This window comes from Gallinula chloropus, assembly GCF_964237585.1.
Source record: "Gallinula chloropus genome assembly, chromosome: 16".
NCBI lineage: Eukaryota > Metazoa > Chordata > Aves > Gruiformes > Rallidae > Gallinula > Gallinula chloropus.
In genome coordinates this window covers 8,790,950-8,912,845 of record NC_140101.1, presented here as the reverse complement: position 1 = coordinate 8,912,845, position 121,896 = coordinate 8,790,950, and the positions used below count along the sequence as shown (strand labels likewise).

Below are 121,896 nucleotides of genomic sequence, written 5' to 3'. Positions count from 1 at the left end.
AGTCCCAGGAGTGCCCAGAGTGCCCCTGTTGCTGGGAGGCTTCCCTCTTCTTGCTGTCTTGAGGACAGTCAGACCTGATCTGCATCATTGCTCGCCTGGCACTGCTCTGCAAACAGCTCTAGGTGCTTAGTCAGCCTCGGGTTCCTTTTGCCTTCAGGAAAAGGGCAGGAAACATGCCAGTGCAAATTGCTTATCGGAGAAGTTTCTGGTTCAGGTTCCCACAAAGCCACCCCCTCCCTTGGCTCCAGCTTTCTGCCCTTCCCAGGATGTGCATTTCCTTCTGCATCTCTATTAGGGCTCCTTTTGGTGCTCACTGACCACAAGCACACACCCTGTGCGGCTCCTCTTCCCAGCTTTCCTCTCATCTCAGTGAGGAGGAGTCTGAGGGACTGACTGAAAGCTCTGGAAGCATCAGCCTATTCCCTGAGGTGGTGATGCGTGTCACACATTACCTCCTGGGTCTCTTTTGTTCACATTTACTTCAGGAAGGAAAAAATACACGTTTTTCTTTCTGTTGGTTGAGGAATAAATAGTCCCCAATGGAACACTTTGCCCCTGTACCCCATCTGCTAGGAAATTTGCAAAATTACTTGAAAAATTAATTTGCTCCTACCTTTCAATATCATAGGTCAAATACTTGGGGCCCCAGGTCCCTCCCCATCCTGGGGAGACCAGTGGCATCAGGACTCCACCATCCCTTGTGCCCTACGCTTGGGCTGGAGGGATGTTTCATCCTCCTGGCTTGTCCTGTTCAGGCAGGACTGAACCAAGGGAAAACCAGCCACCTATAACAAGTTATCTAACATTTAGCTTTAAGCACTGAGCTCTGTAAAGCAATCTGACTTGCTGTGTTATTCAGCAACTGCACGTTTATTAGCCCCTGAAGGGCTGGAGGCTTGCTTTAGTGACCTCACTATCAGTCAAGGAAGGAAGGCAGCAGAGGGGTCTTGCATTTATGTTCTGCTATTCCAGTGGCTGAATGGCAATAGCAAAGATTCCTCAGGATTATCATAATAGAGATTTTTATTGTATGACAGTTGTTAGTTATCTACCTTTGTCTTTTTCCATATATTAAATATTAACAACCCAGCCAACATAATGCAAAATTTTAAAAGTCCTTAATTTGAGCAATTATGCACCAGTAAATCAGGAAATCCCAGCAAACTTACAAAGTTCTCACCTTCTGTCATGTTTGAAGAGCAAGCATCCATTTCAGTGTTTCACAATTGTTCTCCAAAATCCTTTGACAGCCTTTCAAGTTCAAGCTTAGCCCATACACCACAGCTGGAAGGACTGACATCCTCTGGCCTGGCAGCTGATCCCTCTTCCCTTCAATCCCAACCCAGAGCAGGTCCTCTGCATGTGCTGTCTCTGCTTGGAGGCCATTTCTTGCTTGCTGGAAGGAGTGAGGGGGTTACCCACCCCTCACACACCTCCTGTATCACCGTGTGCACTGGGGGAACATAAAACAGGTGGAAATGTTGTCTCCAGTTTTTTCCAACTCCCTCACCCTGTTCCTATATTGTCTTGCACTGGAAGACCAGAGGTGAGTGAGCCAGGCCCATCCCAGCACTTACCTGGATGTCTCACAAATGGCTGCTCCTCAGTCTCTATCACACATAAAAATTGAGGATGGTTCTTCATCAGAATTGGTACAGGAGGTTAGTTAAACATCTCTGCTCAGCAGCACATCAAAACCTCCCTCTCAAGTCTGGATCTTTGCCTGCCTTGCCCAGACTAGTCCCTTTGATAGGAGAAGGGCTGTGCAGGGGAGGCTTGGGGAAACCAAGCAACAATTCAGCTCTTCTGATTACCAAGGACAACACAAGTATAATCTCAATAAATCCTCCTCTCAAAGGAAAGAAGGAAGGGAGATGGATGGCAGCAGTTCAGGCTGTTGTGGCCTGAGTGAATCCCAGGCTTAGGGGGGTGCAGGGGATATCCCACCTCCAAGAGCAAATGTCCAGGGTCGCAGCAGCTGCTTTTGCAGTTAAAGCAGTTAATAGCCCCTGGAAACACTGCAAACAAGGGAATTCAATAAAAATGCGTTGTATAAAGCACAATTTTTGAGCTTGCATAGTTTCTTCTGGGTAATAAATGTAAGCATTTTATTCTGTAATAAAAACCACAATTGCTTGAAGCTTCAGTAATAATCAAGGATGGCTCAGCTGTTCTGCTTCCCAGCACAGGGTGCCAGCAGCTCTTCTCCACCTCTTCTCTAGGGCTGCTGAGATGACATTGGCCTCTGATGGGTCCCTCAGTGAGTCCTTTAAGCTTAGGAGTGTGTCATACTGCAGCCATGCAAAGATCTACAATAACGTTGCACAGGTACAAGCCCCCCTGTCAGTCCCAGAGCACAGAGCGTGGGACATTCAAACACTGTTCTGAGTGTCACTTTCTTTCCCACTGCAGAACGTAGCTTCACCTTGCAGAGATGATGTGCACCATCTCTTACTTTACTCTTCTTGCTGTAAAGTCAGCACCAACTATGTGAACAACAGGTCTCAAAGTCTCTATTCTTAAAGCATCCAGCTTTGTGGGTTTTAATTTAGTAAACCAAGACCAGTTCAAGAAATGTTTTTTTAATGATAAATTGACTACAACAAGAGTTTACCTGTGGAAAAGATTAGTCAGGGTAGGAACAAGTAGAAACAAGTAACGGTGTCATGGGAACCATCCCAGGAACTTCAGTGGTTTGCTTTAGAAGTCTTAGCAGTGCAACCTGAGACTGAATCTCCTAACCATTTGCTTGATCAGGAGAAATGTGATGCTCCAGTCCTGGTATGGACTAAAGCACATTTTAGGAGGGTGACCTTGTAGATACAAGCAAATCCTTTGCCCTGCTTGCAGTTTTCAGGTTTAAATGCATTCTTTACAGACCTTGAAGGAGCACCCCCAAAAGAGAGCAGGAGGCTGTCTTGGCATTAAGCAGCAGGAAAGCTGCAGTTTTGGAGAGGTGCTTTCCAGTCAGTGCCTTGCTGGAGAGTGCATATAAACATCAGCAGTTCCAGGTAAAGCAAACCCTAGTCTTTCAGTTCTTTCTTGCTAGATACTACCAGGCTTACCAAAGGCACTGGGAAGTTCTGCTTGGCTGTGACTGCTCATGTCTGGAATAGACGGTCATAAAGCCAGCTGCCTCTTCCTTGCTTCAAAAAGAAGTGCTCTGTCAGGAGAAAGCTGCAGGGGACAGCACCTCTCTGGTGCTGTGAGAAGAGACTACAGCCAAGCAGGTTGTGGACAGCAGCTCCAGCCACTGGGGAGCACCAATACAAACGCAGTGTCTCACAAACACCCATCTGAGCATCTCCTGCTGGGCTGAGCTGTGTGCAGGTCTTCTGGGCCACCACTCACGGGGCTGGGAGCACAAACTCCAACTGAGCCTTTTTTCCAGTGGCTAAATATTGCACTAATGCACTTTATACATACAGTCGTGATGCTGAGTCACTCCAGAGCATCTTCTCTCAGTTCTTACTTGTTACATTGCTGTCAAGAAACATCAACTCTCTGCCCAGACCCTGGGGCTCACTTGGTAGAAATAAAAGCCCAGCATTTTGTGTACTTGAGCTCATGAGTCCATTAGCTATATTTAGTTCCCATCTACCCAAGGATTTGCAAGAAAATGGATGAATGTGCAAACTTCATTGAAAGTTACATCCTGTAGATTCTGGCAGCTATGTTTTCCCTTGAAATATGCCTCCAGGATGCAGTTCTCTTTGAGTCCATCTAGTGTTTAGTTACTTGAAATGACTGTACAGCATGCTGGAGAACCCCCCAGTACCCTCAGACACTCAGCATGAAAGGTGCAGTCTCACAGCCACAAAACTGATGTACAGAGGTGGTATTTTTGAGTTAATTTTTTTCTACCAGTTTTTCAACCCAACAGGCAATACATTAGTTGGGTTACAAAGCAGCACAGCAACAACTCCTAACAGACAGACAGAGAGGAAGAAGATGACCAGCTGATGGAAGGCAAGCCCTTGCTGGTTTACTGAATTTTTAACTTATATTGACCCCTGACATCCTTTTCTGGATGTAACTTCCCAAAGCAGAACCTTTCCTTGTTAAACCCTGGGATTTGTGACCTTACATCTTTCAACTCCAATTCAGAAGAGGTCAATGGGAGGAAAATAAATCTAAAATTATAAATCAGTCAATTCAGAAGAGCTGCCTTCTGTAACTGCATTTGAAAGAGAATTGCTTGACCCACCCAAGTTATTCTGTATTGAGGTATTTGTAATTTGGCTGGAATTAAAACTGCTCAGGTTGGAATTTCCCATGTCATTTCTTGGTCTCTAGGAGGGATCAAAGGCCATTTCAGAAATGTTAGCTTTTTTCAATGACCAGATGAGGGGGGTGGGAAGTACACAACATTGACAAGGATGAGACTGTTACTGGAAAAGAAACAAATAAAGGATTCTGACATTTGCAAATTGCACCTCTCTGAAAGACTAGCAAGAGGATTTTTTTGGAATACCTTAATTTTAGCATTTCATATCAATCAGCTTCTTGATTTTGCAATCCAAATATCCTTCTAATATAACAAAGAGAATAAAATTACACTAACCCCACTAAAAGAATGAACTGGCACTACAGGGCTGTCAGGATCCTGGGACCTCTCCCACTCTATTGCACCAGTAAATTTCTGTGGTTTGAGACTCTTCTTGATCTATAAACCCCCATATTTAATTAAAAAAGATAAATATGGATTTCTAAAAGCATCTACACCGTTCATGGAGGAGCAAACCTAAATTTAAAAGATGGTTTTGCTGTGCAATCTTACACTGGAGATGCCAAAGGCAGTCAGTGAATTTTCTACCTGGTGATTTTTTTCCTGAGGTAAGGGTCTTCAGCTGGGTCCATTAGCATCACCATCACCAGCAGCACGCTGGGGAGGAGAGCTACACTCTGCAGCCTTGCTGCATGCTTGCTGCTTGATGCTATGGACTGCAGGCCAACACACATGCTCTTGCTCCTCGTGGCACGCTGCAGTACTAAGCCTTTCTCTTCCCTCCTAGAAATATTTCTTGGTATTGTCTGCATTGAGAAACCTGCTGTATTTAAGTTCCTGAAAGACAACAATGTCCTGTCACAGCTTTCATCTGTTTACAGTGCAGCCAGCTCATGCTTTGCATGCAGGGCATGGCCATTGATCCTTTGCAGTCTCCTGACGCTCATGGGAACAGCAGCAGGGGTCACAGGAGGGGAGACTCTGCAGGGGACAGTGTTTTGGACAGTGTTTGCAAAGAAACAAAAAATAAGTATGTCAGCTCACAAAACCAGGGTGGCTCCATCAGTGCAGTTTTCCTTTGGAAAATGACATCACAGAGCAGAATACTTGGCACGGCATGGCCTGGGTTGGACAGGACCTTAGATCATCTAGTTCTACCCGCCCTGCCATGGGCAGAGACACCCTCCCCTATACCAGGTTGCCCAAACCCTCATCCAGCTCAGTCTTAGAGACATCCAGGGAGGGGGGCTTCCACGTCAGTGGGCAGCCTGTGCTGGGGCCCCACCACCCTCATAAAGAAGAATTTTTTTTCTGAATATCTAATCTAAATCTACCCTCCTGCAGCTTGAAGTCCTGGTGCAGAACAAGCTTGATGTGACATATATGATGCTCTGGCATGGTTTGTCCTCATTCCTGCCCAGCTCTACTCCACGCCCAGCCTGAAGCAGCAATGTCCCTTCCCACCCACCATGGCTAGAGCCACACGGAGCAAGGAAGCAGCTGCTTCAGCAGTTTAATGTTTCCATTCTTGCTAGGGGATTTTTTCTTCCAGTCCAGTCTGTCAGAGGATTTTCACTGAGCTAAACCAGCATTTGGAGCCCACACACTGGAGCTCTGAATGGAGTGGGACCATCAAACCCATTGTTACTGGGTTTCTTGACCTTACACACTCCACTTACCAGGGTTTCCACTGCTGTAGAGGTGGCCCCATTTCTGACCTTTCAGACTTTAAACGGGTAGCAGCAAGAAGGAAGCAAAGCCCATTTGCTGCTGTGTTACAGAAGGAAGGACAGAGAGGGGCTATGGGTAAAACCGGTTGTATATTCCAGGCCTGCACGGGTTGTTATGGCAACGGGAATTCCAGCCACCACTGCAGACTCCTCGGAACGCATCCCTGCCATCTCAGTTCTGCAGCACTCTGCCTAACACTTGGGCTGAAGGGGAGAAAAAAAAATGCAACTCATCTTTTCACAGAGACCTTTTTCCTCCACAAGTGAAAAACAAACGAGATGAACAGCTTCAATAAATATGCCCACAGATACAAGCACTGGAAGCCAAGTCAAGCAGCAGAAAGGCTCAGACCTTCTCCACTGATGGAGGGAGTAGGAGCAGAGGGTAGGACCCACCAGAATGACAAAACCCATCTGGTGTGTCCCCAGGGGGAACAACCACATGTCTCCTGATGTGGGCAAGGTGCTCACAGGGGGCATCCCAGCAGGGTGGGAATCAATGCTTCCATCCACACCCACCACTGGTCCTCAGCAGGGCAGACCTGCAGCTCACACATACACTAGCAGCAGTTTATCCCTCAAAGTGCCACTTCCACAACCTATTTCCTTTGTCTGACATTTCATCCAGGCATCCATTTATGTACTTATATGATCCTCATCTCCACCATGGCCAAATCATAACGGCCTCCAGGACATTGGTTGCTCCCCCCCCCCCCCCCCCCGCTATCAAGCTGGAATTCACAGAAAACTTGTATGTGAGACACATGAAGTAAACATTCTGCCCTATTGCTAAAGCTCTGCCTGGAGTCCTTCATCCAAGTTTGGGCACTGTTCATCAAGAAAGACAGGCCCAAACTGGCAAGAGCCCAGATGACAGTAGTAGGAGTGACCAGAGATGCAGAAAACAGCCTCTAATGAGAGACAGGGAAATGGGTCAATTAACTCGTGAAAATAGAGGCAGAGCTGAGATGGGGGTAACCATTTTCCATTCATAAAAGGTTCCTGTGAGCAATGAGTTGCTTTTCATATCTGCTGAGAATCAGGAAGTAATAGGATGGGAGAATGAGGATGGCTGTTGGGAAAACCTTTCAAAGCAGAAGTATAGTAAAGCTCTGTGGTAGATTGCCCAAGGAGATGGGAGGGTGGAGACATCATTAAGACTTTCAAGAAAAAGGTGCTCAAGCATCTGTCAGGGATGATCCAGACATACTGATCTTGGCTTGGTACAGGAAGATGGTCTTCATGTTCCTTCCTGCCATGCATAGCTGTGATTTTCCTATGAGAAACTCACGTGTGCATTGCAATTGCACAGTGATGTCACATGTGCCTCAGCAGCTGTTTACAACAATCAGCTCCTTGACTGTAGTGACTAGATTTAGGTCTGGTATTTCAGAAGGCAGCTAAGGCTTTCAGTGTCACCCCTGGAACCACCTCACTTTGTGCACTCACTCAGCAATTTTCAGCTTGGCTTTTCATCGCCACCCCAGCCTGGAAGCTCAGTGTCCCCAGCAGCCACAGGCATTCACAGGTCTCAGCTCCATTTCCTCACAGCTGATGTCCTTTTACCTTAAACTAACAATTTATTAATCTATCTGACAGGACCCAGCACTTAGAAATGGCTGTAATGCGATGTCCTGGTTTAACCCCAGCCGGTAACCTGCAAGCAATGGCTCACTCACCCCTCTCCCCTCTCCCAAGGGGATGGGCAGCAGACTGGAAAAACAACTCATGGGTTGAGATGAAGACAGTTTAATAACTGTCTTAACCAAGGACGGGAATAACAACAGAAATAACAAAACAAGTGATGCACAAATGCAATTGCTCAACGCACACAGAAAATAAAATAAAAATAAAACAAAAAACCCAAATCCCAGTCAATTTCTGAGCAGTGAATCTGCCTCCCAGCAGGTCTCCCCAGTTGCATGTGGAGTATGATGTTATATGGCAGAGAATATCCCTGTCTGGGTCAGCTGCCCTGGCTGTGCTCTCTCCAGCTTCTTGTGGACCTGGCAGAGCGAGGGAAGCTCCAAAGTCCTTGTCTTAGTGTGGATGCTACAACTCCCCACCAACAGCTAAACATCAGTGTGTTATCAACATTACACTTGTTATTCTCATCCTAAATCTAAACCACAGCACTGTACTATCTGCTAGTGAGAAAATTAACTGTATCTCAGCCAAAACCAGGACAAGCAATAACACTTTCCCTGCAGCCCAATTCCGAATTTAGTAAGCTGCTCCTGCTAGAGAGTCTTGCCTGTTCCAGATGTAACTGCAACTCATTACATCTTACCAAGAGACAAGACTCCTTTGCTTACTAAGAGACTGTGGAAAATAAGTCAGGAGACAGCACACAGCATCCCTGTGCATCTGAATAGTGTGCAGTTACTAATAGGGTGTAATACCACATTACCAGTGACACAGCAATCCCAGCAGGGAGGCTGCTGAGCACCAGGGCAGCTTGAATTCCAACTGATTTGAATGACAAATACAAAGTGTGTGCACACACGCACACACACACCCCACACAACCCCTCCCCCCAACTAGTAGTTGAAACAGAGGAAAATGAAAGGGGGGGGGGGGGGGTGTGTGGGTGAAAATTAAAATGAAGGCCAAGAAAGCAGTGACTGATCTTATCCAAAATAACTTTGGTAACTTTGCAGTCTGATTCCAAACAGGAAGGAAAAATAAATTAAATCAAAGCCCTAAGGTTTGCTTCTACCCAGCTCTATTGAAAACCTCCTGCTTTGCAGCAGTGAGCAGGGGCAGACAGCTTACACCACCGTGGCTTAGATGAGCTGGGGAAGGGGCAAGCTGCATCCGTGCTGCACCCACGGTGCAGAAGGGGGGCTGGGAGACCCCTACAGCTGCTATGGGGAGCACACAGCATGTGTGAACACTTCTCAGGAGAGGATGGCTCTTTGCTCTCACTTTTTCTCTTGAAAATGTTCACACATTTCTCTTCACCTTCCACCCCACATCAGCTCTGTGTGCAGCGACACCACCATGGGCGGAGTGCTATGGCCAAAAACCACAGGCACAGGGCAGCACATCTGCTTTAGGCACCCAGTCTCCTTCAACACCGTCTCCTAAGGTGTCCAAAAGTTGTGTTGGGTTTTTTTTTCTGGTAAGTTGAATTCTAGGGAAGTGAAGCTCAGAGTTACTGGTAACCTAAATACGTAGAAGAGGTGCACCAGCTGTGTTGTCCACCACTTCCTGCCTGCATCCATGTATTGTCTCTGCAGCTTGCCCTCTGCTTCTACTTTCTTTTTCTAATTCATCTTGAACTGCTGCCACGGCTGCCATATACTTCAGGAGGAACAGGAGAAGCCAAAAAACCACAGGGCCTACATTACCCTAAAAATAAACACCCTAGAGGAGTTAGTTATTAAAACAGTGAGTAGAAGAATCGGAACCAGCAGAGCCCCCATAAAGCACAAAAAGCAGAGCACAAATCAGCCTCAGAACCACCAGGGTGACAAAGGCCAACATCCCGTGTGAAACAACCTCTTTACAGCAGAAACAACCTCTTTACAGCAGAAACTGGGTGGGAGCACAGTCCATCAGCAAGCACAGCAGAGAAGTACCAGATCAGCCAGTGTTAGGGATTTTTGTTCTAGTTAATAGATAGATAGATAGATAGATAGATAGATAGATAGATAGATAGATAGATAGATAGATAGATAAGTTGTGATGATTAAGTGGAAGCAAAATAGCGCTGTTGTCAATACAGAGTGCCTATGCAGTACATTAAACCCAAGTAATTTAAAGAGCAGAGTTTATCATATAAATAATTCATTCCCTTTTGGTAAGCACAATCCCACTTTAGCTGCCTAAATTTTCAAGGAGGGGGTTGCTTTTTAATTAAAATGTAGGCATTTACAAATGCACGTGGTCCTTCAATTATCTGTGTTTGAAGCAAGCTGCCTTGGTTGTGTGTTAGAAGAAATAAAGCAGTTTTCATCTGCCTGTGGTTTACACCTAGCAAACTGCCTGGGCTGTGAATGAGCCAAGCAAATCTGTCTTGTGATGAGAGCACCTTTCAGTCCCCCATGCAGCACAGAGTCCTCAGAGAAGATGCATTTGCTGAGATCAAACTGAAAAGGAACAAAGTGCTAGAGAGCCCATAGGAAGCAGAATCAACCTGCTCAGTGCCTGTCTTAAAGCAGGTTCTCACTGGCAATGGGGGATATTACAAAGGCAGATAACCATAGTGCAGATGATTTCAAAGGGTGTAATTGCTGTCTTTAGGAAGACACTGAAGGCAATAGCTCCTCTCTGGTTCAGAGGGAGCTTCTCAGCTGCTTTGTGGGGGCCTGGGTCAGGCCTGGACAAGGGCAGCAGAGGGGGAATCTCAGCCCTGCTGCAAGCAGAAACATCCACAGAAGGGATTGCAGCCCAAAATAAAGCTCTGCCACTTGCCACCTCCAGGAAGTAAATCAAAAGCACCCAACAGTCATTATTTTGACATCCCTGGATTTTTACCTTAAGCTGCTGAGTCCCGAGAGCCCAACTGAGCACTGTGAAAGCAGCATTTACCTGCATGGGCTGCTGCACGGCACAGGTCTGCACATGGATGCTGGGCTGCTCTGCCCCAGGCCACTTAACAGCTCCCAGTCACTATGGGTCTCTTCCATGGGGTTTGTGTGCCTGGAGGCACATAAATTACAGGATTTCAATGAAAATTAGAGGAATACTTGGGTTAAAACAGCCAGGTGATCAGAACCCAGGGAGGTGAAAGAGAAGGAGAGGTTTGCAGCCCAGATCGGGGTGAGGCTGCAGCTGAACCTGGTGGCATCAAGGGACAACGCACGTTCACCTCTGCCCAGCAAAGCAGGTCTACCTGCAAGGCTCAGAGTGGCAGCATCACTGCTCTGCACCACAGCTCTTCTCCTGCTCCCACTCCCTGCTACTTCACTGCTCTGGCTTTTCAGACAGAAGTTTGCAGAGATGCTCTTTGATGCTGACAGCCTCCTCCTCTGCTGCAGGGAAACAAGCAGAAATGCAGGAACTGACAAAGTCTCACTGCAGCAGAAATTCAGCTAGGAATGCAGTCTTGCTGCAGCCAGTTTGCATCAGATTTATCCAATTTATGTATATGCAGGTCGGACACCAAGCCCAGACCAATGCGGCCATGGATGCCCGGAGCCAGCCCTGGTCCCCAGCCCTGCGCAGTCCCCTCAGCTGAGCAGTGCCCTTCGGGCCACTGCACAGAGGGCAGAGGCTCCAGCCCATCCCAGCAGTGCCATCTATTGCCACACTCGGTGCCTCTGCAGAGGTGCAGCTCCCGGAAGAGGGAGAAGAGAGGAAAGGCAAATTCCCACCAGTGGGAATAAAGGAGACTTCCAGGTTCACCCACATGCTGCTCCACCTTAGAGAAGCTGCTAGCATTTAAAATATCTGCATGTGTTAGACCCCACTAATCCCACAAACAGCGACACCTGAGAGCCGTGCTTGCCATTCGAGCCTGGGTCAGAGGTTCCCTCATCCTACCTGGGCCACAGCTCTGCTCTGACCTTGCTGATGCACATCTCCCATCTGGGAAGAGGCAAAGCCACTTGGGAGTCGTTATCTCCAACATCCTACTGGGCCATCAGCCTACAGCCCCAGTCCAAGGGGGAGAGCAGCTGCACAGTCCACCTGTCCCCAGCACTGTCAATGGCACAGGCGTGGCATCAAACCAGCTCCACTTTCCCAACCTCCTCATAGATGTGTCCAGTCTTCAGCCTGAGAAGGAGGACCACTACAGTTTTCTCCATCATTGCCAGACCATGTCAGATACCCAACTCTACCTGAAGAGAGAAAACAGTTGAAAATGATTGCATTGTTTTAAATGCACAGTGTGAAGTCTTGACTCTGTGGACATCTCCATCTGATACATCAACATTTTGCTGTTCAGTGGCTCTTGTGACTCTCATTTCTACTCCCTTTTGGACTCCTGGTTAAAAAAACTCCACAACATACCAGGTTGGTTAAAAAAAAACCCACAAACATCTCCAAAACTTTTAGCAACGTCCCTCCTCTCCCCACAGAGCATCAGTGCTCTCCACCAACCTGCTCTGCAAGTGGGACTGGGCTGAAACAGGCTGATACAGAGGGCACAGTGCCAGGTGGGCCAGTGTTCCCATTCTAGCCAACTTATTTGGGAATGAACATATAACAAAGTCAAATATCCATGTGTCAACAGGTTGTCAGCACTAGAAGACATTTTCACAGAGCAAGAGCTGCCTTCATGTGCTCAGCAGCCAAACCACGTGGTCATGGGACACAGACAGACACTGCTAAGCAGAAACATGGACCTGAGCATTTCTGGGCAGCAGCTGGATCTCCAGTCCCTCAGGCTGCAAAACATACCAGTGACTTTAACCATCATGTGTCAGGGGACAGAAAAGGTTCAGCAACCTTCAGCTCAGGAGCAAAAGCCATTCACTGACCCTGAAGGTGCTGCAGTCTTCACAGCCCATCCTGGCTGCATTCATAAGTGCATCAGTCAAGTGTGAGAAAGTTGCTAGATGAAGTACAGCATCATGCTTAGAGCTCTGCACTTTTAGTTTCATTTCAAGTGAAATATTCATGAACACATTTTCCACTGAAGGCATCTTAAAGCAAAAAAAAAACCCAAACCAAACAAAACCCCAAACCCAAAGAAAACCCCAAACCAAAAGAGACCAGCTGAGATTAACTAGCTCCCTACCTAACACTCATTGCCAAAGGCTGTCTGAAAATACCAGTTTCCATCCTCACCCTGACACACAACTAGGAGCTGGCAAAGGCAGCTGGTGACAAATGACCTGCTGCAGCAGGGCTTTGGAAATCCACCAAAGACAGAACAAAATTCCAGATTTTAGCTTGACTTTAACCAAACATTTCAGGAGACTGTTTTTTCCCAACACATCTAGCAACATTTTGTCATCATAAATTGACTCTGGTTTATATTAACTAAAAACCTCTCACATTCAGTATCTAGTCTGAAAAATGTTGGCAATGAGCATTAATTCAAAGTAGATTTATACCCACAGATCATGCTGGAGCACTGGGGTGAGTTTCCCAAAACACGAACCCAAGTTTACCAAATAAGAACATGAAAAACCCAAAGAACTAATTCACATCATCCAACTTACACAAGATAGAGACACGAAGGCAGCGGGAATCCGCCAACATAAACCACTGTCAGACTTTGTGATATTTGTGTATACTTAAGAACAACATGGACTGCAGTGTCTCCAGAGGAGACAGTACTTGAAAGGAATCCAGCAGCATGTTTAAATATTCACTGCATCCTAAACTGCACCTGGTGGGACCCAGTGCTCCTGGAGCCGGAGCAAGAGATGCTTCCAGGAGAGCAGCTGCTGCATTGGCTTGCACAGGGCTTGGGAGCAGGGATGACTGAGTTAAGCCTTCAAGACTCCTTGGTTTTCCAAGGGACATTCTATTCCCTGAGGACTTCTCACAGGAGAAGAAAACTGTCAAGATTGGCTCATGGGATATACATGTCTCCTTTTCCAAATGCCTTCCCAGATTGCCCCAACCTACATCCCAACCTCCTCCTGTGCAGGCAGCTGGACCATAACAAATGTGCTCAGACCCTCTGCAGAGACTGTATGGACACAGAGAACACAGCTCACCACTCTCTCCCTCTGAAAGCAAAACATTTTATGCAAACAAAGCCTCAGAGTGCAGGGAAACCTTGGCTCCTTTCTAGGCTTGGCCAGATCTCTGCTGGGGGGCTGAGGGCCAGGAGTGCCCCAGCAATTCCTAGAAGCACTGAGGGTGATGCTGAACTCCAGAATTCAGAGGAAGGAGCGCTCCTGTGCTGGTGTCAGAAGGAACACAAAGGCAAGCAGCTGCAAAAGTTGCTGTGATGAGCAGGGCAGGGTGACCCAGCCTCACCGAGTCTCCCACAGAGAGCAGGGATGCTGGGACTAGTGCCTTACTGCAGAAGCAGCTGCATGAGCACTTGGGCTTCTAAGCCCATCCCTGGGAAGGAAAAGTGGCTTCACCTCCCCGTGTCCATCTGGCATTAGGAAGACCTCGCAGCTCTCTGTTTCAGGAGCATTAGAGCTAGGCAGGTTTATCTGATGTTTCTACATAATAATATATTGCATTAAAATCAGACTGCAGTTTGGGCCAAAACAGGCAGGGAAGGAGGAAAGGGGGAGCTGAAAAATGCCCAAGCTTTAAAAAAAAACAAACAAAACTTTTTTTCTTTAAAGCAAAGCTTTGACTTTAAAGGAAGAAAAACATTATGTTGGTAAGTATTAATAGAGAAAAGGATCAAATAGGAGAGTAAAATAGCATGACCATGAAACATCATATCTGAATTTGAGGACACAGGTTTCTCTTCAACTCTTTCCCTGCTTTTGGTCCTGGGACAAGAAAATCCACAGCAGCTCCCCCAGTTCTGCCCAGCAGAGGGGCAGTGCCAAGGGGAGGTTCCCACGGCCAGGCAATGTGCAGTATAAAGCAACTCAGCAATTGGAAATCAGTTACAATTCTTTCCTCCTGGTAGTAAGTAACCCTGCAACAGAAGTGGGGAAATTATCACCCAGGTGCTGGGGAGCATCTTCAACACCAGCCGTTTACCTCGTGCCAAGGAAGCGAGAGCCAACAGCTGCAGTAGCTCAGCCTCCTCGGGCACTTCGAGACTGGGGCTTGGCTTTCACTCTGCGTTTTTAAACACCCCTGGAAAACCTGGCCGTTCTCCCCCTCTTGCAGGAGGTGGACCCAGCTTTTCACCCAGGCTATTTTTTCTTTTGTCCACCCCACATCATCATCCGGATCAGCAAACTGCGGGGGTGCCGGGCTGGACGCTTTTGCTCCTGGGAATGGACAAAGATCCCACGGCACCGTCATCCCATCCCCTCGCACCCCGGACAGCCTCTCGTCCTGGCCTTTCTCTGCTTTTCTTTCTTTCTTTCCTCTCTTCCAGCTCACCCGTTCCCACCACACAGCTCCAGCCCGCTCGGTACGAGCCCGCCGCGGCGCCCGGCTGCCGCGCAGAGCCCAGGCGGGAGCGGGTGCCCAACCCGCTCCGGGGGCTCCGGGGGGAAAGACCCTTGTGCGGCTGCCGGCCGGGGGCTCTCCCGGGCGCCCAAGGGGAGCGCGGGCGGCCCAGCTGCCGGTGGCCCCGCTGCCGGTGGCCCCGCAGTTGCGCCTGAGGGGCGGGACGTGGCTCCGGGGGCTCCGGGGGGTCCGCGCGGCTCCGCGCCGCCGCCAGATGGGGCGCTGGGACCGCGCGGCGCCGCCGCCCCTCCCCGCGTCACGGCCCCGTGCTCCCAGCCCCGAGCTGGGGGGGCTGGGGCTCGCCCCTCGCTGGCAGTTGGGCTGCGGGAGCCCAACTTGGTGCCCCGGAGCGGGCTGGTCGGCTCAGCTGCTCGCAGAACATCTCCTGAGCCCTCAGCTGAGCATCCACGGGCCTCTCTGGGGGCCCGGAGCCGCCCCCGCCCGCGCACAACCGCTGCCCACCCCGGTGCCTTCATCCCCATCAGCGTCCTGCGCCGAAGTGGCTGGCCAGGGCGAAGGGACAAGGTCCTGTGGGGCTCTGCACCATCGCCCATCTCCCCCCGGGCAGGGTGCGATCTGTGGGACACGGATACTCTTCCCGGCCCCACAGCACCTGCCTTAGCCGCAGCCTGTCGAAATGAGGGCAGCAGCTGGGCGAAGGGGCTTGGGAGCTGCTGCCCTCCCCCTCCCTGCGGGTTGTTTCGGGGTTGAGCTGTGCTTCTGAAGCTTTTCCTCCTCCCTGGGTCTGATTAACTGGTTTGGCTGGGAGACCATGGGCTGCAGATCCAGGCACCCTGCACACCCTCTGTAGCTGGGGTGCAGCTGGCAGGTTCTGTCACTGCCTCTGTTGGACTTCAATGCCTCCAGCAGCGAGGCAAAGCGAGCAGCTTGGCAGAGACTCGCTCAGGGAAAAAAGCTGACCTGTGTTCAAATAACCCTCAAGCTGCTGTAAACCTCAACCCTGGCCCATTTGACCCTCTGCATGGGCTCTAAAGCCCAATGGAATCAAGCTCTGTTAATGACAGCATATTCCAGCACCCCTCTATCCTGGGGCTGGCTGCCAGGGGCTGTGGCATCTCCAGGCCTATGAAAAGTTTCCAGCTACAGAGGCAGCTCTGAATTATGAATGAATTTACTTTGTCAAATGAAGATCTCAGCTCAGGCTCAGGGATTAGGTCTCAGCCATGGGCTGGACACACTGTTATTGATAACAAAGCCCCTGGCACACATGTAGCCTGTGATGGATCCTGGGCCATCACCTCGATAATGCAATTAGCTGCTTTAATGTAATCAGAGGGACAGGTGTGTCAGGATGAGAGTGGGGAGGCAGGAGTCTGGGTGCCTAGGAGTGATTCCTAGTCAGTACAAGGATGGTTTTACCAGCCCCCCAACTCAGATTCCCAGAGTGTCTTGTGGACAAATGCAAATTGCAGCAGGGCTGAGAGGTGGCTGCATGGACTGCACTGAGGCCATTGGTTTTACTTTGACACTCTCAGGGAGGTGCTGCCTGTCCCCAACACCTCCTGGGGCAGAGCAGGGTAGAGAGGATCAGCCTGGTTCCAGCAGCAGGTCACGGGGCACTGCTGTAGCTCACTTTGGGCCTGTGGTGAAGCACTTTTTGCAAGGTGTCTCACCATTTTATATCTGAGGAAGCACTCCTGTTTGCTGGCAACCCGAAGAGGGCTCAGGAGATGCTGTCAGCGCTCACCAGCCCCATTCACATATGGGAGTAACTCATCTCCATCTGCCTGGCAAGAGGGACCACATCATTTTCATAACCTTGTCTTTGGTTACATGGGTGCAGCCGTTCCTGGTCTGCTGCCCCTGGCAGGCTGCACGAATCTTTTCAGGAAAAACTCATTATAGGTTTTGCAGATGTTCTGGAAAAGACTGATTTCTAGAGCAGGTGCTCTGAAGGGGAAGGAGTGGATGCAAAGCATCACTAGCCTCACATTTCCACCTCGTGGTCACTGCAGTGCAGGGACCAGCACTCCTGCGGATCCCCAGGCCTTATCAGTGCCCATGCCAGCTGGGGATGGGGAGTGCCCTAAAAATGCACATGAAGAGGAAAGAAAACCCTGCCCCCAGCTCCTGCCCAGCCTTTCCACCAGGTCTCATTCCCTGGACAGTGCTCCCCAGGCAGGCAGGGATGTCCTGTAGCCACATGTGCCCCAACACATTTTTGGCTCCAGTTCCCAGACCAGGCCATCCTGGGTAGACTTATTGTGCCACTTGGAGCTGAAGGGGTAAAAAACTGGGAGGAAACCAATTATTCATCCTTTGGTGAGTGGGATTTTTATTGTGCTCTACAGGAAAGCTTAAGGATTTTGAAGCACAGAAGGCTGAGCTATTTCCCTGCTTGAGCAGGGAGCCCTCTTCCCCTGCAGCTGTGGGCTGCTCTGGAGCAAAGCCTGGCTCTGCAGCTGCTGGTTGGCAGCAGTGGCTGTGCGGAGTGGAGCTGCCAAGCCCGTCCCTCACAGGGCTCCTTTTCTGAGCACTCCCAGCGCAGCCCATACAAAAAGGGGGGGGTTGCTCCCAGTTCTCTCTTCAGCCAGGGTGGTGAGGAGGTGTGTCCCACACACATACCTGGAACATGGGCCATGGGCTTCCCTGCCCTTCTTGTTACAGGGGCAACCCCGAATTTCTGCATGCACATCTCCAGCCCTGGCTGAACCCAGCTGCAGCAGGGAAGATGCAGGCAATGAAACCCCCACAACTGGGGTACCTGTGAAGGGACGTGGCTGCAGGGATCCCCCCCAAACCAAGGCCAGGGAGTGCACAACCAGGAGCGAGATAGGCTCTGAATCATCACTGCTGCAGGCACAGTGGGAGGTGAAGCCATCATCCCCAGTCGGGTGGCAGTGGCTGGAAGAAGCCTGCCACCCCACAGGCTCCAGCCAAGCACCGTGGGTGGGAAGAAGCTTCCCAGAAGACTCAGAGCTAAATAAAGGCAAGGTCTGGAACAACCGGGGGCTGCCAGCTATTTATTCTAGCATGCCTGTACACTGCAGAGCAGGAGAGATATTTTAAAGCTGCTGGAAGGAAGCTGCCTGCCTGCCTGGGTTTGTTGAGGAAAAAAAATAATTACCAATCTGTGCCATTAACATCTCCAAGCTCTGCACCACCTTCAGCCAAGTATCTTCCTAAACCCACCTCCCTCAAGGTAGCCAGCCCCTCCATCAGGTGCTTGGAAGAAAGGCCATGTATAGAGTAAGTTCATGGAGAACACACACTCAGTTCACTTCTGGGCAGCAAGTCCAGCCCAAGTGAGAAATAATACCTAAGCAGCTTTTAGCACCTTGGGCTCACCCTTCTCCGTGGGCTCTCATAAGCACTTAGCCCTCTGGGTCTACAGATCTCACCTCCAACCAAAAAGAAGCAACCACTCCAATTTTTGTTCTTGAATATGTATTTTTTACTGAAAAAATCATTCATAAATTAACAAATACAAAAATGTACAAACACATGGGTAAATAAATGTAATGACACAAAGGATTGCTTTGCTGAGAAGTGTATGTGTTTTAAAACACTAGTCTTCAGTGCAAAAATGTCCCCCTGGCACCTCTTAAAAACATAACTGTAAGCTCAAAAGCCATGATGATGGAAAGCTACTTCAGAGTTTAAAGCCATTTCTGATGGTGAGCAACCCAAAGCTTGCGGCTGTTGCTCAGACAGTATCTTCCTCAGAGCAGCAGAGCTTTACAGATAACGAACCGTCAATAGTTTTGCAAATAAAACCCACATGGCTCATTTAAAAAAGAAATCAGCATTGAACAGGACCTGCCCTCTGGCAGGGCTGACCAGTGTTGTCATGAAAGGGTGAACAAGTGGCCTTGTTGAATTTCAGCTGCCAGAATATGTACAAGTTCTCCTTACTACAAGAATTTTTACACCATAACAGCACATGCGCTTGACAGTATGTTTTTAAAAGTTACATTTACTATACAGTATTTGACATAGCTGATAAGATTAACAGTGCACATTTTCAGATATTCCACATTTTTAAAAGGGAAAAAAAATTTCCATGATTAGAACAAAGGAACTATGAAGAGGGATGCTGCTGGGGGTGGGGGTGGGTGGACCCTTTTGTGCCAAACAGAGTGCATTTCTGGGCAGAGGTAATGTCTTTTTGTTCAGTACAGGTGCGATGGGTGTCAGGTACACATCGAAGGCTGAGGATCCCTAAGGTAGTTTAACACCTACTCACACACACATGCATGATTCCCAGGGGTGTGAACTCGGAGCAGTTGAAATACATTCCTTGTTTGAAGCACCATTAAACGACAGGTTTCTAGCAAGGTCTCAAGATGAACAAAAAGGAGGGCAGGGCGACACGGGTTCAACTGAAAAGGGTCCACGTGAATCAGAGACTGAGATTCAGAAGCAGAAGTTTTTATTGCTATAATGCGCCGTAAGAAGCAAATCCTCACCTCTGCCTATAAATAACCTGGCTGAATCCCCTTGGAAAGCGAGTTTAAAGCACATGTAAGTTCAAAGACTTTAAACCTAAGTTCCAAACTTATCAGCGCTTTTCAAGGGCAGGCTCGCTGTCCTCTCATACTGGCCGATAAGATCTACACAACATGAACTCATGTTTTCTAAACTAACATTTTCTGGATACAGGTTAGGAATGCCCTGGGCAGTCACACCCACAACAGAAGTGTATGGGGATCATACGTCCACAGAACGGAGAAAACAATGTAAACCATGAGAAGTTAAGGAAACCAAAGGCAAACACCACAATAAAAAGAAAGTTAAAGCACTTTGGAGGTTAAGTACCCACCACTGTTATGTATAAATACAAATCAAAAAGCAACCCCCAATGTATTTTCTTTTAAGTCAGAGAGGTCCAGTAAAAGTGACTGTGTAGGAGCTGTGTAAGGACTGGGTTGGGTGTCAGTGGGGGTGGGGAGAGCCCTGAACCCAGCCCTGCCCACAGCGGCTGCGGAAAGGAGGGGACAGCAGATGGGCAAAGGGAGGGAGCCCTCCCATTCTGGTGGGGCATCAGACCAAGCTCTCTGGTTCCCGTCATGCTTCACACGTCCTTCATTTCTCTCACTACCCTGTCCCACCAGCTGGACTTGTGCAAGTGCCACCAGGTGCCAGTGGTGATAACCAAGTGAACTACCTAGTTCTGACTTAACAGCAGTTTGGTGTGCTGCCAGATTTACACAATGAATACAGAATAAAACAGCCTCCTAAACCATACTGTCACCTTAGAGAAGTGGCATCAGGGTGCTGCCGGTCCAGGGCAGGCTTGGGGCAGTGCAGCCAGCTGCCCCATCCCAAGGACAGCCTGGGGACCGTGCTTCCTGCAGCAGTGTGGAAGGGAGGGAGCTCTCAAGCAATCTGCCAAGCTCACACCTGCCATCAGCAGAGCACGCAACAGGCGAGGGATTCTGTATGGCTTTTGGATTCATTTGTACATCACGTTGCAAAGGTGACTGAAAGGGGAGTTTTTCCTGTAAATACTCCTAGTTCCTTGCTCTCCCTGTATGAAGCCATCCCTGTGGCTTCTGGAATCAGCGATGACACAGCTGTATTTCTCATCCACTACACTGGAAAGTTCAGGGCCCTGTCCCATGAACGTTTCTGCATAGGCACAGCTTAAATCATGCAAGCGGTCTCACTGGCTTAAAAGGGAACACCTTGCACAAGTACAACGATGCACACAAAAAGTGTTTACAGAATTCAGGACTAAAATGAGTGACCATATGTAAACCTCTAGCTTGGATTTGAGCCATAGGAGAAAAATTAAAAGGGGCGATTTACACAGCATATTTACACACTTACACTTCTTTAAGAAGCGATTCTGTTGTGTATACTTCAAGCAGGTCATTTTAAAAACCGCACAGAGATAGAAGAATGGTATCAGAAGTCGTTTGATCTCCCACCAGGGCAGCTACCGACCAGACTGTTCCCAATGTTCACTGTTGAGAAGCCAGAGTTCCTCAGCTGAGCCAGTTCCTGGAGGAGAAAGTGTGTCCGAGGTGAGTCCTGGTGCTGGAGATTGCTGGAAGAGGAATGTGGAGACAAGAGCAGCAGGTTGAATCATCCTGAAACCCAGAAAGCAAGTGGTGGAAAAAAGAAAGACTGCTGAACTCTGCACGAGTATTGGGCTGGATTGGTACAGCCAGGGCAATTTGTGCGTGCACTTTCAGCCTTATTCTCCAAAATACTGTGATCCTTCATTAGACAAAGTGTTGCTTGTCCTCAATAACCCTTGGAATAGAAAGTCTAGCATGGTGCTTTCTTGGTGAAGGGCAGAACAGTTATTTTTTCCTCTTAATATTCAGTCACCAGAGCCAGCTCTGGTGTCAGGTTAACAGTGATGTTCTTATACAAGGCGTCATACGTGACGTTTGGAAAGTAGTTCAAGTTATTGAGGCCGTCCAGGGCTTGTCTTTCTTTTGACTTCCTCAGCAAGGCATACCTGTGCAACAAGAAGCAAAGGCCAGAGTCACTCCCATATATCCCACAGAGCCCTGCCAAATCCTCCCAACACTACTAAAACACCCTTAAAACAGCCAGTCCCAGCAGCAGCTACAAAACAAGGAATTTCCAAGCCCTTAATAAAGATAATCATCACATTTTCTGTATTGGTAAACACCAAACTTTAGAACATTACAGTCCACCACTTGATGAAGAGCAAAATGCTCTCTGTGTCTCTTTTGACAGCACTCAGCTGTCAAAACAACCATTTACCCCTGCCTGGAGCCTGTGGAGCCAGTTCCCAAGAGGGGCCTGAGCTTGGCAGTCCTGCCAAGCCCTCACCAGCCAAAACATCCTGGCAAAAAGCAGCTGATGGGTGATGTGGTCCTTTGTATTTTCAAGAAACTAGACCATAAAGAAGAGCAGAACTAATCGTTTTGGCCCAAGGGATGGGAGACAAGGAAGTAAAACTAGAAGAATGATAGTTTGGGGAAGGAAGCTGCAGCTGGTGCACAAAAAGCAGCCTCAGTCAAATTTAGGGGCAGCATGATGAGACAGAAAGGCTAAGGGTTGGACAGAATAAATAAAGCAAGCTGAAAGGGCTCAGCAGGAAAGAACACTGGCTGCTCTGCAGTGCTGGGCACCAGGCAGCACCCAGGCCAGTGGGAATTGGGGTTGAAATCTGGGGACAGAGAAAGCACCAGGTAAGGGATGTGCTGGGCAGAAGACTCTGGGTGAAGAGGGAAGTGCCAGAATTGGCTTCAAAGACGTCACAACATCAGCCCACAGGCAGGACACAGTGTCTTGGTGAATCCTTTCCTTCTCTACAGTGAGAACTGCTGCACCCCACCCTGCTTGGGTGGGAGAAGCAACAGGGCTTTCAGATGGCAACAGTTACTATTTGCCTGTGGATAAGAGCAGAGTAGAGGCAAGCAGAGGTTTTAGAGGCAGGACATGGAAGGTATCTACTGCTAAGCCCTGCCTAGGCTGGGCACTGGGCTCCAGACACAGCAGAGAAGGCAGGAGCACTAGTACCAGCCTCATGGGGCAAACCACTGCCTGCCCATCTTCACTGGGGTTCCAGGGAGGCATTAGGAAAGAGAGCTCAATCCCAACACACTCACAGCCCTACACACTTCAAAGTTTTGAGTAAATATGGCTTTTGAAGCCAAAACAAGACTTCTCTTTTTTTTATTAGAGTGAAACAAGAGAAGCATCTCTTATTGACTGCATTCTGTCTGACAGAGAAATGAAAACTAGGGCTAAAGATGTCCTAACCTCAAATGCCAACTCCCCTGAAACTAGTGTCTGTAGAGAGAGACCAGCAGATAGCTCAAGTGGTGTCTGCAACATATACCCTCCTTACAGCTCCTTCTGCCAGTAGCAGGCAGGAGCCCCTCTGCAGAGCAGTGCTTGCACTCTCCAGCACATTATCAACTGTGAGCGTTAATTCCTGCAGCTGTTTGAAAAACTTATTTATTCAGTTTTGCCTTGCACAGCCTTCAGAAAACTCAAATTCCATCGAGGTTCCCTGGCAAAAGCAGCCACTGAAACAACTCTCATACCAAAACAACCCTGGCTCTTGGACAAAGGGGTGGGAGCCCTCCTGGAAAGCTCCAGGGAGAATTTAGCTTTCTGAGAAAAATGACAAAAAAAAAACCCTAAAACCAAAAACAAGACCAAAACGTTCATGCAGTACTTGGACTCTTTGCATCTTTACATACAGGGGACAGTTACTGCTCCTGATGAGCATCCAAAGTCTCACAAGAGAGCAAACCCTCAATCTGTACACACAGCCCAGCCTGGGGCCAAGAGGTGGGAAGAGAAGAAAGGAGAGGGATATGTTGTTCCATCTCAGTGCTGTGCTGGAAGTGTGCTGGAGCTGCTGCTGTTTCCCCATTTGCACACACCATCACTCAATGTAAACAGAGTGACCATCTCCCTCTGACTCGAAACCCTGACCACTAATCCCCACTCTCTGCCTTCTGCATGCAGAGCAATGACTCCTTCAACACTTAGATCAGGGTCTTCTACAAACACAGAAGATTCTCTGACATTTGGCATTAGTCATCGCTTTAGGAACATCACCCCCAAGATAAAGGACAAGTCTTCAGCCTGCTGTGCTGAAAACCCTCTCTTTGAGATGGCATCCCAGCAGCTATGCCACAAAACAAGAACCCCTCATTTCAGGGATGTGGGATATAAAACATATTTGAAGAATCTAGGTAGTGTTCTGTCTTTTACCTCCTGCAGTAAAGCTGTTACTGCCCTCAAACAGACACTTTGTGGGGTAGTTAATAAAAATAATTTAAAAAAAAATACTTGCCTTCCTAGGAACTGCACTTCTCCTCGATGATGGTGGGGAATTGATTTGTATTTCCCTGTGTCTCCTTCTGGTCGAGTCACTGAGTAGCCTGCATACTGCACCCTGTGTGAGGAGAGTGAGAAATAAAACAAAGAAATAAACCAATAAAAATTGATCCTTGCATTTGCTGCACTGCCAGCACAACCAGGGCTATAGAATTGGTGAGCCTGGGGCTCTGAGAGCAGCTTTGCCTCCCCACCCAGCAGAAAAGCTATGCAAACCTCCCCGTGCTGGCCTCTGCTCTGGGCAAGTCACACAGCACTCAGCACCTCAAGGCTTCAGCTCAGCCAGGATCAGTCTGACCGCAGCAGCACGGGACACTGCACACACAGGCAGTAGTTTTCCAACCAGGGCTTCTGTTTGCTTCCAACCTACCCCCTGCACAGGCTGGAGAGGCCTTGTTCCCACCAAGACACAGCAGTCAGGCTGGCTCTTGCCCAGCCTGGCTGAAGCGGGCACAGCAAGCCCAGCACCCACTGCTGGGGTGATGATGCTTCCCCCCAGAGCGTTGCAGAGCTCGGCTCCCCCCACCACCCTCAGCAGCAGAGTTCAGGGACCCCTGCTCAGCCAAGCCCATACCTGTTCCAGAGGTCGTCATCTTCACCACCCCAGCCCCAGAAGGCATTAGGGAAACCGTTGATCTTCCGAAACTGCTCAACAGTCAGGCCACTCACCCCACCAAAGAACTCATTGTAAGGGAGCCTAAGTGGGAGAGAAGAGATTAGGGCAGAGCCTGTCAGCGCTGCAGCTCTCCTGCCAGCAATGGGGGAAGCCTGAGCTACAAGGAAGCTTTCATCTATTCCCCTCCCATGTTCACTTCACACCAAGCCTGAGAAGCAAACTGAGATTCATCTCCTGCCTTTTAAAAAGCCCTAACATCTCACACTGGTTCCTTAGCTATTAGTGGGGGAAGAAGAACAGTGCTTACAGATACATGTACTTATCCAGCTTGGCTGCAAAATGCCTCGGCATCTGTCCACACCCATAGTAGTTACGGTCATTTTCTGGTATGTGGTCCACATCGTGAAAGATGAGACAGTCCCAGTCCAAGTCCTTCATTGCTTCCCGAAAGCCAACATTGAAGAGCATGGCACGGTTAAAGGGTTGGTTACCAGCCTAGGAGAGAGAAAGGTCCTTTTCAAGAGGAGCCCCACACACTTCACGCTCTGCATGGGCATTCTCAGACTTGTTTAGAAAACTGCAGAGGTCAACCTGCTCCTAAATCAGCTGCAGAAAAGGAAATGATGTTTTGGAAGAGACAGACTAGTGGAGATCAAGCAAGACTTTACTCAATTTCCTGTGCAGGGGCAAAAATAAAGATGCTAAAGTCTTATTATTCAGACACTTTAAAAATCCCCCACAATTTGGATCAATCTTTTAAAGACAGAGCTAAATATGGAGGTATATTTACTGGCCAGATGAAGCCAGATAGCTTAAGTGACATGTTCATTTACATATCAAATGACAAGTCTTGTGTTTTACAGTCATGAACATCTTCCCAAACTTCCCAGACAAGAAATGGTCAGGCCATTCCTGTGGCTGGGGATGCTTCTTGCAACTATGACAGAGACAGACAAACCTAAGGCAGCATTATTTGAAACAAACACACAAGAAAGTCAAATCACCACACCTTGAATTTCTAATTTACTTTTTTTTTTTTTTAGTTAAACCCAGACATTTTAGGGCACACCTCTCAGCTGTGCCACTTCTAAGCAGTATGGCAGCACTTAAACGTTGCAATGTGAACCCCAAGCCTTTGAATGTGCCCTGGCAGGGACACAGCACAGAGCACACAGCACAGACATGCTTGCAGCTTTGTCTGAAGCTCCTGCAGGTGCAGTTCTAGCACAGCACGTTGGTGCCCCCACAGCTGCCACCCCGACCACCCCAGGGCTCACTCACTTGTTCTACAACGTAAAAGGCGAACTGTAAACGTTGCCGCTGCAGCATGGGAATAAGGTGTCTGAAGAGGACAGGAAGATGCTCGTATCGATTGCGGAATGGGATCAGGATCGCCACCTGATGGGGAGAGGACACAGCTCTTACTGTACTGAACCAGCGGCTTCTGCCACTGATCCACCCTTTGGCTGGAGAGCAGGACTGGCTGGTGCTACAAGATGGGGAACAGCAGGAACGGGGTGTCCTGGCTCTCCCGTGTAGGGCTGGAGCAGCCTCTCTACCCCCACATCACGGCTTTCCTATTCAGTTTTTGGGGCATTGTTGCTTTAGGGAAATTCAACATAATATTGTGAGGGACATCTGCAGCCCCCCACCCTCTGGCCAGTGCTGGAGACAGCAGGAGCAGGGCTGTGCCCTGTTACTGCTGCTGCCCTAAGCCACCTCCTCCTGGGGATAGGAGCCACCAGCAGTGCCACCTTGCCTCTCTGGGTCACATTCTACCCCAGACAGGGCGGTGGGAGGAGCAGGAGGCTCCACAGGCAGCACAGGAGCAGGTGGGAGAGCTCCCTGCCTGATGCCTTAGCAGTCCATGTAGAAACTCAGAACTGACTCAGGGCAGCCCTTGAGATCAGCGTTTCCCCACCCAGGCACTGCAGCCCCACACTTCAGAGATGCTGATATCCACTACTCTGGAGCTGTAGTGCGTTGGAGATGTTCCCATTCATGCCTTTTCACCACCCACCCAGGAACCTCCATGCTCAGCAAGGACACAGGGCTCCCCAGCTACCTTCCATCGAGGCAAGCAGTCGCTCGGCTTCCAGTGGCCTCCCAGCCTGATGGAAGGGTCTTTTGAGAAGAACTGGTGGATATCCTCCATTGTGATCTCGCTCATATTTACATCAATGGGGCCCTCTGTGAAGGCAGCAGGGAGAAGCAGAGGTCAGGAACTGCAGCGGTCTTGGGGCAGCTCGGTGCCTGCTTGGGGCAGCACTCTGCTGCATCCCTGCCCACTGTCACCAGCACTAAACACAGGCAGCCTCTTCTTTTCCTCAGGCACCCACAAAAATGATTAGGAGATGCTGCTGTCAACTCATAATGTCTCCTTGGCAGCTGGGCTCTGTTCAGCCTTGATGGTCACTGTTGGATACACAGACCTGCTGTGGCCTGGGCACCCCTTCACTCCTCCACATCACTTTTGAGCACACACAAACCCCTGCACCTTGTGTGTGCTTGTGGGGGGTGTCCAGCCTGTCTCCCACACCAGCCCCTACCCAGCTGTACCCAGCACAGCTCGAGGCTGGAACCAGCAGCACTGCCAAGGGACAAGGAAGCCACCCTGCCATCACTGTCCCTGGAAAAGGGCTGGCTGAGCCTTTTCACTGGCTCCCAGCACACAATCCCTCTTTTGTTTGCGTTTGCCAAGCGATGGGCTCCTGCTTCAGCATGAAGACGTGCCTTCGACGTAGCAGGGATTAATTTGTGTGAGTGGGTAAACAACAATTTCCCAGGAGGGGCCAGGCTCCAAACAGCACTCCCATTCATCCCCAGGTGCCTGGCAGGGAGAGGTGCAATGCCAGTGAAGCAGGGAATGCCATAAAGTGCCCTCTAAAGGTACAGGGAGCAGGAGAGGGGCACAGGGCCACCAGGATCTACTCACTCATAGAAGGGAGCCTCTCAGGACAGGTGTGGTTGGGGAAATAGGTGAAGTCTTCAGGAAGAAATGTTGTGGGTTGCAGAAAGGTGTCATTGTGGTTCAGATCAAAAGGATAATCTGGGGAACAGAAGAAGAAAAAAAAAGAGTTTACACTTGAGCTGCCAGTCTTTGCTATTTCCAGCCACCTTCCCATGCTACTGTGAGCAGACTGCAAAGCCACCCGTCGCTGAAGATGTCCCCAGTGGCATGATGGCATGTGAATGTCCCCATGTGACATGAGCTCTAGACTTGCAACCCAGCTGGGAGCTCATTCCCATCCTGGGTCAGGTGGCTGCAGAAGCCCCTTAGGCAATGTCACACCAAAGAAACCTTCACTTTTCTGGCCAAAGGAAGAATTTGGAGTGTCACTTTTAGGTACCACAAACAGCTCAATGCAAAGGAGGGCACGGCACTTGGAAGGAAAGTCTATGTAGCACCTTGTCCCTAAAGGAGCACAGCAGGGCAGGAGGGGATGTGCTCCTCCACTGGGTCCTTTTCTAATGAATTCAGAAGGGGAAGTCCCCAGACAGGTCCCAGCGCCAGCAAGGGCTGTCACTGCAGCAGACTGCTCAGGGAGATCCTGCCTTGCACCCTCCTCAGAGGATTAGTAAGAACTATCACATTACACACAGCCTTTCCTCCAGTTTGCATAAAGTAGAGCAGAGGAGCCCTCATGCTCTAGCAGACACAGCTGTGCCCAGCACACCCACCACATTTCTCCAGTACCCCCATTTCCCTGCACCCTTTTACCTCCTGGGCAAAACCCCATCAACCTGTTATGGCTGTAGATGTTTTAAGGACCATTTTACATAACCATGAACTTCTGCTTTCTACAATAAAGTGACCAGCTTTGCATAAGGTATCTTTAGCCAAGTACGACCTTTATTTTTGGAACTCAAGAAGGTCTTCTGTCTGCAGTAAAGCCTAAGCTGCTACAATAGGATGCTGCCTCTTCACTTTCTGGTCTCACAGTACCTAGGGCCACAGCACCAACCTTACACCCCACAGAGGTTCTAGAAAGCAACTGTTTAGGACTGAGCCACCCAGTCCCATCACATGTAGCCCCCAGACATTAGAAGACAAAGTGGTCTCATCCTCTCCAATTACCTTACCATGCACGGCCATACCCACTACAGCTTGCAAGGTAGGATGGGGACATGACAGCCCAGGAGCTATTCCAAGCAGCTCTGAGTCACAACAAGGAGGGTCAAAGCCTTCACTGGGTCCCTCCCTGCAACCATACCAGGCAGATTTGCTCTTCCAGTCATCACACTGCTGCACTGCCCACAGCGGCACAGGGAGGATGCACTAACCAGGCAGTGCCACCCACCCAGATCCTACTGAGGCACCCAAGAACAGGCAAGGAGGAAAGGAAGATACTCATCCTGGAGTTACTATAATCCTTGTGGCCACAGCAACACATGCCTTCCAGATGTCACCGCCATCCATCGTGCATCTGCTCTGACCTGCATGCCAGGGAAGGCTGCCCAAGGACACTGCCTACCGCTTCTTTATGTTAAAAGCCCCCTCATGGCCAGAGCTCTTGGCGCAGGAGGGGTACCATTCCACACCTGCAGAGCTAGGATGGATACAAGGCCCAAGCAAAGGCAGTTATTTCAACAGCAGTACCAATATCACTGATGCTAACATGGTAACCATATCCCTGTCTGCAGCAGGACACAGTGGATTTTCGGAGAGCCTGGAGCCCAGGACCGCACAGGATGGAGGCTCTCATCACCACAAGCTGCAGCAGTGGAGCACCTAACCCTCCTCCCCTCAGGGGATCAACTACTTCCTCACCCTGTGTCTGCTTTACTTGATGTTTCCAGCCTTAAAAATAGCCTAGCCAGCTCCAGCAGGGAGAGGAGGTGACCTGGAGTGTCAATCTCTTGTGCAAGTTGGTAATTCCTCTCCCATGCCCATCTCCAGTGAGAGTACAGCTGAACTGGCAGCCACTCCTCAGCGGGCTGGCCAGCAAGGACGCAGCTGGTATTTTTTATCAGTAATGAAATAATCTTGCTTTGCAAAACTCTGCCAGTCTCTGCTGATAAACCCCTGCAACGCAGGAGCCAAGCTGCCTGGCACCACCACGGCCCAGTGCCAACTGCGGCAGCGTGAGGCACAGTGTGACGTGTGCGCAGAGAAGGTACATGCTCAGTGTCACACCAGCCCAAAGGCAACACCTCACCCTGGCTTACACACAGCTACGTGCATTTATGCTTCGCTGTACCGTATTTACACCAGAGCTTGTAACCCTGTTATCAGCTTTATGCTACGGATGATGAACAGGCTGGGAGCAGGAGCCCACGACTCCACTCCCTGCATTCTGCCCAAAGCTCAGTGTATTATTTGTGGCAGATCTCCAGCCAAGCCACTTCAGTTCACCCTTGCATGGGAAGAGTGAAGCTTGTAAGCACAGGCTCCTCCACGTGCACAGAGCCAGGGCTCTGTGCACACATGTGCCTGACAAGTTAGCTTTTAAATACGCAACCAGATCCTTGCACTGAATTTGAAAGTGTTTACCCACAGACTGGTTGAAGCTAACAAGTTAAACGCCTGGAAAGCAAAGAGGTTTTTGGCTTAACATTTCATCATTTGAAGCCTTTCAAGACTTTAACCCCTTACACAAGTTAGAAACATTTGAAATTTTTATATATATCTACACACCTGTGTGTATATATATTAAAAACAATATCTATATACACACAGAGTAATTCTATATGCAGTATATATTTTTTGTAATATAGAACTTATTTTTTTATATATACATATATATAAAAGATATAGAAGAAACAGCCAATTAATCAAAGTTCCCACCAAGCATTTACCAGCATGCATTAATTTCTTCAAGCGAGGATGGTTCAGGTCAAGTTGATTTCCAATGGAAATGGATCAAAATGACAATTATTAAAGAAATACCTGAGTCATTCACACTGCTGTTCCTCTTGGCATAGGCACTACGGACCACCTGCTCGTACACCTGAGCTCCTATTGTTCTCATGTTTTCACGAATGATGATGCCTTGGGCTTGCATCATGAAGAGGTAGGTGTTCACTGCAAGGGAGAAGAAAAAAAATATTTCCATGAGCATAAGCATATGTAAGGAAGAAATAAAAGAGTCTTTTGGAACCATTCCCAGCCTTCTGGTTGGATTCAGCTCCCCAGGAGATCCCTGTGTTGCACGTGCCTTGGTTGCCTGACAGGAGCTGGGAAGGGCACAGAGTCAGGAAGCAGAGGCATAAGGCATGTTTGGAAACCCAGCTGGTTAATAAGAGGAATGTACCCAGCTAGACCTGGCAATGCAGACTGTAATGGAACATTGGAGTGTAACAGCAATACCTTTTACTGCCTAGGTAGGGAGGTTCAGTTAGGAAATATCACTGAAACAGGAAGCTAAATTGCACACCTAGGGAAGGGCATTCAAGGCTAAACTGCAGCAACAAGGGCTGCTTGCTTGGCAGGTATACCTCAGTGGGCACCACAAAAATCATCCCACTGCCAGGCTCTGAGCTCACCAGCAATCCATACATCCCAGAGCAGGGAGCATCTTGCAGCCCCCCTGGGTCTCTGGGGCCAGCCCCCAGCCAAGTTTCTTTCCACTCTCCCAATGACCCCGCGCCCTGGCACCACTCAGGCTGAGCCTGCTTAGGTTTCAGTTTAAGCTGACACCTGGCTCTGTCAGGGACTAGCAAGTAGCAAGAGCACAGCCCCATGTCACCAGCAGCACCCGCAGGGACAGCAGGACAGCCACCTGCACCCTGCACCAGCATGGCAGTGCCAGCCATACCCCTCCGGCAGTGAAGCTTTTAGGCTTAAGAATGAAGGGGTGTGTATGTGATTGCCTGTGTCTCTGTGTGAAGGGGCAGAGTCCTGATTTGAAAACAGGAAGGAGGGAATACCTAGAAGGCCAATTCTCTACTAGTTATTAAAAAAACAGATCAAAACTGTTGACTCTGGGAGGGATGAAGGGGGCACCAGGCCAAGGAAACAGAGACCAGAGACCCTATACAGAGGAGGGCAGTAATGATGAAATGTCACCTGGAAACATCCTTAACAGACAGGTCATTTTCTACAGCAGGCACACTGCAAGCTGTAATAGCCTGGAACTGGCAGCTGCCAGTGCCAGGAAGGTACAGTCACTGCTGGAGCCACCAGCAGCTCAGACTGGATATGGCATGCTGTGGTGCTGCTAGCAGAGCACGAGGGGCCCTCAAGCACTGCCCACTGGGACACACAGCCCTCGTCTCCTTGCCCTGCGATCCCCTTTTACACCCACTGAGTCAGCCTCCAGAAAGGCTGCCCAGATGCATTTCCCAGTCCCAACTAGATTTTGTTTTCACGCAGCTAAGTAAATATTTGAAAGGGCACCGAAGAGATGGGCCCTGCACCACGCCCAGAGCCCCACACCATGGCTGAGTGCTGCCGGTGTCTCTCAACTGCAGGCAATCACTGCACAAGTTTTCAACCCTCAGCAAGAAGGGGATCAGCTGTATTAAGTGCCTGTCAACTAAATGACTTAAAATGCGATTTTCAGCATCCATTCCATCCATACCTGTACCCTTGATGGTGGAGCTAGCAAAGACTCCTTAAGCAGTTACCCCACCAACCCACAGGAACAGCCTCAGCCAAAGCTGCACTCAAACTTCTTTTGCTCACCCGCCTCTTTGGGGCCAGCTCCACAACCCAGAGTGCCACCAGGATGGCTAGTGATGGCTACAGAATAAATGTGTGCTTTGGTGCAGTTTCTCAGCAAGATGTTCCAACAATAGCAAGAGGCAGCGAGGGCTGCTCCTGCTCACAAAGATGTGGAACTCACTCTAGCAGACCTCCGGGGTATAAGGCTCAAAGAGAACCTGGCATTTTGATATTGCACCACAGGCCAGAAAGAATTGTGGCTGAAATTACCCATGCAAAGCCTCACACTCAGCCCTAAAACCTTCATATGCTCTCACACAGACTCATGTTCTGCTCAGAGCTCAGCATGAAACCACAGCACCTCCCAGCACTAGCAGTCCAGCCCCAGCTTCGCTGGGCAGCTGCCAACCAGGACTTACAGAAACGGGAGTCCCTGAGGCAGGGAGTTATCGAAAATGTGCTATTTTGGGTTGAGTGGTAAATAAGCGAGCAATGTAGGCAGGCTGGCACAGCCATGGGGTCTAGGCCAGGCAGAGGGCAGGTCTCCCAGGTAAGCACAGGATGTGAAAGTTGGACACCTTCTTCAGCTCACCAGTCCATATCAGAGTTCTGCCTCGGCTGCAAAGGTGACATACTAAAGGTCGATGCTTGGGACACGTGGCTCCTAAGGACGCATTTATAATTTCTCTTACCCCAGTATCCGCACCCGTCCCAAGCTCCAGCCAGAAGTGCTGCAAGACTCTACCAGAACCAGGCACAACCCAATGCTTCCAGTGACAGGAGCAGCACCGTCCAAAGCCAAGCAAGCACAGCAGAGCTGAGACTCGTAAGGGGGAGTAGCACCACACAGCCTCACCTTGGCCATAGCAACAGAGGGTTAGAGACTGCCCAGTTCCCCTTCCAAAAGGCTGTTCGAGAGCTGGGGCACAACTCCTCTCCTCTTTGCACAAAGGGTAGATGAAACCATGGGAGGCAAGACATTTATCAGGATCAGGCCAGGCTCCAGGCCAAGGCTGGGGGGAGCAGCAAGTTTGCACTTTCAGCTTGCACAGAATTCGAGTCAGTGGCAAGGCACGACTCGCTAAAGCTGAATGAGTAACTCTGCTTTCGCTTCCTACTTCATTATGCCTTCTACTACTCGCTGGATAAAGCAGAACCAAGTTTGGTGAAGCGTGCAATAGCAGGAGACACACAAATCAGCATCTAATCCCTGCTCAATTTAAGGAAGAGGGAGGTTTGCTGGGCGCAGTGAAAGCAGCGTTTGTTCCCGCTCCCTCCGCGGCAGACGGAGCTGGGCCTCGAGCAGCCACATGACAGGCCCAGCAGTGGGAATCCTCAACTGGCTGCCACGCTGCCATGTCCCAGGGGAGTGCCAGCACAAACAACACCCGCTTTGTTCAGGACAGCGCTTGTCTTTCCACATGTTAACCCCTTTACTCAGATAATCAAGGAGATACCTGGCCACTGACGAACGCTGCCATCAACATGCCACACAACCAACATCAAGAACCCCCTACAACCACGCTGACCCCAGCGCTGAGATGAGAGCCCCTTCTCCTGCCCCCTAAAATCACCCACCAACATCACACCAGCTTTAGAAACCCCACGCTTAATACAGAACATGTTCAGGTCAGAAACATCAGATTTAAAACATGTTATTGAAAAAATTTCACTCCCCATACCCACACAGTGCTTAAATTACCTCCACAGGGCTGCTGTGGACAGGGATGGGTCTGGGCCAACATTTGGGAATTTCTGTTACTAACTCAAACCTAACTCCTCTGTTTACTTCACTTTTGATGAGGAAATTTATTTTTTTTCAGTTTAAAAATTTAAATTTATTAAGCCTGACCTGGCTGACCCACAGAACCCAGGGCTCCTGTACCCGAGAGGCAGCATTTCCCAGCACCACGGGAACAGAGGAAGGAGATGCTGAGCATCCTCACAGCTGCTCGCTGCCAGGATGCTCAGGATGTGCTCCGCCTGAACCAGGGTTCAGCCAGAAAGCAATTCTCATGTTGCGAGATACTGCTAATCTAATCGCATAGTATGATCTTGAAAATTACATTGGCCTTCTGCCTTTATTCCATTTGAGTACACAGCACTACAGGCCACATATGCTCAGTGATAACAGCCCAGCTCCAACCAGGGAACAGCAAGACAAAGACAGCAGAGGGTTTTTAGCTGCTGTCGGGGGCAGAGGCAGGAGAGATGCCCCCTTTACTACAAATTTTCAGCAGACCCTCAAAGAAAATTAGCACAATTTAAGATTCCATTTGCCCAAATGACTGCCTTAAGATTGTACTTGTTGGTTCATTAAAACACAAGTTTACCCCACTGGGATTTAAAAATGTGGAAACCACAATACCAGACCTACAGCTTGCCACCAGCTGGAGCAGCTGCAGGTCCTGCTGCACCCTGGGCAGCCCCTGGGATCCTGCACCCCAACCTCCCTGCTCACAAGCAACAGGGAAGACAAGCGCTCCATCCAAGACAGGATTAGATGCAACAACTTTGGCCAGGGAGGTAAAGTCCAATTATACAAATGAGCACTGAAGGTTTCCTGTAATCATTTCTCTGCTGGTATTTTTGGAGCACTTCTAATCAAGAAACAGCTGACTCTCTCATGGAAAATTAATTTCACTGTAATGATATGTACTAGAAGAGGCAGCAGGGTAATTTGCAGCTCGGGAGTTGATTCAGAAGAGGGCTGAGTGGATCCGCACCAGCGACTGACACAGGAAGAGGACGGGCCTGACACATCTTGCTCCTGACCCCAACACGCTTCCACCCCCTGTGGAAAGGACCTTCCTCAAGCATCCCTGGCAGAGGGGATCGCATGGTAGCCCAAGCCCCATGCTGGGAGAGGCAGCTGCCAGGGCTGGGGTCAGGAAGAGGAGCCAGGCAGTTCACGGCAGCCCTGCACACCCGCAGCAGTATCACTGCTCAGCACAGTGGCCAGACTTTCCTGAGGAAGGAGCAGGTCTTCCTCTGCTTTGAGATTTAGGGCTTTCTGTCACATTCAGCATTTTTTCCCAGTTCATTAGTTCACCAGCGCTGCAGCAGCGCAGAGCAGCTGTTTGTGAGTTCATCATGGTCCCACTGAAACATGCAGCTTTCTGTGAGCAGCCAGGACTCTGGGGCAGCTGGACCCCATCCTGGCAAGGGCAGCCACCACGAGCCCCTGCCCCAGCAGCACGCATCTCAACCAATATAACATAAATCAACTTACAACCATGGAAACTGCCACTGAACAAACCACTTTGCCAGACTTACGGAGCAGGTAGGAAGCACTCAGCAGAGCCTGCAGGATGCCTACCCATGGGAGATGCAATAGAGACTGTGGAAGAGGTGAAGGTTCCACAGGCAGCAGGGATGGGTGCTCAGGTTGCCCCCAGCACCCTGCCAGGCCAGCAGGTCGTGTCTGCTGCAGATCCCTCTTGCAGGGTCCAGACACAGCAAAAACAGCAGAGTCACATATACCTGAAGCCTTTTGTTAAGGTTTCCCAGTGGATCTCCAGCATCAATTCAGCTCCACTAGCATTAGCAATACAAAGGGGTTCAATCGAAGGAAGCCTCCAAGAAACAGAGAGGCAGAAAGGATAGTCTCAACTTGTCAACAACTTAACTAGGAAATCTGGCAGCATCCCTTCACTAATATACTGTAAGACCTCTGTTTCTATTAGCCTTCCAGTTGCACCATATTCTCCAAAAGCACAGAGTGCCAGAACAATTAAATAAGAGGTTCCTATTTGGTTTAGTGCATTTAATGGAAGACTGCAGCAATACCTGACCAAAACCTGAATACAGGGAATTTGCATCTGAACTGAGAGAAAAATTACACTGGGGAGTCCTCAGCAAGGGGAAAGAAAATTTGCATTGTTCTAAGAGTCCCTACATTTTTAATGTACACATTTAATATGGCAATTTCCAGTTGCAATGCCACAGCTGGCTGAGCTGAAGTGTTTGTGCAACTCACTTTGAAGAGCACTGCACCAATTTTAGGATCCCCAGTAAAAGGAGCAGCACATGCCCTGCATACATGGGAGAACTCAGAAGGCGAATTTGTAGAGCACTTGCAGCACCAAAGCACCCTCAGGAGGAGCTCTACACACTGGCAGGGCTGGCAGTGGGATCGAGCCCCCCACCACCCAGGTGCAGTCAGACCCACCAGGGCAGCGAGCAGGCCAGCACCAGCACACACAGTACCAGTTCTGTGCAGCTGATGCTACGGGTGCAGAAGCCAGAGGACACAGTTTGCCTGTGTGCCAGCTCAGTGACACCAAGGATGGCCATAGGATCACACAAGGTTTTGCAAATCCTAAGGCTCAGCTCCCAGGCTCTGCTGCAATTCCACTTTGCCAGGAAGGGCGTAGCAACATGGGCAGGCTGGAGCATAGAACATAACAAGCATTTGCCCAAGTTAAATATTACCCTTTCTAGTGAGATTTGGACTCTCCTACTTTAATTGCAGTTCAGGAGATGCAATTGCACATGACTGCATCTCCTGTTTATCTTCCATCCTTCCCTCTTTGCAGTGACAGGCAGCTCTCCCCATCGACAGCCAGCCTGCCCCCCACACACCCCCCCCCTGCAATCTTGTCTTGCTTTGCCAGGGTCAGCAGAAACGCTTCCAAGGAGAAAAAGAGCATCAGCTGCCAGCAGATTTCTTTGCACACAGAGCATAAAAGCACAGCACTCGCTGGGCACCGGACAGTTAAATGTGCAATAAAAAGCTCTTCAGCAGGCGGAGTGAAATGGTTGCTAACCTCTCAGGCTGGCAGCGCTGGCAGGCTGCTGCTGGCTACTGACAGCAAACATTTACAGTTCAGCATTTGTTCCTTAGGTTCGTTAGGAGACAAAGTGGTGGAAATTCCTGTGTCCTGGACACCATCTTGAAGCTGCAGGAATCCTGATGCCCGAGCTCGATGCTCACATAGGATTGAGATGAGGAAACAGAGGAAGAGCTTCAGTTATCAAAAAAACCCAACAAAAAACACCAAAAAAACTTCCACAAACCCAAAACACCAACCCCCCAAAAAATCCCAAAATCCCCAAACAAAGCAAGGGAGAAGAAAAGCAGACAAATACTCCCCAGTGCTGCCCCAGAAGCAGGAGGGCAGGGAAGGATGTGGGCTGCTTGGGACAACTCCTCATCTCCCAGTTGTGATATTTAAATGCAGGCACAGCATCCAGGATGGCATTCCTCCTTTGCTCAATTCAGGAAGACCCACAACACATCTTCCATTGCCATTTATGGCTAAATCATGGTCCAGCTCTTGCTTACATATTCCCTTTCTCCAAAACCCCCCAAAACATCCCAGGGGACCTGCTTCTGACCATGGGAATGACAAAACTCAAGGCAGAGATATTCGCCCTTGCAGCAGGATGGCCTATGCCAAACCGCTGGCTGCTTCATGCCTTCAGCCTGGTTGGGGCACACCACGCTGGTAGGGACACGAGCCACCCCGCTGCAGGAGGTGTGAGGCAGGCTGCAGAGACCAGCCCTCAGCCTGGGCTGAGGCACTTACACCAGCAGACCCCCACGCACCATGATCACCACTCCTATCAGCAGGGCCATGCCCACCATCAGAAGCTGCGGGCTCCTGTCTGACCTGACGCTGGGCATCCTGACTCCTCGCTGCAGCATTGTGCCTGATGGAAAACAAGGAATCTTGCAGCTGCTTCTGCTTCGAGAGCTGAGACTGGGCTTTGCAGCACACGTGGTGTGTGCACTGTGGAGACTACAGCTAAGGAGAGATCCCACGGCATCGATATTCCAAGACTGTCCCTGTTGCCATTTCTTTCCTACCCGTTGCCAGGTAGGGAGAAACCAGCCTTTCCAGCAGCCAGGGAAGGAGCGCTGCCACAGCCCCACCTCCACACCACTGATCAGCCCAGCTCGTCGGCTGGAGAGCACATTAGCCCTTTCAACTCCCAAAAAACTCTCCAAGCTGAAATTCTTCAATCACATGGGATTACTGTTGTCCCAGATTTTAAAAGGCAGCAGCTGGGAGCTCCCTGCCAAGGGTACTTTCACCATACAGTGCCACTAAGACTCACAACAGCTTGGCCTCTGCAGCACGACTACAAAGTTGTTCTTGTTTGCAAATAATTAAAGACTGCACAGCAAACAGTCAGTACAGCTGCTGTGCTTTTATAGGACCTAAAATAGCTATCAGAAAGAGGACGCAACTTTGAAGTTCCAGCATACAGGCCATTACCTATGGAACTTTGTATGAATTCTGATGTCCTAAGACATTTATTAGCTTTGCTGTGAGCTATGTAGCCTTGGAATACCTAACTTTTTTTTTTTTTATGGTTTTCTTCCTTCTGACAAGCAAGCTGGTACAGCTGCTGTAAATAAATTAACCAATTCCATTATCAGAGTATGATTTTACTGGAAATAACTCACCCTCTATCTATGAACTTATTTAGCACTTAACTAAGACTACACATCACTTCTTAGCCTGTGTGACAACACCTTCCTGGGCATCAGCAGAAAAGCCAATGGCATGAGAGTCTCTTTGGGATGCTCTGAACATGGGAAAACATAAACCCCCTCCTGTCCATCAGCCTGCTCTGCAGACCTGCCATGCACCTGGGGACCAGACCTTGCGGCTTGGCACAGGCCAGACCCCTCTCAGGGAGGTGGTGGGGCAGGAAATGCCATGTCCCATAGCTTCCCCCAGAATCACCCTCTTCTGCTGCCTTGACCCTCCCACCCAGCTATGGCAAACATTTACTAAGCACTACTGCCCTGGCACCAGGCATAGGAAAACCCTAAACCTTATCACAGGAAAAGGGGTGATAAAGTGCCCTGGCATCAGAAACCAGATTCGCACTGCCCTTTACCACAATCACAGAATTGTGCCTAACACACTGCCATTAAGTTACATATTAATCCTAGATAAGAAGAAACAAAGCTATTAAGTAAGCGAGCTCAGCAAGGGATAAGAGTCTCCACAGCCCCGAGCTGCAACCAGGGTTCAGGATCCAGCACAGGGCAACCTCCGACTGTGAGGGATGGGAAGCTTGTGGCCCCCAGACTCCCACCCCACCGGGTTTTTATACAAACAGGGGAAAAAACCAGTGCAAGTCCAGCAGTAGAGCTTGCCCTTGAGCAGGCTTTCGGATGGAGCACTGGGCACTAAACAGCCTCCCAGCAGCACAGGACACATGGTGCCCGCCTGTCCTGCTGTGGACAGGAGGAAGCCATCACTGCCTTCTCCTGCACCAAGTCACCAGCCCTCATCCGCATTGTGGCTCTGCAACTGCTTGGAGACTTCCAAGCCAAAGTTCTTTTGCATCATTTCCCCTCACAGCCCTGTGGAGGGATGAGCACACACAGGGGCACATCAGAAAACAGCAAACACCCCACTCCCCAGAAGAAACACCTTTAGGCTCCTCACACACAACAGCAACTGAAATTTCTGTGTTTTCTGAGACATGTGAACACCAGCTCATCGGAATGAGCAGCAGGGCAGGGGGGGGTGGGGAGGTGGGGAAGAAAAAAAACAACAAAACCTGAATCAATTCCAGCCTGCCTGCGCCCAGAAGTCAAGCTCTGCAAACAAGAGTCAGACATTTGGCTACCATGGAAAATACAGTCATGCTGGGAACGGGAGACCAGGGTGGAGCAGCTCTTCCCAGTCCCACACGGGACATGTTTCCTCCCCCTGCCCACCTCGGCTACGTTGTCCCAGCCTGCCTGCTGCACCAACCCTTGGGATACTGGGGCTGCACTTAGCCAACAAGGAGGGGAATTAATTTCTAATGGGTGAGCACATACCCAGCCACAACCAGGAATCCCTTGTATCCTCAGCACAGCCCCAGGACATCTCGCTGCAGCCCGAGGCAGGGCAGGGAACAGCAGTGCAAGGGGAAAGGGTTGGTGTCAGCACCCCTGTTTTGCTATCAGCTTTCTGCAGTGCAGCAGCAAACAAGACAATTACTAAGTAGACCGGCATTTTTTCAGTTAGGTGAACACAGGGTTAACCTAGAGCACCCCGAAACCAGGCAGCGCCCCCAGCACAGCTCCCTCCACCTGCTCTTGCCCTGTGGCCCTTCCTTACCTGATGCACAGAACAAGCCACCCTGGAGCTACTTAACCCAGACAGGTACCAGATGACACCCCACTGCTACACCCTAAAAACCATCAGAACATTTGATACGACCCAAGACACCATAAAGCCAGTGCTGGCGGGACAACTGCAAGCTAGCAAGCCTGATGAGGGCTCAGAAGCACAAAAGGGTGTTTGACCACTCCTTGCTTGCAATTACAAGTTCAAGTTAGGGCAGGAGGGTGCACAGTGGGCCCAAGCTGGAGGGAAGCTGAGGGAAAGCCTCATTTGCATGTTTGATTAGCAACAAATTAAACAGGGGAACACTCTGCACCTGCCTCCCACACAAGGGCTCAGGCCACATCCAGGAAAGACTGCAGCCAGGGCAAGGGAGGCCTATGCCTGTGGCTCACATAGGGGACGTGGTCAAATTTCTTTGTATTTATATTGGGGTTATTTCCACTGCAGCACACAGCGAGGAAAAAAAAAACCAACCCCACAAAAGAGGTCTGAGAATCAGAGGGAAGATAATTTTGCAAACCCCAGCACTGCTTTTAGGCTAAGGGGAAGGAGCAGGGAGCACCGGCACCTGCTGCTGTATGAGAACCACACAGCTTGGCTCACCAAAGGCCGAAGCCACTGGACTGTCCTCCAGCAGAGACTCCTTCAGACAAACCATTTGGTTGAGGTATTTTCTGTTCTGGACGTAGTGCCAACAGCACTTCGGACAAGGTGGGAGAGCCATGACCTAACCCTTCCTTCTTCTGGTGAACAGCAACAAGACAAAAAGTGGTTACTGGAATAAACTTCTCTTTTTAAGAAAGAGGAAGGCGATCCAAATAGCCAGCATGTTTTCAAGCAATTGCTGGGCTAAGCTGGGACAGCTTACAGAACACAGGTGAGGCAGCACAGGGTGTGCTCAAAGCACACTGCCTGCAGACACGGGGACAGGGACCCCCAAGCACCAACACACCTTCCAGCAAAAACCCCAATCTGCAAGACAGCAGCCGTGCACCTTGGACGCCCTCACCCTACTCCAGGCAGACCCTGGCAAGCACAACAGCTCTTAATCGGGAAGTAACTTTCAACTTGCCCCAGTATCTGCTCACAGCAGTATTTCCTTCTGCCCACCTCGGCACCCACACAGAAACAAACCCTGTGCAGAAGGTCTGCCCCCTCGCCTGCCGCCCGGTGCCTCTTGTCCCACGTACAGCTTCTGTGGCCAGGCCACGGGGCAGGCAGCAGGCCAGGCATCTCCTCGCCGTGCACCGAGGCGAGCTGCGGGCAGGGCAGTGCCCGGCCGTGCCAAGCTGTGTGGGAGCCCTGAGGCTGGCACCTCACTACCCCAGGAAATGGGGAGAGCGGCTCTTGCTGTAAGACGTGGGCTTCCGCTGCACAGCGTGCCTCCAGCACAGCGAAGGCCAGAGCAAGGAGCCAGCACCTCTACGCTACAAGCAGCAAGGAGCATGACCTGCTTCATTCCTCTGTGACCAACACGAGTTCCTCCACAGATGGTTCTGCAGGGTCCCAGGGCAGTGCTGGTACAGGGACCAGGACAAGGGGAGACCAGACCCTCATGAGTTCCAACGTTGCTTATGGCCACTGCAGCAGGGGTAAACACGCTGGAGAAATCTGGTCCCTGCTGTGGAGCCACACAAGCTCACACACAAGTCACAGGTGCTTTTCTTGAAGATGAAAACCTGACTGCCAAATACCAGAGTGCCTCCCATACCTGCTAGCGTGGAGATTTGTAATAATTAATTTGGAAACACAGTTGCAAACTGAAAGCTGGAAAAGGAAGCCTTTTCCCCAAATCCTCCAGGGTAATGAATGACTAACAGCGTTCATGTGCTCCTACCACCTCATCGCTTCAAACTTCTCCCATCTGGTTTTGCATTTGGTTGCTGCTGCCTGCTGAACTTCGTAGCTTCTTCGAAAGCAAGCCTTGCCTCAGAGAAACACGACTGAGTAATATGCTCACTCAATAGCTGGTCTCCAGGCTGGTATTTTCAAGGGCTTTGATCCATTTCAAATAAGGCAATGAGCTTAGCCCTTGGTTAAATACATAGCATAATCCACCTAAATCTCGTTAGCCAAGAAGCAAGTCGCTCATCTCACTCGTTGTGGGTGGCGTTGCATGTCACTGCCACACAAGCAGGGCTACCTGCAGCGTGAAGGTGTCCCTGGAACACATCCCAAACAGGCAGAAGCACTGGGGCAGACACCACTCTCAGCAAGCAAGCACACCACCTGCCACCCAGATTCACAGCACAGAAGATCACAGGATCCTTTTGAAAAGCTTTCCCCCGCAACAGGCAAGGCACCCACGGAAAGAGCTTGACCCTTCCCTGCTGGAGGGCACAGGGACGGTGCCCCCAGACTCGCCTGGCAGCCAGGGCACTGGGCACCTAATAGCCAGCAAAGCACTAAGAAAAAAAAGAAATAATCCACAGCAAAAGAAGTCACTAGCCCCAAGGGAGCCAGGCTGCAGCACAGAAGGAAGAAGTGCTGCAGCTTTGGGGGAACTTCACACCATATTGGTTGAGCTCCCCCTTCCTTGGGAGGAATGAATCAGTGGCATGGCATTTGCAGAGCCTTAGCAGGAAGTCCTGGGTGCCAGGCAGGAAGTATGCCATGACCAGGGCAACTATTCCTACTGCTGCAGAGGCAAGAGCCTGGCTCTGGGCAAGGTAGAGGTGTGCAGCCAGGGCCATCCTTACATGCACAGCCATCTCCCAAGGGTGGCATCCCCGTCTGGCTGCTTCAGTTAGCTCTCTCCAGCTACGAGAGGGAAAGGCAGCACCACTTCCCTCCCCAGTCCCAGGCTGCCTTTCTGGATGCCCCTGTACCTCTTAGTGCAGATGCCAGAACAGGTGCACATCTTCTGGTACCATCCCAAACAGAGACACAGCAGAACAAATGCAGTTGGCAAAAGAAACCCTCCTTCCCCAAGCAAGCTCTGTGCCTCTGCTGCTTGGCTCAGCATAACTGTATGAATTCTTAGGTTGAGTCTCTCAACACACACCAAGGCAGAACACTGAGTGGGGGAAGACTGCGAGGATGCTGTGTCCCAGATGGACAATGGTGATCCTTCTCCCTACTAGCAATTCCCCCTGCAGCCTCTTCCCCCCAAACAGAAGACCACACCAGAATGTGGGACAGGACAGATCTGCTCTGAGATTACAGCACATTTATGGAGACAAATTCCCTGAAAAGTGCTCTTGCTCCCCATTTCTCTCCACGTTTTGGACCCAGCACTAGGGACCAGCTCCGCAAGGAAGTGACACCCCAGGGGCTGATCCAAACCAAGAGACAGGAGTCCTGCAAAACCCCCCTCTGTGGAGCATTAGCAGGTCTGAGGCTTCCTGCAGCAGCCAGGCATGTTTCAACAGCCACTGGAAGGATTTGGAGTTAATTTAACCATGTTAATGCATTACGTGGCTTCTGTCATCTCAATTACCTTAAAAAGCCCAGGCACAGATCTCAGAGGGAGTACAAGAAGGATGGAAAAAAATTGATTTAAGAATTAGTAGGAAGAAAGGAAAAAAAAAAAGAAGAAAAAAAAGGTCCACAATCCTAAAGCAGAGTCTCAGGCAGATGGAGGATTTCAAAACCCAAAAAAGCAGCCAGCAGAGGTGGTATCTGCTTTAATCAAATACTAGCCAGGAAGGCTCAGTGGAGCAGGTCCTGCCAGCCACCGCTGGCATAGCAGGCGTCAGTCAGCCCTTCAGCGTTTGTATCCTCACCCAGAGCCAGGCAAGGGAAAGGGCTGCCCGCAGAGGAGCCAGGTTGATAAATGACAGCAGTTGAGCATTGCAGGGGCATTTCACTGCTTCAGAGGCTGCTGCTATAACAATCTTCTCTGACTCAGCAGCTGAAAGGGATGCTGGGAAGGAAGCACCATAAAAAAAAAGTCATGCATTATTAATATGGACTCTGGCAGCAAGACATGAGTTGGAAAAACACTGAAGGAAAAAAAATGACTGCAGAATAAGAGCGAGCTGCATGCGTGGAGCATTTCCCACTCCTGAGCGAGCTGGCTGCGCTGCGCTCACGGAGCTGCTGCGGGCAGGGGCCAACCCTGCACCCACCCGCAAGGGAGCCCCGCACTTGCCGACAGGATCTCAACATGCACTATTTTCTCCCTTGAAGCAGATTCCTGCAGCCCTGGCAGAGAAAACACTGCACACCTTGGGCATGGCCCACGCTAGTTTCAAGCTGTGACAGCTCCAGGCTTTCCTGCTGTGGAACACAGCCATTTTAGCCGGTTCATTCACCTGTGGTGTGTCTCGCTTCCCGACTCACAGCAGCTTCTCCCCTCATGAAGCTCTCCAGTCCTGCAACACTCCCTGTGTTTTAGCAAGAGCAGCCATTGCACAATGCGCCCAAGGCTGCCATGGCACAGCCTGCAGCCTCCTGCCAGCACCTGCTGACGCAGAGGGCATGAAAGGCAGAGACGAGACTGAACTGCTTTCACCAGGATGGTGAGGGGGAAAAACCAGCACGTAGCGCTTGATTCCCTGGTGCTCTGCAGTGTTGGCTTTCTGCTTTTATTCTGCATGCTTCATATATACATATATTTTTAGGAGGCACTTCATAAACATGAGTATTCATATAGTCATCTTCACTTTCCATTCAAAATCCTTTCTCAAGACAGGCTCTCCCAAGCTGCTACTGAGGGGAGACTCCATAAATTAGGAGTACACGCTCCCCTATTGTGGGCATCACACAGACTTCCACCAGCTTGTCCTCCTCGTCACAGGGCAACCCTTTGATCCCTGCACAGGAGCCTTTTGGCAGAGCATCAACACACTGTTTTGGTACAGTGTGGTCCCCTACCTCTCCAAGGCAAAGGAGGTAGCTGATGCATCGCCAGAGTTCAAGAGGTTCCTTTGATCATTTGTAAGGCAACAGCATTCAAGTAAAACCAATCAATTATTTTGCCACAAAATTCCCTAGATATGCAAACGAACAGTGGCTGAAGCTTGCTTGTACCATAGTCCAACCTGCAGCTGTGCAACAGGGCTTTTTGCCTGTATTTGTTTTCTTCCATTCCATGTGCAGTGGCATCCTCCATAGAGCAGTATTTCCCAACCTTCACCTTGCAGATTAGAAAGGTGCAGGGAGGGAACAGCTCTGCTGGTGCTAGGTCATACACAGCTCTCCTGCAGCGGGCTGGGAGCATGCAGCCCAAGCAACCATTGCACACGCTCAGTGGGGCAGGAAAATAGCAGTTTTCTAGCACAGTAAGCTCCCAGACAGCAGAGAAACTGAGGCAAAACGCAGAGGAAAAAGCCTATGATGGTATCTGAATCCACATCCCCTGAAAGCAACCTTTCCCCTGCAGCAAAAGCCAAGGGGACAGGTGCCCTGGTCATGGTCTCCACTGCAAGGGGCACTGGCCGGCACCCACAGAGCATCTCTGGAGGGGCTCAGGGATGAGACCCATGCAGGGCAAGGGCTCTGGAGGGGTGTCAGCCCAGGTGAAACCACAGCCTTGAAACCCCATTGTTTTCACACCTCAAATCTGCAAACCTGGAAAGATGGGCTTTAAAAAGCTAAAACCCAGCCTACACAAGCACTAACCCCTCCCTGACTCCACCTTGTAGCCAGGAGTGCAGCAGGAGCTCCAAATGAGCTTCCTGCACCCCTGAAGTTAAGATACACATGCCTTGGGAAAATAACAGGTCAAATAAGGCGCACTAAAGCTTGCAGCTTTACAAAGGACCCACAGCCAGTACAGAGCACAAGGGATCCCCCAAACCTGCCTGCCCCCACAACAGCCTGCTCCTTCACTTCAGTTTTGAGGAAGACCAGCGGGACTCAGAAAATTCCTTTTTTGATAGAGAAAAAGCACCACCACACTACCCATCATCACACTCCACCTCATACTACGAGCATACTTCCCACCCAGGCATGCTGTCCCTCCATCACCCCTGGGACCCTTCCAAGTAGCAGATGAGGATGGCCAAGAGAGCTGTAATCCTGCTGGGCACTGACATCACTCCACAGCTTTTCAGTCTACCTTTCCTTTCAAAACAATAGCAGCCTGAGTAATGCTAAAAGCCCTGGTGGTTTTAATGTTCTCAGCTTAATATTCTCCATAAAACACATCCACAAACATCTCAGACTTTGGATTTCGGGCGGTTTTTGTGTTTCAACAGCACAGTCCACTATAGGTTTCCTGCTCCATCTCTTAGAACAGGACTAAGATCCCCAGTATTTAGAGCAGGTGCTAGAAAACCTTCAAATGCACATTACCCATCCAAACATACCAGTGTTCAAAGCGCTGTCAGACAAGCTAGTCAGAAGAACAGTCCAAATGCAAAGGAGAAAGAAAAGCCAGTAAAGGTTTTGTCACAGTAAACACACGTTTTAGGGCAGTAACAATGTTTTGAAAATAAAACTGTTCAGGGAAAGATCTTCTTGCTCTGTAGAGCTGCACATCCACTTCTCTCCCAGAGTATTTATGCTCTTACGCCGCCCCAGGGAGAGGAGAGGGCTTTGCAGAGCCATGCCCGGGCAACAGCACATCTGCAGCCAACTCCACCAGCCCATGGTCACAGCAGCCACACTGGGGAGGTTCCCCAAAATATCAATACAATTAAACACTGAAAGACTGCATGCTGCTCGAATGTTAAAATCCACCAACAGCATTCACATGGGAGCAAGTGCAAACATACAGCTCCCCACGCAGCTTGTCTCCACTCCCAGCAGCAGTCCCTGGGGCCTTCACTGTACCCCACAGAGCAGATGCTGCCTGAGTTAATGCAATTAATGAGTCCACCTGGAAAAACAACAGGCTATCAGCTCGGGAGCAAAGCAGCATGTCCAAGCCCTTACCTCCACCACAGCCAGCAGCCACCTCAAATGCCTGAGCACCTGCTGAAGCCCCAGCCCTCCACAGCCTCCCAACCCCATGAAGATCAGCCCTCCTGGAAGTCTGGGCTGATGGCATGAATGGTTCTGCTCTAAAGTTTGGTCTGTTTCAAATCACTGACGTTTGGATGCATTTAATTTGCAGGAATGAACCAGAACATGGAAGCTTTTGTGAGTGTTGATCGCTTCCACAGGCCAGGCCTTCCAGAGACAGATGGACGAAACATGAAATCCTCACATACTCTGCAGTTGCAATGCCAGGGAGTCGCCAGCAAAATAACCCAGACCAGACGTGCCTGACAGATAACACAGGTGTTTTCAGGCACAAAAAACCTAGTTATCTACTTGCCCTCAAAGAAACCTTGTAATTTGTTAGCCTTGGCCAAGAGGTGGTCTCTGACCAATGCTCTGCACCTCCAGTGCCTTGGGTGTATTGGCACAGGAGCTGCTCTGCACAAGCAGGGCTGCAGCTGCTGTCCTGCCTGCATGTGCCTTTTGGGAGGGAGTTGGAAAGGAGCAGTGCTACCAAAGGTGTTATTTCCCACAGCTGCCACCAGTCTTCTTCCACAGAAGCACAGGAGATCCTGAGCTCAAGTTCCTGTATCAAGGAGCACTCGAGGATTTCTTGCTACCCCCCAATCACTGTCGGATCCGATGACTGCAAACGCATCAGTGGGATATGTTGAGAAACTGGGCTGTTCTTTTCTTAGGTTGTGAAATGCAGCTTGGCAGACCTTTCAGGGAGAGGGGGGTGAAGAGAGCAGCATTGCCACTCTCTTTGTAGTACGATACTACGCTTCCTTACGCTGCAGAGGGAAGACTTAGAAGGTGAAAGACAGGACTACAACAGCACAAACCTCTCTTCATTATTCCAAGTTCTACCTGTGCCAGCAGTGCCCAGCCACTCAGCAAGCTGATGGCAAACCTGAACAAGCACCTGCGCCCAGCCAAACCAAGGCCACTGCGTCCCAGCAGCACGCTTCCCAGATGAGCTGGGCAGCAGCACCCTGCCCCAGCCAGCATCCCCCGCTTGGGGCTGCACCATCTCTCCCCTTCTGCCTTCCTCTCCACCAGCTGCTGAGCCTGGCCAGGCCCCTTCTGTGGACATTCACACAAGTGCTCAGAAGGCAAAAGCAGCAGCTACTCACCCACACCCCACACCCCCATGTTCTCCCCACTCGTCACCCAGACTTGTCAGCCCCAGGTCTGTGTCCCCCTTCACAGGACCATGACCACCATTCTTCCCCTGTTCCTCACTACTGAGGGCAACTCAACCACTTCCCACAGTACCACGGTGCCTCACTCTGGGGCAAGCCAGCAGTTACAAAATCCAATGCCTTCTCTCTCAGAACTCCTCTGTTCTAAGATTTGCCAGGCTGACACATTAAATAACCAAACTGGACCAGCCACTTAATATTCTTGCAAGAGACCAAAGTGAAAAATGAGCTGCACAGAGGAAGTTGTTGGTGCCCACAGTACTGATCTGCTGCCCACCAAAACGCAGTGTGAAGGGACAGCATTTCAAAGAACTCCTGCTTATCAGTATCAAGTTCTTGCACCATAAATGTGCACCAGGACTAATGCTGCTACTCCCTGCTCTGTATGACTGGTCAGGAGCAATGTCTGCTAAGTTTTGAGGAAGAAGAGACCCAGTTAATTACAGGTCTTTTACCCAGTAATTTAAACTGCACATTATTTTCCTGCATCGGACACAACCACGACTCCTCTGCAAAACCAAGTTTTTAAAAAAATTAAATAAAAACACTCCAGCATCTGGAGACCCAACAAGGGCAGAGCCGAGGGCAGCCACCTGAGCACCAGCGAAGGTCCCTGACTTCCCTCCTCCCAGCCACCACCCAGTCCACAAGGACCAAGTCCAAGGTCCGAGAAACTCCTACTGTTGCAGCGAGAGTTAAAGATGAAACAGCAACTTGCAGTGCAAGCAGCTTGTAAAAGCATTACTGTTTTCAGCTGCAGGAAGGAATTCCCTTGACTTCCCAGGCCCCGTGAAAAGAGCATAATCCCAGACACTTTTAGGAAAGCCATATGAGCCACAACGACATGAAAACACAGGACAGGCAGGGTCTGTGGCATAGCTCCTCAAAGGACCCACAGCCCCCAGGATGAGTTCAGGAGTAGAGGCTGGGACCAAACAGAACCAGCTTCTCAAAGAGTTCCACCCCTCGCACCCATATCATCATTGCTTCAACACCAGGGTCTAGGTACACTCAGAATTAACTCTGTCAGGCCCATTTCTGCGCATCCCTTACGGACAAGCAGGGCACACAGGCTGGCTCTCCCACGAGGACAAGAGCCCCAGTGCCAGAGCAAGCCTTGAAATAAAAACCTGTCGAGGTGTCCACTGGACTCCAGAGCGCGACAAAACAGTTCACCCAGGGCCAAGCTCTGCTTATTTCAAAGACAAGGCCAGTGCCGTTGCTCATAACTAAAATGCAGTCTGCCTCACAGCCCTTCACCCTGCTGCTGCTGCCTGCAAGACCTCTGAGCAAGGCAGTGAGCAAAAGCGACCTTCTCACTCATAAGCATCGCCTCATACCTGCCAGCAGCAGGGCCCCGTGCAGATACGAGACCCATCTCCCAGAGCCTCCAGCCGCTGCATGTCCACCAGCCCCGTTGTGCTGCCGAGCAGAACAATCGGCTGCCTCATCCAGTGCACAATGGCCACGATGAGACAGACCCACATAATCACCCCAGCCACAGCAAGGACAAAAGCAAGCGGCCCGAAGAACAGCGTGGAATAAAAGCAGAGCCTGCTGTATTTGCACAATCAGCTGGGTCTCTGACAACTGACTTTCCAAGGTGGCTTTGGGAACCCATGGATGTAAACTGTTAGGGTGCTGTGTGGGGAGGACACACGGCTATGGGATTCAAGCACCAGGAAGGAGGCAGTATGAGCTTACACTGCACAAACCCAATGCCACAGGAAAATCCATAGGAGGAAACCTTTGTGAAGGACAGAAGCAAGGAGCCACCCCAGGCATAGGAGAGACCTGGGCACAACACAAACACGAGCCCTGAAAGCTCTGGGCTCCCTGTGGGTACCAAGTGTGGTGATTTGCTGACAGTAAACATTAATTTCTTCCTGAATTTCCGTCTCCAGCAGACCAAAGGCACACTGGTATTACCCAGTCTGCAAGGAGCCAAACACAACGTCCAGCTGGGCAACAGGCCAGCACCACAGTAGGTAACCCAGAGCCCAAGCTGGGCTCCCTCTCCCCATCCTCAAAGGGCACCAGGAGCAGTTTTCCAGCCAGCAAGAGAGCCAGAGAGTGTACCAGCTCCACACCAATGCACTGAGACAGGACCCAGAAGTGCACCTGTCCCATTTCTCTCCTGGCACTGGCACACAACTGCTCCAGCACAAACAGCTTCAGCAACACCAATGAGTTTCCATCCCCCCAAAAGCAGGGCCTCAGGAAAGGGCTCGGCCCCCCACCGTGATGACAGTACACCCTGCCACAGGGATGCCCTGACCCTCGCTGCCATCCCATCGCAGGGCTGTCCCCAGACGATGGGCTAATGCTGCCCAGGCAGGGTGGGCCGGCTGCAGCCCTGGCATGGCCAGCCGCTGGCTCCCATGAGCGGGGGTCTGCTCTAGGAGCCCCTTCCCAGCATGGCTGAGCAGATGAAAGCCCTTCCAGGCCCAGTCTCCAGCTGGCTCAAGCTTGATCGCAGCTTCAGTTCCCATTTATTTGGATTTCTTAATTAAGGTACAATCAAGGAACAGACTAATCACTCCTTTGCCTATGGTTTAGCTTATGCGCTGCAGGTCCTCCTCCAGCCGCTTCCCCACTGCATCCCGCAAGGCACAGTACTAGGGCAGAGGCTTCTTCAGGCCTTCCAGCAGCCAGAGAAACCCAGCCCAGCCCTACCCCACCACACAAGGCAGCAGCAGGCAGGCAAAGGCCCCTTAAACACCCCGCCAATGGCATATCTCCATCACACACCAAATAGTCATCTTATGAAAGTCCTCAGCTCTGCTCGTGTCCTATCTCACTTTTCTTCCAAGCCTCTCCATATCACTCTGGCCTGAAAACAAGCTCCCTCCAAGTGCCAGGAGGGTGAGCCAAACCACCCTGGAGAACACGGGGCTGGGTTTTCATGACAGAACTTTTTTCTGGTTGAAAGTGGGAGCAAAAAAAATATAAGCAAAAGCAGGTCTTCTGTCACCTGATGGAGAGATGACTCAGAACATCACTGACATCCACAGGCGAGTGGGGACAGGCACCTTCACCTCTCCTCCTCTTCCATCAAAGACAGCAAGAACACGGGGTGGGATGTGACAATGCTATCCAAGGTTCCAAGGTCTGCACCAGGAAAGGTCTCTGGGCAGAGAGCTGGTTTTAAGCAGCAGTTTATACCTTACAGCATCTCCAACACTTCTAGGACTGGTGACTCCTCAGAAAGTAGCACAAAATTAATTAGACAACCATAAAAAAGGAACAAAAACATCCTTATAGCAGAAGTTTCCTTCTGAAGCTGTACAGCTCTTCTCTTTGGGCTCAGAGAAACCCAGCCACAGCCACACTGCAGCTCTTGGAGAAGACACTCTGCATGCCTGCCCCAGAAAGGGCTGCAGGATGCATCCGATAAAACAACTGCCAGCCCCACAGCAGCATGTGAACAGACGAGCCAGGCTGTGCTTACAGAGGGAGCAGGCAGCAGCTACGCCACCCATTAGCACCAGCATAAAATTGTCCTCCCATGGATGCAAGAGAAGAGCTCAGCAGCTCCGAGGACAGGCTGCAGGACACAGGACAGCCCATCAGGACAGCGGAGCCTTGGGCTGCCACGCCAGGAGGAGCGTGGTAGGGAGGCCCAGAGCGCGTGTCCTCATTTAGGCTCCCAGCCAACCCCCACTCAGCCCCACAAAAGGCTCCTGAAGCCCAGCAGCAGCCGTGGGACACCATCGACAGATAAAAGCCCACAGAAGTCACCTTGAAAAGCAGACATAGGTGTCCCAGGGATGTCCAAGCTAGGGATGCAATAATCAATGACACCTCAAGGAGAAACCCCTATTCCCAACGTTTATTTTTAGAGAATTACTTTTATCAAAATTAATTGATGTCAGAGTTGGGTTGAAGGCCAAGCCACAAGCCTTGGCTCCTGGCAGAAGGGAGATACAGAGGCAGCAGCTGCTTCACGAGGCTCTCCTGTCCCTCAGGGGCGATGGGCGCACAGCCGCACCGCACCGGGCGCTGGCCATTTCGGCACGCACCTACTCCAGCCCCGGTGGAACAGGCTGAGAAGGAGAAGTCAGGCACAGGTACGCTCTCCCTCTCAGCCGCTTCCCCTCTTCCCACCTGACAAGGAGAGCAGGACTTCCGCCAGAGAGGAGCTCAGACCACGGACGCCTGGACAACGCTCCACTTCCTCCAAGCACGCCCGCCGGCCGGCCGGCAGCAGGCTCGCTGCCCCCCCCACCTCGGCGCGGGCGGCGGCACCGCTCGGGTCCCCCAGCCCGGGGAAGCCCCGCGGGGAGCGCGGCCAGCGCCTCCCGCGGCCCCTCCGCGCACGGAGACCGGCACGCCGGGGGTGCCTGCCCGCGGGGCACCAGTGGGCAGCGGGCACCCCCGCCAGCAAAGGCCACCCCGGCCTCGCCGTCTCCCCAGAGCCGACGGGAGGCGAAGGCGCGCTGCCCGGCGCCGAGCCCGCCCCCCCCCTCCCGGGCACCGCGGAGCCGCAGCCCCGGTCGCCGGGACCGGGCCTCCCCTCCTCGGGCAGCGGCCGCCGGGGATGCCGCGGCGCCCGGCCGGCTGGGTGCGGATTACTCAGCGTTTCAGGGGGAGACGGCGCGCCCCCGCACCACACCCCGGGCCTCGGCCCGCCGCTTACCGATGCCCGGCGCCACATAGACGAAGTAGAGGAGGGAGGAGGACAGCGAGAAAAGGAAGAGCGCGGCCAGCAGCGAGCGCCGGGGCAGCAGCCGCCAGGCGCCGCGGGGGCCGCGGGGCCACCGCATGGCCGATGCGCCGCCACCGCCGCCCTGCTGCCGCCGCGCCGCCGCCGCTCACATGCGCCGAGGCCCGGCAGAAGGCACCACGCCGGCTCCGAGCCGCCGCCCGCGCAGCGCGGCCGCGGAGGGGCGGGGCGGGAGGGGCGGCGGGGCGGGGCGCCGCGGGGACCGGCTGCAAACTCCTGCCGCAGCCGCGGCCAGGATCCTGGGTAGGGATCGGTCCGCCCGCCCTGCTCCCGGGGCCGCCGGGGTGGCTGGCCGCGGCCTTGCAGGTGGCCCTCCGGCGCCCGGCCGTGGCCTTGGGGCACCACCGATGGCCTTGGACAGCGGGCAGTGGTCTTGGGACACCCAGCCGTGGACCCGCGCCCGTGGTCCTGGGGCGCCCAGCAATAGCCCCAGGACACTGAGCATTGGCCCAGGGCACCCAGCAGTGGTTCAGGGACACTCGGCCGTGCCCTGGACTGCTCAGCAAGGGCTGGAAGCATGCAGCCAGGGTCCTGGGCCAGCCAGGAGCTGGAAGGGACCCCCAAAATCCAATCCCCCTGCCAGAGCAGGATGACCTCGACTAAATCACACAGGAACATGTCCAGGTGGGTTTGGATGTCTCCAGAGAAGGAGACTCCACAACCTTCCTGGACAGTCTATTTCAGTGCTTATATTCACATGGAACTTCCTCTGCTCCAGCTTGCACCCGTTGCCCTTGTGCTATCGCTGCCATCCCTGAGAAGAGCCTGGTTCCATCCTCCTGACTCTCACCCTTTACATATTTATAAACATTAATGAGGTCACCCCTCATCTCAGCCACGGTCCTGAGATACCCAGTAATGTGCCTGTGGCCTGCGGCACCAGCAGAGCAAGGGCTGAGCGCCAGCCCACCGGGCAACAGGGCTGATGGATGAGCACTGGCTGCCCCACACACATCCCAAGGGAGGAGGTGCAGCCTGGCAGGCGGTGATGGGCGCAGATGGGTGGAAGGGAAGAGGGGGCGAAGTCATCACGGTCAGTGTGATAATCAGCACTAGCAGCAATCAGCAGCCCAGTCGGTTAAAGAGTAATTAAGTAGTTTTGCACATGTTTGTGGGTATCGCCTCTGCTATGTGTAGGAGGAGTTGGAAAGAGACACGGAGATGCCTGAAAATGAAAAAAATGGGAGAGAAGAAATGTTGTCCCCATCCAGGGAACCAGAAGGAGCTGTAAAGCAGATGGGGCCTGGCCCAGCACACAGAGCTGCTGGGCTTGGCTGCGTTTGTTGCCTCATTTATGACTGTGGGATCTATGCAACTCACATTTTGTTCAAGGAGGTGGGAAGGAGAGGTAATTCCGTATTTCACTGACAGACAGAGCTGGGAAAACCAAGGTCGAGCTTCAGACCCTGGGCAGGAGGTGAGACTGTGGACCTGTCGTGCAAGCAGAAGCCAGCTGCCTCTGCCCCGGGGTGGGCAGTGAAGGCAGCGGCACTTCCACGAATGATGGGACAGGGCATGGGAAATGAGGACAGACCACAGCTGCCAGGACGTGCCCAGTATGTCCCTGTCTGCCTCCACACCCTGGGGCATTGCTCAATCCAAATTTCCATCCCAGGCAGGCAGTGACCGTCTGGCTGTAGGTTGGGGAGTGCCTGGTGCCGACCTGTCAGCCGTGGGCCAGATGCTGGGATGAAGGGTTCTCCAGATACAGCTGTGTATCACATCAATCTCATGAAGGATTAGCCCCCCTTCCAGCCTGGAGGCAGTAAGAGCAAGTAAAGAAAACACTTCCCACATTTGACAAATGGGAGAGAAAGATGTTCTTGTTAGATACAGATACCCCTGGAGTAGGGAACAGATAAAAGTTAAGATAAAGTAAAAAAGAGCAGGGATTAGCAGGAAAGTGGAAATCTCTCTTTAAAAAGTTAGGCATTCATTTTCTTAATGTGCCAAGGAGCAGCAGGATCTCCAGGAAAGGGGATCCTCAAGAGCCAGGGGCTGCAGAGGAAAGCAGAGGAAAGCAGGGATTTCCCTGGAGAGCCTGCATAAACTGAGTTCATTTCAGGAACAAGGAAACTGGTACTCATTCTTGTTTTCCAGGATTGCCACTCCACCACCAACAACTTCATTGAAATAAATTAAATCATGAGCCCAATTAATTTCCGGGAGCTCATAATACTCTGTCAGAACTGCATGGCCAAGTGGTGGCGAGATTTGCTGTTCACAAAATAGCTTTTATCCAACTCCTGAAACAATGCCTTGGGCAAGGAAACTGAAGAAGATTTCTTGTTTTCTTTATGATTCATTTGATGCAGACACGGTGAAAGGCGAGACATCTTCACAATCAATAATCAAACCTTTTGAACATTTTAATTAACAATCGCATTGCTGGAGGAGCCACCCAGAAACTTGCTCCCAGGCCCAGGCTGCCACAGTGGGGACTGTCACAGAGAAACGAAGTTAAGGAAGCCCTGGAGCCAAGCGCTGAGGCATGCTGCCCGGGCTCTGATTCACCTCCCCTCTCCCTATCTCCCTCTCTCCTGGGGCTCAGCCTCAGTCAACCCACTTCACTTTCCCTCCTGTTTTTTTGACATCCCCTCTTCTCCCTGACCTGCCTCTCTGCTGCTTCCTGGCTAAGGGAGTAAAAACACCAACCAAAGCATTTCGCCTTCCCTTTGCCTCTTCCTGTAAAATAAAATGAAATTAAACAGGAAGAGAGGTTTAAAAGTCTTGGGTCATTCCATAGGGCCAGGTTGGGATGTCAGGGTGGGAGCACTTCCAAGCACAGCTGCTGCAGGGAAGGTGTTGGTGGCTGGTGCCCAGGGAGCCCTGGCTCTGCCCCACCACCTTCCTCCACCTGCCATGCTCCAGCCTGCACCAGCTACTCCAGCCCTCCTAACCTGGGGCAGGAGGGAGCAAAGCCCCACTTTCTGCAGAGTTTAACGTACTCATGGTGTGGTGCCTGTGACGCTTCAAGGAGGGCTTGTGTAAGCAGCTTTGCCGGCAGCCTGAAAGGGAAGGCGGGGTCTATTGGTGCATGGCCATGAGCAGGAATGGAGGCACGGGTCCTGCCAGTGCACCTACACTCACAAGAAGAGGCAGCTGCACCCTTAGAGCATGTCTCCACATAAAAGGCATTCTGCAGCACTGGAGGGAGAGCTCTGTTTTGATGGCTTGGGGGTGCCCCGGTGCAAGCACAGTGCTCGGAGGGAGAGTGTGGATGCTATTGCACCATGCACAGTCTGGAGAGGTTGGAGCTGCCTATGCACAGCGGCACCAACAGAATTGCTCAAGTGCTGTGTGTGGGAGACCAACCTGGCAGCTATCACTGCTCACTCCTGACGAACACCGGCACAGCCAGGCTGTACAGGCGACTGGCAGGCCAAATCCTGCACCCAGCTGCGAGAATGCCAGAGCTGCTGCGGGAAAGGGTGGGCAGGGGCTGCCTTGCACCCAGCAAGCAGCAAACCCACCTGCCCAGGAAGCACCCCAAGGTCTTGGACCCCAGACAACAGTGCCACATACTCCCAAGGGAGCCTGTGGCTGCAGGGACCAGGCAGGGCTTGGGAGCACTCGGAGCAGGGTTAGCAGCAGAGTCTTTGCAGGAGCTGACCACGGAGCAGGCAGCCAGGTAAAAGGAGCATAATCCTCAATTTTGGCATTTGAAACAGTCATTAAAGGGCTGCACATGTCTTACTGTCACTTTACGAAAAGGCTTGGATTGGACTGTCAAATCACAGAGGATAATCTTTGTTTTGCCACTTCAGTGAAGGACACATCGTAGCAAGGATGTCAGGGCCCTCACTAGAATTTTGCAGCATTTGTCACTGTCTCTGAAGCTTCTGGCACCTTTGGCCCCAATGGTAGAGACTTTCCAGCATAGACTCTATCCTGTGATTAGGAAAATGCCTCCATTTATAAAGGTGAGGACAGTCAGCATTGCATTGTGTCAGCCCTCCAGCTGCTCGGCAACGCTGTTTGCTTTGGATCTTGCCTGGTGGTTTCTGCCACCAAACAGTTGGTGAGCAAGGGGAGAACCTGAGCTGTGTTGCTCAAAGAGAAACAGAGTCTCAGGGCAGACTGGATGCTGAACAGCAATCTCCTTTGCAACAGCAGCGTGCTCCCTCTGCTTTTTACTAAAAGTCTCCTTGCAGCTTGGGACTCACTCCAGCTCCATTTAAAGCCAATAGAGTGTGGTCACTGGCTCTGAGCAGGACGAGGAGGATGCATGCATAGCAGGAATGTAAGTATCTTCTGCATGTGCACCCACAGGCACAGCGTATATAATAAATAATCACTGTGTATCGTTTGCTGTGTGCCAGATCATAGACATAATTACTGATGCAGCAGGTTTTCAGAAAGAGACAACAGGGTGTGTACTTAATTTGGCAATAAGAGCACACCTAAGTGGCCCTGGCATTTCTGGCTGGGGGTTAGACCACTGCCGCCCATGGGTGCTCCTGTTGTCTCACACTGACGTCAGCACTAACAGAAAGGAAACCAAAAGCAGGTACCTGTATAAGATGGAAAAACTCCACCGAGCCCTGCAAGGTGCTAGCCGAACTGCAGTGGACCAGTTCTCCAATTATGCCACCCACCACACTTCATAACAAGGCCAGCAGAGCTCTGATCTTAATCACACCCGTACACGTGCCTAACCATGGGGGTGGCTCATTCTACCACAGTCAACAGATGTGGCACAGCTGGCAAAAGGAGGCAATATCGACAGATATTATTTTGCAGAGCTTGGTTGTATCAGAAAAATAGGCTAAGATATTAAGCTCATCATGGCACTTTGCAGAGGTTAAATTGATTTCATTGCCTCTGTTTGTGTCAGCCCACCTCTGAAGGCTGATGATCTATCCCGGTCAAAGTGGACTTGCACAAAGACTCATAAAATGCCTCTCAGATCTAAATGTTCTGTTGAGGCCATACTTTCCAGAATTGCCCAAGGAAGGAAACTTCAGCAGACAAGAGATAAAATTATTGTGTAATTTGGTGCAAGTAATTTATCCAGATTTTAAAATGCCACTTAACAAAGTCCCTCTCAAAAGGCTGTGATGATGTCTGGGATAAAATACTGCCGAACAGCCCAAACTGTCTGAGAGTCAGAAAACAAACAGGCCATTTTCAGCACACCAGGAAGTCAAGATGGGGAGGCCAGGAAATTTTCCACTGGGGCCAATCTTGTTTGTGGATGGTGTGGAAGAGTGCAGCTCTTTCCCGGTTTGCAAGGGACTGTGAGGACATCCAGCAAAACCAGATGAAAGGGCAGTACAGGCAGAGGTGAAACCCTGCCTAACTCCTGCCAGGTGACAGGGATGGAAAAGAAACATCTGGACTATCCAGACACATGGCTGGAATTCAAAAGCAGCAGCAGAGGCAAGAAAGTGGGATGAAATTCTGACTCCATCTATAAAACAGACTTCAGGACTTCACACCATGTGGAAATGTGACTGCCTTCCAGAAATCGGGGACAAGCACAACCAGGAACAAAGAACGTTTCAGAGGAAATTGCTTTCTATTAACTCATAATTACATAATGCAAAATTAACTCACAAAGGCCAACAGCTTAACTGGATTCCCAGGTGGGGGAGACAGTTGTGTGGTGAATAAGAACCTTCCACAGCTACATTAAATATGGTGTTTCAAATACAGATTATACATTCTTCTCCTGTGCACCAAAAAATGCCCGTTATCTACAACTGAGGGGATTTTAGACATTTCCTCTCAGTTGCTAACTGGTGCCAAACTACCTAGGTTGCCCTACAAAATGGGTCCGTTCTGGACGTCTCCTTCCACTTCCAGCCACACTTCTCCATCTCAGTTTAATCTGTGAATATATTTGGCTATTTTGGTGGAGCTAACTGTAAGGGTTTCCAGTTGTCCTAACCTTCCCAGCTTGGATTTTGATTAATTAGAATAAATATTTAATCAGAAAGGCAAAGAGCTGAACCTCTGTAGTCACAGCCTTTGATGTACAAGGAAAGGGCTTGCAAGACTTTCTTAGCACATGTGCAGCCTTTGATTTCTCTTAAAATCACAGCAAGGTCAGGCTCTGTTTTGGGGTTTGTTGGTCAGCAGCAACACGGTGAACACTGCTCAGAGTGATTCCTGTTCATCCTGGTTTGATGAGGGGAGAGGAGCCTTGCTTTGCCCTCCACAGCCAGCGGGAGCATGGGCATTTGTTTTCCAGGCCTGCACGTCCCTCACGTCCCCATGAGAACCAGAGGGCTGGGAAGCTGTCCTGCGCTCACCTGCACACTGCCAGCTCCTGCCCCAATCCCCGAGCAGCAGCTGCCTGGATAAATGTTTTCCATGATGAGCTGTAACGTAGCCATGGGAAGAGCTCCTGGCCGTGGCCACCACACAGTTCCGTGGGAGCTGCCAATTGCAGCACGGTGGGTACCCACAGAACCACACTCTGGACCTGCTCCTGCTGCGTAGGGCCGGATGTGGTGCTGGTGGAGCCGGGTAACAGCGCACGCTGCGTGTTGGGCTGTGCGCTGGGGATGGCGCCGGGTGGAAGAGGGAGGTGCGTGGTTCAGCCACGCTCCCCTTCGGCTCCCCACAACCCGCAGTTTGGCAGCACACTCAGAGGCCTGCTGAAAAGCCAGCAGCTTCAGCAGGGCTGAGGCGTGAGCGGAACCAGGGCTTAGAAGCAGCTCAGCCCAGGAGAGCAACCTGCGAACACCACCAACGCGGTGGGTCCGCTTTTAGCACTGCACCACTTCGGCTGCATGCTTGTATTTTTCCCCAAAAGAGCATTTGCACCTTTACTGTATTTATTTTATTCCAAGGAAACCCTAATGATTTCCTTTCATGTTTGGTTCCATTCCTGCTTGCAGTGGGACTCCTGCTGTCGCACTGTAACTGGCTCCAAAGTCTTTGCAGGAGGAGAAAAGGTGAAGCCGAGCTCAAGGGCCCTTTACCAGCTCTGAAAACAGCCGCTGCTCTCGCTGCTGCAGCTGATTTATACCACCCTGAACCGTTGCCTCCAATGATTTATTTGGCTGTGCTGGAGTGAGGCGACATGCTGTATAATGTTTTTTGCATGGAAGTGTCACTCTGAGGGAGGTTTAATTGCTTTCAATGTGGATGGTGATGAGAAGGCTTTAGAAAAGCTATTTGCATACATTTTCTCAAACGCCGAATGTGTAACTTCCTCCACAGGCAGTCTGAGGCCGCTTCCCTGCATTACTCAGCTTCACTGGGCACCTCTGAAAAACTAACCACCAGCAATTCCTCAGCATGGAGCAGAAAGTGAAACTCGGGGCCACTTGGCTTGAGTGTAGGGTTATTTGTCAGAGCAAACTTGAGCCAGACTCTGAATAGGGGACTGCAAGCTGTACTCCCAGACCGCCCCAGGCCCCCGTGCCGGGGGCTCTACGGTCAGCACTGCGGCAGAAGTCCAGGGTGAGGCAAGGGCAAGGGCTCAGCACTGCCCGTTGCCAGGGTGTTGCCTGGACTTGCTGAGCACAAGAAAGTGAATGAGTGATGTCAGCAGCGAGCCGCCCCGAGAACAGGGCACACACCTGCTCGTTCCACACCACCGCTCGCCACTGCCTCGATAAGGCACCAGAGTCATCCATCCGATGACCTTCACACAGGGCCAGGAGGTGCCACACACCAATCCCTTGTCCTTCTCTCTGCAGAATCCAAGGGCAAAGTACCTCTTGAGTGGCCTTGCAGTTCTGCAGAGCATCAGGCATTGCAATCCAGTCCAAACAGATCTTTGCCACCTATCTCACTCTCCAGGGCAGTTCATTTTTTTTAATTACTTATTGCTTTGAAGCATCAGCTGTTGACATAAGCAGGACCCTGCCTATGGGAGAGAAACAGGTACTGATTTATCATCCATGGTATGAAGGATACTAAGGCCCCTGGCAGCATCATGTGTTGGAACAGCAGCCATCCCCACAGGCAGCTGCCTGCCTGCATCTCCCCAGAGACATGCTCTGTTCCAGCCTAGATGTTGTACCTGGGAAGAAGAGAGGAGTTATTTACAGCAGCCTGTTTGGCAGCACTGTACGGCAGTGCCGGCTGTGCTGCCACACACAGAGCAAAAAACGGGAAGAAAAAGCACCACGTTTTTCTGTCCATCACATGGTAAATGTGCTGCAAGACAACACCTTCTGGAAGCATCAGATTTGTTGTGGAGGTGCTGGGCAGCTGCGTACGTGTGTGTGATGGATCAGCACCTTTCAAGCGCAGTGGATTTGCTGAGTGTACAACCCATCTGCTATGGGAAGCCACAAAGGCAGGCACTGGCGCCGGTCCTGGATTACATGGGATGGCAGCAGTCCTGTTCCCACACAGGGAAGGACAGTAGTCATGTCAGGGTGGATGTCAACAGAGGCCAAGCTGGACCCAACATTTCTGGTGCAACAGGGTTGCTGGTGCCAACCTGGACACTGCAATATTTGTGCTGCCAAAGCTGGGTTTGGCTTTGGGCACCCGGCTCTGTGTGTGCTGTGCATCGACGTGAGACAGGAACAAGGGCTGTGATCCACTTAGGCTGAGCCAGCTCTGAGATCTCCTCAGGGAGCTCAGGATCTCAGCCCCAGCCCACGCTGGGGTCTGTAGATGACAGCACAGAATGACCCCGCACCACAGGGCAGGGCAGAGCCTCACCAGCTAGTAACAGAAACGGTGGGAGCTGCAGCAAAGCAGAAGGCATTCATCTAAACTTGGGATTTAATCAGGACACCAGGGCTCATATTCACTTGTTATGAACAACCTGATGGACTACATGACAAATGCAACCAGAAATATTCCAATTAAAAGTCAGGCTGAATTCTGTAAAAGCACAAGTGGAAGCGGTAACTTCTTTATTTCTTGCTGTCGCACAGATTAAGCAGTGTGATTCTGTGCAGTTTATGTCTGCCACATATCCAACCTCCCTGAAACACAAGCTATGGTGTTCATTTCAGGGTTTTACAGGCAATATTACGTGGGCTGTGACGCTGAGGTGGCCAGCCGAGATGACCTGGTGAGTCTGCTGGTGCTGTCCCCGCCGAGCTATCACCACCTCATGACTCAGAGGAAAGAGCGGTAGTCCCTGCATTACCAGAGTGACAGCTGGTTTCAGCCAGGTTCGAAGAGTTTCTCATCTTATGCAACCTCCATTAGTTATTCACAACAGCTGACTGGGTGAGAAGGTGAGTTTGCTAAGAAGGGAGCCTAGTTACAGCAAGGAACCAGGCTTGGCTTTGCCGTGGGCACATTCTTCTCAAATAAACAAACAAAAAAATGTTACAGTGTGCAGTCCATCATACACAACCTGGATTTAAGCTGTTTAGTTTTTAAGGGTATTTTAACCTAAACAAAAGAGCTTCTTGTTAACACGTTCACTAGTGCTGCAGATTTCTAGGTTAGAATTGTACTGATGACTTCGAGCCAGTACCACTTTGCTGGGACGGGGCGATGAGATGTTACACATCCCAGTAGAAACTCTGAGACCACACAACTATTTTTCTGTCAACAATGCTGAAATTAATTGGAGTATCGGGTATTAGGTATCAGCTGAAGGCCTGACACTCGGGCTTCCCCTCTGCTTTCTGAGCAGGGGGAGCTGCTGAGCTGCAGCTTCATCTCACCCCACATCCGGGGAGAGGCACAAGTGGCAGCTTTTTGGCAATGAGCAAGGCACCCACTGCAGTCCCTGTGCCAGGCTGGCTGGATGCAGCACAGAGAAGGAGTGGCTGGGTCTACCAGAGAAGTAACTGCATGGGCAAAAGGAGGCTGCCAGAGCTGATGTCTTCTTGGAAAGAGAGGAGGATCCACAGCGAATGGCCTTGCCAAGGAAAGAAGCAATTCCCTTGCCCTTGGCTCTTGCTCTGCTTTCAGCAGACTCTCCTCCCCCAGCGCTGCTGCACCAGGTCTGCCTGGGGCTGAGTGGAGCTCCTTCAGAGGCGCTGGTCGGGGCCTGTGGTTTAGATTTGTGACCAAACCAGTGTTGGCTGATAACACCCCAGTGTTTACCTACTGCTGAGCAGGGCTGGCACAGCCTCAAGGCCTTTTCTTTTTCCCACTCTGCCCCTGCAGCAAGGGACAGGGTGGGGGGGTGGGGGTGCTGGGCACACAGGGCCAGGACAGCTGACCCTGGGTGACCAAAGGGATGTTCCATGCCACAGAAATCATGCTCAGCAATGAAAGCTCAAGGGCAGGGGGAGAACAAGGGGGATGTTTGGGGTTACAATGTTTGTCTTCCCAAGTGACCCCCATATGCTTCTCTAGGAACTACCAATGGGAACCATGAATGTATTCCTTATTTTGCTTAGCTTGCATGTGCAGCTTTACTTCACTAGTGAGTATGTTAACAAAAAGCTGTCTGTCTTTATCTCAGCCCACCAGTTCTTTCTCGCTTTTGCCTTCCAATTCTCTTCCCCATCCCACTAGAGGACAGTGAGAACTAGGTGGGTGCTTGCCATCCCACCATGGTAGGTTTCCTTCCATTCATCCTTAGTGTCTTTTGTGATACATCCCCTTCCGTCCTATGAGGTGGTTACTGTTCTTGACAGCATTAAATCTTTGTTATAGTTGCTTTTTCACTTTATCTCTCTCAAATCTGTACACAGCCATGGGAAGGGTTACGGCATGGGAAGGGATGCCCCTCTCTACCACATGCATGTTGTCTGTCAAGAGCCATCTGTGGAGTAGGTGTGAACAGGAGCTGTGTTTTCTCAACAAAGCAACTGCTGTCCGGATGAGGGATTAGAGAGATAACAGAGGCACTTTAGAGGAATGCCTATGAAAACCACCACCGGCTGCTTCTGACAGAAAGGAGACAAGAGTAGAAGTGTGACCTACTAGAGCAGGAGTCAGCACTCAGATTATTTTTTTCTCTCTGCCATCCCTTTGCTGGATATCTGGACATCTGAACTGGATACCTGCATCATTTCAGCTGTGAAATGTCCCTCCTGCCACACTGTGGGCAGGGTAACAGCCTACAAAAATGTATAGGTCCTACTGCTTGGATACCAAACAATCAGCTAAAAAGCACTGGGCAGAGATGTCCACTTTTCTGGATGCATCAGGGCTACTGAGTAGAAGCAGGCTGGAGGCAAGGAAAACCCAGCTGGTGGGAAATCTATGTGCCTGTTGTCACTAGATCACAGTTGGAAGTGACACCTCAGGTGCCTCCCCATGTCCCAGCTTCTGTCCCATGCCATCCCACCTCAAAAGGGCAGAGAAGGCTGGCATCCTTCTTGGAAGGGCCCTGCATTGCCTCCTGCAAGGGCTGGCAGGTTTCGGAGGCAGCTCAAGAGCATGAGGTGACAAGTCCTGGGAGTGCCCAGCAGCTACTGACGTGAGCAAGAAATGCAGTTGTTTGTACCGTTGTTCTCTTTTTCCATCACTTGCCTACATTTGTTTGCAGACATGTCACAGCACATGCTTCTCACCAGCACAACGGATACTTGGACTCATTTGGGGCTGGTACCAACAATCATAATCCAGCTAACAAAACACTCTGTTTATCATCAGAGTTGACATAAAGATCTGTTAATTCCCACAGACAGAAGGGCTCTCAGGATGGTCTGCAATAAGGAAGGAGGAAGAACTTTTAATATATATGCCAACATGAATGTAATCCACAGAACTCCTCAACTCTGCCCTCGACAAAAAGGTGCTGACATCAGTGCCCATCGCAGGGGCAGGCAGTGAGGGACTGCAGCAGGAGGGAGGAAAGCCAGGGACAGGCAAGGCCAAGCTTCCTGCAGCTGGTATCCGGGTGTCACCTACTGGGTGATGAATGGCTCCTGTCCAGGAAGCAGCTGCCGCCCGGCCACCAAGGGCAAATGTGGACACAACACTGATGGTCCCCCCAGCACATGGACCTGTGTCCAAGGAACCTGGTGGCAGCCAGGTCCAGAGCAGAAAGGGAGGTGGCTTTGCTCACAGCTCAATGCAAACAGGGGCTGCCAGAGAAAGCTGCACACAGTGTGAGTTTCCATGATTTCAATATAGTGCTGAGTAGCTGGAGAGGCTACTGGGAGCAGGACTGTATCTGCTTGCGCTCCTCTTTGTCCCCTGAGATGCCAGCTTATGGCCTCGCTGGCTTCTTGCAGGGGAAGGGGGATGTTGCCTTTTTAAAATCATAATTCTAGCCTGACCATAATTCATTTTTCCAGTTTGGGTAATTTTGGTTGTTTTTCTGAATTTACAACTTACGATTTGTATTGCTGGCACCTTCTTTCCCTGTCATTCTCTCTCCACACACATGCAAAGTGCCACCAGATCCTGGGATAGATACACATGCACCAGACACACAGACACGCTCCAGAAATCACACCTGTGGCAGGGTGCAGGAAGCCTGAACCTGCAATGCTTGTTTAAATTACACATTGAGCAGCTCTTTAAAGATGAAACCAGACTGACTTGAGGAAGACAGGAAGAACTGTTGGTGATCTCGGTTGCAGCTGATGATCAAAAAGATTTTTCCAACCTAAACAATTTTATAAGTCTGTGGAACGGAAAAGGGTGGTGCTTTGTCATCGCTGCCTTCTCCTGCCCCATTTTCTGAGTGTGCAGAAGTATTTGGAAGCTGCTGCTGGAAATAAGACCCAGGGCCTGCTGGCCTGACGCAGTGCGGCTGCATCCCTGCGCCTTGCAGGAGGCACGACCGTGGAGCTGCACCACGCTGGGCTGCAGCTCGTGGTGCAGTTAGCCCCTGTGGCTGGCTGCCTGCGGCAGCCAGAAAGGTCAGGCCAGTGAGCTGTGTTAGTGTGAGCCATCTGTGCCGCTGAGCAAACAGAAACCTGTTTCCTGTGAGATTAGGGTAAAAAAGTGGGAGCAGATTTCCTGAGTCTCAGTGGGTCTCAAGATAAAGTGCTGCTCCGAGGGCAGGGGTCCTGCAAGATGTGCTTCCCATCTCACCCGCTGCCTTGCTGTCCATTTCAGGGCTGTTTCTCCAGCCTCTCTGTGCCTCAATTTAGGCATTTGCGAAACAGCAACTGCCTCCTGCCAAAGCCTGTCACTAAGCATAACCCATTTGTGCTGGGAGAGTCACATCTTGAGACAGAAGGCTCATCACCTACTGCAAGAGCAGACTTGGGTGAGTCACAGTGCACAAGCACAGCACCAGCTCTGAAACACGTGAAATGTTCTTAGAGCAAAAAAAAATCACAGTTTATAATAAAAAATGAGGGAGGACAATTCTGCTGTGTCCTGTCTCTGGGGCAGCACCTCCTGTCCCCACACGGCAGTGTTTGAGCCATTCACCCAGCACAGCCTGTCAGCTGGGAAGCTGTCAAGCCCCATGGATGGGGACTGACCTCTGCCCACCTACCCAGCAGAGCGGCAGTTGGTCAGTGACAGGACACAAGCCAGCATGAACAAGTATCTGGTGCCAAAAATAAGGATATAGGGTTGGGACCAGGAGAACTGCATTTTCCTGAAGGGCAAACAGGGCTGGAGAAGTCAGCTGTTGCTTCTCAACAAGTTCTTCTTCACACCATTCCTGTAGCCGAGGCAGGGGAGGAGTTCAGACTCTGTATTCAGCCACCTGACTAGCAGTGCCAGCAGGTTACATGGAAGTGTCCCTAGGAATATTCCCTCCTGCTGCCCTTTGTGCTCCTGTTCCCAAGGGCTGATCCCATTTGTTTGCATTTCAGGCAGATCACAACCTCTGGCTATAGTAGCACATCTTGCTGGGCACTGATTGCAGCGATGGATGTGCTTCCTTCTGTCGCTGCTTCCTCCTGGATAAACTCCAGAGTTAGCATGGCAATACTAGAAAAATGTGAAATAAGACACAAACAAACCAATCATCCAAGAGTTTCAAGCAACAAATACCAAAGCAAAGGGAGAGATGTCATTTGCTGAGAGCTCATTCCTGGAATTTGCCTCTCTCTCTATTTGTTTATATTTATACGTGTAAGTGTGTGTATATGTATCCACACAGGCATAAGCCAACTGCATGTATCTAGTGAACAAGAGACTAAGACATTATACATATACTAAGACACACTTAGAAGATGTAAAACCAAATCTATATAGTGACATGTTTAAAACAATTTTCAGCATTTCATCAGTGAGACTAAAAGAATCTGTTCCACCTGCCCAAAAGCAATAAAGCCAGCAAATTACACTGCTGACTCTTTCCCTACCTTCTTAGTAGCATAATTAACCTTTGCCTGTATAACAAATAGATGTCTTGAGTAGGAGGAGATGGTCTTTTTGCTGGTTGTTTTCCGGCCAGTCTATTCACATCCTTGCCTGCCAACATCTTCAGCAACTGCAATGGAGCTGATCCTGGGGAATATGAAGCCCCTGAAGGGCAGATCTTTTGTAAGCAGTAAGTGCCCTGCTGTCACGCTGGTACCACAGCCATCGGCACCCCCTCACTCACAGCCTACAGACACTGACATTTTAAGGCCCCTGCTGATTTTGGTGGTGTTGATATCGCCCATTTTGCTTGATGCCTTTGAAACACCACGTTCACCTTGTTGTTTGGCCCATACCATATTCCACACCAGAATCTGAGCCTGGCTTCAGGTAGGCTGAGAGCTGAGTGCCTCTCCACACCCTGGGGAGGATTTTAATTTTGCTGTAAAGCCAAGCTACAAAGGTGAGCGGCATATTCAAATGGTGGTAGGATAGTTCTACCATAAATGTAGGTGAACCACTTCCACCTTCCCTACATCCAGCAACTTCCTCCACTCTCTGACTACTCAGAGCTGCAGGAGGAAGTTCAGTGTGCTCTGTTTCAGAAGGACTTGGATCAAGGGTGACTGTTTAACCCGCCTGAGATCACAGTGTTTATGGATAATCTATAAAGCTAACCAGAGCCCTCCAAGGCCAAAGACTGCCAAAGCCACTCCCTAGAAGAAATTTGGCTCTTGCTTTTCAGAGCCAACATCCTCCACTGTGAGAACAAAGTCCTGTGCCCATAAATTAGCACCTCCCTCTATGCTTCCAGCACAAGGTTACAGCTGGTCACTTACTCATCTGTACCTGCCCTTGGTGTTCCAAATAACTATTTAGGCTGCTCTGTGTAATTTAAGAATTAAAACTAAACACCATGTTACCTGCAGCCACATCATCTGAGATGAGCTCAAACAACTGCGAAATTCCTAGGATCTTCTGAAAGAACATTTGGCCATTCAGCACACACATTATTCAACAGATGCTCAGTAGCTGTGCATCAGAAAAGCACAAGTGAGAAGCAGGTTGAAAGGCATCCTGATGAAATTATTACTTTCTGCCTCAAGTAAGCCCTTGCAAAACTGTCTGTACAGCACTAGTAGACTGGGGTTTGGTCTGACCTACCCCTTTTCAGTAGCAACAGCAGGTCAAGCGGGCATTTCCTGCCGATGAGTCAGAGATGAGACATGAAAATCACCATCTCTTCATACAAAACATTTTAGACACGCTAATCTGGTATCACCCATGGTTACTTCGCCCACAGTGCGCTGCTCTGAGGGATGACATCTCGCTGGAGTGGAGATGTGACAATTCACAGTACCTGACCGACTGCACCTCCTGGTACCTGGAGCCTCCTGTTCTCGGGCAGTCTCTTCACCCAGTGGCCCCGATCCCTCCAGCCACTCTGATGCTCCCTCTCCCCACAGTGTCACTGGGGATCCTTCTCCTTCCCCCCCCTTTTTTTTTTCTTCACCTCTTTAGATCCTGGCTTTTGTGACATCCAGTCCTGAGTTTGTGTTTCTGTAGGTTCACAGGTTTCTACTTTCCTGGCTCAATCCCCCTTCTTCCTTCCCAAACCTTTCCCATGGCCCCCAACACCCATCTGTGGTTCCCCTTTGTCGGGGCCAGCAGGCACGGTGAGAAGGTCAGCTCACATCCTGAGGAGTTGTCCCTTTCTACATCAATTTCTCATGATTAAAAGCACATGACAACTACAAGGCCAGTAAAACAAAACAACTGTGGCGTTTCCTGATCATGCCAGTTGAAAGACTTAAGGAACAAAAACAACTGAAAAAATGATGCCAAGGCCAAAACCAAAAATCCCCCCCCAACAGAACAGAAGCAAAGAAAAAGCATAGAGAAAGCAAAACAGCTTACATTTCTGGCCTTCACTCTGAGGCCAGATGACCTACTTTTCATGCCAAGCAAAACTCAAGTGACTGGGAAAGAGAGTTCTGAGATTTCCGTCATTCTGCACCAGCCTGGTACAGCACTGACATCGCTCTGGTGGCAACGGCAAGAACCCACTGCAACAAACAAAGCTCACGTGGGAGTGTGGCCATGCCCTGATCCCTGACCGACACTGCTGTGATGGCTCCACATCTACCACCACTTGCTGACTTGCCTTTGAGACTTTACCCTTGCAGATGGGAGCAGCTACTCCTTTTAACTCAGAGAAGCACAGGCACAGATTTGGGATACAGAGGAAGGGGGCTGCAGGGAGGAGGAGCAGGCTTGTCAGAGCTGCACAACCAACTGCACAGCAGGGAGGATGCTCTTTGTGCTGAGAGTGGTGCGGCACAGGGACTGGTCTCCCAGAGCAGTTGGGGACTTCCCATTCTCAGAGACTTTCAACAGTTCTCTCAACAATGTCCGGAGCAACCTCCTCTAACTCTGACATTGGCCCCGCTTTGAGCAGGAGGCTCAACCAGAGCTTTCCAGAGGTGCCTTTCAATGACTTTTTCTTGGATTTGTAGGTGGATGGGAGGACAGGGTGAGGGCTGGGCTGCACAGCAAGGGAGCTTCTTCCTGTCTGTGACCCCGAGCATGAGCTATACTGCATGGAGGTGAGATGCACGTGCCCCCCACTGTCCCTCTGTGCCACACTCCCACCCATCTCCCTCAATTCCTTCCAACTTCACTTCTTGCAGTTTGGCTGGGCTTCTCCAGAAGGCAATTACGAGCTAAAAGCACGCAAATTTGCAGAATAAAAATTTCTTTTTAGAGAGGTTCTCAAGGGAAATACTGACAGCTACTTCCAGCCATCTACAGTGACCGGCACAGGCCTCCCTTTGTGCTAGAGCAGCATTCCAGACCCTCCTGATGTTCTGACCCAGCATGTTTGGAGCCCTTCACAAACACTGAAACTGGCTATGGCTTGGCAAACTCCGAGTTTTAATTTTGGCACAAAGAAAGGAGGGAGACAACGTTTGCAACTAAATTTCCAGGGTTTCATCAGCTTCACATTCTGAATCAAGCTTCGCTATTCACAGATGAAGTATTGTTCATATGCTCCCCTCCAGCCCACTGTGAAAACTGAGATCCAGGACCACAAGTGCCTGAGGTACAAACGTGTTGGAGCACCAGCATCCCCCCGGCTTCCAGAGGGAGCAAGATGTGCACATCACCCCTGGAGACCAGGTCGCATCACCCCGCAGGGTGCCATCCTTGTGACACAAGCCCGGCTGTTGCCCAAAGCCCCCACCTTTGCAAGCTCAGGCACCAGCTGGCCCATCCCAGCGGCCTTCACCTTCACACCAACAGTTGGCGTGTGTCTCTGTTGAAATTGAACTGTAACTCAAGTTCTGAAGCGCCTTCGGATACGTCTGTACAACCTCCCCCCGTTCTCTCCTCTGAGGAAGCCAAACTAGAAACGAACAGCAGCGCCTGTGCCGCTGCCGCACGCCCTGTCCCCGCGGAGGCCGGCGCTGTGTCACGGCTGCCTCTGGCTCGGCAGGTGCCGCCCAGCCCCGGCGCGGTGAGCGCGGCTGGACCCCGCGGCAGCCCGTGCCGGGGGAGGGGTGGGCATTTGAAGCTCACACCAGCCGGGCTGACTCGGCCCGCCGTCACCGGGCAGTGCTCAGCTGCCGCTTCCCTTTTCCCGCCGGTTCTCGGTCCGGGTTGAGCGGCGGCTGCGGGCTCGCCCAGGTCTGCTCAGCGCTGCTGCACCGTGAGCGCGCCTCGCCTAACGAGCCGGGGGGGCATTTCACTCTCAGGCGCCTCGCGGCTTCACCCCGCCCGGCAGCCGAGCCCCGCGCTGCCGCTCGCTCGCTCCCCGCGGCGGGACGGGGAGCGGGCGGGAAGGGTCAGAGCGGAACACCGCGGGCCGGCTGCGGACAGCTGACGCCAACGCCGCGCAGCACCGCGAGCCAAGGCCGCCCCGGGGCGCGGGGGCGGCGCGGGACGGGGCGGAGCTGCCCGCGGGATGGCGCGCGGCGGACGGCGCGAGCCGGGCACCCGCGCCGCGCGGGCAGGCTTGCGTCGCGCGGGCAGGGTGACGTCGCGCCAGGACGTGGCCGCGGCGACACCTCCCTCCGACCACGCGTGCACGCATGCGCGCTCCGCTCCCCCACGGACCCCCCCGCTCTCGCCGCGGAGGTTGCGGACGCGCCCGCTGGAACGTCACCCAGGACCTCCGGAAGTGGCTGCGTGGAGGGAGGCGCGGTGGGAGGTTTAACCGGCGGGCGGCAAGATGGCGGAGTGAGTGTGGCGTTGGGCCGGGAGGGGGGGGTGCGGCGGGTCAGCCGGGCTGTTTCCCGGCCCTGCCGGCGGGGGAGCGCCGCGCCGCGCCCGGGGCAGAGCCTTGCTACGCTGTAGGCGTGTCTCCCGCTCCGCCGGGCGGCCTTGTGCGCGGCGGTCAGTGCCCCCGGCCGCTCGGTGCGGGCCCCTCAGCTCAGCGGGGCGGCCCTGTGGCGGGGGCAGCGCGACGGGCTGTGCCTCCCCGCGGGCCGGGGTCCCGGAGCGGCCCGCCCACGGGAGGGGGGCCCGCGCGGCGGCGGGGGGGGCTGTGGGAGCCGGCTAGCCCGAGTTAAACGCTGCGGCTGCTGCTGGCCCGACACCGGCAGCGCTCGTCCGTGCGCCGCGTCAGGCCTTCGCCCCGCGCCTGCCGAGCTTGCGGTGTTTCATCTGTCGCCAGAGACCGTCTGTGAAAGACGCGTGTTGGTCAGGGGTACGGATCCGGCATGATCCAGGGGTTGTTTCACGTGTCTTTCACGGGCTGAGTCTTCATCACGCTGCGCCCATCCGGTATAATCACATTCTGTATCCTCCTGACAGGTCTGCAAATGCCACCCACGAATTCATCAATGCCACCCTCCGCACGACCCTGGCAGCTACTACCAAATTGGTGGTACCCACACCTGCTAAGCCTATCCTCCCAGTTCAGACTGGAGTCCAGGCACAGCAAGAGGAGCAATCCAGTGGCATGACGATTTTTTTTAGTCTCCTTGTACTAGGTGAATGATGAACTGAAAGCTTTTTCATCTCTGCTGGTCATACTCTGCACCTGAGGTCACAGGCCACTTTTCAGAAATCAGCATTTTTCTCCTCTATGTTTCTCTCTATGAAGGGGAATGTTGTAGAGGAACAGGGCTTTAGGAAGTGCACATGCAACTGCATGAGCCTCCCAGACCTGTGGAGAGCTGAAAGCCATTGCAAACCTTTTCACCAAAGTCTCAAACATTAAACATGTTTAACTGCTTTCACCTTCTTCAGCGAGCACGTGGCATGTGTTCACATACGAGAAGGATGCTGTCAGCATACACTGTGGTGCTTGCCCCTGACTTTGAGGACAGTGTAATGGACATCTGTCCATTTAACTACTGGTAGCAATTCTGGACAGCCTTCAGATGCGTTGTCCTGTGAGCCAGTAGAAGGCAGTGAGATTTACATGCACAAGTACAAGTGTTCAGTATCTATTTTCCTGGTTCTTACTTAACACTCCTACGAGAGTGTGGTAGTAGCATGCAGATCACCATCATTTATGTACAGGTGATTTGAACGGCAGACAGATGCCCAGCTGAAGTAGCATGAATTAGTCTTTGACCCCAAATTTCTATGGCTTGTTTATTTTTTCAAACACCACCTTGCTTTCAGAGCCATACCCATATTCTGCCATGTTCTTGTGGTCCATGGACTCTCTTCTGTTCGGTGCTTTTCACTAAGTTGATGCTCAGATGTTCTGTTAGCCTCTCTGGATCACTGCTTCTTCCACCTTCTTGCCTGACTGTTACATTCCTGATATGTGTGAGTTCCTGGGGCAGATAATATGCTGACAGATAGACACTGAGCAGTCTTGCATGAGTGACAGGTGACCTGACAGCTGAAGAATATACCAGGCTGCCATAATATTTACAATGGTGGGAGTTACTTCTTAGACTATGGTTGGTTTTGTTTTATTGCCAAAGCAGTCAAAAGGTGGTAGAAAGGCGATGGTGATTAGATCTGATCAATAGAAAGGGTGTATCTGCTTGCATTGGAGTTTGCTGTAAATCCCTCATGCCCGGGTTCCTTTATGGTATGGAGCAGTGTAGCTTGATATTCACACAGCAATCCTGGATGTCTTTACTGGATGCAGATTCCTCTTGTTTTAACAGGCAGGGAATTGATACAAAACTCAGTGATACTGATTGACAGATGAATAAAAACTTTCTTTGGGATAGATGACAAAGCTGTTGCTCCCATAGTCCGAGAAGAATTGTGGTACTTTCAGCACAGGGAATAATATTCAGATGAAAACTGTTAGGAATTTAATAATCCAGGATTATTTGCTTCTTATAGATAATCTTCCTGCAGCAGTAGCTGTAAATAATTTAGTGGTATCTTCCAACCATATCCACAGAGGGTACCCAGATCTGCTATAGAATCTTTGTGATTTGCCCTGACCACTGGCACAGAGGCAGTGATGGGATTTTCCTATCACTGTAACCTTCATTTTTGTTGAGACATAGACTTTCTCTCTACTGGGTGAAATACATTACTACAGTACTGAATTGAATTTTTAAAAACTAAGCAAGTGTTGCATCAGATGTACATTTTTGTTGGGTTTTTTTTGTTGTTGGGTTTTTTTCTCAACTTCAAGACAAATCTGTCTTGTGTTTTTCTACACTGGTCCTTTCCTCTGACCGGTTTAACTATTAGCAGTGCTCAGCAGTAAATGTCTCTTGCTGATTTGGATAAGAATTTGGCATCTCCTCGTTACAAGAACTGGGATATTTAAGCTGTTACCCATTCTGCAACTTCATGGTCCCACTGAAGGGGACTTAGGCCGTGGAGCCACCCCTTTGTGAGATACACAAAAGAACAAGAAGCACCAGTCACAACTTGTATCAAAGGAAATGGAGATTGCAGAGAAGAAGAAAATTCTTCACCATAAGACTTAAGTACTAGAACTGGGGTTGTGAGAGGCTGTGACTTGTTAATCTTCAGAGATTTTCAGACTTGACAACGCCCTGTACAGCTTTCTTTGAAGTTAGCCCTGGTGTAATTTTTCTGATTCTGTGATGATCCACTTGGGTAAAGCCCATCTGCTCAGAGGGACTCTCATGTGAGAGTATAGCTTTGAAATTTTAACTGAGGCCATCTGTACATGTATGTTTGATTTGAAAAATATGAAACATTTACCAAAACCTTTATCAGTGTGTTCTGTATAACTGTAATTATTTTACAGCTCCTGATCAGAGAAGGTTTTCTTGTAAGCTGGATCAGGCTCTAAAAGTAGTAATACTGGTATTTTTAGAAGGGAATTTTAAGTCTGAAAACTTGCCTATTTTCTGTCTTCATGTACTTCAGTGAGATTCAGGTTTGAACTCAAATTTGGTTACTTGCTTTTAGTGGATTTCTGCTGAATCCTTAGAAGTTTTGCTGTGTGTATTTTAGAAATACCACTTAAAAGTATATTTTATTCTCTTCTGACGCTTCTAAATCTACAATTAATTTTGTTCTCCTTCACAGCTATCTGCATCATATTGGTGCATTTACTGATAAAATATCGACTTCATTTTTTACCAGAGAGTGTGGCTGTTGTTTCTTTAGGTGAGTAACTGTGACATTTTTACATTGAATTTGTGGTAATTCAGGGACTCTCAGTTGTCTGTACATGAAATAACTGTTGTGTGTTAACCATCACAAGAAAGGTGCAACAAATCGGGTGCAGTAAAGAAAACAACCAATTCATAGAACTAAATTAATGGAAGAAATCAAGAAACGAGTTTATGTGCAGAGTGTCTCACTAAAATGACACATAAAGGCACAAAGGATGTCACTACCTAAGTACTTAGGCAGCTTCCTCTATTTTTTGCATCTACACTGGAGAACAGGATACTGCAGCATTCCCTGGCAGGGAGACTCTGGCCTTCCCCTGTGAAGTGGTACATATGTTTGTATTAGTTTGGGTGGAATTATGTCTGTATATGTGATTTTAATGTAGGTGGGGAATTGAGAAAGTACTAGAGCTGTTATTTGACAGAAAGAAAAGTTTATTTTCCTGCAGGCATGACTCACTGAAATTTTAGATAACTCTAGTTGATTCAGACCACATCAAATTACTAGCACACTGAGGGTATTGAAGCTTAGAGACATGCACTTGCCAAGGCCCTATTTCTGTGCAGCTGAAAAACAAGTACACCTGTGATACATCTGTCATAGTCCTGGTATGGATTTCCTGGGCAGTGCATGCATACCTCCTGCTTAGAGGAGCAGCATCCATCAGACTTGTGTTTGTGCTTCTCTCTACCATAGTAGGACACAGAATGATCAGAGCTGCTGCCTGTCGTCCTCACTTACTTTGTCATCCCCATAGAAACCATGCAGTGTTTGAGTCACTATTGGCACAATTTTTCCCTCCCCTTCTTACATCACTGCCGTGGACAGATGACATGTCTTGTGAAGTACATCTTCTAGTGTCTTCAGAGGTTATTAAAAGGACATTTGTATTCCTTCAGTTTCCTTCCTCTTCGTACACAAAAAAAACCCCAGGTGAAAAGTGTTGATCTGGCTTCTAATCAGGTTGGTTATGACTTATTAAATAGCTGATCTAAATTGAATCAGTCTCCAATTTAAAATGCAGCAGTATATTGGTTGCTCTTACTGGCACAATTTTGAATTCTTCTGCCCCATATCAACTACCAGGCAGCGCTGCACTGAGCTGGTGGGCAGGCTAGTGTCACTGCTCCTCTGCAGGGCTTTGCAGAGAGCAGCAGAGCCGTGGACATTCTTCTGTTTCTTGTTCTGGGTACCTCAGCAGCAGGACAAGGATTTTAGCTGCCCTGGTATGTCCTGTGCTCCTGTCAGTCCCAAGAAGAGCTAGTCCTCTGCTGTGCTGGGGCTGTCAGTGCTGCTCAGGATGGGTGAACAGGAGCAGCACTGCATCTCCTGTGCTTTTGCACAGCGGGCACATAGGAAGCTTGCCCAGTTGGGTTTTCTGTGTGAAGCACAGCATAGCTGTACTCTGTCTCACAATCCAGATGAGATGACACTAGCAAATGCAATTCCACTAAGCCAAGAGAGTGTTATACCCTGTAGCAACCCAGCTAACAGATGTCCTGTGTCACATATTTATTTATTTCATTGACTCGGTCATATTTACACCACTGTCAGCTCTGTTGACAGGATGTGGCATCTGTATAATCATTGGAATTGCAGCTAATTGCTGGTCAGTGAACCTCTGTTACTGGTAATGATCGAGGCAGCTGCAAAAGCAGAGCTTGAGTTTCCAGTATCCAGTTTTGCTAGCAGTGCCAGGTGTGTCCTATTTTGACTTGTAAATTAAGCAAATGCACTCAGGCAGTTAGTGAAAGCTAATGGCAGCAGAGAAGTATTATATCCATGGCTGTTTGTGGGTTTTTCCCAGTCCAAGCTGCTCAAAAGCTTACAGTTTCACAGTTTCTAGGGCATTCTACTCTTCTGGTGGACAGAGGTGGAGTGCGTTCTCTAAGGCTGGATTTTGATCTTCGCCCTTAATAGTAACTGGTGTTTTGTTAGTAAAAATAATTGCCAGAAAGTTTTTCTGTTTGGTTTTTTTTACTGAATTTTAACATATTCTCAGGAATAATAAAGGTCAGTTGTAATAAGAAAATTCCTCTAACCTTTTCAAAAGAATGAGTTTTACATTAACTCTTATAGGCTTAACTTTCTAATGAACCCCTTGACAAAACTGCTCTACCTGATTTATTAGATGGAACCAGCTGATCAAAACCATAATTCATTAATCTGGTAGTAAAAGAAGAGTAGTTTGCAAAGATGTGTGGGGCAAGTTTTAAAAAGCAGTGTTGAAGTTTGATTCTGCTGCTGTTAACCCCTCTTAGTGATACCTTATTTTGTGTAGTTCTCTTCCATGACTTTGCTTCATGTGATCTAAGTGTGGTAGTACCCTTGTGTGTCATATGCAGCTGGAAGTAACTTGTGCTGTATAAAGGTGAAAGTTGTATGACACAGGCTCATCCTTTCCCCTTAACCTCTGCTGTTGCCTTACATTGATATTCTTGCTCGTTTTGATACCATGAAAGGACGTCATCTGTGTGCAACACTGTTGTTAGGGCCAGTTTGTGATGGGCTCTTCCTCTAAAACAGAGATTGCAACTGGTCTTTGCCTTGAGCCTCCTGTGCTCACAGGGTAGGGACATCCCTGGTACTCCTCAGGCCATGGTTGGTCCTCTCACAGGCGTCCAATTTCGCAAGTCGCCCTTCCACTTCCCATCTAAACATAGTTTTATGTGAGGGCTCTCAAGACTGACTCATCCTCAGAGTTTATTCATGCAGTACACTTTCTGAAGTCCCTGCCTTAAGATCTGTAGGCTCTGCTTGCTCTGGTTTGTTTTTTCCCCCACAGGAACTTGTTAAGTGATGCAAGTACTGTGGGTAGCAGTTGAAGACAGTGTTGCTGCTCTGCAAAAATGAGAAATGTTTTGGTCCTTAGCTTCTGAGATAGCTTCCATCCCAGATGGAAAGCCTGACTGTTAGTACAGAGGGCTGTGTTTATATGGTGTATGAGTGGCTATATCTATATACTGTCCTTCTTCAAAGAACAGGAGACCTTTGATGTTCTTTCATTAACGTTTTGCTCTTTCTTTCCATCTAAACCATTTCTTGGAACAATTATTTCTGTCCTCTGGGACCAAAGCCTTCACATATTTTTGTATGAAAGAAGGCTTAAGCCTCATGGCTTTGTGTGTATGACACATCCGTCAGGAGTAAGCCACATGATGCTATTTGTAAGACTCTTGATAGCTACAGCATGAGAGAATAAAAACATCTGAGTTACAGGAAAGCATACTTTAAGATTCTCAGCCACTTCTTACCTTTCATTCAGTGTATTTCCCTTTACATCCCAGTGTTTGACTATGAAGTCACCATTCTGTAAAAAAACCCCACAGCTATGCAGAAACACAGATCTGGAAACTGACTAAAACCAAATTCTTCATAATTCCTTCAAAGCCATTAATTATCTTTGTGAATTCCAGAAGAAATATTGCTGGTTTGGAGTTTTCAGTCTTATCTGTTTGAAGATATATAGGAGGAAAGAACACAATAGCCTTTAACCACTGACTTTCCAGCAGCCTTGATAAAACAATGTTCAAATTGTTAGTTCTACATGACTTCAGAGAGGTGTAATTTGTTTGGAAAACAGTTCTGAAAGTGTCTCCACCCTGATCAGAATTTGTTGCCTGCTTCATTGCCTGCAGTAAATGCTGTGATTTCATTGAGAGAAAATTCACTTCTGGAGAAAAGACTGACTGCACCTCAGCCAAGTTAACACTGCAGACAGCATTGAAGTGACATGAAGGGTTTGTGCTATCACACAGATGTCTAACTCATAGCTTCCTGATTCTTTAGCAAGAAAGGTGGAATTTTATCTGAATGCAGATTAGATGAGAAGTGGTTTTGAGTAGTTAAACCTGTTATCTCTGAACCAATGAACACAGCGTTCTCAGTATGTGGATATCCCAAGTGAATCTTTCACGTAGAGAAGTTATGTATTACATAGCATTTTGGAAACTGGACCCAAAACTACTTTGTGGTTTTGTAATTTAGGGGTCAAGGACTTACTGCTTTATGTTTTGGCTTGTTTTAATTTTTAAAACTTTATTGAGTGCTGCTAAACAGTTAATGTAGAGTGACATGTTTTGTGGATATTTCAGAATGTTATTTCATTCTCTCCTAGGTATCCTTATGGGAGCTTTTATAAAAATCATAGAGGCTCAAAAGCTGGCCAACTGGAAGGTATTTTTGAAGCAATTAATTTTAATTAATATTTAAATATTAATTTTAATTAATATTTAAATGTTAAAAGTAAGACTGTTTGTAATATTAGTTTTTTTAGGTGTAATTTCCAAAAACTTATGTACTTTATGCTTGATGCCAAAGGCTGTTTGTTGTGTGGGGTTTTTTAAATTATAATACAACCAATTTGAGGTCCTAATCCTGCTGAATATTTTCTACACAGTATTTTGTTCCCTGAGTAATCCTTTTTTATGGTACCAAATCTGTTGCTGTTAGATTCATGGTAGGTGAAGGAAGGTACTGAGCGTCTTTGGGATGTTACAGTAAAAAATACAGCAATTCAGTTATATATCTTGTATACTTTTTGACCATATTTACTCCTTTTGCTCCTTTTGTAGTTAATTTTGTAGCAGTTTTCACAGGAAAAAAAAAAGTGTTTTGCTAGCTGTAAAGTCACATGTGTTACCTGAAGATGTTAACATGGATTTCGTGGAAGTAAAAAGGAGCACTTCTTTAGAACTGTGCTAAAAGTCATGTTATTTACTTATTTTATTTACTTATACTTAAAACTCTTAACAAAAGTTAGTGTTTGTGATGCTGGGAACAGGCAGTTCTCAAAGCAGTCCATTTAGCATGGCATGTTCCTTGGGTGCTCCATTGCTTCTTGTGGGTAGCCTGTCAAAACCAGCCTGCCTAAAGCAGCAATTTTCACACTGGTGAGACAATGGAAACATGATTTGAGCTTTATTTTCAAGCAGAAAATACAGGTAAAGCTGCTGTGAAGAAGGTTGTCCTTGTCTCAGTGACTAGTGCTGTATGGACTCGGATATTAAGAGAAAACTGTCAACAGTGATGATAACTAAACACAAGAACATGTGACCAGAGAGACTGTGTGAATCTCTGTCCACAGAGTTACTCAGAACGTGGCTGAGTAAAGTCTTGAGTGGCTGGAGTTGCTCTGAGTTGGCTCCACTTTAAGCAGGAGCTTGGATCAGACACCTCGATAGTCCCCTTGAACCCAAATCACTGTGTGGTGCTCTGAAGCCTTACGTGTGCTTGTGTGGAGCTACAGGGGCTTCTCCAGGGAGGGAGAATCCTGGCAGAAGTGTCTGCAAGAGGTGAAGTCTGTAGTGAAGCAAGGATTTTGCTAACTACAGTATATCCATGTCATCAAAGCAATGAATGCTTCCCTGTTACTGTTTTGATTCAGGCTTGCAGTATTAAAATTGTGATTTTGTTTCATAGGATCAAACAGTTTATTCAGATTAGATCAGTGAACTGATTGAAATCACAGTGATTTAATCACCAGTTTTAAACAGAATTCATGGTAGCAAGCTGAAAATCTTGATCTGAGTAGTGAATTTTAATCTTAGCTTGCAGTTTAGTATTTCTTGGCAGTTATTTCCCTAAAGGAAAATTATTTTTTTTCTCCTTAGTTGAAATAAATGAAAAAGCATATATTTTCAGTCAGATGTACTGTGTACATTAATTTAAGCAATTACATAGTTCAAGAGTTGTGTTGTGCTATTTAATTTTTACATACTTGCTTATTAGAAGCAGTGGGTGGTGTTCTAGTTAGTGGGTTTTGTTCCTGATCTATGGCAGCTGGATTTGACTTAAAATTGAAAGTCAGATAAACAGCCATAAAAACAGCACTTTAAAATAGCTTTTTACTGGATAAATAATCTGAAGAAGATCACATATGTAGGAGCAACAATAACAAAAAAGCTTAAAATATGCCCTGATTTGAGCACAGATTTTATAAACACACAAAGTATTGGTCATAGCTAGTGAATTCCTGGAATCACAGCATGCTTTGGGTTGGAAGGGACCTCAGAGATCATCAAGTTCCAACCCCCCTGCCAGGGATGTACTTTATTTCTGGTAAGAGTTGGTCAAGTCTTGGGAGGCACTGGGGATGGTGTGTCCAGTTGCTCATGCTGTCAGCTATGGTAAAGGGTCACAGATACCACATTATTATTTGCTTAAGTTACTTTCATGGTATTAAAGCTTAGTTTTTCACATAATCTGTCATAATTTCAGATGTGAAATGTTCTAATCAATAATTATTATGCAATTTATAGAATGTTTTTTAATGTTTTTAAGTTTACTAGTGAATATTTGTTTATCTGATATGGAAAAAATAGACTATTTCCCTGTAGGCTGTATGGGTGTGCAGAGCAAACCTTGGAGCACATCCAAGAACTCTGCAAGGTAGTTCTTTGCAGTCAGGCCTTACAACATCTTTGGTGGAACTTGTACTTGCTGGCTAGCCTGGCTGATAATTACACTTCTCATGTTTTACTTTCCTGGCCTCTGCTTCAATGCCTGACAAATGCAGTCCTCCTTTTTCATTACTTCTTCCTTCCTTACCTAGCTGTGCTGTCAGTGTCATTACTCAGGTATGTGGGGTTTGTCCTGGTGCAGTCACTGCAGTGACAGGTAGTGTCAGCCACCTGTGTGTGGAGTTGTGCATGCAGAATAATGGACTGGAGCATTTCAGTGTAAAGGGTGAGGTTTATTTTCTAAGTCCTGCAAATCCTTTAAGATGATTATTACTGATACAGACAGGAATGAGACTTTAAAGAGATGAGTACTTCTTCCAAGGCTGTTGTTTTAACAGAATAGTCAATCAGCTGTTTAACCTGGATTTAAACAAATTAATTGTTGCTTACAAAGGTGACAGATTCTGCTGTATTCAGAACTGTGGGGACCAGGAGGGAGCCTGGTGGGTAAAGAGACACACACATTCAGACATGATTAACTTGCCTTCTGTGCTTAGTCTGCCAACAGAAAAACCAGGGTTTGGGGGTGCAGTTTCATAAAGCAGTGTTAGTCGAGTGCTGAGGTCAGCAATGAAGAGTAAGGTCACAAAAATAATACCTTACTTCATGGTGGGTTTCATTTATTATCACTCTGATGGTCAGAGGGAACCATCAGAATACTACTGTTAAATTACAGGCAGAAATTACATTTGCCAGGAAGAATCAAACCTCAGACTCTGAACACTGATATGTATCTTGAGCCTGTTCACTTGCCAGTATACTAAGATGATCTGCAGGGGGGTTGGACTAGATGGTTTTTCCAGATTTTGAGATAAAATGGGAATACTTTTTGTTGAAACAGATTTTTTTCCCTTTGCCATAAATAACCTCTTTTCTGTGTAGCTTGTTTGAAGGCAGTAATTTATAACAAGTAGCACCTAGATTTCTATCACTGGAGTTAAAAATCCCAATAGAAATAGCAGCCCTAGAGTAGCTTATTATTCTTCAGTAATTACTGTACTTAATTTTTGTTTTACAGGAAGAAGAAATGTTTCGTCCAAATATGTTTTTTCTGCTTTTGCTTCCACCCATTATATTTGAATCTGGATATTCATTGCACAAGGTCAGCCCCTGCCAGAACCTCATTTTATACACTGGGGGGGTTGTTTGGAACATATTCTAATTTTATGAAGTTTAGAATAATTCCATTGTATTAATCATCAGGGAACTGAGCATGCAAAATTGAAGCCCCTTCAACCCAGGATGCAGAGAATGTAGCTTCTTACAGTTAGCTGCATGTTGGCAAGGTGTTATATACAGCACAGAGGTTGTTTCTCATGGTTGGAAGGATTTCTTACCTCATCAGAGCTGTACAAGGGCTGATGTGAAGTAGGAAAAATGTGAAGGAGTAGGGTCAGAGGTGGGAGAGGGGGGAATCTCTCTGTAATTAAAGAAAAGGAAAATGTTTGCAAGGGTTTTCACCCTTTGCCTGGGACTGTGCTTTCCCATGGACGTTTCTCACAGTGCTGGAGTGGTTCTGGTCCTCCCTGTCTTCCCACTTGAGCTACGGTGCAGAAGGGGGACTGAGTAGTGGGTGACGGTAACATCCCAAACTGGTACCAACACTCAAGACTTTTCTCATACAAAATCACAACCAAAGAAACAGAGTAGCAACTGGAAAGTTTACAAACCTTCTTCATATGACCTATGTACAGTAACTGGATTAATGTGCTGTTGTGTCAGGTGGAGTATGTGTCAAGGTGCAGGCGAATATCCAGCTGTTCATCTGAGGATTGGTTTGTTGTTAGGGTACTGTCCTCAGTATCAGAGGGATTTGCTGTTGTCCTCAGGAGAGCAAGATCTTCAGGCACATACATGGTGTGGATGTATGTCCTTGGTTACCTGGAACAAAAGTAATGAAGCTTTATGGTGGGAAACTTAGTTGTGAATCAGAATCTGGTTTAGATGCAAACCTCAGATTTCCCTCAGATAATTTTCTCATATTAATTTACTGTATTATTATGTTCCAGGGTAATTTTTTTCAGAACATTGGTTCCATCACTCTGTTTTCTGTATTTGGCACTGCAATATCAGCTTTCATTGTAGGTGGAGGAATTTATTTCCTGGGCCAGGTAAGATTAAGTGGATTGAAGCACTTAAGTTTATCTGACTTGCTCTTTGAGAGGCCATTTTTCAAGAGCAAGCAAACAGTGAAAGTGAATTCCTGGGTCACAAAGTCCCATTCTCTCTTCTCACAGAGGCAATGTTATATAAACCCTTCCATAGGTACAGCATGCTCCATGTTAAAAGTAATTAAGACCTGAGTTGAGTCTTGCCTCTTTTTACTTAGTCTTTCTCTTGGAAGGCTGTTCCAAATCCTGTATTCTTTAGAGCCATCTCCTAATTTCAGTATTAAACTTACTTGTTCTTTAAGGGCATAGATAATTATATGGTCTCTCAGCTTTCATTCTGGTAGGACAAACAATCCCTACTTTCCTTGTTGCCTCCCAGGTTTCCATTCCTTTGAATGCCTCAGTTACTGTACTCACCTCTATCTGTTCCTGTTTCATCTGGTTGTCTCTGATTTTGGGTGACCACAATTGTGTAGCAGTAGGTGACTGTTGGAGGGCACTGTCAGACTGGGTAACAGCTACTGGGATTGATTTTTTTCTTAATGATAACAAACCTAGGATTGATGAATAGTTTCATTTTAAAAAACAGCAGAAAAACACAGTTGATTGTGTGTTTTTGTTTTTTCTGTTTGTTTTTTTTGTTTGTTTTACCTATTCTTTCAGGCTGATGTAATTTATAAACTCAACATGACAGACAGGTAAGCTCTTGGGGAAGTGGTGTAGTGTGTGAAGCAAAGCATTCTTCAACTCTAGATGGGAAATGCACTGTCATTAGTCAGCTCTTCTGGTTATTGTTTAGATTGCTTAGATCTGACTAAATGTTTGTGTATGAAACAAATAAATAGATCAAACACTTATAAACCCTGTTTATTACCAAAGAGTAGTATTTTGTGGTCAGTGATTTTTTTTCTAGACAGGAAAAATACTGGGTGTTCTTATGACCTGTAAAGTCAAAAAATGTAAACTTTCATTGGTTGGTGGTATTAATATACAATATGGGCATAACATCCTTCTTCAAATTTTCTCTTAAAAACTGGAGTTTGTCAATATCACTAATAGAGATTTTTCAAGACCTTGGCAAAAGATCTAATCAGCTTTATAGGAGTACACCACCTGACCACTAAAAAGTTTGTTCCTAGTTTATTTGGGACGTTTGTTCATTGTATAGCAAATACAGCAGTTTTCTGTTAAAATCCATAAATAAATTGGGTGGCAAGCAAGAGACATAAAAAATGAAACATGCATGGACAACAAAAATCCCCCTTGTTTGGTTACAGTGTTTGACTTTGCACAGCTGAGCAGTCCTACTGTGTCTGTATTTTAGCAGTTCCTTTAGAGGTGTCTCTCCTGAACAAGTAACACTATGTATGTATGATACATGGTTTAGGCTGTGTTAGTAAAGTTGCTTGATTTCTCATTCCTCTGATGTATTTCTGATTTAGTTGGAGTAAGACACCGATACAGTTACTGAGAGCTGGGAGAGAGTATTTTTTGCAGTATGTCTGGTAGCTGGACAACAACTTTTCTCTTTGGTATATCAGTAAACGTAAAAGAGAAACTTACCTTTTGTGGCTTCAGGTTCAGGAGCAGAGCATAACCTTTCACTGTGTAGAAACTATAACATGTAACATCGTTGTTACTAGTTGTTGGTTTCAGTTTACTAGGTGTGTGTTTTCCTTTCATCTCGTTTTCTTTTTTGTTTTGTGTTCTCCTAGTTTTGCATTCGGCTCTCTAATCTCTGCAGTTGACCCTGTGGCTACTATTGCCATTTTTAATGCCCTCAATGTGGATCCTGTACTTAACATGTTGGTTTTTGGAGAAAGCATTCTCAATGATGCAGTCTCTATTGTCTTGACCAAGTAAGTGCATTTGAACTACATGTGTTTATGGAAATATCAGCCATATTATTTTAATTAAATTTTGCAGATATACAGTAATTCTTCCATCTCCATTTGGGACAAATCATGTATTTCTGGTGCATGGCTGAATTTCACGTGATCCTTCTTTGTTAAAAGAAATCACTGCATAGGCAGAAGACAATAAATGGGTTTTTTATTACCACTACCTCAGTGCATCATCTCACTGATCCCAGGTAACTGATTGCTTTTTAAGTCCATGCATTTAGTGGCTCTCTTTCCATCTGAGGCTCATGGCAGCAAATGACCAATGTATGTCCTTTCAGGCTTGCACAAAAATACTTACCTTGCCAAATACACAGCTGTGTGTCCTGTATCATTGGTCTTTACCCAGAGCCTTATATACCAAGATAGTGCAGTTGGAGTAATTTTTCAGTGCCCAAACAGCTTTTAATACAGTCATGGTTCTTTTAAGGAAGACCACGAAGTGAAAGGGAGTACTAGTTAGAATTCATGCCATCTTTGCATGGAATTCTGTGAGAGACATTCTTCAAATTGAAAGAGATCTCTCCCCTTTCTTTCTTGCTGAGAGCTGCTGTGATTTTCTTAAGTGACCTTCTTGCACCTCATTTACACCTAAGTATTTGAAGAGAGGTCTTCCTTTTTATTTGTTCTTCACTGAGAAGCACATGATCTTTCTCATGCCCTGAATTTTTACTACTGCAAAATGTGTTTTCTTTTCCAGGTTTGAAAACTGTTCTGTAATACCAGGCATTATCATAGCCTAGTTATGCCATTCTGGGGATTCTTCAGAACAGCAGTGCTGGATTTCCAGATTCTTAGCAGAATTAGGTTTCCCTTTGGGGATTACACTAAGACTTGATGTAATGTCTTTTGACATTTCTCTTGTTATATATATCACAGAAAAGCCTTGTAAGAGTGGCAGCAACAAAGAAATGGAAGTCTCTTTTGTTGTTGTTCTCAAAGCATGTTTAGTATTTTTGGACCCAGGCTTAGAATTAATAACCATTTCTTTATATTTAATTTTTAATTCTATCTAGCACAGCAGAAGGTTTGACAAGAGAAAATATGTCAGATGTAAGTGGATGGCAAACCTTTCTACAGGCACTGGGATACTTTCTTAAGATGTTCTTTGGCTCTGCAGCACTTGGCACACTTACTGGTCTTATTTCTGCATTAATATCCTTTTTTTCATTTTGGTGATACACATGTATAAATTGTAGTAGCATTTCTCTTTCTTACCTTCTCCAGCATTCCTTAGGGGATATTTCCTGGCTGAGGATTTTCTCATGCTCATTTTGGTTTTATGTCAGTGTGCCTATTAAAAAATTGTATCAAACTTTTATAAACATAATTAAGGTCTGAAATATTGTACAGTAGCTTATAGTATGTGCATTGGAGTGTTATAAAATATGACAATAGTTTTGTAAATTCATATATTCCATTTCAATGCTGATCCTTTTCTGCAGGCATATGGCTCCTTTTTTTATATACAGAAACTAGTTAATTAAAAAGAAAAAAGGGGGTAAAAAACCCAAGCTGCTTGCTTTACCCAAGGGCTTTTGAGTCAGATCAGCTTCTTTGTCTCCATGTATCACATTCAGGCAGCTGAATACAGATACTGTTTTATTTGGATTTACATTGAGTTCTATTTTGCCTCTTCCACTTCCATAAGTTGGTTGTTGAACAACCCAGAAGCTTCTCTGTCAAGATAAGGAAGGATGTTTGTTTTAAGTCTGACACCTTTGTTAATTTTCAGAGCTTGTTTAACATTAACTATGACTTCACTGTCGGTAGTCTGGCATGCTAGGCTTGTATAGTGGTTATTCATGTCATCTGGGGCATACTGTTACTATGTTTGTAAATAAATACAGACATATTTCCTCTCTTGGTTCATTAACCTGATTCAATGAACTTCTAAATGATTCCACACATCACAGCAAAAGAGGGATGTGCATGTTCAACACTTTTACTGATAACTGAATGATACTTAGACAAAGAGAAAAGCTGTTTATTTGGCATTTGCAGTTCTTTGTGCCTCAAAGTCTTGGATTTCCCCTGAGCATGCACAATATCAGTGTGGCAAAGAACATTTCTTACTAGTTGCCAGCAGATAAATGTAGTTGAAAGTTGTTCCTGGTGGTGACCCGGGAGGAATGTGAACTTCCAAGTCATGGGCATCTAATCCTCTGAATGGTAGGTGGAGTATTTTTAAGTGTTAAGGAAAGGGTGTGTTTTGAAGGAATATTCCTCACTCTTAAAACTACTGCAGATCTCACATCTATTTGAAAGTACCTGGAAGCCCGTTCAGTCATTAGAGGAGATTGCTTGTATGCTTAGAATGGCAAATAATGATGTCTGGGGCAAAATCTACTTGGCAGCTGTGCTGCAGAACCATGCATGAGATGCAAAGCAGATTATGTGGCCCTTGACAAATGTCCACATTGATGACTACAAATGTAAGTTTTTAGTATCCTGAGTATGAGAAGGACATTGGTTTTGTTACAACACAAATCAGAGCTATTTTCATTTGTTGTTTCATAGCTCTCCCTATATTTTAGAAAAGCCTGTACTATTTAATGATTCTTCATTTTTTTTTCTGCAGTAGTTTTGCAGCAGAGATTCCAAAGACTGAACATGTAGGGAAATGGCCCTATGAGATCCAAACAGTTAGGCCTGTTGTTATCAGGATTGTACAAGTACATCAGTAGCAGATCTTCCCTGTCTCTAGGTCTGCCCATACCAGCAGGAGCTTCTATGAGAAACATTCCTCATAAGAAATTACTAATCTTTCCATGGTTGAATATACTTGAGGCCAGTGTGTAGACTTTATTAGCTATTCAGTAGATAAGGATGTTAAGCATAATCATTGTTTTGTAATGGAATGCCACAGATTTACATTTTTCTTTGAAAAAATTTTAAATTCAATTTTTCCATAACGTTTTGATGGATACGTGCTCAAGCATATTGATTTAAGGAAGACACCCTCCTTAGAGTTTGGGATGATGATTATCTTTGCTTACCTTCCTTATGGACTTGCAGAAGGTATCTCCCTCTCAGGTGAGTAGCACAATGAGTATGCACAAGTTTCTTTGATAAATCAGTTGAGGCCAGTGAGAGTTGTATATATCTCTGAATACTTGGCAGAAGTTTAAGGCAGTCAGCTTTCTGTCTCATTTCTCCAAGGAAAGTAGGAAGGGATGCAACAGTTAGTATAATTCAAATAGCTAGGGAGTCTGCTTGGTGGGGGGTAGGGGTGCTGGTGCTGGATTTTTAATTCTTTTCTTGGGTTTTTTTTTTTAAAGTGCATTAAAAGATACATTTGCTCTACAACTTGTACTATATAAGATTAGTTACAGATTTGTAAGCAGTAGTAGCAGGACTAGATGTCCTGTAAATGAGGTGCAGGTATGAGATCAGACATTCTGAAAGTGTACATGTGAACTAACGTGAATATTTTGCAATGGATCTGTAGCAGTATATATCAGCATACCTTCACTGATGTCAGTGAGGTTGTGGGGTTTTATATGTATGATGTTGTGGCCTCTAATCATGGCAGTTACACAACCAGGATGTGCAATCCTATTACAAACATTCAATTCTGCCCACTTGCATCCAGAACTACTCTGTATGTGTGTATAGGCTCACACATATACAGGGGAAAGTAGTGATGTGAAACCTGAGCAAGAAGTTTGATATGTTAAAATTTCAATTGCTGTAAAAACAAGGTTTGCATTGTGAAAAGATTATTCTGGAGGCTCTTAGTATGTAGCCATTTCCATTTGGAATTTATATTGCTTAGTCCAATAAAATCATAATGAACTGTTGCAGAATTACAGCACCACTGCATTATATAACCAGCACATCTGTATGTTGGTATAAGATGAAAAGGAATTTACGTAAGATTCCTAGTTAGTTACTCTCAGGACAATAGAGATTCATTGTCATTTTGTTTGTAAAGACAGTCTCTGTAATTTTTTCTTTCTATTTATTTCCCTTACTAATGAGAAAATGTGACATAACAGGGATTTATTCAAGTTTGCAATTGACCTGTACTGGATCTCCTACTAATTAATATGGCCAGTGGGATGAGACAAACATGAGTAACAGTGGTAATAGAAACCCCACTTACTATTTCATAATCTTTTGTGTTAGTAAGGGCTATAAGCACAAATGTTTGCACAGTTCATTCTTCTGTTGACTGCCACATCTTTATCTGCAGGTATCATGGCAATCCTCTTCTCTGGCATTGTGATGTCTCACTATACACACCATAACTTGTCCCCGGTTACACAGATTTTAATGCAGCAGACACTAAGAACTGTTGCTTTCATGTGTGGTAGGTGCTACCTCTTATTCCTATCTGGCATTAATAGTTTAATATTTTATTTGCCTGAACTGGTGATTCTGATGGAGGCAGAGAAGTTTGAGCTTTATTTTAGCTATTTGTACATTGTGGTACAGGTCGTTAAGAGCAAAGTTCCTGGTAGTGGAGGCTGGAAAGCTGTCACAAGTCACCTTTCCTGCCAAACTGGATAAAACATACAGTAAATCTCTCCCCCATCCTGGAGGCTCCTGCTAAGATTTGCCACAAGATTGATAACTGAATACTGACTCCTATATTCCTCTGATCTATTTTTAGTTTTAGGAGATGGATTTTTGTAGCATTTTTTAAAATGTCTTTGTATGTAAAAAGCTGCTTGTGAAAACAACAGCTTCACAAATTGAGTTTTTTGAAGTAGTAACATAAGCAGCACAAGTCCCATAGCCTTCCCATTTCCTTTTACAAGCCAAACTTTCAAAGAAATAACATACTTCTGTATTACTGGCAATACATGAGGTTGTGCCTTACATTTCAGTTCTGTGTAGAATGACTCAAAGCCACGGAAGTGGTTAGGAGTTGCTCCTGAAGCTTGTGTTCTGCAGCTTGTCCTATATTCCTCAAGTGAAAGAATTTTATCTTTAGAACAAGGTTTGGTTAGCTTTGTTCATGCTCATTAGTAATTTACAGCCAAAAAACACCTACACACCAAGACTGAGGTGCTGTCTGTGGTGTCAGTGAGAGAAGAACCTGGCCTCATGCGTCATGACATTTGTGCCTGTTTTCTGCATGTAGAAGTCAGGAAATACTGTTTTATGCACCATATGTAGTAACTTACAAAAGGAGTGGGAAAGTTTTCACAGGATTACTTAAGCTGTGATTTCTCTTTTTCAGAAACGTGTGTTTTTGCATTTCTTGGCCTGTCCATTTTTAGTTTTCCTCACAAGTTTGAAATGTCCTTTGTCATCTGGTGCATAGTAGGTATTACTTTCTTCCATACTTGTTTAGATGTGGTTTTGGTATTGGGTAGGGGGGAAAACACTTTGCAGTTAACATATTTTAGAACAGTTCTTATGTTTTATAGGGCTTTATGAAAATATTTTAATATATTGCACAAAGTTAACTCACTAATAGCATTAAATTATTGTTCCCAGCACTTTGGTGTACAAAGACATCAGTTCTCTCTAAGGGCTCCAGTTTGTTGTTACTTTGAAGCCCTTCTGTATGAGATTACTAAAAACAAGCAAAAGAACCTTGCTTGTTTTGACTTTTATCAGATTTATTAAAATAGATGTTTAGATTATTATACTTGGCACTTTTACTAGAAAACAATCCTGAGTTTTTATGTATTTTAAGCTTCATATGACCAATTTGCCTGAATGGAGAGTTCATATAAACTACAGTGCAAACTAGTATCAAACTCTGCTCCCATTTCCTCTCTGGAGAACTGCAGTTTTTGAGTCTCTATTTCTCATACACTGTTGCAGTTTGTTTACATAAACCAATTTAGTCCATACAGAATTCTTCACTTTGAGCTCACCTTCTTCAGAGGAAGTCCTTATTTGGACCTTCTGCAGTGTGTATTCATTCTTTGACTCTGTTCATTCTCCTCTTTCATGCTGTATTTCGGTGGAGCTTCATGTAGTGGCACTTTGAACTGTTTCACGTGGGGTTTGCCTACATCTGTTGCTGTTATAATTGTTTAGCACAGACATGAAACATATGTTCTAAAAGAGGGAAATGTGAATCCAGCCCCACACAGTAATATACTCACAGGATTTAGACCATGTTTCAAGAGCAGAACTGGGGAACTGCTCTCACTGCATTACACCCAACTTCCTTATCTGGTGTGTATCAAAGGTGTGATACTTCCTTCTGTGTAGCATTCCCCTCACAGGCATAATGCAATTTGTATAATTTGGGGGTGATTCATCAAGGAAAACTGCACAGCCCTTCAAGGATCCTGCTGACTAATTCTAGGATATTTACCTTATCTCAGGGTCTGTTTGTGGTGGAGATTAAAAGCAGTGCCATTGTGAAAGGCTTTGCTTTTCTGGGTTTTCACTGTATTTGTTAATTGTGTGCCATTAAATCAATAGTACTTGCCCCCACCCCCCTCTCAAAATGTTGCTTCAGTGTATTGTCATAACCATAGCCAGAGAAGTGTTGAGGAATGTGATTACCCACTCCTTGTTTGGCTTCTGGCCTTTTTCTCTGAGGAACTGGTCCATGGGGAAGGCAATAGAAACATCTTATTGCCTCTTAGCTGCTGCGCCAGGGGAATGATTAAAGGAGCCAAATTGACTGAACTGAGGAGAACTTTTACCCAAAGTAATTCTTGGTCTCCTTGGAATACCTCTTGGGTTTCATTTATTTATTATAAGTCTGGTCTCTGTCAGTGATGAGTCTGGTTGAGTTTCAGTTAAGCAGACAAAATGTTTAGGAAGTTAAATTCCAGGTTGACCTATGCTGAGAGATTTCTTTACGTACCACCACAACTACTTGCAAGACTTGTGAATGAAGAAGAGTGTATTCACCTTACTTGTACAAACCAGAGGTAACTGGGGCCTGTGCAGAAGTAACACATCAAATGGTCTTTTGCTTTTATTTCTGTTTTTCAGGTGCTTGTTCTGTTTGGTAGAGCAGTGAACATTTTCCCACTTTCCTACCTACTCAACTTTTTCCGTGACCATAAAATCACCCCCAAAATGATGTTTATCATGTGGTTTAGTGGTAAGTTCAAGCTCAAAGTACAGAGAACTGGAAAAATGATTTATCTTTTCCATGTGTGGGCTACTTTGGTTTCCCACCTGTGGAGCAAAACTCAGCTGATATTGCACTGACTATTTGCACTGTTCTCAAGCCCAAGTGCAACAGATATGTTTGTTCTCCTTCCCCTTTGTGCTGTGCAGTGCTGAGCCCCACTAAAGCTTTTCTGCAAACAGTCTAGTTTTCTTTCTAGGTGTAGCAACTTCACCAGTTTGAACAACAGTATCTGAAGAGCTCAGATTCATTTTGGGGTGGTAACCAAATTGACATAGTATGGGATTGTGAAAAATCTTTTAAAGGTGGAGAATTCCTGTTGGGTTCAGGATGCTGAGGACCAGTGTGACTGTTCACTGATTCACTGTCATCTCTGATAAGGTTTACGTGGTGCAATTCCCTATGCCCTCAGCCTCCACTTGGGCTTGGAACCAATAGAGAAAAGGCAGCTCATTGGGACAACAACCATCATCATAGTGCTGTTTACAATCTTGCTGCTGGGAGGAGGAACCATGCCCCTCATCAGACTGATTGACATTGAGGACTCCAAAGCAAGGAAGAGGAACAAGAAGGACATTAATCTTAGCAAGACAGAGAAGATGGTTTGTTTGGGTTTTTTATTCAGAGGATCACAATTTATTTATTTGTTTGTTTGTTTACTTGTATTTTTACATTTTCCAAGACTACTACATTATTTGTTACTAAAAGTAAAATGGAAGCAATGGGGGAAAAGCTGTGGTGGTAGGAAAAAGCTGAGCAATATCATTTTAAAATATCACAAAGACAGGTTTTGGTTAGTGTTTACACAAAATAACTGTTGGGACAAAGGGAGGAGAAATAGTGTCTTAACTCAATCTAATTATAAATTGATCCCTACAAATTAAAGTAACCCTTGCAAAAGCATAAAGCAGATGATACAGGATTGAGTCATATGCAGAAGGAAGGTAGCTGGTACAGTGTGAGTCATGAATTAATCATAAAAGGCAGATGGGGATTATTTTGAAAAAGGCCCTGAGATGGTGGCAACAACAGCCCCCTTCTGACTGAGTTTCATTTTAAAGCCTTTCTGGCTAAGCAAGAGTACTGAAGAACCCTGACAGCCAGCCTGAGACCTCCAGGGCAAAGGGCTGGAGCCTGTACCAGAGGAACGTAACAGAGCATCGGCCTGTTGCTCCCCAAGCCATCAAACAGTACATGCAGGGTACTGTTCTGTAGGATCTGAAGAGTAATTCCTCTTGGTGTGAGGGTTCAGAAAACTTGCAGTCATCAGAACAGTCTTACTCTGTCCAGGTAGGAGGTGTGTGTGTGGAGAGCAGAGGGAGAGCGTATCTGCTGATGCAGGGTTTGTTTTCAGTGAGACAGTGACATCAGTGTTGCTTGCTGGATAATTGTCCAGCTCACAAGGGAAAACCTGCACACTAGAAAGAGTAGCAATATGAAATATGGAACATTTGAGGTCTTTTACCTTTCAGCATAAAAAGAGAAGCTTAAGTAGCTCTGGGAATTGGCAGCTCTGCAGATTCATAAGGCCCTGGTAGGCTGGGGGTGATAATTTCTGTATCATTCAAGGCTGAGAACTGAGCACACAGCAGGGAGCTTATGCAAGCTGGAGAGATGACTGTCACATTTCTCAGGTTATTCCAATATTTGTGATCTTTCTAGGGAAATACCATAGAATCTGAACATTTATCAGAGCTCACAGAGGAGGAATATGAAGCGCAGTACATAAAACGCCAGGACCTCAAAGGGTTTATGTGGTTTGACGCCAGGTATTTGAATCCTTTCTTCACCAGAAGACTAACACAAGAAGTAAGTCTTGCTTGTTTTCTGAAGAAAAACTGTGGTAGAGTTGGTTGCTGCTTTGCTCTGTACCATCCAAGGCTCTTAGTGTAGCCCTGCAACTTCTACACTAGGAGCAGTGAGCCATCAAATATATGACTTGTGCATATGCAAAGCAGCTGTAATGAAAAGCTGCTCTGTAAAATTGCAAGGTGGGTTAAGTGATCATTCTCAGGGCAACCACAATTAAACTTTAAAATGTCTATGGATTTATTGAGCTGGCCTTTTAATCTTGCAGAGTACCATAAAGAGTACCAGGAGTCACTAGCTACTGCTGTTGCTGGAAAAGGCTGCTGCCACTCAGGCAGTTTTTAAAGTGCTGTCACATGAAGTTACTACCTTTCACTGCACATGGTCCTGAGAATTCTGGAGTTAGGATTTTTCTGCAGAGTGTGGTCTTTATTTTGGAAATAAGCACCAGAATTGCAGCCTTCAGTTTTAAGACTTTGAAGTGGTTAAATGCAAAATGACACCTGAATGAACAATGAACCTGTAACTTAAACCTGAGTTGCTGTGAGAGGTGTAAACACTGTGCCATTTTCACTCCATGCCTCAGAAACCTGAGACTCTTTGGCTGTATAATTCACTGTAGAATTAAGCATTTTTGCTGTGAAGTTGATAGTTCTGTGTAAAGTGTGCACATTCAATCTTCCTAGCCTGCACAAACATACCATTTCCCTCTTGTTTTGTACCTACCTTTCCAAAAGAATGCTTTTAACACTTTCCCACAACAGGTGGAGACATTTTTTCACAAAACCAAAAAGGAGTCAAGAAACCAGAGTATACATCTGATTAGTAGTTGGTAGCCAAAAGCACAGGCTGCCATCCAGATTGCAAATAAGGGCTACAAAAATAAGTATGTGAATCACCAAAGCAGGCCACAAGCTTCCCACTGTCCCTGGGAACAGGTAGCAAGGAGTGAGACTCCAATCCAGGCCACCCAGACAGCATTAGAATTGCTGAAACCCACAGAGCAGGACTGTCTAGAAAGCACAGGTAAAAATACCTGTCACCAAAAATACCATCCATGGAAGTAATTACTGATGAACAGTAGGAAACAGAATTGCTTTGCCTGAATTATTTCCTAAGGAATATGTTAAACTGATCTTTCTCTTTTGGTTTAACACACAAGTAGTGTTGTAGCTCAGTAACAAACTCTTCTGGTTTGCTTTTGCCTTAGGACTTGCATCACGGGCGCATTCAGATGAAAACCCTCACAAACAAATGGTATGAAGAGGTACGACAAGGACCCTCAGGATCTGAAGATGATGAGCAAGAGCTGCTATAGCAGGCCAGGGCAGGAGTGCAATGACTTCATCATTAGATCACATGAAAGAGGATTTAAGTAACCAGACTCTGGAAAGCAAAGAATGAACTTTCTGCTTTCAGGCATGCCTCGTGCTACACATTTAGACATACAGAAATGCAGGTCTGCTTGTGTGGTCGTGGTGGTCATCAGTGCAAACCCTGAAGTGTCAGACACTGGACTGAATGAAGACACTTTCATTCAGCTGTTACAACAGAGCACAGTTCAGGCAGCCTGTTGGAAATAAGAAACACCTGCTGTGAAATCATGACATTGCTTAATGGGGGGGAGGAGTCTTCTTCCTGTTACGAATTCTGCTGAAGTACAGAGACGTTGTGTGACTGCAACACAGAATGAGATGCACTTTACTTTTTTATAGATACTCATTCACAGCATGGGGAGTCTTGACAGTTTATACTGTGAATTTGTTTCAGCACTAGTAGGGGAATCTGGCTGGAATAAATCTGTAGTGTATGGGATTTGCCCAGAGAAGATGCATACCTTGACAAGAAGTAGATGCTGCACACCCAAGGAAGCACCTCTGAAAAACTGTGGCTTTGTCATTTAGAAAATTCTCTATTTTATGGGATTTTTTTTTAAATATACTGAGATATCTAATCCACAATACTAATTATAGCATGGTTTGGGAGAGCAGGGGAGCTATGATGCACTACAGAACTGCCTTTGAAATTCTATTTTAAATGTGGCATTTCTCTCTGGCTAAAGCCAGTTGCAGTTGGGTTTCTGCAATTGGCAGTTGCTCCTTGCTGGCACTTTGGCTTCAAATCTTGGAAGAGAGCAGCTTTTGCTTTGCCTAATTCATGACATGTCCCTAACACTCCAGAATTCACTAGTGGAGTTTTTAAGTTCTGGTGGAAGCAAAAGGGAAGAGTCTGGGTACAGCAAGTTTACTACTCTGCCTTGCTGAAGCCAGCCTCACTGGGAAGTGCCCAACAGTTTCCTTTCAGCTGTCATATTTGTTAATCCAATTTTCTCTCCTGCTTACACTGTTCTCAAGTCAGCAGCACCTTGTCCCTTCCACCCTTGTCCCTTTGCTGTGTACACCTGAACCCACTCGCTGTGTTTGCTGTGCGCGCGGTGGTGACGCGTGCGGCTGTTGGCTCTGCGGCTGTTGGCTCCGTGCTGCAGCTCCGCTTCCTCATGAGTCATTTGCATACTCCCTGCTGCAGGGTGAGCTGTAGCCCCGCACCGTGAGGCCCACCTGCCAGTGCACGTCTGTTCCTGGCAGTGTGAGGGGTGTCTTCTCGGTCTGGTTGTGCTGCTGAGGTTTCCAACCAGCTGCTTCCTCGCTGACGGGAATAAAAGTTGGGGAATTGTTCCAGATCCTGAACTGGTGTCCGAGTGGTTTTTCAGATGGCGGCCTCGTGCTGCAGGGCTTCCCCTCCCCATTAGTTCAGAGATCCCAGCGCTGGACCGTGCCCGGGGGAGCCCAGAGGGAGCACAGGCTCAGCGCGGGGTGTTGACCGGGACAGCTGGCGCTGGCTTTGTCCTGGGGAGAGGAGGGTCTGTGGAAAGGCCAGGCTGGTTCCTCACTCGGGGGCGGCGGCAGACCGAGTGTGACCGCTGCTGAGCCGCTCCTCAGCCCTGCCGGGGTTCGGCTGGAAGGCGCGGGGCCGGGATCTGCCCGGAGGGGCCCCGACACCGCCCGTCGCGCCAGGCCGGGCCCGCTGGACACAAAACTGCCGCCGATTCCCACCGCGCCGGTGAAGCGGCGGCGCGCGATCGGCGCCTGGGACGTGACGTCACGCTACGTCACGCACCTCCCGTCCCGTCCCCGGGGCGAAGCCGGTCCCGTCCTGCCCTCTGCTGGCAGCGGGCGGCAGCGCGCGGACGCGTGACGAGAGCCACGTGCCGGGAATCGTTTCCCACGTCACGTTAACTGATGACGTCACTTCGCAGCCGCTGAGAGGCATCCTGGGAGGTTCGACTTAAAAACTACCGCCCCGAGGGCTGGGAGGGCGTCACCTCTGCCGCAGCCTGGGGCCGGCACGGAGCGGGATGTCCTTGCGGTGAGGGGCCCAGGGCTGGACGCGGCACTCGCGGTGCAGCCTCACCAGTGCCGAGTCAATCCCGGGGATCCCCCGTCGGGACAGCTGCCCTGGGCCTGGGGCAGCCCCTGCCCTGGCTGCTGGGCAGGGCTGCCACAGTCACCAGCTGACGCCTGGCCTGGGAGAGCTCCCCGGTCTCTCCCATCAATCACAACGGAGCCCCCAGCAGGGCTCCAGCGCATCTCTGCTGCAGACACACCACCAGTACCTGCCTCCCCCACCCCCCCCCAGCAATGGGTCTGGGGGCACCCGGCATCCCAAGACAGTTGCATGGCAGCCATGGACGCAGCAGTCATTACCACAGGGTCCGGTTTGTGTTCAGCCCACACCAGCTTCAAGCCCTGCCTCTGCCCTGGGGGACTCAAAAGCCAGACCCCAGCCCCAGCCTGCTGGTGACTCAGCAGCCAAATACAAGCAGACACCTCCAGCTTTCCCTGCTTTGGCTCCGTCGTGATGAGGCTGTTATTTTTAACTCAACCACACCAAGAGACACTCATTTATTTTAAACATTAAAGCACCTACAGGCTGTTCCTACAGCCTAATCTAAAAGCTGCCATAAAAAGACCAAATGCCAGCAATTGTCTGCCATTCAGGAACTCAACCCTTGGAAAGAAAGGCCAGGGCTTTAACAAGCTGTGTTTGTTAAACACCCTTCACCTTTTCCCAGTGACTGCAGCTTGGAGGTGAGGTCAGAAAATAATCCCAGAATGGACCAACTACCTTTTGAAACTGCCTTATGGTTGTACCTGGCCTCTGCCAGCCTGCCTTTGGGAAGGAACTTCTCTCCTGGAGGAAGATGTCTCACTGCAGCTTTTCTGGCTCAGGCTGGTCTGTTGGTAACTGTACATTGCTTATGTATAGATCAACAGAGCACATGTGTCTGCATTTGCCTCTGCACCTTCAGCCTCAGGCAGCGATTGTGGTTGAGATACGATGGCTGCTTGTAAATAAAGCCACCACTGTGGCCTCACTCAGCCAGCACCAAGTGGGAGGCACAGTAACCACTGCACACCAGCCCAGGCACCGAACCCAGGTCAGGGCAGCCCTGCCTTCTTCCCCACTTCCCCCAGGACCCAGATCTTGTCAAGCAGCAACACAGCACTGCAGCCCCAGCAGCTCACAGCCAACACCAGGCTGCAGCAGCACCAAAAGCTAAAGAAATCAGTTCTGACAACCAGAACAACCTTGCCCAACCACAGCAGCTAGCACAGACCCTGCCCCAGCCCCAGGAGCAAAGCCACCATCCTCCTCACAGCCCCAGACCCACCTCACCAACATCCACCATAGGCACTGCCCTCCCAGGTGGGAATGGGGATGGGAGATGGATTTATCCTCAGGCAATTGTTCCCAGCTGGGGACATCCATTAAACAGCACCAGCCCTGGAGGTAGGAGTACCTGGGTTATGGCAGCCCCAGGTTGTGCTGGGGAGGGACCCTGGACCTGCCATTTGGCCTGGCCACAGTGCAAGCAGTTAATTAAATTTATCTGGATTTTGCTAAATGGAGGCAGTGCCACTGCCTGGGCTCCCCAGCAGCAGGATCATCTCTATAAATGTAGTTTAAAGCACACTATTACATGATCTCAATGTTACCCTCACACCAGACTAAAGATGGAGATGCTGATCTGGGGTTTTTCTGGTATTTGCAGATTTTATTTTTTTCCTGTCTCCTGTACATGATTTCTGCACCTCAGTAATTTTTAGCTGGCAGGGGACAAAGCAGCAGACACAGGCAGCTGGTAAGCAAAGCAGAGGCTTGATGCTGTCAGTGGCAGGGGCATGGGGTGACCCAGCCTGCACAGAGAGTAGCCTCTTGAGAGGTATATAAAGACACTTCATAACCCCAAGTGAGGTAGCTGAGTGGCACAGTCCTGCTCCCTGATGAGAAAGGACATGGTCAGCAGGGGCTGCAAGAGCTGGTGCTGGTGGTAGGATGCCTCTCGGGGCCTCCTGGCCCCCAGCCCTCCCTGCCAGGCACAGTTTCTTAGGACAATTTTGTTCCTACTTGGTCATCAGAGCACCAGGATGGAAAAACAAAGGCCAAGGGCTCAGAGAGCAAGCTGCAGGAGAGACTGCACCCTGGACTTGCACCCTGGGCAGATTTCAGGCACTGGGGTTTACTTGTTCTTTGAGTTTCTTTTGCGAGTGCATAGACCAGGCTCAGTGCTGCAAGAGCCAAGTCAGAGGGGGGGGCAAGGTTGGTCTTAAATTTTTGTGTCACTTCATCTGCAGAACATGCTGGGAACCCATCGGCTACATAGGTGAGAGAAAGGCTGCACTTGGGCTTGTCTTCCAGCCTGCTGGTGGGAGGCAGCTGGGCTCAGAGAAGGTCCTTCATGACATCTGGTGCTGGAGCTTCCCCCACCACGCTCGCAGCGCCCAGGCCTGACCCTGTCTGTGTGACAAGCACCATCACCTGCACCATCCTCTTCATCCCCGGCTGGCAAGCAGCACCATCAGCCAGGATGGCCAGGGGAGCATGCCGGGGCGAGCTGCCAGGCGCCTGGGGGAGTTGGTAGCACTTGGGGTAGTTACTGAAACACTCAAAAGTGTCGTGGCAGTTTCTGCACGCCCCAGGGCGGCCACTGAAGCCTGGGGATGGGAAGGGCTGTAGCCTGGCACCCGGGCAGCCGCAGCAGAGGAGAGCGCGGATGGCCTGGAGGAGCACCATGTCTTTGGAGAGGAACTTATGGAAGTTGGGCTTGAAGAGCAGGTACACCAGGGGGTTGTAGAGCGTCGAGGACTTGGCGAAGACAGCTGACAGCACGAAGGCCAGTGCCGGCACCCGGCTGGCATCGCCGAGGACTGCCCACATGGCAATGATGGCATAGGGGGTCCAGGCAGCCAGAAACCCCAGGCACACAGCAATGCTCAGCTGGAAGAGGAAGAGATGGAGATGGCACTGCCACAAGCCTCCCACAGCACATGCAGGGTGCTGTCTGCCCTCCCACTTCCCAGCCCAGGGCTGGCAACCACTGCCACGTGCAGCAGGACCCTGAACAGCTGGTCACATCCCCAGGGAGAGCTGCTCAGACCTCTGGACAGCACGCTGTGGCATCAGGGTGTCACGCATCAGGGTGTCACGCATCAGGGTGTCACACATCAGGGCAGAGACTCAGCACATCCCAGCACAGGCACACAAACCTGCACTCGCTTCAGGTGACTCCCGCTCGCTCCACCCAGGACCCCTGGGAATTGCCTCAGCCCATCCCAGCAGACAGGTACAAAGGACCATTGAGTGGCAGGGCCTGACTGTTGGGGGCTAAGAGCCTCCTGGCAGCGCTCGGACCCCTCCAGCGAGCTGTGTGCCTGGGCGTAGAGTGGCTGAGCGCCCGGGAACAGGCCGTGCTCAGGACCTGGTCCTCCAAGCAGGCATGAACATCTCCTCCAAGGCCAGGCTTCCAAGCTGTTTTCTTTCATATTTGGGGTTCCTTTAAAAGGATAGCCACCTTGGGGGTTTTTTGGTAAATTATAGCATGAGGTTGTAGTCTGGGGAGCCAGGACTCATGTGAGCTCCTTCCATAGTCTTTTCCCATGTAATTTAAAATTAAAACTCCTCTACCTGATGGCTTTAACTGAGGAGAAATATGTCATTACCCACACTGACACCCAGAGAACCCGTGGGAGCTGGCAGAAGGGGTCCTGTCATGTTTACCTGCCCATGGGGTGGTGGGCTGGGGACACCCCGGGACCCCGCACTGCCCCAACCCTCCCATACCTTCATGAGCAGGCTGTGCACGCTGCAGGCTCTGCGCCGTGGGGACGTGTGCTGCCTGACAGCTCTCTGGGACACCCACACCGTCCAGAGGATCAGCGAGTAGGAGACGAGGATGAGGAGGCAGGGGAGGAGGTAGCAGAAGATGAAGAGGGCGAGGATGTAGAGCACGGCCTCCCTGCTGGAGGATTTCCACATGATGCAGCAGGCTGTGCCATAGGGCTCGGGCCCGTAGCTGCCCCACTCGGCCAGGGGGGCTGTGGCAAACATCAGGGCGTATGCCCAGATGCACAGCAGCAGCACGCCGGCGTGGCAGCAGGAGAACTTGTTGCCTGTGGCAGAAGGGTTGGGGTGAGGATGGCTCCCCAGGGGAGACAGGGGCTGTGACCCCAGACACCTGCACCTCCAGCGATGGGTATGAGGCCAGGAGCCCTGGGGCATGGCTGGGGCCACTCTGGTAGGACAGGAGCTGCTGGCACAGCACAGCACGGCAGCCACAGAGCGGGCAGAGCCACGCCAGCACTCACCCCCGTGCCCTGGGACACACGGGCATGCTAGGTGGAGGATTAGCATCTGAACTAAGGAAATGAAAAAGCAGCTCCAAATAGGAGGAGCTTTAAATGTGATGGGGACATCAAAGGGGTCCCCACGCTTCCTCAGGTGCTCTCTGCACTGCAAATTGCTGGTGCCCAAGCTTAAAGCTGCAAATTCACATTAGCTCTGCAGAGGAAGCCCAGGTGAAAATAGGGCTCCGTAAGTGAGCTGTAACACTGCAAACCCAGTCTTCCTGTATTAATTATTTCAGTGAGTTAAATACATTTGGCCTATGGCTCTCCCACCAGGGACAAGAGAAAGAATTGTAGGAACTCCCCCTTGCACTGCCAGAGCTCATCCCTTCCCAGGCAGAGTCTGCTCTAGTCTAAACTCAAGTCTGCATATGGACATTCAAAACCCTGCAACCTGCTGTGATACAGCAGCTGGGACTTTTCAACAGAGGCATGACAACCCCCTTGACACTTTCTGAAGGATGCTCCTGAGTCCTAGAGGGAAGCAGGGTACCGCTGAGACGCATGCACAAGGCTCAGGGACACAAGGTGCCCAGCTCCATATCCCCATGCGAGTGGAGGGGGTAGATACCCAAGTGATAAAAGCCATCAGTCTGCTGCACCTGGTGCACTGACTGGGAATAGGTTGCCCTGGGGCAAAGTTTTGCCAGAAGAGGTGGATCTGTGCCCGTAAAGAAAGAAGGGGGGGTTAATAAGAGAGAAAGGTGTAAGTATAGATCAGATAATGCATCCCAGCACCTACCATATGCTGGGTAACAGACCTTGAGGCAGCAAACCATGCTGAGCACCGTCAGGCTGGAGAGGCTGCACAGCCCGAACAAGACGCCGCAGAATGCGTAGAGGGTGCACACCGCACGGCTGAACAGCCACCTGCAAGGCAGAGCCGGTGGGTAACCCCCTCGCCCTCGGCCTGGGCGCCTGGCTGGCAGCGGGAATTCCCCCCGCAGTCCCTGGCGCGGGAAGGACGGGTATTTCCCAGCTGCTCTCCTGGCCATGGGGCTGCCAGTCCCACCTGTTGCAGTGGGGTAGCTGTGACAGGCTGTGCAGACACCAGCACCTGATCACCCAGGGAAACCTGGGCAGGATCTTGCCTTCAGTTTGGTCCCTGAGCATCCCAGTGAAAAGCACAGGTGGAGCCAGGAAAGCGGGAGCTGCCCCGGTCCCGGCCGGCACACACCACGGCAGTGCCTGTGCCATGTGGGTGCCAGCTGAGGGACCCAGCACAGAACCCCTTCCCCAGCAGGTCTGTGTGATTTCAAAGCCCAGCACCCTGCTGCAGGGTGCATCCCTGTGAGGTTACACAGCACCCCCAGACCGACCCCGTGGTCCCGCCACACCCCATCAGGGATCGGCCCCGTTGCAAGCCAAGCTTTGCAAGCTGCACCCAGGGCTGCCGGCCCACACAGAGCCACTTCCACAAGGTACCTGTGTGCAAAGAAGGAGGAGGTGGCCAAGGGGAAGAGCGTCACCGTCATGCTCAGGTCACTGATGGCCAGGTTGACGATGAAGAGCTCGGCAGGCTTCAGCGCCGGCCTCTTCCGATAGGCCACCAACAGCAGCAGCGAGTTCCCAGAGAGAGACACGACGCCTGCGGAGAAAGGAGAGGAACAGAGCTGCTGTCTGCAACAGAGCTGGGAAAGCAGCCAGGATCATCTTGAGATGTTTGGAAGCAAACACCGGAGATGTCTACAGAGAGTGGAAAGGGCTCCAGGCTTCCCCCTCCGGCACGGGCTGAGCAGGGGAGCCCATGGGACCTGCAGAGCTCTGTGAGCACATCTGGAGCTGCTTTACATTTGAATTTGATCCCTTCCCTTCCTGAGATCCTACAGAGGCGTTTGGTAGAAGGACAGTGATGGGATGAGACCGCGGTGGGCCGGGAGCAGGGTCTGGCCAGACTCACTCCTTCCAGCTGGAAGGCGCGAGGGGGGCACTTCCTTCCAGCTAGATAAATACCCTGAGCTTTGTGCAACTGATGTGCAACTCTTCTGATGTGAGGCCAAGGAGCTGGGCCCCTCTGCCTTTTTAATTTCTTCCTGGCAATGTCACTCCTGTGAGTCTGTGTTGTCCAATATCATGATAACAAAATAAACAAGAAGAAAGGCACTATGAAGATCAAGGAAAATTCAGACTAAACAAAAGAAGGCTCTTTGTTTGCCAATAGAGTATTTAAAACCAGAAGGGTGATTAAAATTTTATATCAACTTTGCTTTTTTAAATGATGTAATTGTGCTGTCATTGAAAAGAGGTTCCAGTGTCCTCAGAAGGGCAATCTTTGCCACTCTTGGGGCAGGCTGGGTAGGACAAGAATCTCTCCCTAATGGATTAGCCTGAAAAATTAACTATCATGGAAAGAAACAGCTTCCAAAGCCACTGAGCAACCAACCCTAAAGTTCCTCCCAGGAACAGGATTCCCACACAAGACCTGGCCAAACCCAGGGCTTCAGAGGCTTTAGAGCAGCTGGAGGGTAAAGTACTGAGCTGCCTGTCCTTGTTCTCAGCCTCACGAGCTGGTCCCACATCTGTACGAAGTTTTTTCTCTGCCCATCATTCACTTCCAACCTGCACCAACTAGGGCACCCCAGCCCCTCAGCTTTGCCCACTTCCTGGTGCCACTAATGCCAAACCACAGAACATTCACCAGCATCTTCTGCCAAAGAAACAGGCCAGCTACAAGTCCAAATCTGCTTCAGAGGCCATGGAGCTGGCAACCCCAACAGGGTCCCTACCCACCTCACATCAGGCAGCTGCAGTAGAAGCTACTGCACGTTCCTCAAAGGTGGTTCTCCCTTCCCAAAGATTTTAAATGTAACTGGTACTTGCAGCTCCCCTGGGAGGGGAGTGCAGTCAAAGGCCTGGCCAGATTGTTCTATTGAACAACACTGGGAGGGCTAATGCAGGAAGGGCCAGTTTGATTATTCTGCCAACGACTTCTGGAAGCATCTGTGACTGCAAAAGGCTTGGCCATCCCTGGCAGGCACCTGGGCTGCCCACACGCAGGGGCACAGGTATGACAGGCTGTCACTCCTTACCAAAGACTAAATAGAGCGTGCCAAAAATCAGGTCTTCTCTCTCCGATAAGGTGGAGATGAACACCGAGGTGTTGGACACATTTCCCATCTGCAAAGCAAGATACAAACACAAGTGAGAGCCAGTTTTGACCAATGAAGGAGTGCTCAGCTTCCTCAGCTCCCAGGGAGGATAGTTCTCAACACCCTCCTGCACAGTGCTGCAACCCAGCCAGCAGCATGCCAGCCCCCTCCTCTTCCTTACACTTCCCTGGCTGGTGGACGTTGCTCCCAGTTCTGCTCCAGCACTGGGGAGCCATTTCAGCAACGGGCTGCTCCTGGATACCTGGTGCCAAGCCTGCAATGTGAGCTTCTTCACTCCAAGTGCTTTTGCACCCAGAATTCAAGCTGAATCTCTCCCTTTACTGACTGTCCTGTGGAGACAGAGGTTGTCCCCTGCGATTTTCCCTGACAATCCTCTCTGCTTGGACACAAGTGCTGGAAATCCCTAGCAGGCAAAAGGGAAACACTTCCCAGCCCCTCCTCACCTGCTGTGTGCAAATCTGGTCCCTAGTCTCAAATCCTTGACATAGTACACAGTGACTCATAAAGAATAGCAAAATAAATGGGACTTGTGTTCAGGTTTTGTTTCAGACCTTGTGAGTCATTTTATCTTAAGAAAACAGCACTGGCAAATCTGGGCTTTAGCAGGAGACTAAAGTTTGCTGGCTGCAGGACAGACAACCGGCAGATCTAAGGTGTTATCTGAAGGAAGCAGGTGGTGATGCTGCAGAAAAGTTGCCAGATGAGATTTCTCCGTCACCAGGAAGCAGAAAAGGTTGGAACCCAGTTTCTCCCTTTTTCAGGCCACTCTCTAAAAGGTTTGTGAGGAAACGGGCTTTTCTGCCCACCAGCACATGCATGAGCAGGGAGGGCAGGGTGAGAACGTCACTCTGATCCACACCCATAATTGTCAGGGTGAAAAAGCTGCTTCAGAGTATTTCATTTCACAGCTAATGAAAATCCATTCTCAACGTGCCTTAGGAGTCCACCTCTCCTGTCCCTGTGTGCATTTTAATTGATGCTAAGGTTAAATGTATTAAAACACCATCAGGCTGTTAGACCCACAGTACCACACCATGGATGTGGAAAGGGAAGAAGGGAGGAGGGTTTGCTGCATACTCATCATCTTCTAAGTTTCTCTTCAAAAGCTCTCAAGAAAGTAACTCTTTCTTTCCCCTTGCCACAAAGGGGTTGAAGATGGGCAGAGCTCCCAGAGGCACATTTGGGACACATGCACTAAGACATGAGCCTGCACCTTTGGACTGAATGCACAGGCCATCAGGCCAGCTCTGCCTAGGGCACCGAGTCACACCACTTGTCCACACAAGCACCTTCAGCATCACTTGTTGCTCTGACCATCCCCGTGCATCAGGCCGTGAGGAAAGGAGCTGCAGTTTCTGGTAACGAGAGCCCTGCAGTGGTGCAAGCTGGGTGAGACCCAGCCAAGGGTGCTGCAGTGATGGCCCAGGCTGCAAAGTGGCACTGAGCCACCCAGGGTCACCCAGCCTGGGAGCAAAGTGCTGCAGGGGAGTGAATCTGGCAGGAGAGGAAGATGTTGAAGTGATGGGCACTGGCAGCCCCCCTTGTACTATGGGCAGGCAGGAGGACATAGTGTTGGTGGTGAAAGGGGCTGCTGGGTGCATCTCTTCCACAGAGCACCCTGGGTGCTGAATGCTTCATCACACAGTGAAAATAACCTCCCTTACTCTCCTGTGCTCTGAATGCTTCATCACACAGTGAAAATAACTTCCCTTACTCTCCTGTGCTCTTTGGAGGGCAAGTTGTGTCTGCGTGCAGGGACCAGTGATTTATACCTCCCTGTACCAGACTGAGTGACTCTGGCCATGAGAGTGATGTCTTTCATTAACCTAATTGGAAACAACCTTTATTTAGGGCTGAGCAAATCGTTCCTGAAACTCTCATCAGGCACAGCTCTCCCCTAGGCCAGACTTCATTCTCCCTCCAGAGCCCCTGGAAGCAGATGTGCTGAAGGCAGCACATGCACACTACCTACCTGAGATGCTTCAGCCAAGGATACGTGCAGTAAGGACACAGAGCCTGGGAAAAGGAGTGACTGTGGTCACACAGCTGCACGGGGGACAAGACGGGGCAAGGCCCAGCGTGAACAGTCTGGAAGGAACTGTCCCTGCTCCTCAGCGTGCGTGCACACACGCAGCAAAGGGAAGGGAACTGGCAAAGCTTGCAGGACTACATCCTTCAGATCCCTGGCAGGTCTCCATCCTGCAATACATTAGTGGAGCTGCAAGGTCCTGTGAGATCAAGCTGGGAAAAAGAAACAGTAATCCAAGGGAGAGGAACTTCTGTGCCTGACATAGGACTCGGAATAGGCTTGTTTTTGTGGGTGTGCTTGAGCCATTTGTAAAACACACGCCTCTTGCTGTAGTACAGAAAGTGATAAAGATGCATCTCTTGCACTGATGTGCAGATGTCATTCACACATGGAAAATAAATCAGTTTTGCAGAAACATAGAGAGATATCATTTTGTGTCTGAAAGCAAATCACAAACTAGACCCTGTGAATTTCCCCTTCCTATATGCAGCACACAGGCAAGCAAAGCAAAAATCTGACTTCCCCCTAGATGAACTAGAGAGTCATGCACTTACCTGAGCTCCTCTGAGTGGGATGCTGGGGCCTCTTCACACCTGTCCCCAGGAGGTGCTTACATGGCCTTCGTTCTTGTTGAAACAAGACGTGTAACCTGCCTCCCTGCCAATTCACAAACCCATTCTGGTTCTGCCTGCCGGCTGGAAACCTACCCAAAGGCCTCCCTTTCCCTGAGACGCTCCCTCGGGTGACCGTGTGGCAGTGGGGGATGCTTGCCCAAGCCTCCCCTTGCACAAGCCTCCCCTCTGCTGTCATGTTTAGCAGAGTCACAAGCTGCAGAAGTGCAGGTACTAAACACATTCATGCTTCTGATGGAAATAGCTGATAGAGTTCTCCTCCAACTCTAAAGCATTTAAAAAATGTGATTAGGCTTAATCAAGACTAAATCTATAACTGCTTTGGGAAGGACTTCAGATGAGAATGTCTCATCAGGGGCTACCCAGCCAGCACAACGTGTCCCTTTAAAATGTAACTGCCTGGCCACGTAGTCTTTGGGTGTACAAGGCTGCTGTTAAATTTGATTTAAGCTCCATTGTTCAGACTCTGTTCTGAGAAAAGACAGACTGTGAATGCTCCTTCCCCCTCAATTTAATCAAACTTCAAAATGAGATGAAGTTTTCCAAGCAGCTATTGCCACAGGTACATTACCAGGAAACCCTCGTGTTCTGCATCCCGGATCCTATTCTTGTGTTCACAGGAAGAATCAAACCTAAACCTACATTCCACATCCACACCCGGCACCTGATGATGCCACAGACTGGCCTGATCACATGCACTCTGTCTACCTGAGAAGCCTTGAGTGGTATTTTTGTGACTCTTGGTTTTGCCCTTTTCCTACCCAGACGTGGACAGTTACTTTTCTCCAGCCAGCGTGCCAGAGCCAGAGCTGCTCTTGGAGAGGAGGAGGGAACCTGATGAGCCTGGAAACTTATCTGACCTCCAGTCTCTTTCAATAGCAAATAGCAGGAATCAATTGCTGCCGCTCCTGGCACAGGAGAAGCTTAGACACTGCTGCCTGCCTGGCCAATAAAGCAAGCCCTAAATGTCAAAGAGGAGCACAAGAGTGTGACCGAGTGATGCTCGGTACCCGAAGGACAGGCTGCAGCCTAAGGAAAGCAGCCCTCAGCCTCCTACCCCAAATCACTCTGTAGAGCGCAGAGTTTCCCCGTGCCGGGGGGTTCCCCCCCATCGGTTAACGACAAAACGAGCCTGCTTCCTGCCCCCCACCCCCCGAGAGCCACCCAGGGCTCTGGCAAGTCCCTTCACACACACCCCACCCCACGCACACCCTACGGCTCGCAGGGAGCTGGTCGCACCAGCGCCCCAGGCTGCCCGGCCGGAGCAGGGGTGCACCCAGGGCCGGACTGCCGCTCCGCCACGCCGACCGGACACCCCCCGGGGCTCCTGCCCTCTCCCGGGGTGCCCGAGGCAGCGGCTCCCCTGCGCCCGGGCCGCCCTTACCGTTCCCGGAGGAGCCCCTGCCGCAGCCCGGCCGCTCTCCGCCGCCAGAAACTACCCGGGCTCCCGCGGCAGCTCCGCGGGGCGGGAGGGGGCGGGGGGAAGGCTCCGCGCCCCGCGGGAGTGCGGCGCTGCCTCCGCGGCTCAGCACCTGCCTCCGCGGACAGCTCCGCTCCCGCCGCGCCCGGCCCGGCCCTTCGCCGCCCGCGGCGCTGGGCGCAGCCCCTGGGCTGGGGACGCCGTCCCCGCAGCTGAGGCAGCTCCTGTGCTGCAGGGCTGGCACCTGCCTTCCCCACGCCCTGCTCCCAGCAGGCTGGCGGCCCAGGACCCTTTTCCCCAGCCGCACATCCCCACTGACTGGCCTTGGAGCCGCTGTTTTCATATCAAGAGAAACTGAGGCACGGGGAGTGTAGTTTAAAGTGGCACCCCCTGGCCTCAGCATCCCCAGGCTCACTTCTCCCTCCACTCGGTCCCATCCTCTCGCCCCCCTCAAGGGCAGCAGCCTGGCAGCTCTACTCACCTCTCCCCGGAGATGTGACTGGCCCCCTGGCTCGACCCCATGCTGCGCTGCGCCATGCGCCAAGGACATGCTCACGCTGACGGAGGAGAGGAGACAAGGCGGTGGGGAGCGCTGTGCGGAGCCTGATGCCAATCAGAGCTGGGGGTTGTTTTCCACCCAAATCATTTGACCTGTCTCTTCTTGGCAAAACAGGAGTCACGGCCATCACTTAGCCATGTGTTCTGTTAATTCTCTCCACACCAAGAGCTCTCCTCCAATTGCCAGTTAGAAACAGGAACAATATGAAAATCCTAGCACTCATTTTTAAAGCTCCAAATATTGTCAGGACTGCTGGTCAGCTCGGATTCAGGTGCTTAAAGAGTACCGAAGCTGGAGAAATGCACAGCAATAGCCTTATGCACTCCACATGCTTTGGAAAGAGCCTTCATCAGAAACATTTATGGACTACACAGCTACATAAACAGAGACACACTGAGATTATTATAAACTGAAAGTTGCTATTTGTATTCCAGAAACACAAAAGCCTCAGCCAAATTTGAGGCCACAATGTGCAGTCCCTTCCGCACAGCCAATGTTAACCCAGAGAGACCAACATCCATCAGGGAATGCGCCCTATTTTCTTCCCGTCCCCTGAGATGGACCTGAAGCACGATGTCCAGTGACATGCCAAGGGACACAGTGTCCTTGGCAGAGCCAAGCTCCAACAGGAGTGGCAGCACTTCACCCCACGCTGCACACAGGGACTGCAGTTACTGGACTTTGTGAGCCCACTGGATCACAGCGCTGGTCGATGGCCAACTCAGGTGATCTTTGGAGGAAGCAAACATCTGTGTGCAGATATGACTGAGTCAAACTTCTTACCCCACAGCAGGCAGCCCAATAGCACATCGAGCTCTCCTGCCTGGCAGTGGGCTGCACACCAGGATCTCTCCTTGAGTAGGGATGCCCTGAGGCTGAGAATCCTTACTGCGTCGGGTACTCAGTAAGCGAATCAGGAATAAGCCTGCTGAACCCCCAAGTCTTAGTTAAGTGATATAAAGAAGTGATTGTGCACATATAATGCTTTAGACATAAACTGTTGACCAAGTCTGGGACTAAGTCTGGATCCAGCTGCACCCAGGCTCCTCTCTTGAGTAGTTCAGAGGCAACGGGGTCCTTACGGAACCTCACGACTCAACTGGAGGGGTGAACCCCTGTGCACGTGCTACCCTTCCTATCCAGAGGAACCCAGTAACTCATGTTATAGCCAGAGCACAACATGGCTCAGCTCCTCACACTTTCACCAGCTCTACACAGTGACAAAAATCTGCAAGAGTTGCCTCGTTTTGCAGCTGCACCCATGAAATGCTGCACTTGCTGCTGCCTGCTCAGGCTGTCAGCCTCTCAGGGTGGGTCGTCACTCCCTCAGTGTGCTGCTTTCCCCCCTGACCGGCTCCCCAGCTGCCCAGCGAGGATGTGGGTATCACCTTTGCAGCAGGTGAAGAACGAACAGCGCGGCCCAGCTGCTGCCCATCGGGCTCCTTCGCAGAGCTGTGTCCTTGCCCAGCCCCAGCTCACAGCTTCTGAAGCCCAGGTGGTGGGATGTAACCTGAAACTTGTAGCACTCTGCCTTTCAGAAACCACATGCCCCCCCCTCCCCAGATACAGGACCCTTTCCTGGGAGCACCTCATTAACATTCCGGCAGCACAACTCCAACAGGGTTGGAGATCAGGAGATGAGACCCAGAGAGCTGCTACTCTGGCTGCATCTGGACTTCCCTCCACACAGCTCTGCCCCCCTGCTGGAAGACACCAGCTGCAAGTCTGTGTAAGTGTACCAGTGCTTTCAGTCATTTAAACTATGCCACTGCACACCTAACTGCTAGGTACGAGTACCACAAGCTTTTCCATGCAAACTGGGCATTTTGACACACAAGCATTCATTATGGAGATGCAGGGTACAGTTAATTTACTTGTGTAATAAACTTACGTGGAAAATAGACACACAGACACCCTTCCACATACTGACCCTGACCTGTGCCTGGAAGCTCTGCGATAGGGAGCAGGAAAAGGTGTTTTAAAGGGCCAAGGACAGGAGGACACACAGCTGTGGGCAGTGCTGCCCAAGATGCCAAGTGCTCAGGTCTCTCTCTACTTCTTCCATCTCTGGCCATTTTTTCACATTGATGGTGAAATGAATAAGCATTCCTTGGGAGGGGGGTAAAGGAACATGGCAGAGCCTCTGTTTTCAGAGAAAAGGAGGGATGCTGTGCCCAGCGAAGGACAGCAAGCCAGGTGATCAGATCTGTAAAGGAACAACGGTGACAAATATCAAGTGGGGATAGGGAATATCCTGGTAAAATACCAGAAGACTGTATCAGGAGACTAAAATGACTCAAAGGAGGGAGGGAGAGAAGAAAGGAGAAAAAATGCCCACCAAACCATGGATTGGTGCAGTGGAGAGTTAATTCCCATGCTCACTCTGCTGTGGAACAGGTGTCTGAGAGACCATCCAGTTACAGCATCATTAGAATAAAATTACAGCATAATATATAAGATATTCTAATTGCTACATCTAATTATGAGGAAGAGTAAATCACCATGAAAAAAATAATCTGTCAAACAGAGCATAAACACATAATTGACAATCATACTGAGAGCTGTCATCCATCTTCAGAGGCTGCTGCTGTGTATAAAAAGACACTTCTTGTATTTGTGAAGTAGAAGAGTGCTTCTCTAAGGTCCTATTAATCCCATAAACCTTTAAATATTGACATAAATTGATCCAAAAATGAAAACTCTGTTGAGTATAGTTTCTCAGAGTGTAGAACAGTAGGACTCTGCGTTGGCAAACAGGATTCTGCTGATGCAACTGGACACGCTGATGTCAGAGTTTGTGAAAGATCTGGTATTAATCTACCTGAAAACTTTTTAATAAGCCATAAATTTCCTCAGCAACACAAAAGTCACAAAAGTCACAAAAATCACTTGCCATGACCGCAGACAGGTCTAACTGATCCAGGGTCCCCAAGAAGACCACATGACCTGGGCACCTTGCCCCTGCAATTCCTATCTTCATACCCTTGTTCATACTGTGCCCTTTACAGAACCCCAGACTGGTTTGGCTGGACAGGGCCCCCAGTGCTTCCCCTGCCATGGGCAGGGACACTTCCCTCCAGTCAAGGTGCCCAAAGGCCCATCCAACTTGGCCTTGAGCCCTGCAGGGATCTCAGGGCAGCCGCAGCTTCTTTGGGCACCCTGTGCCAGGGCCTTCCCCCACTCTGGGCAGGATTTCTGCCTCCCAGCCCCTCTCCATCACCCTCCTGCAGCTGAAGTCTGGTCCTCTGGGCCTGGCCTTCCCTGCCCTGGGCACCAGCCCCTCTCCAGCTCTCCTGGAGCCCCTTGAGGGAGTGGAAAGGACCCTCCACCAAATGCCATGTACAGGAAGGACTCTGGAGTCAGCATCACGCAGGGGTGATCCCTTCAACCGGACCCGAGTGACATCCCTGCCCAGCACCCCGAGGGCCTCACCCATGTCCATCAGCAACTCGCCACAATTCACCTGCAGCCTGGAATTCAGCCCAGCTCTGGAAGCCCCAGCTGCTTCTCCCAGCCTGCAACCCATGGCAAGATGGTCATGCTGGCACCAGTGCCTGGGCTGAGAGTGCTTCTTCATGGGCCAGGTGCTCAGAGAGGGAACAAAGCACCTTTCCAGTCCATCATGGTTGTTTTAATGACAGAGGCTGAGATTTTGGCTTCTGCCTTTTGAACAGAAAGCTCTGTGGATGTGCTGCAAGCATCCACAAGCTGCTGCAGCTATATAAAATGCTATTAAGCTTTCCCTTGTTGCTGATCCATTGCTAAGGCAGCAAGCGCCAGTTTTATCGCATGGTCCTCCCACGTCCCCAAACTGTTATTGGTTCTTTCCATGTATTTCTCTGGTTTTTAAGAAGTGAAGGGGTGATGGAGTTCAGATTTCCATCTAGGATTTTTGCAGCACTGCAGCTGGGAGGTCACTTGTGGATGTGCTGGATTTCAGTGCCTGGGTGGTACAAATAGTTTATTTTCTAATCAGAGGAGGTTATCCAGTGGCCTCTGTGAGCACTTCCACCACTGATAAAAGCACCGATGGATGAAGAGGCAGGATGGACAACACACCACTACAGTCTGTCACAAGACTGACTTATTCACCATAGCTGGAACAGAAAATCAGCCAGTAACACACAAAATTAACACTGAACCATTAGAGGGGCCTGCAAGAGAAGCAATGTTTAGCTTTCTCATTAAGTAGCAGTGACAGATACAGATTGGGAACACGTTCCACAGGATGAACACAAACCCAGCTCCAGCCAGAGTCGTGGTGAAGCCTGGAAGAACCAGTAGTTTGTAGGCAAATGACAAATGACATGGTCTGCAGACCCATGAATCAATGCCAACACGGGTGTGCAGAGATTTGGAAGCTCCATCTCCCACACAGAGGACAGGAATACTTTTCTCTCTTGCACTCCTAGTTTGTTCCTGCTGAACAAAGTGGCACACACTGCAAATTGCTGTCATCAATAACCCAGCCAGGAGAGGCAAAAATAGAGTGACAGGGACCACAGATCCAGGGCCCAAGTGGCAAAACAACTCTGAGGGTACTGTGCTCAAAGAACACGGTATCAAAACTATCCACTCAAGAGAGGCTTGAATAATCACCTTGTGTTGGCCAGGGAAGATGGAGACTCTGGAAGTGGCCTTGACCTTCCCAGTGTCTCGGGCACGAGTCCTTTCCACCACCTCCTGAGCAGGTGAGCAGCAGCGTGCCAGCACGGAGAGCAGGGAGCAGAGCGAGGGGGGGAGCAGGGGGACAGCGTGAGCAGGCAGAGCGAACGCGCAGAGGAGCCTGCAGCCCCAGCAGCCCCCTACAGCACACTGCCAGGTGGAAATTCAACCTCCCCTGTGAACAGGGACACAGCCACAAATCTGAGAGGGACTAGAAACGGCACAGCCCCTGAAGGGGTCTGACTGCCAGGGCAGGAGCAGCCACAAGGAACACGAGCCAGCCAGCTGCCCGAGCCAAACACTGCTGTGTCCCACACTGCCAGGGAGCTGAAAGGAGCCTTGTCCTTCAAGCAGATGAAAAATTAGCCCATGGAGGTATTCATGGGACAAGCAAGTGCACAGACAATGCAGAAAGACTCTCTGGGTACTCACCTGGATTAATGACTCGGAGAGCTGTCCAAACAGCTGTGTCTGATACCAAGGGTATCTGCAGGCTGCAAAAGGCTTCACACAGATGCAAACACTATCTCCACTGTGCAGGCCAGTGCTGGAAGCTGGAGGAAGGGAAGCTCCCTAAGAGACAGCTCTACTCTGGGCACGAGGGGCAGCTTCCCGTGCTCCAGTTTGTGCACTGCATCACTACCCAAAAAGGGGGGAGAAACCCCACTGTATTTGTCTGACAAGATTTAGCCACATGGGCTGATTTGTGTCAACTTCTATTTCTCCTGCTCGTTTTATTGTCACTAGATTTGTCTTACCTGGCCTGACTGAGGTCAGACACTGGCGTATAATTTCCCACGCACGCCTGTGTGGAAAAGGCATCTCAGCATCTTTGCAAGTGGGCTAGGGATGGACCTGAAGGGTAACACTTTGTGAGAAACAACGCTAGGTGATGGCATTCATTTAAAACAGATCTATGCTACAAGCTACACACGCTGTTGCCCAACTTCCTACCATCTGTACACCAAACTTTCAGCTTTATGTTAAATAGACATTAATCCCATGCTTGTATACTTAGATGGAGGCATGAGATAACACATATGCTGTTCGAGATGCACTTCCCCCCTCACAATTTGTGCTTCTGGCTGCAATGGAAATATGTATTAAAAGACACGTTTCTGTGCTTGCATTTGGCTTTTCAATGCCACCCACAATTCCCAGTGCCCGCATATCCTGGCTTCTCACATCCCACTTGTCCGCTGTGCTTTGAATGTTGCCTTCTACCTAAAGTCCAGCTGGCCAGCATCTAATCCTTAGCTTCCAAGATTCTCTAAATCAGCCCAGCTCAGCTCCACAGCCCCGGACAGGACACTGCAGAGCATTCCCAGGAGCTCCCCAAGGGCTGGATCCCACCCGATGTCAGCCAGGAAACAGCCAGAGCAGTAACCAGGATGCTCCCTCTACACCTTCCCTGTCCATGAAGAGCTCATCTCACCCCTTTCTCAGCAGCCAAACTTCTGTGAAGAGATCAAAACAGAGGGGAGTGAGACAAACAGCCGTGGAGCGAGACAAACAGCCGTGGAGCAACAAGCTGAAAGTCCTGGAGCTGGCTCTAATGCTGGGAGCCCAGGGTTAGCACGTGCCTTGGGGTTACTTTCTTAAGATCAGACAAAAGCCTGGAAAGCAGGGCATAAAACCCAAGCACAAGTCACCTTTAAACATCAGTACAGAGAAAACTCTTCCAGCTCACAGGCATTTGCTTGCAAAGGTAAGGGCTGAGAGCTGTGGGGATGGTGGAAAGGTGTTTCCTGAAGCTCTCTCAAAGGGAACAGATGTGGTGAGAGCAAAGAGCACGTCCCAGCTCAGCCAGGAGTGGAATCCTACTGCCAGAGCTGCTTCGGTGCCACAATTTGGGTCTGGTCCAGGAAAGGATGAATTTAGTATTTTAAACTATCACTTTACTAAACTACTCTGCAAGGTGCTCTCTTGCATTAAGAACTCCAAAGGCTGATTTCCTCAGTACCTTTTGCTCTTCCAGATGTCAGCAGGGGTGTCGGTTGCTGTACACTGTGCTTCCGATGGCAAACGCCACGCGGCTGTATGACAGACCAGGTCAGGCACGCTCAAACAGGCAAACAGAAGTGCACAGAGACCCCTGTGTTGTTGTTTGGTCAAAGTCCCCATACCTGTGAGATGACATGCCAAGAAATATAATCTCTGTAGTGGTGAATAAGACTTCATCCTTAGAAATTACAGACTAGATTCCCAACTGGCATAAATCAAACGCAGCTCTAAGCAATATATTGCAGCTGACAAAGGGCTGTTACATGAAATCAGAGAGGCACAAACACATAACCAGAAAACTGTGTATTCTTCCATCTCCTTCCTTCCTCCCTTCCTTCCCAGCCTCAACCACACACATATGTCCCAAATACCGACTCCTCTCTTCTCCAAAAGCTGTGTAATTGGATTCTTCCCAGTCCTACCTGCTCCTCCCAAGGGAACTGAAAGTTAGCTACCACACTAACGACAACACTGCAAGGTACTACTCCCCATAGCATACAGCTTGTGCTAACTCGTGTCTTAAGCAGTATCTCATTGCTCAAAATATGGTGGAAAGACAGGAGACCTTGCCTCACGTGCCAGCCCTGAGCACGGCGCTGCCGGGCCGGGCTGCACGTCCAGCTCCAGCCCAGCCCTGCACCAGGCAGCAGCACAGACCAGCGTTTCACAAGACAGCATGAATTCCTTCAACTCTCATTCTACTCTTTCCTAATTTCCAAAGTCTGCTTTGAACACATGCAGACTCGGTATCTTATCACGTTATTTTATTTTAGAAAAAACACAGCAGGTTCATTTCCATTAGAAATGCATCCATTTAAATAGATCTTTGGCTGAACTTTCAAACTGTTCCTAATTAATATTCCCTTTGAAATCTACCAACTTCCTTTGCTACTATCTAGCTGTTTCTGCATTAGAATGTACGACTCGTATTTCAAGGAAAAGTCATTTTTGCATGTAGAGTCATTAAAGACCACTTTGTTATCAGGCTCAATTTTCAAGACAATTTTTTCTCCTCCTCTCTGAAGGACTGTCAGGCCAGAAACTTTCTCCTGTTATCTTCCTACTTGTGCTGCTCTTTGGCACTGGTGTAATTTCTTTCCCACATTTCTCTACTCCTTATTAGCTTTTAACGAGCCTTTCACACCTGTCGTTTTATCCAGTATTATTGCTGTCCCCCAGTTCCTCCTCCTGTTGTACAGACCAGGGTTAACCCACTGGAATCAGTGGTCCTCCACTAGTGTGAAACCAGTGCACAGGTTATGGTGCCAGGCTTTGTTTTCAGTGTGAAACCCTGTCAGCCACAACTGGGAGACAGTGCCCTGGCGACTGGTCCATGAGCTGGTTTTGTGTCTCAAACGGGTCTCCAGCAGACGATTTGCCCTAATCACAAGCCCACATGAAAAGGTCTCTGCTTGCTCCTGGTGGGAGAGCTGCTGACTGAGCCGCCCCTCACAGAGCTGCTTCCAGGGCAAACCTCATGGCATCAGGGAAGAGTTTCGTGGTGGCAGCTCGCCGGGGAGCTGGTGCCACCTGGGTGTCCCCAGCAGCCGAGCTGTTGCTTCTCACAAGCACCACATCCCAGGGAGAACAAATGGAGAAACTGGGACATGACTTTCAGCTTGACAGGGAAGGTGTTTGCTGACAATAAATGAACCTCCCTGTGACTTCAAGCTTCTCTGGGGGGGGGAAGACAAAGTTTAAGTGCCATGGAAATAAAAATACCTCATCGCTTCATTTTATGCAGTGCTTGTTTTTAGGACTACTTTTCAGATGGCCATATGATTTCTGAACAGAAAATTCAGTGCCAAGCACTGGCAGAAAAATCACTGCCCCTAGCTATTATCTAGTCATACGGAAAATATTTGACCAAGGAAATAAAGTCCTTCATTGGAGAGCTTGAGTGATAAGCTGCAGGCAGAAAAAGCAGAATCAAATCAGTGTCAAACCTACATTCACTCCCAAGACATGCAAGCATCCTACTTGAGCTCAGTAAAAGTAATTTTGCCAACAGGCTTTGAGCTTGTTGAAGAGAAGCAGGAAGCACAACGAAAGGAAAATTTTAAATTGAGCACTGAGAGGTACCAGAAGATGCCTGCCTACAACCCACCCTGAGCCTACAAACCCAGGAGGAGCCAAGAAACAAAATACAGTGACCATGCCCTAGGCTTGTACTACAACAAGAAACATTCAGGTTTGATCCTTCCCAGTGGGTAGAGCTCCAGGTGGAAAAATCCCACAGGTTTTGCACTTCTGCAGCTCTTCCTAGGATCTCTCATCTTTCTTTCCCCTGCATCACGTTTATAGACCTCACAGTTTTTAAAGTAAATTCCGATGTGTGTTAATGGAAACCAGGTTTTCTTCCTCAGCTTCCCATTGTACTACAGCTAAACCCAAGTATAAAGATAGCCACACACCATTCATGTCTCAACCCTGATGCTGCTTACCAAACTCCCTGCAGAGCAAGGCCAGCCAGACACCAGGCTCCAGAGGTACCCAGACCACTGCAACATTTAACCTGCTGTGTTTTAAGCACTGAGCAAGAAAGAAAGAATTTAACTCCAGCTGCAGGCAGTAGAATTACACTAAAGACAAGCCTGTGCCAGAAGTTTTAGGTGTGAGCTACTAGTATCTGCATACTGTGCTTTCCCTCTCCCTTATGAATCAAAGCTCTTGGACAGGAGTGTTACTTGATTGAGCAGCACGTAATGCTCACTGTCGTGTGCTCAGCAGCGCAGTCATCACGCTCTATTTCACAGCATCAAAATGAACTCTTCTCCAAGCAGGGGAAACCTTCACATCAAAGACTCAAACACCACAGGCTTTGATGCTGCCAGAAGACACACTTCTAATTCTTGATATACCTCTAAGTAGTCCAAGACTTTATGAGTCGCAGTGGGAAGTGACTCAGGCTTTGATTCCTGGAACAGGCAGGAGTCACTAAAGAGTCCAAGCAAACAGCAGGTTTGGACATGGGAGACTTCAGAGACCAGCAGTGATCTCTAGGGCAGAGGATGCATTTCAAATAAATCAGTGCTGCTCTACCTGGATATTAAAATGCAGGAGTAAGAAAGGCATCCCCAGGATGGACTGTGCATGTAGAGCACTTTTTAAATTTGAACAAACTCCAAAGATGTAAGACCAGCAGGACAAGGGTGGCACACAGAGCAAACACCCACTGTATCCCCAAGTACTCACCCACACCAAACCTCATTTCTATTGCTGATTGACACAAAATGGCTTTGTGCTCACAGGTTGAACTTGAGACCTAGGCAGGGAGACAGAACCTAAGAGCACCCTCAGCTTGGCTAACACACCCCCAGTTCTGTCCTAGAGAAACAGCAGGATGGCCAAACCCCTGAGCAGTGCAGGCACTGCCAACCTGTCCCTTTGGCACTGGTGGGCACCACCAGCACCAGTTCTTAGGGCATGGAAAGCCTTTGCAGACACCGAATAGAGCATCTCCTTAAATGAGGGACAAAGTTTCCTTAAATCCTGATCAACACAAGACCAAAGATACCATGTTACCTACACTGAAGCATAATCTATACAGCAGAAAACTGCATTCCTATATGATGCTGTTCCATCACTAGGATTTATCTTTTTCCTAAAGCTAATTTCTGCCCTTCCCACCCTTAACTACAGCTCTGCCCACGCTGTGCGTTCGCTCCAGAAGTTATACATAAACCTTCTCTTAGAAGCCAGCCAACTTGATCTCACTCTCCCAAGACAGAGTCTTACCACGCTCTGCCCTCAGCCCTGCAGCAGCTAGGCACAAGCAGTAACCAATACCAGAGTGCCATCTATAGCTATTGCACATGACTTTGCAGCAAAGCAGAGAAAATGCACATGCATGTTCATTCCCCTTCCTAGCATGAGGAATACCTCTCAGAGAAACTTCTGTCATTAAGGTCTGGAGAGTAAGAGAATTTACTCAGAGCAAAAGAAGCAATAGTAGTTGCCCTAAGAGCGGCTTTACTTCTCCCAGAGTGAGAGGCGCAGCGTGGGGAACAAAGCCCCTCTCCCCACTCTCCCTTCAAAAGGAGAGGCAGAGCATATGCATACAGCCCACTGGTTTCTGCTGAGATGGCCCAAAGCCAACTTATAAAACAGGTTTGTTACAGATATAAGAATACCTCTTCTCATTTAACGCTGTGTGAGAAGATGCTAGAGCAGGTTTGCATTTTAGGGCCAGGAACCAAGCTTAAAGCAAGAAGAGATGGAAACAGCATTCTCCCCCCAGGGCACATCCCAGGACCTATGAACAAGCCACCTCCACCAGCCCTTTCCAAGGGAAACTGAGCTCCCAGGGAGGTGTTTCACAGTAGCACTCAGCTCACCCCTCCAGGCAGAAAGGCTAGTGTCTAACCCCAGCAATGCAGCCCAAGGAAGCCGGTTCTGAACAGGCGATGTGGCAGATGGTATCATGGCCCCTTCTGCCACCAAGACAACCCATGCTAGCTGTGGGCTGCAGGTCTGCACAGCCACCCTCCTCCTGGAGCACGCCCAGGCATGGGTGCTGCCAGGCCTGGAGACAGCCAGCAGCAGCACTCTGACGATTCCCTCCACCATCCCCTTTTGGGTCGCAACACAACCTTCTCCACACAGGCTCCACTGTGTGCTTGGCTGTAATGGAGCATGTGTAAAAAACACCCAGCCAAACAAAAACCCCATCAGTTCAGAGTTAGACAACCCCACCTACATGTCCCAACCCAGCCCGCAAGACACTGTCAGGTGCCTGCTGGCTTCTAGCATTGGTGACTGCCAGGAACAGCTACACAGCTCTTTCCAGGAGTTGTATTCAGCATTCCCACCCAGCCACGCTCCACCCAGGGCTGCAGAGCAACCTTCACAACGGGACTCAGCTCTTCAGGAGATCCTCCAACCCCATGCTAACGTCGGTCTCTAACTGGGTTCCTCTGTGCCCTTTAAGGCACCACACCGATTTGCATTATTAATCAGTGAGATTCTACCAGCTCTGGTGGCCCCACTGTGGGACCACACACACACACACTGCTCCCAACAGTGAAGGGACGCACCAGCAGACCACACAGGAGTGGAGAAGGTCTCTCCTCTCCTCTCCACCACAAAGCTGCCTCGTGGGAAGGTTCATCATGAGTACGCTAGTTAGTGTAAGTGCACGAGGACATGTAAACATGCAGCTCCTTTACAGACCTGCTGGTTGGTAGCAGCTACTTTGATTAACAGCTCATTTATTAGGGCTTGGGGTTTACACATGCCACTGGCAAGGATCCACAACTGGGTAGCTACAGCAGCTCAGTCCTGCCTGACTGGAAGGTAAAGCGCGGAGCAGAGTTTACCCGCATCCAGTGCTGGACAGACACACGGACACCACTGCCCAGGTGAAGTCAGTTCACCAGTACTGGCCATGTTTCAGAGTGCTGGTCTGAAAATTTCAGGCATGGCAGTTAAGTCAGAGCATGCTGCACACAAAGATACAGAACAGATTTTACTTACTCCGGAGGAAAGCGACATTTTTCACTAAGGAGCTGCTGAACAGTTGTGGGTTGGTTTTTCTTTTTCTTTTTTTAAAGCAGGTTGAAGATGAAAAAAAAAAAATCTCAGAACAGTATGACTATCATGAGAATGATTTCTAAAGCAGGAAGCATGACAGCCCCACACCCACAACAGCAGAAGCAGCTGCCACATGCAAGTTGTCAGCCACACACTGCAGGTCTGATCCTGCATTACTTAAAGCTACTCGGAGCTTTGACGTTGCCTTCAATGCAGTGAACTGCACAAGGCAGAATTAACTAGAAGCCCAGTAGAAGAGAGGAAAAACAAACAGGTAGTACAACTCAGAAGGTACTTCACATCCTCTGTTATGCTACAGCTCAGACTGAAGTACCAGCACTTGCACTCAGGGTCTGCAGAA

General features: G+C 49.1%; 3 protein-coding genes across 3 annotated transcripts; 1 reads left to right on the top strand and 2 right to left on the bottom strand.

Moving 5' to 3' along the window:
- Nucleotides 1-21,243: 21,243 nt before the first annotated feature.
- Nucleotides 21,244-52,907, bottom strand: B4GALT5 (beta-1,4-galactosyltransferase 5; the record flags this gene model as incomplete). The annotated part of the gene is made up of 9 exons (XM_084271772.1): nucleotides 21,244-21,391; nucleotides 23,717-23,818; nucleotides 24,335-24,457; nucleotides 24,684-24,871; nucleotides 25,658-25,774; nucleotides 26,442-26,566; nucleotides 27,312-27,425; nucleotides 30,267-30,401; nucleotides 52,781-52,907. 9 exons carry the CDS (start codon nucleotides 52,905-52,907, stop codon nucleotides 21,244-21,246), a joined length of 1,179 nt encoding a protein of 392 aa, XP_084127898.1.
- Nucleotides 52,908-71,173: 18,266 nt separating this feature from the next.
- Nucleotides 71,174-96,580, top strand: SLC9A8 (solute carrier family 9 member A8). Its single transcript, XM_084271631.1, has 16 exons — nucleotides 71,174-71,215; nucleotides 71,792-71,970; nucleotides 74,468-74,548; nucleotides 78,675-78,733; nucleotides 82,037-82,120; nucleotides 83,028-83,129; nucleotides 83,793-83,827; nucleotides 84,845-84,988; nucleotides 86,047-86,185; nucleotides 87,961-88,066; nucleotides 89,229-89,345; nucleotides 90,222-90,304; nucleotides 91,949-92,060; nucleotides 92,472-92,692; nucleotides 93,753-93,899; nucleotides 95,110-96,580. Exons 1-16 carry the CDS (start codon nucleotides 71,208-71,210, stop codon nucleotides 95,215-95,217), a joined length of 1,725 nt encoding a protein of 574 aa, XP_084127757.1. The 5' UTR covers nucleotides 71,174-71,207; the 3' UTR covers nucleotides 95,218-96,580.
- A 3,032-nt stretch (nucleotides 96,581-99,612) lies between these two features.
- Nucleotides 99,613-104,701, bottom strand: LOC311197769 (opsin-5-like; the record flags this gene model as incomplete). The annotated part of the gene is made up of 5 exons (XM_084271582.1): nucleotides 99,613-100,178; nucleotides 101,022-101,350; nucleotides 102,327-102,454; nucleotides 103,010-103,172; nucleotides 104,614-104,701. 5 exons carry the CDS (start codon nucleotides 104,699-104,701, stop codon nucleotides 99,624-99,626), a joined length of 1,263 nt encoding a protein of 420 aa, XP_084127708.1. The 3' UTR covers nucleotides 99,613-99,623.
- Between the last annotated feature and the right edge of the window lie 17,195 nt (nucleotides 104,702-121,896).

Coding starts and splice junctions, on each gene's coding strand:
- SLC9A8 (XM_084271631.1), top strand. Junction 71,971..74,467: donor TTTTAGTCTCCTTGTACTAG/GTGAATGATGAA, acceptor TCTCCTTCACAG/CTATCTGCATCATATTGGTG. Junction 83,130..83,792: donor GAATTTATTTCCTGGGCCAG/GTAAGATTAAGT, acceptor CTATTCTTTCAG/GCTGATGTAATTTATAAACT.